At 50.1% G+C, this 119,356-nt stretch overlaps 2 protein-coding genes across 7 annotated transcripts; one reads left to right on the top strand and one right to left on the bottom strand.

Moving 5' to 3' along the window:
- Window positions 1-3,400: 3,400 nt before the first annotated feature.
- On the top strand, window positions 3,401-63,287 carry SGSM2 (small G protein signaling modulator 2). 6 transcript variants are annotated; one of them, XM_086624470.1, is made up of 24 exons: window positions 3,401-3,465; window positions 11,351-11,426; window positions 30,693-30,855; window positions 34,661-34,822; window positions 37,877-37,944; window positions 38,456-38,601; window positions 39,019-39,153; window positions 39,610-39,734; window positions 41,079-41,146; window positions 42,873-43,033; window positions 43,585-43,714; window positions 45,134-45,268; window positions 48,676-48,826; window positions 49,360-49,424; window positions 49,874-50,019; window positions 50,465-50,593; window positions 54,029-54,211; window positions 55,291-55,695; window positions 56,381-56,505; window positions 57,760-57,842; window positions 58,325-58,434; window positions 59,746-59,842; window positions 61,064-61,231; window positions 62,603-63,287. In XM_086624470.1, exons 1-24 carry the CDS (start codon window positions 3,409-3,411, stop codon window positions 62,689-62,691), a joined length of 3,177 nt encoding a protein of 1,058 aa, XP_086480596.1. In that variant the 5' UTR covers window positions 3,401-3,408; the 3' UTR covers window positions 62,692-63,287. The 6 variants fall into 6 exon arrangements, with proteins under 6 accessions (XP_086480596.1, XP_086480595.1, XP_086480598.1 ...); XM_086624469.1 differs by having other exon boundaries at window positions 42,870-43,033; XM_086624472.1 differs by lacking the exon at window positions 45,134-45,268.
- A 12,282-nt stretch (window positions 63,288-75,569) lies between these two features.
- MNT (MAX network transcriptional repressor) lies at window positions 75,570-114,977 on the bottom strand. The gene is made up of 6 exons (XM_086624667.1): window positions 114,905-114,977; window positions 100,043-100,619; window positions 97,028-97,069; window positions 96,209-96,320; window positions 78,585-78,777; window positions 75,570-77,026 (listed from the first exon to the last, which is right to left on the bottom strand). The coding sequence occupies exons 1-6, from the start codon at window positions 114,975-114,977 to the stop codon at window positions 76,311-76,313; spliced, it is 1,713 nt and encodes a 570-aa protein (XP_086480793.1). The 3' UTR covers window positions 75,570-76,310.
- Window positions 114,978-119,356: the final 4,379 nt, after the last annotated feature.

Genomic DNA, 119,356 nt, shown 5'->3' with positions numbered 1-119,356 from the left:
ATTCAGTAATTTACTAGAAGTCTCAGTAAGTCTAAATGTAGGCATGGATGCAGCCATCACTTAGACAGTTCGTGGGTTGAACATTTTTCGGATACAAGTGATAGAACACTATATTTTTCTCCTAAGAGTCCATCTGGAACTGCTGTAATACAGGATGTTATTGAATGTCCTTTCCACCAAAATCACGGCGTGTTGATTTGCACAGTTTCGGTACTACCAGGTTCTGATCATTTTGAATACTGTAGTTTTGATGTAACACATGCTTGGCATTCTCATCTTAATAATCCTTTGCTTAAATGAAGGCTAGAAATTGTCTTGACAAGAATATTCTAGAACATGGTGCAACAGGGAAAAAGCACTGAAAAGGGTGACGCAGTTTTGAAATGCAGCATTCACGTATTTGTAGTAAGCGGTCCACTTTTAGACTGAGCAAGCAGCTGTGCTTCCCAAAAAACTTCTCTGCTGGCTTTAAATATCACAAGTTACGATCCCTATTAAGACAATATAGATTTCTAATTATATGCATTTATCTGTGAGTTAAGAGACTTGCAGTGGCTTCCTGCACTGACCATCGCCAATGGATGTGCTTACTGATGTGCCCCTGAATTTGGAGTAGCCTTCAGGAGGAAGAAATGCCTTTTTGCCTCATTTGTAATGTATGAATTCTAACAATATCAGCTAGCATTCATTAGCTGCTGGAGCTCTTTTTGAAACCTTACTGTCCCCTTTGCTCCTAAATTTAAGCAAACTTGTGTGCTTTCAAATATTATATTAGCAGAGTGAGAGAATGAATGGAAAACATGAACTGCCATCTATACACGAGTGCTGTGATAAAGGGTTGCGGTGTTTCTGTAACGGCGTCCCAGCATATTGCAGGACAGCCTCAGTCTTTCCGCAGAGAAGGAAACTGGGTGCCTTGACTGAATGTCTGATGTTGAACAGCTTTTCAGGATCAGTGTTGATTAGGCAATAATGGCAAAAGAGAGAGCTCTGCAGGGTAGCAGCCTCCAGCTGCTTGATAACTCAAAACCTAAATGTTTGACAAAACTAAATGTTTAACCTTCACCTTGACATTTAGTTTTTTAACAGGAGACATTTATCCTGTCATTAACACTCCATTCTGGTGACTTTTTCTGTCTTTCACTTCTTGGTTAAAATATAAAAACTGACCGAGACTGGGAGGGTGCTGGAGGGACTGATACTGTGGTGTCACTCAAAAGCTGTGTTCTGCCTGCAACTGGCAATGCTCGTTGTGGTTTTGCTTAATTTATTTTTTTCTCGAGGATTGAAATTTTCAGACACAATTCACGCTAGGAAATACTGGTGAAGTATACCTTAACTGAATGTGTCTGGCCCAGCAGGCCCTGTTTTACACAATTAGATTATATCCTCTGACAATCCTTGGCATTACATCTTTACAGCCAAATTTCACACCATTGTTCTGTTAGAACTGGAGTTTTACTGAGATGAGCGGGCACGACTCCTGTTTCCAGCTTTGCCACTAACTTGGTGACACACAGCAAGTCAGTTTTTCTGTTTGTGCATCATTTTTCCTCATCTGTAATAAAATGGTGATAAGATGGTAAGACCCTCCCCTACCTCAGAGGGATGTTGAAGCTTAATTTGTTTAATAGTAGTAAAGGAGTTTGGATTTCTGTAATATTTTGTATGCAGAGGAGCAAACATGATTGCTGATCTTGTTTAAACTGGCATTCTGTGATCAAGCTGTTTTCTTATAGCATCAGGCTTTGTTTTATTTTTTTGTCTAACTTTTAAGGGTCAGCCTTATGGATAAAATAGTTAAAGCAGTAACCATATTAGCTATTGATTAAAGTGTTTTCTATCAGTGCATTAAATGGAAATGGAACACTAATTTTTAATAAAGTGTTATATTTTGTCTTCTGTGATTTTTCTCCAGCATCATAACTTTTTATTTGTCACGTTGGTCGCTGCGCTTTTGTTCTGCGTTGTAGTTGTGATCCTCACGAAGGATTTAAGATTCCTGAACCACAGAAACATGTGTCAGCAAATGGCTTTTGTGTTGCATGGAGCTGTTGCTATCCTTCACCCATGCCCTGCAAGGGCAGGCTATTTGTAGGAGGGATCAGTGTGCTTACAGGTGCTCTGCAGACAACTGGTTTTGATTCTCTCTGAGCTTTTCCTTTAATTGTAGAAGAATTCACTGGCTACAGTGTTTTTCATGTTCATGGAAATAACTTCATTTCCTAATAAGAATCACAGAGCATTTTGATCTTTCATTAAGTCACACAATTTGTGTTACTGCAAAGGTAACCTAACTTCTGTTTTGAAAATCTTTCACCTTTCTTGACTGACGGAGCAGCCTAGCAGGGAATTGGATCCAGAGATTTGGTTTGTTCTGCAGTAGAGGTGCTTTTGAGGAAGCCAGGGAAGATTACGTTGTCTGTTCTATTTAGCTGTTCTCTTTGCTGCCGTTACGCTGCGTTCGGAGCTCAGACACAGTTTTTTGTTGTGAGCAACAACCACAAAAACTATTCCACAAAGCATCCGAATGTCTTTGGAAGAAGGTAGGTAATGCTGTTGGGAAGGGTGAGGAATCTCTCGCGTAACTGTGGTTTCTAGCGCGTACCGCGGCTCTTTCCCACACTTGTGGTGTCCAGCATTGGTTTGCCCTTAGCGTGGGTGCTCCTGCCCGACTCCATGTTGTGTGGGAGCTGCTGGAAACGGCCCACTCGTGTTCGTCGTGGTGGGACTTTTGGTTCTTGTCACGGGGCGATACGATTCAGCCCCGTCTGCTGCCCCTTTCAAAACCAGAGCAGCTCTTCTCCTGTGTGCCCCTCTTCGCCGGCACTAAGAGGTCTGTCTTGTTCTCCGTGTGGCCCGGCTCCTCCGCTCTGCCATCTTTCCGCACCGTTCCCCGGGAGCTCTCCCTCTGCCGGGATGTTCCCCTGGCTCCCTTCCCTTGCGGCCACCCCTCCCGTCGGATGTTCAGCAGTGGCTGCAGGGCTCGCTGGGAACGAGCTGCGGTGTTTTCAGCCCCCGACCGCCTCTGCCGAAGGCACGGCCCCCTCGCTCGCCGGCACCATCACTGCTTCCGAAGGAGCCGGAGCGCTCCCCGGGCGGGTCAGACCCGCTGCGAACGCCGCCCTGTGCCGGTGGAAAACGACCGGCAGATCCAACACGTGTCGCTGACCTGACGCTCCCCCCGCCCTTCCCTGCGCTCCCGGGGCGGCACCGACAGCGGGATCGGGCCCCCCCGGGCCGGGCCGGCGGGAGGGGCCGGGGCAGGCGCGGCCCCGCCCCCCGCCTGACGTCAGCGGCAGCCGCGGAAGATGGCGGCGGGGCGGCGCGGCGCGGCGCGGGCTCGGCCGGAGCCGTCGCCCCGCGGGCGGCTCTGAGCGCGGGGCCGGCCCCGCTCCGCGCTCCGCCATGAGCTGCTCGGCGGACGCCGCGAAGGAGAAGCTGCTGTGGAACGTGAAGAAGGAGGTGAGGGAGGGGGCGGGCGGCCCCCAGCCGTCCCGGGTCACCCCGGGAGGGCTCCGGGGCCGCGGGCCGCCCTGCGCGGCCTCCGCGGCGCGTCCGGGCCGGTGCCGACGGGTCGACCCCGCCGCGCGATGGGCTCGTTTGACGCTGCGGCCGGGCCGGCGGTTACGAGCTGGCCCGGGGTAAATAAAATAAATCCAGATTTAATGTTTAATTCAGTCCAGGTGGAATTAAATCCCGGTTTCCCTTCGGGAGGCGATGAATGGCAAGCGGAGGGTTTGTTCGGCTACAACCGTTTAACCCTTTCTGTGCTGCGTCCGCGGTGCGCGCGACCTTCCCTCGATGGGAAAATGAATGAATGAAGCCGCCAGCCGGCCGGGCTGCTGGGGCTGGCGTGGTGACGCTGCTCCAGGAACCTGGCGGTGGTCTGGCTGGATTTTTCCAAAGTGGAACTTGGGGAGAGGAGCTGCTTGTCTGCGGGCTCGGTGTGCCCTGAGCTGCCGCTCCCTGGGCTTGTGTTTCCCTTATTTCCAGCTCTTTACTAACTTTTCCTTAGCTGTGAGCTTTAGAGGAGAAAGGAGGGAGATGGGTGATGAGAAAGCAAGTCCTGTGATTCCCTGGGATGAATCGAGTTGGCTCCAAACGCCGGAGCCTTCGCACAAGTGTCTGCTCCTGTGGTGTCAACACCTCCGCCCTGGGAAGCGTGCGGAGCGGGGAGGAAGGCCGGGGTAACCTGGGGGCTGTTCTCCCAGGCAGCTGTGCGACAGTTCCGTGCTGGGGCAATCGGAGCTCCATCGCTGGAGCATCTGCCCTGTGCCCGGACGGGGATGGCGGCGTTGGGTCACGCTTGCGTTGGGGCTGCTGGTGCTTCTGCCTTCGCAAGGAGCGATGCTGGTACCTGGCAGGACGTGCTCGCCAGGACGGAGTTCCTGCTGTGCTTTGCCCTTGGGTGGAGAGGCTGCTTACTGCAGAGTTGGGTTCCTGCTGAGATCTGCTCCAACAGGGCATTTTTGGGGTCCTTGCCTGGGTGTAAGCATGCCTTGGTCGAAGAGCACCTTCATGAACGTGCTCCAGGTGGAAGTGGCAGCGTAATTAGTGGCCACCCCTCCCCGGTGCACCTGAGTACCGTAGTTTGCATTTTTGTGACATTGACTGTGTAACAGCTGTGTGTAGTTGCCTGTTCTTGTGCAGGAGCTAAGTGAAGATGTAATGCTTATCCATCACAGCAATCAAAAGCGTTCTTAAAAAGCTGAGTGTTGTCCTGCTTGTTTCCCTCCCTGGTCCACAGCTGGGGAAGTTAGAAGTAACCAGAGAACAGGATTCATTAAAGCTCAAGTACAAAGTTGTTGCTACAGCCAAGGTTCCTGAGCCTGAATCTGATGTCCTAATGCTTGTTAGTGCTGGAACCAGAAATATCAGCTGTTTCAGTCAGTGTAGGTTGACTGGAAGTGGTAGAGTAGGGACAGACACGTAAAGTACAATCTGTACGCAAAGCTGTAGTACCGTGTCCTAGAATGACCCAGCGGGGCACCGAGCAGGTGGTACCTACCGCTGGCTCACGTAACGCTGCGGCTCAGTGCAGCCGTGAACCTTCCTTTAGAATCACGCTGCTTTGTTTAGAAATTTTGGCTTAAAGTAGGGCCTTTGAGCCAGGATAGTGTGTGGTTTGGTTTAGAAGTGTGTGCGCTTGCTCTCCTGGCTTAATGTTTAAATGTAGAAATATATTTGAGAAATGTTTTCCAGCTCTGAAGGTTGCAATCTTGTGCTAATGTGTGAGAGTGAAAGTGAAATGGATTTTCACGATCCAAGCCAGCCCGAGCCAAGGAGAACAAGTGGTGTATAATGAAAAGAATCTGGGACTAATTTGTTTTTAAAGTCTCTAAAATGTTTTTAATTGGACTCTAGCTTTTAAATTAGTTGAGTAATGCTTCGAAGTGTCATTTGTACCTTCTATGTCATCTGCAATTTTGTTTTGTCTTTGTTTTTTTCTTCTGCAAATCCTCACAAATGCTCTTTCAGAGGATTTATTTATATTGGCTTGGTGTTTTGGGGGTTGCCCAGAGCTTTCCATCCTAAAGCAGTGCTGAGAGCTGTTTGGTGGTTGTATACTGGTAAGGTGATGGCTCTCGCCGGTGCGCCGCGCAGACGGGGGTAGGGGCCCTGCCTGTCCTGCTCACGTTAGGACACACGGTAGCAGGAGGTGGTCAGAGATTTTAATTTTCTTTTAAAGAGCCAGCGGAGCCAGCGATTGAACGCAAACCCGTCGTATACCACCCACCGGGGTATGCTGCCCTTAGGGTCGGTAACGGGCCTCTTTGGATATAATTTTCAACCTCATTTTTTTATTCTGTGTGACTTTGCACACAGCCACGTACACCTGCACGTGTGTTGTCTTGGTGGTCTTGTTTTGAAAGCTCAACTAGTCCGTGTCCATTCTCCAAGCGGTCATTCCGCTGTCCTTTAAACCCAGGCTGTTCCTCCCGTTGAATTATTTTTACGTAACCTCAGTATCTAATGGAGTCCAGAGTGAGCACATTGTGTGTTGTTTGCACCAAGCCTATTAAAATTCAGTTCTCTCTGCGAAATGTAAAATGGTTGTCTCCAAAATCACTCGGTGCTAAGGGATTTTCTATTTTATTTTTTCTCTCCCTCTCAGCAAAAACTTTTGCATTTTTCCTTTGGGAAAATTTAGTGTCGTTTGCTTTTTCTCAGATGGACTTTCAGTTCCCGCTGGTAAATACTGTGTTTTGTTGCCTCTAATAGAAAGGAGGACATGTAATGTGTTGGGAAAATTTAACTCTACCGGGATTCATGCTGAGGCTGCTTGGAAGTTCACGTTTCAAACATTTTTCTCTCTCTGCAGGGAAATCTGTTGTGACAAGTAGACTCATAAAACAGGCTTTGCTCTGGCCGTTTCTTCTACCTGCTGAAATGGAGGGTTTTGCCATTTCTGGGTTTAAACACAGCGTTCCTTCTAGCTGTGAAACGAACTGGATAACAGTAACCTTAGCAGTTTCACCCTGAAAAAATTCAGAGCCCTTTAGAAACGCAATTCCTCATCTTTCTGCTAAAGTGCAACCCCTTCTGAGCCGAAATACAGTACTTATTTAGCAGCTTGTATTTACACCTCTCAGTTCTTCATCGAGAGAGTCAGTGCAGCAGGAGCGAGGAATAAATGAGATGAACAGTAACAACACAAGCTAAAGAAGGCACAGATGCTGGGCATAAGATTTTCTCCTTTGAAAACAAAAAGCTGTGGGTTTTAACTGTGGTCCTGGTTGTTCCAGTATTTTATGGGCACTGTTCTTTGCTTCCAGTGCCGCATTGTCCCTGTGGTGCTTCTCCAGCATCCCATGGTGATGCAGGGATGGGGAAAGCGCTGCAGTCTGCATTCTGAAAGAGTGGTGCTGGTTTGAAAGGTTGTTCCTAAACCTGAAGGTTGCAGATATGTTGAAGTGTGCTGGGTCAGCTCTGGTCAGAAATCTGTCATTGTGACAGTTTAGCAAAACTGCAGTAAGACAAGTCCCAACTGTCTGTTCTCATTGGAGTGGACCAAGAACTCAACAGAGGGATGGAAGAGGGAACACCTGTGGCTCTCCCCCAGCCCTGTGCTTGTGAACAAATTAGTATATAGTCCGTGCATGTGATGTCTGTTTCTTGGTCTCTTATACCAGCAGGTTGCTGCAAAATTGGAGTTATTTCAACTTTTAAAGGTTCCTTTTCATGAAAAGTTAAAAAAAACGACATAAAGTAATTTCTCTTGTGTTTTTTGTTGGTGAAACTTACTAAATAATCCATATATTACCACTGAAGTTTGGTGTTTGCTTCTGTAAGTTTTGGCCCTTGTTGCATGTAGGAGAGAGTCAGCAGTGATCCATTACAGTGTCATGCAAACGCGTTTCAGCTTCTGTTCGAGGAGCTTGCTTGGCTTTACGTGGGTAATGCTACCACCAGGATATTCTTCATATGTCAAGACCTTTACTTGGCTAGACAGAGCTTTCCCAGCCTTGCTCTCCGACGGTTGGTGAGCTCGGTGCATGCGGGGCCAGTTGCCTTTTCCAGGGATTGCGGAATGCCCTCGGAGCCTGTCGCTGGGGCTGCCTTGGCGCAGCGCTGCTTCTGGCTCACTGCTGGGGGCTGAAGCGTGCAGAAGTCGATGCACTTGCTGCTGTTCTGCCTGCTCGTGCCACCTGGCAGGTGTAAACCAGCAGCCTGGTTACGATGAGGAGATCTGTGTTGATCTTACGCAGGAGGCAGGGAGAACAGGGGGATGTTTCCAAGGCCATGGAGGGAGCCTGTGTCCCACCTCAGCCAAACCCCTGCCGCCTCCGTCCCACCCGAGCGGGCTTCTCTCCTGGCACCTCTCTCCTGGCAGCACACAGCAGCTCAGTGGGCTTCATGGATTCCTTCACCTGTGCAGGAGGATGGGTGAATGGGGGGGGAGGGGGCCAGGCTGGTGATGTTTCTTTTAATGAGATTAATTTGCAGTTTGGTCAGGTCTGCAAGTGGGTGTCTGTGTAGGCTTGTGCTCAGAAGGCTTCATTGACAAGTGCCTCCCCAGAACAGAGAGATGCAGCAGCATAATTCCTTACAAAGAGGGCTGCACGAAATTGCAAGGGGGGGAAAAAAAAAAAGAAAAGGCTTGTGTTCCATTTGATCAGAAACATTTGATTTAGCTCCTTGCCTGGAGCATCCCTGGATTACGTGGCAGTGAGGAATGACGTGGGATAGAAGAACACACTGACTGCGTTCCAGCTTTTGAATTTCACATCTACTGTCTATGCCCTGAAAATGTTTTCTAATAACATTCACTAACTCTGCAGAAAATGTGTGACGGTTGTTCTGTGTTCGATGGTGGTTGGGAACAGCCACCGATTGCTGGTCTGTTCTGCTTGGCTCTGGAGGTCCTGCATTGAAAATGTGCTGATAGGCTGACCGTGTGGTGCTGCTGTGTAAAAGTAGGGTTGATTATTACATCCAAAACCTTTTTCTTTGCAATTTTTGATACACCTTAAATTTTTTGTTCCTAGGGCTACAAACTGAAATCTAAATAACATACTGAGCTAATAGACTAATGATTGGGGTGTGCCTGGGAAACGTGTGACAGCAGGGAATTGGCCTCGGAGCTCCAGAGCTTTGCTCCTGGTAGAGAACTCTTCTTCCTCCCTGTTGTCAGGAATTGAATCCCAGTTACTGTTCCCTGGGGAGCTGAGACTGAGGTCACAGTCTGCCGTCCCCAGTGCCTGAATTCATGCCTGGAGTCAGATGTGCATGACTTACCCTGGTGCAGCTCCCCAGTGCTTCCCCTTCTGTCCTCCTTGATGCTGGAGGCACTCAGAGGTGCTTTCTCCCTTTAATAAATCAGGCCTTTCATTTGGTAGATTAAATATAGTTTTCATCCAATGAGATCAGAACAGCTTGCAAAGGTTGGGTCGCTGTCCTTGTTTCACAGATGGGTCGGCCGAGGCACGGAGAGGAGTTGGCCTGGAGATGGTGGATGGCACTGTCTCTGGGCTTCCCTTACAAGCCGTGTTTGCCGGAACATGCGGCCTCCCGCGTGTGAAAATGCAGGTCAAGGTCTGAGCTGGCATTCAGACAGGCAGAGCTGGCAGCTGTCCTGCCCCCTTCCCTTTGCTGAGCCGTGGTCTGCCCAGGAGCTGTTGTCTGGATGATGTCAAACCTCTGGGTGAGGTTTGGAACAAGTTTTGTTGGGTTCCCACCAAGAAGAACAGACATAAAGCTTGTCAATTGACAGTGATGTGAATAAAAGTGCAAGAAGAGGATTGATTGCTGGCTAAACAGCATAATCCGGATGCTTCCCATTTGAGATCCCATCCATAAGACCTTCTCACACCTTTGCATCTTTCCTGATATCCTCTTACTCCTCCGCCTTCCACTGCTTTACTGTAAGGTCCAAAGTTCTGGTGGCCGTGTCAGAAATACCGCAGGAAAGAAACAAATTGCCTTGTTAGGAGTTTATGTTGTCAAGCCTCGGTACGTGAGCAGTGAGCCAGGTTTTATCAAGTGCAAAAGACTTGTTTCGAAGTCCTCAGATATAAAACATGTTCTACTTCCAAAGCCTCTTACACGTTTGCTTTTTTCCCCTCGCTGTGTTCTTTGCAACCCAGAGGGCTCCTGTTTGGTAAGAAGTCCAAATTCTGTAGGATCAACTCGATGCAGAATTTGGGGCGAGGAAGATGCCATGTGTTGAAAGGCTCGTGCAGCAAGTGCCGGAGCTGGAGCCGCAGGCTGCTGCCAGCCGGGCCGGGGGTGGAGGAGTGGGCACGGAGCCTCAAGATGATCAACCAGGGAGAGGCATTCTTGATTACAGCATCCAGAATTGGCCTCGCAAATGGTCTTACTGGAGGAGGAAGCTCTCCAAACAGGAGAAAGCACCTTCCTAGGCAGCTGCCCCCTCATCATCACAGCAGTGCAAGGGCAGAGCCCAGCTGTTGATCAAGCATTGTGCACCTGCAGCTTCTCCGGGCTCCGGCGCTGAGTGGGAAGGCTTAAAACCTTTGGACCTGTCAGTGCCACCGAGAAGCGGTAACCCAGCCGGCTCTGAACTGGTTATCTTGGGTACCAGATGCAGCCTAACGAGAGCCGAGTGCGCGGATCGGGGTGTCCCAGGTGCGGACCCCTGCGGCGGGCCGGTGGTCGGCGTTGCTGCACAGCCCGTGCGGCTCCGCTTGTTGGCGAAGAGCAGCGTACGGGGAGACCGTGATCGGATAATTCACTGTTTGCTGGATTCCAGGACTGCTATAAAAATTGTTTTCAAGTTTTTGTAAAAAAAAAGGTTGGAAGAAAAGAGCATCTTGTTAAACTTCTGCCACAGCAGCACTTACTTTCATGTATTGAAAGTGGTGTAGCATTTATTTAGGCAGTGTCCTGACCCCGTAATTACAGCTCACAGATGAGAGAAGCTGCAAACGATTGTGCATTCGTATCTGGAAAAGCAAGTGCTCCTTGGCCAGGAAGGAATGAGTGGCTGATAAATGAGTTGGTTGAGGCAAATGGGTTTCACCTGGCATCAGGCTGAGGAAGCCGTTGGGGTAGGAATAAGCTAGGGGGTGAATGGAGGGTAACTGCAGCCTCTCCTCAAGAGCCTGATTGCAAAATTTGTCTGTTTTCTTCCTTCATTTTTGGAAGTCAGTAATATGCAATGAATTCCCTATGGAGCTTGGCACGTCAGCCTTGAAACTGGAGAGGATCTTTGTTTTAAATCAGTGAGAAGTGTGAGAAATAAAATTTTATTTGCTGTAATTGTTAATTTGTGTCTAGAAGTGAAAACTAAGGCACTGTCTTCTCTGCAGGCGCTATATTGTGTAGGGTCTGGTGCAGTGGAGCTGTGAGACCATCGTCTGTAATTACTGTGGCACGTAAAGTCCCCAAACCGGAGCAAGGTGGTTGCAAACCTCTCTTGGGATGTATGCCTGTGTAGCTCAGGGCTTCTTTGTGCTCGAAAAAGAACAGAATGCCACAAGTGGAAAGAGGACATGGCAATATTTAATCTCGTTTCATGAGCAGAAGTAACTATGTGCAGGAAGGCCAAAGATGAATCATATAAAAAGTTTTGAACAGCCCTTTTGGAACTTCTGCTGAAGGAGTTCTCCAGAGGGCACTCTGAAATAATCCAGCCTTCTGTAGGGGCACACCCCAAATAGACTGGTCCTTGTTCTACCTTGTTCTTTCCCTCATCCCCTGAAAAGCTGCTCAGTTTTGACCTTCCTGTCCCTCCTTAAATGCTTTTGTCCTTCCTTCCCTGCCAAGAGTAGCTTGTGTGAGTTGTTTGTCTCCTGGTGATGGGGAAAGGGCAAGCAAAGGTTGAAACTGAAACTCCCAAGTGCTGTGCTGGTATCTTACAATCACTTTTCTTCCTTTATTTTAGGTAAAGCAGATCATGGAAGAAGCTGTCACCCGGAAATTTGTACATGAAGACAGCAGTCACATCATCGCCTTGTGTGGTAAATGACACAAAAGAGCTAACACTACATAATCTTACTTTTCCTGTAGAAATGTGTTTTCTCTGCTGGTAATTGAAATCTCTGCAGGGATTAAAATCTTAGAAATCATGGAGTTCAGGCCCTTGTCACCTTTTCTTTGCATTTGCTGCATCTGTGTGTACATTACAGATAAGAAAGTAACTTATTAAAATGGCATTATGCAAAATAAGGTGATTACCAAAATAAGTAAAAGTACCAAAATAAGTACCAAGCCAAAACAACAAGGTGATTTACTAGGAAACAATAGTAGGTTAAAAAAAATCTGTATTTGGAGATAAGATACAACCCAAAGAAGAACTGCTAAAGAACGATGTTTTCGCAGTCATAGGTTAAAATCTGGCAGCTGCCTTCTGGCTGCAGGTACTTTGTTCTCTAAGTTGTCTCAATGTAATCGAAGAATAAGGTGTCTCATTTTGAGTATAGGTGACAGAATCCAGCCAAAAAAATTGCCTTTTTTAAAAGAGGAATGGAAATCTCAGTGATTTTTCTAGCCAGCATCATGCCACTGGCTAATGGGCGTGTTTCAGATCCTCACGCCGCTTCTCTGCTCTCCCCTTCTCTGTGACATAAATGGTGTGTTTGGGAGACTGAGGTCCAGGCTCTGGCGTTGCGGGCGTTCCTGTGTGTTCTTTAATGTGACCAGTGAGCCATTCTGTTGGTGACTTTTCCTCACAACTGTATTTTGGAAGTTGCGTTACCAAAAATTAGCAAGAAAATAAAATTTCTTTGCAGATAACGTCATGTGTACCAAGGGCAGCTGGTGTTTCAGAACTCTGAATAGGGAGAAGTCTGAACAAGTTCTAAAATTTGGTGGTGATTTGCCTGGTCCCTGCAGACTCTAGTCTGATGCGTGTGTTGTGATGGTGGAGTGAAGCAGACCCTGTGTAGGTGCAGGGATAAAGGATGGTCCAACGCTGGGCTCTCAGTAGAGGTCAGCTCCCAAGAGGTCATACCACGTGCGCCTCATTCCGTGCCTGAGGAGGAACTGTTGAATGCCCATCCAGCAGTTCTGTAATCCAGCCCGTCATTTACTAGGGCAAATAACAAATTAACACTATTCATCAGACTTTGGTGTGTGGAGAAACATCACAGCAAGATGCTGCTGAGAATCGGATCTATGTACAATCGTAAACATGTATGTTGGCTGGGGAATTCTTGGCCACGTTCTCTCCATGCTTCAAATTGAAGACTTAACTGGGAGTGATGCTGAGAATGACTGGAGAACAGCCATCATCTAAACACTTGTGGATTTCACAGAACGGAGCATTTGCAGCCCAGCATACCCAGTTATGTGTTGATGACAGTAGAGAGGTTGAGAAGGGTGGAAGTTAGATGGGCTTTGGAGATAAGTGGACTGTTACTGAAGGCAAAATTCAGAGAAAAGTAACCTTTTCCTGTTGCAGCATTGAAATTCCAACTTGCTGGCTGCGTGTGGTTTTTATGTATGCAAAGCTCATCTTACACCAGCCTGCTGCTGTTTCCAAGTTGTCTTTTACTTACAGCTTAGGAGAATTTATTCATCTGTACATGTTCGGTGTAGGAGTGCAAGGTTCAGCCATGTTCTCTGGCGAACGTTTTACTGCTGCTGCTATAGACTGTGGCCATTTCCTCCGTTTATGTTGTGGTTACCTTAAATATTCCCCTTGTAGCTACTGTATGTTTGTACCATACAGAGGAGAAGAAGTAACTGAGGAAAACGGTCCCAAGGTAGGAGCAGGTGAGGGAACCCCGAGCCTGTGCCCGTGCTGCGGGCTGCCTGTTCCATCCGGAGAGCTCCAGCGTTGTGTGTCCGTCCTCTTCTCTTCGAAATCGTGTTCTCCGAGATGTGCTGCAGTGCTGATGCAAGGGGTGGAGGGGCGGCAGCTATTTCTGTTAGAATATACTCGGCCAAAATTAGCAATACTGTAAAATCTTCTTAATATTTCTCCCTTCCTCCCGCTGTCATTCCAGTTGGTTTTGTGTTCTGAATTCTGTAGGGTCTGAAGAACTAATAACTCTCCATGAGCTGCCTGGTTATTGCCCAGCAATCCTACCTCTCCCGAGGACGGGTTCCAACCTGCAGCTGCTTTGAATGTGGGACTTGATTAACTCAAGAGCAGAAGCAGGTGAAGCCGAGTGTTCTGCTCCCACTTCAGCTGATTGAACGGGGAGATGGTTTCCAGTAGGTTTGGCTAACGGCCCCTGGCTGGGGCTCTCCCTTGTGTGCCGTTCTCCTCCCTCCCCCACTACGGTTTCATGTGCCTCTTCAAGAGGTTTTTCCCTTCCATTTAAAATTAGATTGGCTCCGTGCATGAGTCACTTTCAGTGAATCTCTGTTACAAATATAGAATTCTTGTGAATCATTTTACTCTCCTGCAAGGCTGAGTTTAGCAAGAGTCTCTTAAATACTTGGTAGTTGATTTTCAGGGCCTGTCTGCATGTAAGTGAAAATTTCCCAGCTCTTCAAGGTCCGAAATGGCTGAAGGTGCCAGTTAAGTAGTGTGTGCCACTTCTCCCACAGCCTCAGGTGCCTCCCTGTTACGGTACACGGGGTTTGTACGGACAGAAACTCCAAGGCTGAGATGGCAGACTCCGTGCTCACTGCTCAGCCCCGTGCTGGGCTGTGGCATCTCTGGACAGAGCTCAGGTGCCCCATCTGCTAACCAGAAGGAAGGTTTTCATGTAAGATTACTGCACCTGAACGAGTTTCCTCAGAGTCTGAGTAGCCCTTGAAATGTGTCTCCATGGTCCTGGATTCAATCCATAGGATGCTGTTGAACAGAAGAGCAGCTGATGTTGTGTAGGGTTCATTTGCAAGTCCAGAGGAGCTGGTATGGGATTCGGCTCTATGGAGATCCGTTGGCATCCCGTGGGCTGGAGGGTCCCTTTCCTGCCCCGAGGTCGCCCTAAGCAGGCCACAGATAATATGTGTATTGAGATAGGAGAGAGTGTGGGCACTGCCTGTCTGAGCTGCTGAGCACAGAGGATGAAGCAGCGAGGTCACCTTTGGAAGCTCCTGAAGGAAATGCCATTGCCAGACCCGGGGCAGCTCGTGCCACCCTTGCTGGTCCCTGGAGGAGTAATGCCTCCATGTGGGTCACCTCTGCTCATCTAGTGGGACAGGTTAGTTGTGACCACAGTGACTCTGCTCGTAATCGATGGTCTTCACGTGTGTGACCTCAGAGAAGGAAAACAGCGCTGGCACTTGTGTCCTCGTGGGGACGCAGCGAGCGCAGGTGTGTTTGTGTTTGTTCTCGGCCCTTCGTGGCCCCTCATCCTCTCCGATTTACAGCAGGTCTGGCGCCGTGATTCGGAGCTGGGGCTGTCCGGTTTGGGCTCTGTGCAGGGTGGCTCGTGTGCCGTGTTGGGACAAAAATTCCTGGTTTCTCTGGGCTGCAGGTTGCTGTTGAGAGAATTCCACTGGTGATGTGTTTCCAATCCCAGTGTAACGAAATGACGGAAGCTCTGTGGATATTCGTAGCATCTTTAGTGGACGGGCGTTTCTGTTAGAAACTGGATGTGGATGTTTTCAGCTGGGTTATCTGGTGCCGTTTCCGTGGTAACGGCGGCTGACACGCCATGACGTACGGCCCGTGCGCTCGTTCGCCGTGTGCCATCTCCGTCCGCCGGGAGAACACCGTCGCGCTCTGCCTCCTTCCTCTCACCACCTTCCCCAGAGTTCTCACGGCTGGTCGTGTTCTTGCCAGGAATACCAGCCCTTCCCAGCTTTTACTCTTCCGAGGGAAAGGGGGAAGAAAAAGGAAGGAAGCTTTTCCTCTGTCTGTCTCTGCAGTTACCTGATGTCTATTTTCCAGGAATCAGGAAGCAGTTTTCCAGCTCACTGTGCTGCACTTACTGTGTTTGTCCGAAAACTACCTGCAGCTTTGCTGAGCCGCCTTCTGCGCGGCCGCCCATCTTTAGCTCAGACAGTAACGTGCTGCTGTAAGCAAAGAGTTAAAAACGTGTTTAAATCAGCTTCATGCAGCACACGGAACGGAACGTGCCTTCTTCCGAACGGATCCCGGACACGGTTACCCGAACGTTGTTCCATGTGTCCTTACGGGCATGTAGCTCACGTCACGATCTCGCAGGACTGATTCCCTCTGAGCAGTCTCTTTTATGTGTCCAGACAAGATCTTTCATTAAGTCACTTTTTAATACTTCTTCTCTTTTCCCTCTTTCATCTAAAAAAAAGTAATGATGTCACAGAAGGTTTCACAGAAGCTAGAAATGCTCCGGATGAGGATATATCCAGATGTACAAAGCCAATTCAAACTGTGCTTAGTAACACTTTTTATCGTGTCCAAAAAAAACCCCAAACCCAGCATTTCAGACACTTTCAATCTCATCTTTGAAACCAGCGTTTTGGTGTTTTTCAGAGCTGTCTCGTTGCCGGTGGCTGTGTCTAATGCGTGTGACGAGCTCTGTTGCCCGCCCTGCTCAGCCGGGTGGCCCTGCGGGACGGGGCGGCCGAGAACGCGTCACGGAGCTGGTGCCTCCAGCAGGGCACGGGCAGGGGCTTCTGCCCAGTTGGCGAGGTCCGCATGCCTCCGGCGGCACTGGAGAAGAGAGACTTTGGGAAAGGCTTCTGCAGCCTTATGTTCCTTCTCTGCCGTTCGTCCAAATGATTCCGTCCATGCCGGAGCAGGCGGTCGGGCTCTGTTCGCCGCAGCAGCGTGGGTCAGCGGGAGGTTTGTTCGGTGCATTTCACGTTTTGCTTGTTTGCTCGTGCACAGAGCTGCCCTCACTGCCCCGACTGCTCCAACGGGCGCTCCCGTTGTGTGCGTTGTCACTGGAGGAGGAAAAAGGAAAGGGGGTGTGTGGGGACCCTTCTCTTGGAAACGACACAGCAAGCCGTGCACAGGGTGCCTGCTTGATGCTTGATGAACGGTTGTGTTGCCAGAAGGACACTGCTCTTGTAATAACAGTAATTAAATGTAGAGTATACTTTTAATGTCTTGTTTTATCTTTTGTAAATTGATAACTACTCTGAAAACAAACTTTGTCCGGACAGCATCTCCCTCAGTGAAGTTAACAGCATATTGTTCTGTTTGGTGTAATTATCACTTACGTGTAGCGAGGATGCTGACAAATAAAAACTGGGATTGCACAAAACGTTCAACGTTCACCGTGTGTTTGATTTAAAGGAAATGTGAACTTCAAATTGACTGGTAATTAAATTATTGTTCATGGGAGTTGACTGTGCTTGCCCTGGTTTATAATTTAAAGGTATTTTTGTATTGTTTGAAATGAGTCTTAGTAGTTTGTTTTCTTTGAGTAAATATTTTGAGTGCATTAAATGAAATAGCCTTGAATTCTTATGCTGTAAAATAATTGCCAGAGACTTCAGGTGGATTGTTGAGAGCTGGAGTGACTGTGCCATAATCAAAACGTGCATTGTTTCGGTGTAAATCCAGCGTGCCTGCCTGTCGAAGCGAATGTGGTTACTGCATTTTAGGGGAAGGTTAGCAGTAAACTTGAGTAAAAATGGTGACTTGGGCACTGTCAAACATGCAGAACTTGACTTTTCAATGAGGTTTTTATTCAAATTAGGGAAGGGATGAACTGCGCGAGGAGCATTTTTTGACCTGAATAATAAATCTGCTGCCAGTAATTAAACCCATTAATTAAAACATACAGAATCCCTTTGTGGTTGAACTGAAAAGGCCAGTTCTGATTTTGAGCCGTAGGATGGTGTTTAATGTTGCCCTTGAGGTTCCTTTGAACCTTCTTTGAGGACTGCAGGTTTGCCTCGCACGTGTTCCTCGGAGTGAGAATGGTGACAGAGTTGGGGGTTTCCATCACTGTCCCTGGGAATTGCGCCACCAGACCTCCCTGGGGGCCCGTCCGGGTTTGCACTGGAGCTGTGCTGGGAAGTGGGTGGGATTATGGCCAGGACATCGCCCGTGTCTGCTCCGTTCCCTCCGCATCAGCGGCTGGTGTTGACTTTTCTTCGGAGCCGCTGACGCTGGAGGAAGCATGGTGGCCGCAGCGGTCACCTCCCTCGTAGCCGTGCGTGGTGCGTGCCTGGTGAGCCTCGGAGCCACAGCCATCGGTGTGATGCCACTGGGATGGCCCTCATCTCTTGGGATGTTCCTCCTTAGAGTGTTATGGGCACTGTGTGTAAAATATTTATATGTATATTTTATGGTGGCAGCCAAATTTCTTCTTTTACCTGGGTGGTGGTGGAGAAGGAGTTGGACAGAGGAAGCTCTGTTCGGGGTGCTGCAGCAAGCGGCTTTATGTGCTTTATTTTATTTGCACCACCTGATTTGAAGCTCTCGGGACGCCCGGTCTGGTTAACCCTCTGCCTGCCAGCGGCAGTGCCAGTCTGCTCCAGTGTCTGAACTTGGACTCAGGTCAGCCGGGAGTAGACCGCAGGTTCGGATTTGATGTTTCATGCAGCTTTCTCTGGTTTTATTGTGCTACTGCAATTTTTTGTTGGCAAGGAAGGGAAGACCTGTAGATCCAAGCGCCTCCCTGAATTGCGTCCTGTATTCCGGTTGATACCGAGATGTTGATGTGAGTGTGACCTACCTACTTGTAAACTAGAAAGCAAAGAGACTGAACTCAAATTCTGTAAGGCACTGAAGCTTTTCCATCAAAGAAAACAGCAAAACTCTTATCTTCTTTTTGTTTTTTTGATACTTTGGGTATGTTTTTTGATATACTTCGGATACTTGACGCGTGCTGTTTCTTCCCGTTTTGAGTTATTAATGTAACTTGGTTTACCCCCAGTGCAGGTTACAGTCCTTCGCTTCAGAGGCATTTGGAAGTCTTTCTTTTTCCCTTACCTAAGTGTCATTTAATTATCTTTGCCTTCCAAATCCGATCTAAAGCTGTGTTTTATCTAGACCAGACTTACAGCCAGAAACGTTTTTCTCCTCTAAAACCCAGTTATTTTTTTACTTCTGAATGTTAAGTAACCGCTCTATCTTGATAGATTTGTTGAGAATGCTCGCTGCAAAACCTGCAGTTCCACGTGCTGCTCCATTCCAGACTTGGCATGCAGAGTCGAGGAGCAGAGAGCCTCTCCTTTGGGAGCAGCCTGGGGAGCTTGGCTCGCTCAGCCTGGGAGACGAGCCGATCCCCGTGATCGAGCTGCCTTAACCTCGGGTTTTGTTGTTTCCATTTCCATTATGCTTATTGCTTTTCTTCTCTTATTAACTAATGAAAATTACTTTTTTTTTTCTGGGTAATGCTATGTTTAAATATCACAGATCTGAAAAAAGAAAGACAAAATCAATGTCATCATCTGTCCAGTAATGCATCGGGAAAGGTAATGCAGTTTGACTGCAGAGCTGGATCTGAATATTAATTGCAGGTGTTTACACATTATCTGTGACTCCATTGAGTCATGCCTGCAGCCCTTTAAACAGAAGGATGTGGTCACTGTGCTGGGGGGAGCTTATGATGGAATGAATTCACGTTAGTAAGCAGTCCTTGGAGCCCTGTCAGCTGACATCTGCCATCCCAAATTTCTTCTTTTACCTGGATGACTTCCAGGTCTATAGGCATGATGCGCTGGGCGATAGGTGAATGTTATCATACCACTTGTTCTCCGTATGTTTTCTCTCATACACTCCTCTAAGATGTGAAGAAGCTCCTTCAGGTTCCCTGCGTTTCCTTTGGTGCCGCGAGACTGGAATGTGTTCTTGACTTGGGACAGGTTGTGTTACGTCTGAGCTGGACTCCGTGCTGAGGATGAAGGTGGCTGCGTCTGTGAAGTACTCCTCAGCTGGTATTCCTGTTCCTTTTCAGGTAGAGCAGTGTGAACACCCTGGTTTGTGTCTCTCAACCTGCGTGCCTACTACACGCCATCTGCCAGCGTTCCCCGTCAGGATACTCACGTACTCGGTGGACTTGATGCCAGTGATATTATCCTGCGTGGTGGTTCTGAGGATGGGAGAAGGGAAGTCCTGTCACGTTTATTTCAGAGACTTTGAAGAGTGTGGGTTTTACATCTCGTTCAAAGGAGTTGCTGACCTGGTGCAATAAGTATCTTTGAGCTGTTTATGCCCCGTTTGTCTTATCGGGGTGTATCTCATGTGCTTTTGCTTTCAAGCTCCAGAAGAGTCTGCGTACATCAGGGTGGCACAAGCATTTATTGTTCTCTGAAGCGAAGCGGAGGAAAACGGTCGCACACAAGTGCTTTTGAAGCAGCTGTGCTTTGGGCTTTGATTCCACACTTGAGAGGAGACCCAGTGTGGAGGTCCCATATCCATCCATCGCAGTTTCCTTTCATGCAGTCCTGGGGCACCTGGGCTTGGGTAATTGTCAGCGTAAGGTGCTTCCTACTCGGAAAATAAGCAGAGGGAAGTGTTGGTTGGAATAGCTCTGTATCAGTCAGTATCTGTTCCCGGTGAAAGGACTGGCAAATTCTGAGAAACAGAATGGTTCTTGGGTCCTGGTAACATTTTAAAACCAATTCGGTGTGTAACATGATTGCAGTTAGTCTGCAGAACGCTTACTAAGATTGGACTTTCTGTCAAACAATTTAACAGTTATTTCCCAGCTTTAATTAAGTGTTGTCACAGCTTCCTAAAGCAGATGAGTACTCCATTCATTTTGGAGGTAGCAGACAATAGGAAAGCAGTTGTGTGGCTGGATTTTCTGGACCCACATGCATAGTCTGAGATCAGGTAAGTGCTGAAGTTTCAAGGTCTGCAAACGTTTGCAGGAATACAATCAAGTAGCTTCAACTGAAATCACGGAGGTGTCTTTGTTAAAGCTGGCAGTGGAAAACCAGGAAACCTGTGAATGTGGCTGGTGGCTCCTCAAGACCAAATCCGTGGGTGTTTCGGGGACAGACAGCGTGTCCGAGTTGCAGGAGTGCCTGGTAGTGCTGGTTAGGAGTCTAAGCTGCTACCGTACATAAGGGTTAACCACAACAGTGTGGTTAGTTGTGAGACTGTTTTCTTCACTGGTCTTATGATGAACTTGTTATCCCATTTTGCACAAAGTTAATTGCGTTTGAAAGAGAAGATCTAATTAGGAACCAATGACTGCATGATGCTGGAGCTCGTGTTCTGTTTTGCCTCGTTCGGGACCTGAAATCCCAGCAATTATCAGAGTCACCAAACGTCACGATTGCCAGCCCCAAGCAATGAAAAATCATGAGTCAGAAATCTTTTCCTTCGTGGCCCTAAATTACAAGACTGGATTAAAGTTCATGGCAGGAAAACAAAATCAACTGAGGAATAGAAATGTGTTTCTTAAGTACATTTCTTGTCCAGAGATTCGTATCCAGTGGCATGCTTCAAGATGGTAAAGCTTTCAGAAGAATATCAAATATCCACAGAGTTCAGTAAAATCATTAAAGGCCACAGTGTGGGAAACTCTTCTTTGTTTATTTTTCAGGTGAGAAATAAGTTCCTGGTAGAAGCCCTTGTTCCTATCAGTCTGAGCTGGAGTTAGAGCCTTCCAGTTCCTCTGAGAGTCAGCCCCGCCGGGAAGTGATGCCGGATGCTTTGGGCTTTTTAGGTGGTTGCCTTGAGCAATACCCACGTAGCACGGTGCTCCTAGGGTCTGACACAAAAAGTAAGAATTCAGTTTCTTCTCTTTCTTAGTTTCTTAGCTCACAGAAATGTGGCTTATGTAGAAACAGAGGTAAATAACCATTGTCCAACCAGACATTTTAATGTTTTAATTCTTTTGGCTTTCTACCATCGGCATTGATGTTTTTAAAAATTGCTATGGAAGTGCAGGTCTCATAAACAAAATGTGAGCCTCCCTGTGTTCCTACTCCTATTTGGAAAACAAATGAAACATTTTCAGCGGTGAATAACGCTTATAAAATAGTTTACAGAGGTTTTACCTCATTTCATAAACACATTAGCCCAAAGAGAGTAGCAGAGATGGTCATAATTGGAGGGAAGCAAATATTTTCTCACACAAATTTAAAAGCTTTTGATTGTGCTCCAGAGATGACTGCTTTAAAGTAATGAGTGGCATGCTGTAGAGGAGGGGGAAAAAAAAGAGTGAATATTAGCTGTGATGTGAAGTCAAACAGGTTTTGAACTGCACGTGGTTTTAGTTTGAGAAGTGAAATGTACACTCTCATGCTTTTTAGAGCACTCTGCTAAACATTTTGCTTTAGTCCTGGGCCATCAGATTGGATCGTACTCAATTATTTAGAAAAACCTCAGTAATTTTGATTTAGTCTTAATAGTGTTTAATGGAAACACTTCAATTTTCTGAAGAGTATTTGCTGTTTGGTTTTTCTCTCTTCTATAAAATGCACAAAGCAGTACAGTTTGGACAAAGGAGCAAATTTGGATACGTCCTCTGCAGTCATTTGCATCTTAGTCGGTGTGCAGGTACAGCTGGTATCTCATCTGCTCAGGATGCGTTTCTCAATGACAGAGCATGCTGTAGCTTGGTAAGAAAATTGGTTTCAAACTGGGCAGATCTGTGGTTAGCTAGGTAAAGCAACAGTAGCTGGAGATGGTGAGCATCTGGTTGCTGCTTTATCATACTCCTCCTTTCACTTGTTCTTATTTTCTTCAGCCTCATGAATTCTATTCCCTGTGCACAGTTTCCATGAAAACAGGGTATTTAGCTGTGGTGTTTCTTCCTGTCTAAGGGAAATTTCATCTGCTAAATAAACCACATAAATAACCCTTCCACAGGCCTTCTTTTCTCTGCTTACCACCCTTCCAGCCCCATCCCTGGAGCTCTTTTATTTCACACTCCATTAAGTCACATCAAGATTTTCATAAAGGCAAAAAAGGAGAAAACTGAAGTTGTTCACCTGACCCTGCAAAAAGTAGCCTTGTTGAAATCATAAAACCGTGACGTTTTTCAAAGCTTGTTGGGTACCATGATTATTTGGGCTGTAAATCAATAATATATCTGCACTTAATTAAATTCAGTGGTAGATACTGCAGGGGATGTTCCTCAAGACTGGCTGAAGTTAATGAATTTTTAGATGGCTGCTGTCAGCTGAACGATACAAGAGAATTGCCTGAGCTGTGTCGGTTTATTGCACGCGCAGTGCTGCTCTTCCAGTCTGTACGTAACGAATATCTGCGCTTTTCCGCGGTCGGTTTTGGGGTGTATTTGCTGTTGTGAGCACAGCCGCAGTCGGCAGGCTGCGGGTCAGGCTGTGCCCTGCTCAGGAGGCTCGCCGTGGTTGTTTATCCGTGTATGCACGTAAAAGTGTGTGTGTGTGTGTACAGAGTACCTGTTGGTGCACAAACCTACCCCTTGATGTCTTTCTGATGTTATCGGTTCCTCCAGAAACAGCTAAATCTTCATCTCTTTTGATGTCTTTTAAGAGTCAGATTCCAAAAAGAGAAAAAGGGTTCGTTTCCTTTAAAACAGGTAAATAACTTCATTTTCCTGTCTCAAAGGTGGTTCTATCTATAACCCCTAAAATGTTTTGTGTGTTACATTTTTAGGCAGCAATCTGAGCTCTGTGTTCTGCAGTTTGCAAGTCCTGGGGGATTACCTGGTTTTGATTTCTTACAAACAAAGAAGAGTGGGTTTGCAGAAACCTGGTCTGCCCAACCCTCCAGCTCTCTTCTCCCCAAATAGTTCTCTGTCCAGGTTATTTTTCCCGCCCCGCAGCTCTGCCGTGCGTTTCGATGCTGTCTCCCTTGCGTGCTGGTTGGGCTGGATGCGTGTGTCCCTGCGCGTGGTTGTAACACGGGCTCTGCGGGGCTTCCAGCTGCTGGAGATGGTGTGCTGATGCCCCGTGGGAACGGGGACGGGGAGTGCTTGTGCACACCCTGCGCTTTTGGGCGTTCACGTTTCTTCTGTTCACGTTTTCATCTGTTCCCACAAGGTGACTGCGGGAGGCTGCCGTGGGGAATTGGTTCAGATCCCAGAGGTGGCCAAGAAACAGCGCTGATTCCCGTGCGGGTTACTGGGACGCAAGAGGCGTGAGCAGCCCGACTGCAGAGCTCTGGGTTGGCAGGGACCTTCCTGCACAGGCACGGGGAGACTTTCCTGGGGAGATGTGGAGGTTGTCAGGAGTAAGATTTGGTAAATGCTGGCTTATTTCAGTGCAGAAAGTTTGCTTTCACTGTTTCAATCCAATGCTTAGAAAACAGAAATCTAATTTTGGTGGTTGGTTTAAAACAGAGGAAAAACAAAAAGAGGAATGATGAGTGGAGCTGAGGAGGTGTCCTCCAATACTGTGTATTTGCTCTTTGAAAAGCCATTTGAGCATCACTGTCAAGGTCCTCTCGTGTCTTTTAAAAGATTCTGCGGCTTGAGGTGATTCTTCTGCAGGTTTGTTCAGGATGTGTCCAAGTTTCCTTTTTGACCGAGCTGGGTGCGTGCACGCACGTGGGGAGCGCGTTTGCGCGTGATGTGGACAAGGTGCAACGGGACAGTGCCTGCCTTCGGACACGCAGGAGGCAAAAAGCCCTCCTGGACCCTTCCAGGCAGCTGGAACTGTAACTAACGTGCCGGGGGGCTCCTGTGCCGCTCGCCGTGTCGGAGGGGCGTCTGGGCGCTCCCCTGGGCTGGAACAGGGCATCTGTGCTGCAAGATGTGCTCCCCCTCCTCAGACCTTTTACAGTTCAACTAGATGCAAGCCCCCGTGTGTTGGAGAGCTAATTCAGATCGGGACAGATGTGACTGTAAAGTCAGTTGGTTGTTCTGGAAAAAATCCCTGGTGTAAAGGAGCCTGGAGAGAAAAGTTGGAGACAGACAGTACTGTCAGCCTCAGTCTGTGGGTGAAGTAGAGGAGAACGAAATGACTTGAAGGTCACACAGGCAGGGACTAAAACCTGAACCCAGATCTCAGGCTGCCTTACACACAGAACTTGACACGGTGCCTTAAGCTCTTATCCCATGGAACAGGCATTTTGAGGTGATCCAGCAGCTAATTCCAGTGTCTGGCTCCTTGCAAATAACCACTACGTGTGTATTACAGTCAGTTGGGGACTGATGTGCCAGGTCCTTGTGATGAGAAACGTCACAACGGAATCATTAAATACTGGGGCTTTAGGGACAGTCACTGTGGAAATTGCCCTCGATGGCTGCTGCAACGTTTATTAATAATTAAAGCTGTGCCTGCTGTGCTTTTCACTAAATTTGTTTCATTAATATTTTATTGTTTTAAAGAAAGAAGAAAACCCAACGGTGAAGGTGGGAAGCAAGCCTGTTTCCTAAGCAACAGCAATGCACTACTTTGCAGTTATTTTTGAAGGCAGGTTGCTTCATTTAAGATTTGGAACCAATTATTGCTGCATTGCTTCAGGCATCTGGAAAGCTGCTTTTCTCTTTTCATTTTCTTTATTTCTAATCGAGCGAGCAAAACAGCAGCTGGGTTAAGAGTTGTTTTGGTGGTTGCTAGACAGGATCTGTGACTGTGATGTGAAGAACATCCCCACACTGTCATCGCTCTTTGTTCTTCCCGTGCCGCTCCACCTGGCCTTGCAAACCCCCCGGGCAGCCGAGCAGCGCTCGCCCCCGCCGCTGCTGCTGCGGTGAGATGCACAGATGCTCCTTCTGCCTTTGGGTGGGAACAGCCGTGTTTGCAGAGATGCCATCAGCCCTGGGCTCCCACGTGTGGCATCGCCTTGGCCACCTACAGCTGTCCTTGGGCTGCGGCGGATGTGTCCTGGTGTAAGCGGACGACTGAGGGGGTCGTGCCGGGATATGCGTTCAGGGAGCGGTGCCACGCTTGGGATGGGCAAAACAGCGCAGGGTGGTTGGCTTCCGAGGCAGCAGGTCTGGGTGGGATGTATCCCAGTGTGGAAGCAGTACCAGACTTGCCACTCCGTAGCCTTGTTCGATGCCAGCGAGCTCGTGTCCCGAAAGATGCGGAGCGCGAGTCTGCGAAAGCGGAGGCCGTTGGCACCGTGCCGTTGTACAACATCTCAGTGACTCTCTGGGTTTGGCTTCTCCCAGGCTGGGACTCCTCTGTGCCCAGCCCAGGCAGGACCCTCTTTGCAAACAGCAGTATGGAACGCTGGGACAGTTGTTCCAGTGTAGCCCCGGGCACACTGCGACAGAGCCCGAATTGTGGAGGGGTTATTGGTGTTCTCTTCTCGGGGGTGTGATGGAGAGGAGAAACACAGTGACTTACTGTCTGTCTGACAAAGAGGACAAGGCTGAATGATCTTTCTTCTCTGCTTCCAGCTAAAGCTGCTTCCAGACAAAACACTGATAAGTGCCTTGATCCTCAGTTCCCGATGGTAAGTCTTTCAAGTATTGAGGAATGCTGTGCTCTCACTGCAAAAAATGGGATAAATTTATACGTAATTTCTTCTGCTTTTTATCAGTCTTTCCCATGTGTGTTTGACTGTCTCTTAGTGTGTGTTTATACAGTGCTTGATATAAGGGGACTTCAGTCTAATCCAGAAAGTAATAACTATTTTTTAAAAATTTAGGGTCCTCTGTCCATCCGAACAGCGGTTTGTCGGTGCTGTTGAAAGTGAAACTGGAAAGTAATAAGCAGTTAAATGAGGGGTCACAAAGAAAGTGAATCACATCATTTTTTTCGGAGAGGTAGCGGGTGTAAAAGTGTATGCATACCTTGTTGTACCACTCAGTGAGGTTTTATTTGGGTTCCAGAGACATGGAAATAACATGGATGGGCCAGCATTTCATTTGTCCACTTTCTAATGCGACAGCTTTGTCCGTTGGCCCTGGAAGCAGAAGGGGGTGCGGATACGCATGGCATGGGCGTTTAAGGTGAAGACATCAATTGAATGCTCTGAATGGGCAAATGCTCTTATTTATTAAAAACAAAACAAACAAACAAAAGACAGCCCAAAAGAACAAACGAAAAAACCCAGTCCTTCGTTATCGGTGGGTCCAGGAGACGTGCTGTTTGATTTACACCAGCTGGATGCCTTTCTGCAGGGCTTGCCAACCTCCCGAGTTACTCATTCGCTGGAGGATGGCTGTGTGTCTGTAGGGTTTTCCGGTGTTTATTTGAATTGTCCTTGTTGTTCAAGTGTTGGAAGAAGCTGATCACAGCACAGTGCATCACGATCCCAGCTTTTGGCGTGCTTGCCAACAGCGTTTACACGGCATGTGTCAGGTTAGGCAGCTTGAGGAGAGACAATACGTTAAGATAGTACGTGTCTCTTGTTTCGTTTTGAGAGGAAATTGGAGTGTCAGTTGTGTTGGTTGTCATATAGGTTGTGCAATAAGGGGATATATTAAATTTATTCAGAGGAATTTGCAGTCTAAATAAACTTAGGACTAGGAAGGAGAAGAGGAGAGAATGCCAACTTCTCTATTTTCCAGAGAATGAATTTGGGGTATACAATTAGAGGACTTGGCTTTGCTAACTCAGGTTATATCTCACTAAAAATGAACAATCCCAAGACCCCAAGCCATCAGTATTTAATTCCACTGGCTGTCCCATAGGGAAATTAGGGCTTTCCATGGAAATTTTATCTTCTGTCAGATTTTATCCGATGTTACTTAGCTTAAAAACATATCTGCCTTCACAGTTGAAAGCAAAATAGCAGCATGGTTATCCCACAGCACATTGCCAATTTGTTTTTTTAGTGCTGTTTTCTGCACTCTAAGAGCAAATGATTGTGCTTTCTGAACACGCGTTGGGTTAATTTGTGTAGTAAGGATGTGATAGCAGGAAGCCAATTAGACTTTTCTTTTTTCTGGAGTGGTAAGACACAAAATGTGATGTTATTAATACCTCATAAATGCTGCTCATAATTTTTTTTGTTCATTCAGCAGGTCATTCTTCAGTCTTGCAAAGCAAAGAAATAGGGTAGCAGTGCTGGGACGTTTCTCCTAACACTGTTCAATACAGCCACGTCTTGTGGTCCCCGACTGCCATAGCTTCTTGGCTGGCTAAACTCAGCAGCCTTCCAGTGCCTAAAGGGGCTACAAGAAAGCTGGAGAGGGACTTTTGACAAGGGTGTGTAGTGATAGGACAAGGGGCAATGGATTTAAACTGAAAGAGGGCAGATTTCAATGAGATCTGAGGAAGAAATTCTTCCCTCTGAGGGTGGTGAGGCACTGGATCAGGTTGCCCAGAGAAGCTGTGGCTGCCCCATCCCTGGAAGTGTTCAAGGCCAGGCTGGATGGGGCTTTGGGCAACCTGGTGTAGTGGAGGGTGTCCCTGCCCATGGCAGGGGGGTTGGAACTAGATGACCTTTGAGGTCCCTTCCAACCTAATCATTCTATGATTCAGTCTTGTCTGAGACGTAGGTAAGTTTTCAGGGGCTGAGCAGTGAGGATAGGTCTTTTTCACACTCAGGCTTTTAGGTGTTAGAGGATTTGGAGGCCAGAAATGCTCAGCACCTGACAGTGTCGGGCTTAAGGCACAACAAAACAGTTTTCTTTCAAAATTAGCTGCTGGATCTTGGGAGGGATGCAGTGTGTATCGGAGCAGATGGAATACCATTTGTTACTCAACGAAAATTTAACGTGGCGATTGTAACTGCAGTTTCCCACGGGACTGCCTGCTGCCACTGAGCACAGGAGGGCATCGTGCAGATGCCAGCTCAGACCCGCCTGGCTTTCAGTGGGTGCATTCCTGGCAGAGAACGTTGGGGGGTTTTCCCCTCCCTGTGAATGAATTGGTCTGTTCTCCTTCATACCTTTTTATGGACAGTATTGACTGGATGAGTCATCTGCAGTCTCGATTTAAAAGCTGGTAGACGGGGAAGGCTCGTTTTTTATTTTGTTTTTTTATTTGTATTTGTCTTTTTTTTCCTGCAGCGGTTTAAATGGGAGCTGGTCGGATTCCTGGCACGCAGGCTCACATAGTGCAGTGCTGTCTTTTGCTGGTGACCAGCAGAGCACGTTACAGTGAGGTTTGCACCATGGACCTCACAGGCGGATCTGCTGGAGCTCTGGGTCCGGCTGCATCTCTGTTCCCTCTCAGGCTGTAGCAGTATTACATTTTCTTCTCAGTTCATAGGCCTTTTCATCTTTCTGTCCAAAGCTGGACGATGGACTCTGTTGGAAGGGGAGCTTATCTTACTGGGTTTTACGATTTCATTGTCTTGTCATCTCCAGTGCTTTGGGAGGGGATTACCTTCCATTAAGGTAACTGTTGAATTTCCTATTTGTTTTCCAGTAGCCCCTATGATTTTAGCCGAGCAAGTGTCCTAACAACTGGTTCATCTCCAGTACTCGTAAGTGATTGCAGAGTGACTGCATTCCAGTCACAGGTGATTCTGGCTTTTCCTGGGGTCTGTCACTTTGTTCTCTAGCTCCTAACCAAGTGATGTCCAAGGTGTGGTTGATTCCTTACCAGATCTGGTAGCTGATGGCTGCAGCGTCTCCAGGCTGTGCGTCCTACCGTGTCAGAATCCACCGTCGCTTGGTACGTGGGCATCCTGCCCTGGAGATCTTTTTGTTATTGATGCAAAGACTTGAAACAAGTGGTCGTTCCAGGAGCTTGTCCCTGGTGCTCGGGAGAAGGTGTTTGAAGCCTTTCAGATCAGAGGGCCTGTCTGAGTCGGGGAGGGAGCTCGTTACCGGCCTCGCGATGTGTAATTGTGTTCGAGGTGACAAATGCAGAGTGACTGAGGACGGGGTGAACGCGCAGAGCCTAGACCAGCTGCGAGCTGTGGGCTGCTCGTCCGCGGAGGGAGAACTGAAATGTCCAGCAGTGATGTTTAAGTTCACTGTTGTTAATCCATTTGTTCCCAATGTGAAAGAGGAGAGGGAGGAGTGAGTGGGCTGGTGTTGAAAGTCTCCTATGTTCCCTGTTTCCACCAGAAAGAAAATGTCTTTCCCACAGTATAGGTGAGTGGAAGGCACCATTGTTGTACCACTTCCCAGCAGTCTGTTTCCAGGTACGTGTTTGATGCACGTTCCCTTCTATGGACGCAGTAAAACAACCAAGCTTCTCTTCTCCACCCAGCCAGCACGAAAGTCCGCTTCCCTCAATGAGACTTGTTGCAGACTTCAAGAATGTTAAAAAAAACAACAAACCAAAACAAAACAAACATCTCCCACCCCAAAACTCCTAACACCACCAAACCCAGAAGCCCCCAGCTCAGCTGTGACCTAGCTGGACTCTGATGCTTGTGTGCTCTGAAGAGAGTGTAGCTCTGGTGTTGATCCTCGTACATCTCTCCCTCACCAGCCTGCTCCTTTCTCTAAATTCTGTATTAGTCACCACGTAATGAGATCTGCAGGCAGCAGTACTCTAGGAGCAGTTTGTGGGTTTGTCTTGAATATGCCATTTTAAACAGTGAAGCACATAATAAAAGCAGCTTTAACTCTCCTGATACAAAGCCTTACCTGTCCTGCATCTCATTGCATTGGAGTTCCTTCCCAGCGTGTTAAGCAATGCGATAGTAACGTTTGCATGTGGCTCATGCTTTTTTCATAGTCTTCCCTTTGCCAGGGCAGGATGGAATATGTAAGGCAGTTGAAGGGGAGGGGGTTGGTAGACTTTTTTGGTGTTATTTTCATACCTATTTCCAATGAGAGGTGGCATGATGACAGTATCTCACTTCCATTTGGGACATGAAGAGTTAATATTTTAATAATCAGAAGTAAAAGGATGATTTGTTCTACCCTGCTTCTGCAAATCCTGTGGCAGTGGAAGCTGTGTGGTTACTAGATGGATTAAATGATGCACAGCAATCGACTACATGCCAGTAGTTGGTTAAATACAGCAATTTCTCACATTCAGAGATGGCTCAGGTTTGAACCTGAGCTCTGTAGCTTAAATGAGATGTCGTCTTGCCAGTGTCATTCTTCACAGGCCAGTGCTAAAATTCCTAAACCGTGATTTAAGCATGAGTAGCAAATAACAGGAAAGCATGACCTCCAATTAGACCTTTTCATTGCAAACAGCAGACCATATGGAGAGAAAGAAGTGGGAGAAATGGATGCAGCAACTCACAAAGATAAATAGGAGCCTCTGCTCAAAACCAGACCATCAGTAAAAGCAGATTTCTGGCTCCCTGTATCTTGAGTTCGGGGACTTGGCTCTGCCACGAGGAGCTGAGAAAAGATTTTTGCCTTTGGCTTCATTTTCAGTAGAATCAGGAATTCTTTCACACTCTGACATGCATAAAATAGGGTGAAAATACGGGGAAATATTTCAGTTCTTTGGTTCATTTATGCACTGACATTATCTGCAACTGCAAAGTGCTTGTTGTTGCAGATGAGACACATGCTGGCATCCTCTGAGCGTGAGGTCCAGTCTGTCTGTCTGTCTCTTCCCACCCCGCTCTGTTCTCTTGACTCCACACCGGACCAGGGGGTGTTAGCGGACGGTGTTCTCCGAAGAGGAGAGTGAAGGGCAGCAGTACCCACAGCTTTATCTCCTTCCTTTTCTTGCAGGTGTGGTGGAAGCGTGTCTCCTGCACATGCTGAAGCGCAGGGCTGCCGGCTTCCTGCGGACCGACAAGGTGGCCGCGCTGTTCACCAAGGTTGGCAAGACGTACGCAGTAGCTGGAGACGTGTGCAAGAAAGTGCAGGAGCTGCAGCAGCAGGTGGAAGGCAGGTGAGGCCAAGGTCTGTTTTTTGGCAGAATTCATACAATGTGTGTGCAGCGTGGAGAGGAGACAGAGTCTGCCTGGTAAGGGCAGAGGGGTCCGTCTTGGCCACGCTCGTTAAAGCTTTGTCTCTGTAGTGTCCGTAACGATAAGGCGAATGTTTTTGTTTGATCAAGCTGACAGCAAAGGGACAGAGGTTGGGAATTGGGTCTTTGGTGTTGTGTTTTGCTTCTCAGTATAGCAGATCCGTGTGTCCAGCCCGCACAAAACAACGAGAGCAAATAATCAGTGGGAGTTTCAGAGAGTGCTCGCAGTTGGGTGTGGTGGGCCAGTTGGTGGCAAGAGGAACTGAAGAACAGACTTACCAGAAAAGCTGTCTTGGCATGCTCCTTGCCAGACCACTAACAGAAGATTTGTGGGTATCATGGTAGAAATAGTTAAGTTAATGGGTGGTAGGAGGAAGGATGACCTCAAGCAGCGGCAGTCAGCAGCGAGAGGCTGATTGTAGGAAAGCAGTTAGTGCACGCTGGACTCAAGCACAACTGAATTCATGTTGGAGTCAAGGGCTTGAGATTGCTGAAAGTCCTAAACTTCTTGCTAGTGGTGAGCAGTGCAAATAAAATTTTCCGTGTGGTTCTGCTGACTGAATCACAGTGCATGAGCCTGTGGGGTGAGTGTCTTGTCTTGTAAACTTGGGACAGGAGGTTGTTTATTCTGTTTGTAGATGGCAGTGCTCAGCCTTAAGAGGTCTGTGTACTTTGTGGGAACTTTTAGCCTCTTGATCACCTTGCTGTACGAAGGGCTTTGTCAAGAGAGCTTGACTTCGATGTGTTGCGTTGAAATCTTCAATTATTGACAGTTGTTTAGATTAGCATTTCTACTTAACATTACTCTGTAATTTCCCAGCATTTATCTTTATTAGACTTAAAATTATCAAACATCGTTATGTGGTTTTTAGCAGGTACATGTCTATTTCCGATATATTTTTTAATTGTGCACCTGCTGATATAGACTGAGGTTTTATTAATTGCAGCTTTTGAAGCGTTGGGAAGAAGGATGCTCTCTACTGAAGATTCCTTAGCCTTCCTCCTCGGTTAGGCGCTCACATGAACCCTGCTCTTAACTACCAGAGACCTTTGGCTGCATCCTCGAACAGAAAGGAGCAAATGAACTTAAATTCTGTGGTTTCTTTTGGAGAAATTTTGTGTGTTTTTCAGCTGTTAACAGCCACAGATTGTAAGTGCTGTGGAAAGTATGCACAGCAAAGAGACTCTATTAGGAAATACTGCGGGGGGTGGACTCGCTTCGTTGAATGTACAAAATGAGACAGAAGTGCTGTGGCACTCTAATTGCTCCTGGGGCTGTGGCTGCAGAAGGCTGCTGTTTAGGATGCAATTAACCACGTTTGAATTCCTCTGATGATTGTGGTGGTGTGTTTTCCTTGGCTTGGGATTGGCACTGCGTGTGCACTTGCCTTGTAGAGGTTCTGCCATGGCCTAGTGGAGGAGTAGGGACTCTGTGAACGCAGAGAGGAGCTGCAGATCTCACTCAAAACAGCACCCAACTGATGTATTTAGTCTTTGCATTTGAACACTTCCCCAAAAAGCGACCCGATTGCTGTCAAAGATCAGGGTCATTTGAGAACATGGATTTTCTGCTGCAGATCGCTGAAGATGTCAGGATTTCCCTTCCCAGTGCTCAGCTCTGTAGTGTACCTTTCTCTCGCAGCTGCGTCGCGTTGCCAGATGCAGGAGTGTGGGTCCATCACGAGATGTCATTGTGCTGTGGCCGGGCTGGTACAGCTTCCCCACCTGCTACACTACGGACACGTGGCTTAGTTGCGTTCTGTATTTTAGGAGGAGGAGGAGATGACACACGGCAGTGTCGCACCAGCGCTGTCTCAGGAGACACTGTGTGGCTGGTACCACCTTATAAGATTGCGGGTGGTGGCTTGTCGCGACATGTTGGGCGTTCGGCACGGAGCGGTGTAGTCATCTTGTCTGACATAACTCGCACCGCAGGCAAAGCTAGCGGGGAGGGGAACGCAAGTTCACCTTTCAGCTCCTGTGCTAGGCAGCAGAAAAGAGAAATGGAGAGACCAAACCCATTTTCCTTTTTGTGGGTCACCTTTTAGAAACTGGAGAGCTCTTGGCAGCACGTTCAGCTTCAAAAATCAGTCTCTCGTTCCAAATCTGCTCAGGCCATTAGTTATCTCAATAGTGACAAGTGTTAATTTGTGTCAGTGCCACCAAAGAAATGAAGGGAGCATTGTTGTCGGTATGAAAATGTATTTTGGACACCAGTACTAAAGGGATGAGAGATGGATGCTCACCGTGGCAGGACACCCAGCGTGGATAAGAGCATGTGTGTTGTGCTAAGAAGGCACAGAACTGCTCCTTGGCATGATGCAAATCACAGCTCCAACCATGTGAAGCTGTGCAGTGGTGTGGCAGGGAGCGTGGCATGCTGGGGTCTGCAGAGAAAAGTACCATCCTCTTCGTGTGGCAAAACACCGTCCCACAACGTGCGTGTGCCCGGAGCACAACGTGCCGCTGTCCCTCGTTGGACTGGGGTCAAGTAGATTTTCTGGGCAGCAGGTGACTCCACAGAAAGCAATGACAACTTCCCATGTGGTTCAGAGACCACCATGCTGAGCAGCCTCTGTGTCCTCCTTGACAGTCGCCCTTGGGAAGTGATGCTGCTTTGTACCCCCGACTCGCCATCGCCACTGACCAGCAGCATGAAGGTCCTGTTCCTGGGGGGGACCCATTGCCGCGCTGGCTGGTGCTGTGGGAACAAGAGGGGGTCTTGGCTGTGAGCGAGCTCCCAGCTGGCTCTGGATGCTCATTTGCTGTAGTTCTAGTTTCTCAGTTTGATGTTGCTTATCTCTTAGTTGTCTTGTTGTTCTGTAGGTGGTAGGAGATAGAATGTCACTGCCAAGACGCTAGCACAGACTGTGCCGGAGCTGTTGATGGTGCTTTACAGAGAGACTGAAAAGATGGGCCTGTGCCCAAGGGCTGCCTGGTGGTGGTATGGCAGGAGGTCCCTGGAGAAGCTCTGGCTGCGTTATCTCAAATCCTACTCTGTGCTTCTGGTCTTACTGGGAATATCTCATGCTGAAGCAGCTGCGTGCCACCTTGGGGTCGTGGCTAGCTTCAGCCTGAAGGTACCAGGCAAAGCTGAGACAAGAATCTTCTTTTTTACCATCCTTCCTGTGGCTTTCCCAACTAAGCGTGAAGCTTTGTTTGATAAGAAGCAAACTTCTGTTCATCAGGCGCTACTTATTTTCTGCCGCACTTTGCATTTTGTTGGTTTTTCATTCTTCTGGGGTGTATGGTCTGCAATGGATTTACAGCCTGTTCCTTTCAGCCTACTATGTGGGAGTTTTGGAGAAGCCAAAACGTTGGGCTTTTCCTAATACTCAAGAAGCAGGAAGGATACTTCTGGTAGGTGACTGCCCAGCCTGAGATACCTAATAGAGACCTGCCTGGGGGCTTTTTAGAGCTTGTTTAGCATCTGTCTGTGAATTAGGTGATCTGTACAGACTTCTCCTATTCATAACGCAGAACTGAGGCATCCTAAATCATTAGAGCCACGATTTTCAGAAAATCTCTGATGATGGACTGATTAAAATTCCTCACCCCAGTGGTAGTGAGTACTAACGCGGTAAAGTAGACAGCTAGTATACAGATAGGCGTTGGTCAGATACCTGCTGTGTATTCCAGCACCTCTCCACGCAGTCTTTCGCTGGAGACCTTTCTGTGAGAAGGAGAGTCTGAATTCTGACTGCTTTTACTTTGTCTCCTTTTGCAGGAAAAATCAGCCAAACGGGCAGGAACCCCTCAAGAGGCAAGGATCAACCACAAGCAAAACACCTGTCCTGACACCTCAGGCCATCAAACACATCTGGGTTCGGACAGCATTGATTGAGAAAGTGCTCGACAAGATTGTGCAGTATATCGTTGATAACTGCAGGTAAGGAAAGAATCAGCATAGACATTTGTTGGACTGATGTGGTTAGGCATCTACAACAGGGATTTAGTAAAAAGTCGTCTTCAAACTTCTGGGAGGAAGAAAACCAGGTACACAGATATTTAGAAGAAATTCTACTTTTGTTTTGAATCATAGACGTGTTTCGGACTTACAGAAAAATGTTAACAGCCATACAGCTTTCCAGAAATCTGCTAAAAAACTAACTTACGGTTTATTAAGGACTTCTTTTAGTTTTTTTCTAAAGTTGGCTGTACTGAACAGTGCTACCATAAAGAGTAATGCATTCAGAAGCACATGGAGCCCTGATCCTTTCCACTGACTTCCGCACCTTAGGTTTCAGGAGGTATTAGATGCCAAAATTCTGATGGGACCTAGACTTCAGCGACTTAGTGGAATGGAAATGTCTTCTAATAGGTCAAGAGTGCTTAATTACATTAGGTTAAAATAATAATTTGGAATTTTAGGATGTCAGGAAAGAAAACACCCTTTGTAGATAAAAGAAGAGGAAATGAGTTTATAACAGGGGGAGTTAATGACAAACCCTTAGGGCTGTGACAAAAGATTTTTTTAGTCGTGTTTCCTTTTTAGGAAATCCAAGTTTTGTGTAAAGTGAATCTTCCCTTGAAAAAAACAGAGAAAGAGCATCAATGCTTTATGGATGTAAACTGCAGGGACTCTTTAAGAGGAAAAGACAAATTCTCTCTATTCTATGACACACTGTCATTACTTCCTTCTGTCGAGCATTAGCTTTGGTTTCCCAAGAGGCAGTTCTTAACTCTACCCTTTGTGCCTTCCTATCCTCCCGTAACTGATAAAGAAGAATTAAGGGGCGCACTGAGGACAATTTCCCATAAGAAGGGAAAGGTGGGAGCCCTAAAGCTTGATACAGTCCCAGCAAAGTACATCTGTACCCACTGCCATTGCAATTTGTTGGCGGTGGTGCTCTTGTAATCCTGCACGGGGGGATGTGTTCTTGGCTGTCCAAAACCCATGGGTCTGAGCAAGGAAGAGAGCTAGGGCAGAGGAACTTACTCTCATGGTATTTTCCGAGTCCGCATTATGGTTTTCCTTGTCAACAGCTTTGTTTTCATGCTTTGTCTTGCCACGAAAAGGAAAGAGAAAGGTCTTTGTGCTGTTCGAAGAGAACTGTTGCTCTGGGATACCTGCTGCTGGTTTGTTTTAAGAGCTGCATGCAGAAGAGGCAGTGGGAGGGCTGACTGCGTCCCGGAGACACAGCTCATGAAAGCGTTTTAGTCCAATGCATCGATGTGTCTGCTGTACGTAGATACAAGGATTTGTTAATTCCTCTTTCCACATCATTCACCTGGAGAAACGACAAGAGAGTTTGATCTCAACTTGTATTGTGGATGTTCCTCTTACTGCCTTCTCCATCCATTCCAGTGAGTCAGTATCAGGTCCTTAATTGCAGATGTGGGATTTTGAGAACCTGACTTAGTGAATAAAACGAACCTCTTCATAAGGCTCGTTCTCTTGCATTTTTGTGACATTAGTGCTCAAGTGCTCCATGTTTAAGTCGTTCAGCTCTTCTCTTTTTGAGGAAGAGAAGGCGGTTTAGAGTTTGAGCCCCATCTAGTGGAAGAGACAGCAGAGGATAATGACAGTTCAAGAAATTTGGGTGTTTTGAATTTTTGGTTATGTGGTTTTGTAAAGTCAGCTTCGCCTGCTGCGATGGGAAGGCTTTGAGGTCATTGCAAGAGCTACTGTTTGTAGTAGTTCATTGTTCTTGACAGTGTTTCAAGATTATTCCTCACAGATGGAAGAGATGTTTTAGAATGTGTGGATCTCTTGGTCTCTGTGGAAAACTAACAAAATTGCTTGCAGAGAGTTATTGTTTGTCTCCATATTGCATTAGTGCCCAAAGCCCCAGATCAAATATACTGGGTAAACACATTCAGCAAAAGGCAAGCTCCTGCCTCTCAAGAGCTTGGTTCAAAAATAGATGAGGCAGAACAAGTGTACCGAGAGGAAGTGACTTGCCTGAGCTTACACAGCTCATCGGGGCAGAATATGGGTCCAAAGTAGGGGTGGTGGTCATCTTGTTAAATACAGCAGTCTGGAGCGGGTGTTTATTGAACCGGTTCTTCTAGACTCCTTTTATGCTCTGTGGAGATCTAGTCAATGTTATTGATATAATTTAGGAAATGATCTAATTCTAAAGCAGATGTCTAAAGTAGGCCAAATAAGTTTCTCCATAGCTTTTTTACGATACGTTTTAATGATATTTAAAAATGGTGCAGGACACACCGTGTTGTAAAAGCCTTCTTTAGCTGCACGCCCCATGTGACATTTCTTCTTTGAGATAGGTAGGTGAGCCGGTCAAGCTCCATTAGAGCTTTTAGAGGAGATGCATGCAGTGCTGATTTCTAGGTGATCCTAGCAACTGCCTCTAAATTTCAGGAAAAATACAGGGTTTGGATCCCTTTGGTCCTATTTCTGGCTGTTTATCTAAACAGTTTTCTTACTGGCCCATTGCGTGAAAGAGTATTTGATAACCACAGTAAAATTCTGTGGCTGGAATTTTTGTGTTAAAACTGTAACTAAAACCAAGCTTTGAAAATATGTTCTGTGTCAGTACGTGCACAGCGCTCCGGTTGTACAGCCTAGGTCCCATTTTCAGCCATGGGAAAACTCTTAGAACTCCGGACTCTTAAATCTTCCCGTTCACACAGGTAATTTCGTTGTCTGAATTCGCTCTTGACGTGAGCGTTTGGCCCCAGTTCCTGTCAGCTGTGGGATCTGACCTGGAGCCGATGGCACCAGTCGTGCTTCCCCCTGCACACACAGCCCGCCCCACTGGCTACTGGGTGACCCACAGAAAAAGCTGAAGGAATTGTCAGGTTAATGGCAGCGTCTCTGGCTTCTCAGCCCTTATCTCTTTTGCTTCCTTTGGCACACTTTCTGGTAAGCAGTAACACGTTATTTTTAGAGTCTACGGACTCACGCTACTAGGAGGTATAAGTGCTTTTAAAAATAACAGACGGTGTTTTTAACTGGACTCTGATCTTTTATTCCTAGTAAATACTATGAAAAAGAAGCTCTGCTGGCAGATCCTGTTTGTGGCCCAATACTGGCTTCTTTGCTAGGTAAGTTCCTGCAAAGTTACTTCTTGTACTAAAAAAAAATAAATTATTTCTTAAAACATTTTGTATTATGACAGTGCTACAAAAGGTGATGTTTCTCTCTAGCATGTAGTTGAACTGGGTATAATAGAGCAGCATAAAAGATGTTGGTTTGTTGCTTACGAGACCAGTAGAGACCAATCATTTGTTTTTATTATTAGTTATTAGTCGGATCAGAGAACAGAATGGGAATGCCTTTTTAATGAATACTTGCTAGCAAGTTGTAACTACTCCTGCTGCCACGGCAGGGTATTGTGTCCTGCAGGAATAGTTTTATACAGCCCTAGATAGTAGGACCTGATTCGTTATTGTGTGTATTGTCTGTATTTTGGGCTGATCCTGTAGGATCGTTGAGTGATCATTAATACTCACTTGGCTTGAGAAGGAAATGGCTCTTTCCGTACTTGGCCAGCAGGATGGGGCTAAGCATGTTTCTGAACAGACTTGGAGGGTCTCTCTTGGGCTGTTTTCTTAGTTGGACCCTGTGCGCTGGAGTACACCAAGCTGAAGACAGCTGATCACTATTGGACAGACCCTTCGGCAGATGAGCTCGTCCAGCGGCACCGGATCCACGGCGTACACGGCCGCCAGGACTCCCCGTCGAAGCGCCCAGCCCTGGGAGTAGGTATTTACTCTGTAGCTATTTCCGAGTTAAGGCACAGACTGACAACAAAAACAACCCTAGAAGGGAGAGATCTCAATCTAGAACAACCTTTCTTTGCTCTTCTGTGACGGAGCCTTTATCACAGAGAGGCGGCCGTTTGGGCCCAAATGGCCTCTTTATCCGTATGGAGAAAAGTTAGAGATCCAGGACTAAATTCTGTGCCTTTCGACACTTGCGATCAGACCAGGTAGTTCACAAGAAACGATGAACTGCCTTGGCCAGGGGTGAGTAAGAGCCCAGGTCATTTCTCTGCAAGGTCTCCTGGCTCCAAAGACATTCCACCCTACACCCAACTGTTCCTCTTTTATTGGCTTGCTGGTGCAGTCATTCCCGTCCTACCTGATCCGCCTTGGCTGTGTTTGTGTGTGCGCCAGATCCGCAAACGGCATTCAAGTGGGAGCTCATCAGAAGATCGCTTCGCTGCTTCGGCAAGAGAGTACGTGGAGTCTTTGCACCAGAATTCCCGAACGCACCTCTTGTACGGGAAGAACAACGTCTTAGTCCAGCCGGTGAGTTCACTGGGAACTCTGGGCCAGTGCACACAGCTGCTGCCTGGCCGGGACTTGAGAAGGCAGTAGCAAAGCTACGGATGTAAGCTGGGCTTGGCAAGCACGCGCTCCGTGCCGTGTCTCAGGACAGTGCTGCCTTCCCGCGTGGCTGGGTTGTGCTGAGGTAGGTTGAGCCGTGACAAATGCTTTCACTGCCTGAATGTGAGCTGTGAAGGGGGCCTGTAGGTAGGAAGAGACATACTGGACTGTATTTCATAAACCCAGTGACTGTGCTGTGGTTTTTCCCCTCTTTCCAATAGCAATATTAAATCCAGTACTTCTGGTGCTAAGGTTTCCCTCAGCAGTTCCCAGGTAATGCACTGTGCTGGAACTTGGGGGGCAGAGGAGGACGGACACGACAGTTACAGTTGTGCACTTGAGTCACCTGGATTGTCTGTTTGTTGCTTTTGCGAGCAGAAAGACGACTTGGAGGCAATTCCTGGGTATCTCTCCCTTCATCAGTCAGCAGATAGTTTGACGTTAAAGTGGACTCCAAATCAGCTGATGAATGGAACTCTTGGAGATTCAGAGCTGGAGAAAAGGTAATCGTGGCATTTAGGAAAAGATGGGAAGCGTTCACGGTGTTTAGTTCTTGTATAGTTGGCAACGTGACATAAGTGTAAGGAGGCTGGTTCAGTGGAAGGGCTTCTGAGTAGTGTCTAAGTTCAGGTGTCAGCAGCTTTGGTTCTGTTCCTGCTTTGCTATAGATTAAGCAACTTTCCGAAGGTCCTGTAACGTGCTTGGATATAAGGCCTTTTCAAAAGGAAGACAAAAGCCTGTTTTTCCAGGTGTTTGGGAGAAAAGGCTCAACACCACCTGCCATCGTTACAGTTCTAGTACCTCCCTTCAGAGGGTCACAAATCACTTGACAAGCGTGGCTAATTTCAGCCTCCAAAGAGAGACCTGCGATGTCATGGTCTTTCATTAGATCAGTTATTCATGTGATTTGGCATTCTGCTGCAGTAGAGAGGTGCAGTCTGGAAGCTGGCAGGTGTGTCTCCTCAGGGAATGCTTCCTTCAGCCTCAGAACAGTGCTCTCCAATGCTTAATCCACTCCATTCTCTTTTAAAACTTGATGTGTATTTTTGTTAATAGAAGATTAACGAAGCCCTCTGCCCTTGCTTTTATTGCTAAACTGTCGAGGTGGTTCTCAGAAGGGTTCAGAGCTGTTCCCAGTGTTTAATCTGTAAGCTTGAGCCCCGATGGATTTCCGTGCTGCTGCCCATAAATCACATGTGCAGGACAGAACTGAACCTGCTGTCCCAACTACAAGACCATCGTGAAGGAAAGATGGGGAGAGGCTGTTCAGGAGGGCCAGTTGTGATAGGACAAGGGGTAATGGTTTTAAAATAGAGGGAGGTAGATTGAGATTGGATATTAGGAAAAAATTTTTTACCATAAGAGTTGTAGAACACTGGAACAGGTTGCCCAGAGAGGTGGTGGATGCTCCATCCCTGGAGACGTTCAAGGCCAGGTTGGACGAGGCCCTGAGCAACCTGATCTAGTTGGAGATATCCCTGTTCCTGCAGGGGGGTTGGACTAGATGACCTTTGAAGGTCCCTTCCAGCCCTGACCATTCTATGATTCTAAGTCTGTGCCCCGGGTGTTTTCATCGTAGCCAGAGCATTGTAACCTGCTACGGGGCGGTGGGGGAAAGGGCGGTGAAGGGGGAAAGGAGATTATGAACAGGCTGGTGCCAGATGTATCCACTGTGGAGAACTAGGTCCTTTGCATTTACTGGACTATTAATTTACCTTAATTGACCAAATTTAATAAGCAGTTATTAACTTAGCAGATTTTATCAGGTGCTTGGAACCACAAGCACTCCTGAATACGGAAAAAAAAACCCAACAAAACGTTTCCTGCACTTTTTCCTTCCCTATTAGTGTTTACTGGGACTACGCATTAATAGTGCCACTCAGCCAGATCGTCTGCATTCACTGCCATCAGCAACGTAAGCATAAACCTTCTTCTCATGGGGGTGCTCCCAGAGCCCCTTTCTGCCAGGTGAATGTTAATGCTGCTAATGCTGCTGCCATTATATATGGTGCCTGTTAGGGCTTTATTGCAAAAGGAGGCAGACCATTTTTCTTCAGATGTCTTCACTGAAAGTCCTGGTAAGAACTCCTCTGCCTAAAACTGCTCCAGTTGTCAATTGCTTTCTGTGTTCTTTGTTTTTCCTGTGTGCTTTGCTTTTTTCTTGGGTCATCTGTGCAGAACAGCACCTATGGGAAACTGTCAGCAGCAGGTATTAAACAGAAGCTTTGGCTCTGTTAGGCATGATCCTCCTGTTAGGCATCATCCTCCATCGACAGTTACGAGAAAGGAGAGGGGGGAGAAAAAGCAGGCCCGTTAGCCATGTCTGTAGTGGGATCATCAACCCGTAGAAAGAGTGCGTGTAACCAGAGCCACCCTCTGTCACCCTCTGAGCAGTTCTCAGTAGCCCATTCTGCTCAATGTAGGGAGAGGAATCTGGAGCAGAACGTCTCTCCCACTGCTTTCCATACCACAAGCTTTACATCAAAATCACAGACCAAAGACAAAGAACATTTAGAAATTTTATTTGGAGTCAGATTTGAGTTGCAGTTGGACTAAAGGACCTTTCGAATTAAGAGCCTGTTTAAGAAGACACTGTGTGCATATTGCTTTAAAATACATAAGCAGGAGAGCCACCGGAATGATCGCTTTTCCTCCCTCAGTGTCATTAACACTTCTAACTAGTCATGGACATATGGGGATGAGGGTTAAAACCTGGAATCCTGGCTGGTAGAGGATGGCAGTGGCAACGTCAGTTGGGGTCCGTTTGCCTCACGTCCATCAGCTGCCCCAGGACGCTCTGTGCCTCTCCAGTGTTCCACTGACTGCTCAGATGCATCGCCGCTCTGCTCTGCAGCAGCTCCTTAGGGAAAGGGGGAATTACCACGGGAGCCTTGGTTGCTCTGTGCTGAGAAAGCTGTTCCAGCAGCAGGTGCCAGGCGGGTGCACGACACGGGTTTTGTTTGCGTAAGATGACAGACTTGGCGGTCCTGCCGCAGCACGTGGCTGCCAGGCTGGCACTTGCACAGCCGTGCTGCGGCACGCGTCCTGCTCTTAGAGACCCCCTTTGCCCACGTGGCTCCAGATGCCCCATTCATTCCGTTTGGAACAGGAAATTGAGAACCTAATTCACTTACGTTCTTTTAAAAATTGTACAAGATGCAGATTATTATGCTTTAGAAGAGTATCCAGAGCCCAGAGTGGTTTTCCTTATTTGTGCTAAATTTCTAGTGACAGCAAAGATAAACGAGAAAACTTTACAAAAGGGAATATGACTTGCTAATTCTCACAGGAATAAAGCTGACAGCCTCTGGTGATATGCATTAGGGTGGTTTTCATTCTAAATTGTATGTCCTTTGTCAAGTTATGTCATACACCAGACAGTTTAGTTATTCCTTTATTATTTATCGTAGTAGTGTTCAAAATCACTTTAAATGTTTCTGCATGAGGCCTGTCACAATTTGCCTGTATCTTGAGGTTCTTTAGGACTAAAGGACTGAGATCGTCCCTAGGTTACACTGTGACTGAGACATTTATTTATCTACTTAGAGATGATCATAAATAAAATTTACTTAGAAGGTAAAAGCAACAAATAGAGGTTCCGATATAACAGTGTGGACTTCCCTTGTCCTCCTTTGCAGCAGAAAGCAGATGGACATTAGTCTTGGTGAGTCAGGATGGAACTCAGAAGCCTCCACTGCACTTCCCCCAAGGAGGTCACCTCCTTGCATTTCTTTCTTGTCTGGAAAACGGTCTTCTGCCTCGTGGTCAGCTGGAACCACCGCTTTGGTCCCAACAGGGCAAGGTACTGCTTTTTCGGATGAGCTGCTTGCGGTAGAGTTGATCCTAATGTCTTTGGTCAACCAGCATCCTGCTCCACAGTGTCTGCGCATTGCTGTAAAGCAGCTGGAAATCAAAGTGGGAGGCAAAGTAACTCCGTTTAGTCCAATTTGATTCTTATACAAATAGTCTATAAAAATTGTTCATACCTTCATTGCCACATTGAGCAATGAACTAGAATCTGCTATTGTATGAAAATACAAACCCAGACGATAGGGACTGAGACTGAAATGGACTGGGACATACTTGCTGTCAGAGGCTTGGGTTATTGAAGAAGCTGGTGCCCAATTCTCATGAATTACAAGAAGAAGTTGTGTTTTAAGCACACAGAAAAGTTGTGTTAAGTACCCCTGAACCACCCACTACATGTGATCCTGCTGTTGTTTTTTCCCTCACCTCTTCCCAGCATTGAAGGTTTTGATTTAAGATTTGAGATGCCAAAGGTCTGAAGTATTTAGTTTATTGTGCTCCATTAGTTATTCATAGCTGAATGTATGGAATCATTATTTTCTCTAGGGTAAGGTATTTCCAAAGCTTCGAAAACGGAACAGCAACAAATCAGTGGACCTAGAGGAAATGCCAGCTGAAGACACTTCTACAGACTACGTGTTCAGAATTATCTATCCAGGACACAAGCATGATAACAGTAAGTGCCTTTGTTCTGCTTTATTAAAAAAAACACCACCAACCAAAAAACCTAAGAAAACCTTGAATTAATATCCTGGGAAGGAACTGAAGGTAACAAACAAGCCAGGGTTTTTTTTTGGGTGATGAGAGAATGTATCATAAAATTTCATTGTGTGATAATTGTGATCAACAGGTACAGCTTACTATAGGTTTCCTTGATGTAGTGGAACTTGTTATCATAGTGGAAATGGAGTTGAGGTAGGGAATCTTATTTATATTTACTGTGTTTTGCAGAAGAAGTTTTCAAAATACTCCCCTGGGCTTGCAAACTGAGACTAAAAGCAAAAAGATTGCTTGACTAGCCAAGAGCAGTTTTGCTCCTAAAGTGAGGATATTTTTATTGGCCACACTGCTTGCTCATAATGTTGTTATTAGAAAAAATACCATAAACTCAACTCTTAAAGTACTCCAAGAACTCCCTGGGCTAAGTTTTCCTGGCTTGGAAGCAAGAACTTAACAATGGATAAACAAAGGCCCTTCCAAGGAAACTAAATGAATTCCCAAGCACCAAACCACCTCATGTCATCAGTGAATACAAATTCCTTACATGCAAGAAGGCATTTGAGCTCGTTCTCAAACAGCATGTTCAGTTTTATTCCTCTTGGCAAAGAAGCAAGAATTTCCCAGGAAGATCAGACCCTAAAGTTTACAGGGGATTTGGATTTACTGCTTATATTGGGACTTAACTGCAGCTGAAAAACCAGAAATCTCATCTGAACCCTCCTTACCCCAGGGACTGAACCCCAGTGGTGGCCGTGCATTATTAGGGCGTCTGGATTTGCACAGGTAAGTTCATGCACACACCAGCAAAAGCACATTCTGCCTCTGCCTGAGCAAGGGGACTGCAGATTCTGTGGGCACACTCAGCACAGACCTGCCTGTTGAGTGCCAGACAGAGCGAGCTGGCTCCTGCCTTGGGCTTCCTTAGGCGTGTTTGCAGTGCCAGGCAGAGCTGTGGAGCAGAACGTTTGCTGTCCAGATGCGTCTGGCACAGGTTGCAGAGTGGAAGAGAGGCCACAGCCTTGATAAAGGCATGGTGAAGGAGAGAAGCTAGTTGGAACCTTGAATTCCCCTAGAGTTTTGCCAAAAAGCATACCCACCTACTGCAGACTGGCATTGGGACCTTTCTCCATTGCCATGGCGTGACACGTGTGCTCTGGGAACGCAGCCTGTGCACCATCAAAAGCTGGCCTGTGTTTGGTGGAGCATGCTTTTTTCTGTAGGAAACTCATTTTTCATACCCATGTACAGGAGCTTGTGCCTTCAAGAAGAGGGCAGGATTCAAGTCCTTGTCTTTGCTGAACATGTCCTTTTGAGCTTTCCCGCAGAATCGAGTTCTCTCTTCTTATGCTCCTCTTTCACTATTTTCTTTGAGCAGTAACTATTAACTACCACCACTTAGCTGCCAGCCGCTCTGCCTCTGTTGACGATGACGAGGAGGAGGAAGATAAGCTACACGCAATGCTATCAATGATCTGCTCTCGGAACCTCACAGCTCCTAATAGGATGAAAGGTTTTTATCCTCCTCCCCCTGTGTCCCAGAGCTCTATTGCAGCTCGTTCCACTGATGCACACAACAGTGTTGGCATTATTACAAGGAGAAACGTTTCACTTGCGCCATGAGATCTGGAGATCAAGTTGACGGAGAGGCTGGGAATATGCTCAAAACCTGCGGGGAGCAGAAACAGCAGCATCTTCCCTCCGCTTTGAGCGTGTGTGCTGCTGAACAGACAAACCTCTCCTTCCAGAGGCTTCCTGCCTCACCTTCATAAAAGCTGGATATTAGAGCATGTTCTCACAAGAGAAGGAGGGAGTAGAACCGGTCTTTGCGTTCTCCCTCCGTGGGTTAGTCGCGGACAGCGTAACCAACTGGGGAGGGCAGCCTTGCGTAGGAAGGATCAGAGGTGAACCATTGCAGCACTGGCAGTGATGGGCTGGGCAAAGTCAGAAACAGAGCATGTCTTTGTAGACAGAGTAGGGCAGAAGTGTGATGAGCTACAGTCTGAGCCCAAGGATGGTTCAAGTATGCATGCTCCCACACTCTGGATACCTCTGTGAGGTAGCAGAAGTGTGCAGAGAAGACCAGATGGAGATGCAACACCTTTCTGTGGTCAGGTGCCTTCATTCCACTTCTCGCGTTCTTAGGCTGGGTGGGTTTCAGATCATCGGCTGCAAGACAGAGTCTCCACCTTCCAAAAATTTGTCATCTTATTATTTTCTTAAAGCAATTCATAACATATGTATTAAGTTGGTGTTCTCCAGAAGTGTATGTGTTACAAGCATTCAGGATCTAGTAGTTCAGTTCTGGAGACTGAAAAGCCCTTGTTTCCTCAAAGGAAGCAGCTGAATGGTGTACGAGATAATCCATTCCCCAGGCCAAACACCTCGGGCACAGCTTGGATTCCAAGGCTTGCAGTTGTTCAGGAGACAGGCAGGTGTTGTCAAGGTCTCTCCACTAGTTGATGTGAAATCTTGTTCCCCTCTGGGCTCACCAGTTCCTGCACAGCTTCAACACTGCCAGACTTTTGGCCTTGATACCTCTGGAGTGCATGTGCCAAATCTGGCATGCTCCTGTTACAACCAAAACAACAGCCTCTGCCTCTTCCCAGTCACGGGAGGATATCAGGGAGAACAGAACCTTCTCTGTTACCAGGCTGGGAAGTAGCTGTCAAAAGTTGGCCATCTGCAGAGGAGGTAGGAAGGACAGCGACTGCTCGCAAGCTTGGCTCTCGTCTCCGTTTCTCATCTGTTGCGTTAGCATGAACGTGCTTTTTCTGGTATTGCTGTTTCCTAAGAAAAGCACAAGGTATCCTGGCTGCAGATAAGGCACTCACACCTTAAACAGCGAAGCAATGAGTTGGATTCCCAGCGGCTGTTAGCTGTGGTCTGGTGGGCCTGGCTGCAGGAGACGGTAACTGCTCTGCATCTCTGCAGTGCGCAAGTTCTGTTCAGAGAGGGTGTGAGCGGGTGTTCGGGGACATCCTCCTTTCTCCTGGGCTGCCCACACACTTATCCCGCGGCAGCAGAAACTGGTAAAGCCCAGCCCAAGTTAATGCAGTTCCTAGAAGGTACGGATGGAAAGAGACTCCAAAATACAGCATTGCCCTTGAAAAAACATACTGTTCCAGGAAGTTTCCGTGTGTTTCAACTCACCGTGTCGGGATATGGGCAATAATGGAAAGGAAGAAGGTCTAACGCTGCCACGTACATATATTAAGAGGATAACACCATGATCTAAAGCGTAAGAAACACAATTTAGTCTTTAGTCAGGTGATGGAAACTTTCAGTTATGCCACTGGAACAGCTGTCGGAGATAGATCTGCTTTTGCTTAGTTAATCTCGAAGGTAGTGGTAGAGCTAGGAACGTGTCTGGAGTAGTGAGTCTTCCTGAACTACATTGGATTGGCTGTTGTCTCTCCAGCCGCATCCCTTCGACATAATGACAACACTGTTGTAGCAGGTTTGCTGCCCATTTGCTTCTACATTTTGCAACATGCCAGACTTTTGCATGTAGCTGAAGTGACAGATAACACCACTACAGTTAAATAAAAGATGCTGTTCACTCTAATTCTTCACTAATTCACGTACCTTTCATCTGAATCTTTAGGTTCTGTGGGGTTCTTTCCTTGTTCTTCTAAAAAAATAAAAAATTAAAACTGAAAAACCCACTTTTCTTGTCTGTAGAGGGGAGGCAAAAAATAATGATCTAAAACGGTTTGTCCAATGGTTTTTATCTGAACCCAATAAGAAGCTGCAATAAATACTGGGTCATTCAGCTCCTTCCTGAAGAATTAAGGTGAAGAGCATTTTTGCATCACACTTTGTTTTGTGAAATGAAATACACGTGACTGCTTCCGCATGAGCCTGTGCTTTTTCTGTTAACAGATGTTTTTACTCCACTCCTTCCTCACCTATGCCCACCTTCTAATAGGCACTACTAAAATGCTTTATGCTGCCTTGACTTAAAATGCATGAGATGGTTTGGAATTGCCCCTACCACCACCCAACAAATGTATGTTTTAAAAGCACGGCCCAGGGGACTGGATTTTGCTTACAAAAGTTAATTTAGTGACACGAGTATCAATGGCATTTGCCTTAATTTTAATCATGGGTGAGCTGAAAGGCCAGTTATTTATTATAAAACAAAAACCCACGAGCTCATATGCCAGCTGGGAAAGTTGAAGAGCTGAAGCCAAGCTTTCAGGAGGCAACTGGTGATTTTTTGGGGTTGCCTTCCTGAAGCTGGTTAAAAAGGCAAATAGATTTGGTGGAGCAGGGATAACTCAAGCAGCTGCACTGTACTGTTGGATCACATTTTCCTGCAGAGTATCCTGCTGTTATAAACACAGTGTTGACATTAGGAGGACTTGAACTATCCTTCTGTGCTAAATATTTTAGGATTGGCTTCTGAGGGGGGAAAAGTCATCTTCTGAAAATAACTGAATCAATTCTTCTTAATTTCTTTTACGCTCAAACTTTCACTCTAGCTGGACTAGCAGTTACGTGGCTGATTCCAGGAACTGCAAAATGAAATTCTGAGACCTGAATTAAATAGAAGGTCAGGTTAGATGATCTCTTTTGGCCATAACATTACCACAGCATTGCACAAGAACCAGTTTTAGTTCTACTGCAGCACCCTTTTCTCTGTTTTCTTGAAACACGAACTGGGATGTGCATGGGCAAGAAAGGGGGAAATGCCGAAGGGATCTGACTTGATGGGAAGCGACCGTGCGCAGCATGCAGCTGGTTTAGATGTGCTGAGCGCAGCATTTCTGAGGATGGGGCTCTCCCCTTTTTGGAATCAAGGTTCAGAGCCTGCTGAGACGTAAAGCATGAAACCATCAGGATGTACAGGAGGAAGAGGAGGGGAAAGAGGAAAAAAGGTTGATGGTCTGCTGTTTTGTGTGGGTTTTTTCCTAGACACCAGCGAAATGATAGAGATGCAAGGCTTTGGGGCAAGCTTGCTTTCGTGGCAGCTGGAGCACTGCAGCCAGGGCTCCTCCTGCATCTCCTGTTCCACGGGCAGCTCTCCCTACGACGTGCCCAGCTGCTGCAACTGCATCCACGACAGGTGAGCACGTTGGGCAGCAAGCTCACTGGGGCACTCTGCACGCCGGCTGAGAGCACGGAGGGTTTACTGGCTGCAGCACCAGAGACAGAGTAACAGTTTTCAAGTAGTTCCTAACACAAATAGATGGAGTTGTACAGCAAGAAATTTCATTTATTAAAACCTCTCAAGTCACATTTTGATAGAAAAATTGCAGCTAGTTCTTTTGTCTAGTTTGATGTAATTCAGCTCTGGAAGCGTTTTCTCTAACAACTCATTAACAATTACAGTGAAGGGCAACAGTTCATCTCATCTGACAGGGACCTTTACAGTGCACCTGCAGCCACTAAACACGCCGTGTGAATCTGGTTTGGGCCAAAATGCTGGTGGGGAAAATGCTTTCAAACGTGTGATTTCTCATTATTGTTGTCCTTTAGCTAAATAAATCTTGGTGCAGAGAAAGAATCGCTACGTGTCGGCGATAGGGATCAGCATAAAACTCGTGATGGTCTCTGTCCCCGTGACCTATCGTGTTCCTGTTGATTTTTCCTCCACAGAACTCCATTAAAGATGCTGTGTGAAAGCATGAAGAGGCAAATAGTTTCCAGAGCCTTTTATGGATGTAAGTGAAGCTTCTTATATCCGGCCCTTGTGGTATCCACGTGCTTATCTGAAGAACACGTGATGTTTGGGTCAGAAAGCAGCCCAACGCCGGGGTTATTGTTGTGGGTGACATCACCTCGGGACACCGGGGTGGACGTGACTCAAGTGTCATAGCTTCGTAATTCCAGTATTTGTGGGTTTTTCATACAGCAATGGGAGAACTGACGCTTAGTGAAGGCAGAATGTATTTTAAAGTGTAAATGTAATACTCAGACTTTACTAGTCTGTGTAAGGTTTAGTTAATCTTTGGCTCCGTTGCAATTCTTCATTCTTACACAGTACCACGCAAGTTTCGTTCCTGTAGGATTATTAGCAGCAGGTTTAAAACGCCACAGCTTCCCCTTCACAAAGGGGCTGGTGGCATTGTGTAGGTGGTCACTTCCAACGCGTCCGTCCCCCCGCCCGCAGGGCTGGCCCACTGCCGCCACCTGTCCACCGTGCGGACGCACCTCTCTGCCCTGGTGAACCACACCATCATCCCCCCCGACAGACCGGCCAGCGCCGCCGCAGGGCTGACCAAAGAGGTCTGGAGCAAGTACCAGAAGGACAAGAAGGTAAGGAACAGAATGCCTTTGTGATCCTTACAGCAGCCCCCGGGCACTGCTGCGTTGTGTTGGTACCCCTTAGAACTGACCCCAGAGGGATGAAAGGTGCTTTCCAGTCTTCACAGGATCACGCCTCTTTCTAGTGAGAGCTGATTCTTAACAGTTGCTTTTATCTTTTGCATCTCTGATGATGGCAAAGATAGCAATTAACATCAAAGCAACTGTTCTCATGATGATTCTAGTCTTAAAGTTAGATTATTTTCATGGGAGGTACGGCAACTTATATTACACCGGATTTGAGGTAGAGTCCCAAAGGCACGCATCAAGTTGCAAAATTTATTTCGTGCCATGCGTGCGTTTCACTGTCTTTATACTTCGTGTTAAAGTATATGTGCATGCTTGAGGAAAATAAAGATGTTTTACCTTCAATACCTCTTTCTCCTGACTGCTCTAGAATTACAGGGAACTGGAATTACTACGAAGAGTTTACTACGGTGGGGTACAGCATGAGATTCGAAAGGAAGTATGGCCGTTCTTGTTGGGTCACTATAAATTTGGCATGGCCAAAAAGGAAATGGATCAGGTAAGCACAAGTTTCTGGGGATCTGAATTATGTTTACAGAATAGGTTTTGTTTTCATTCAGAAAAACAAGTGTTAGTCTTTATTATTTTTTAATATTCCTAAGGGAAAAATGCCACTGAAAACAAGTGATATGTGTTAGTAGAGGGATTATGATATCATGTTATGGTGTCTGAAAATCACTAAAAAGGAGTTTTTTACTGAAGTCAGGAAACCTGCATTCAGGCTCTGCCTGTGACATGCGTTTGCCCTGAGCAAATGCTGTTTTCACAAATTTGTCACTTACAAAATGGGGAGACGTTGACATTTGGATAGTAATTTGAATCATCCCTCTTCTGTATTGTGTGTTGGCTGAGTTATACTTCAAAATGCTCTTTGAAATAACTGATTTATCTACATGATACTGCATCTGCATGCGCGGAATTCTGCTGGAGCTGCGAACAGCCCAGATGTACCTTCTGAAGTGCACTTGGAGTTACTGTCTAGAGGCTAAAGGCACCCCGAGGAAGGTTTGATTTGTACATTCATTATGCTTTTGCTGGACTTAAGTGAGATGTGCCTCTGTAAAATACAAGGTGCAATTTCAGATGAGACACTATTCTTCTTAATATCTCCCATGCTGCTGCTGACCTTGGCCCGTGAATCACTGCCTGCGTTACGTCACAGCCTTATTTCGCAGTCTGCAACTTGGCATTAAGAATATCGTTTCCATTAACGAAGCCGCAATCTGCCCATCTCTTAGTGACGTTACCTCCCTTCGCTAATCTGTGCGCAGCGGTACCAGCGTCTGCTTTGCTGAGCGCGTTCGTTTCTGTAATTACTGGGCAAGGGCCTTGATAATAAACCAGGCTGGTAACAAACCGGTGGAGCAGGGCAGAACGTCAGGCAGCCGTGCCTTCGCTTCACTGCGCCTACGGCACAGGGACGGGATGTGGTCCTACGCCAGGATGCTGAGAAAATACAGCGGTGCCCAGCTCCTTACGCCTGTGTGCCCTCTGCCTGCTGGGCTGTGCCAGCCTGTGTCTGACCTAGCGTAGCCACGCGGCGTTTTTATTGCAGCGCGGAGCCAAAGCTGACGTGTCACCCTCAAGTGATGTCAGCAGGCCCAGTTCAGACCACAGTGCAGCTGTAGAGCTGACTGATGTGCAGGGCACGAGCTCACAGGCAGGCATGCCGCGAGGAGCACATCGGGCAGTGCCACCGTTGCAGAGGTGTCCGCGGTCCTTGGGCTCACGGGCAGCGGGAGCACCAGTCTGCCACTGCAGACCCCGACGCTGCTGCTGGCCTCACTCCTTGGCTGTTGAGGAGAGGGATGTTCTCCGCAGAGCCGTAAGGCTACAGTAGGACACTGCCCTATGGGTAAGGTCTGGATGCGTGTGTTGATTTGCTTTTAACCGACAGTAAGAATCACTCAGACATTTGCTGAACTGTCTACAACAGCAATGAGGTTTGCCCTGGAATGTAATTAACACATTAATCTGCTTTTCTGTTTGTGCTCTTGCCAGGGAGGGAGCACTCATGTAGTAGCGGATCTTGTTCTGGATTAAATGGATAAGGAGTGGTTTACATATCAAAACACTGGCATTTGCTAACTCCCAGTTATTTTATATCCCAAGGGATAGTTTATATCCCTGAGAGCACCTGCAGATCCAGAAGGGCAGCCTGATCTGGAGCCCTGCAATGGAAGAAATAGCTGTCTTGCAAACAGCGGGCACTTCATCAGCAGCGTTCTTCTTACTAAAATTGCTACAGCAATTTGACTTGGTTTTCCTCACACTGATCTTTATAAACCAGTTCTGAACATGAATGGAGAAATACACCCTGAAACCGTTCAAGCTGGGTCACAATCCAGATTCTTCACCCTGAATCCAGTCATCTTTGTAGGTATTTAGAATTTTCTGCAAAGCCTAACATGGCAGTAGTGCGTACATCAAGAGCAGATGCACAGATTGCATTTTGCTGTCTCTGTTCTCTACAGGTATACGAACCACCAGATTTATGATCCATGTGTAGAAAGAGAAGGTATGTCTGGAACTGAAAAAAGGACCCAGATACTTAGTTTTTATAGTGGGAGATCTGGAGCCACAACTCATGGATCCTAGCCCTAGAATCAAAGGGCACACGCATGTATGCAGCTTGAACATAAGAGACTTGGCAAGAAGAGATAAATACTTGAGTTCATTTCGTACAATAGGAATTACAGTAAATTCATAAAGATTTGTTGCAAGGCGTAAAAGCTCTGATCTGCAGAATACAAGCTCCCATAGGAAATTATTTTTCCCCTGAGTTTATACCATACTAACACAGGGGTGCTCCAAACCTTATCTGGAATTCTAATGAGCTACTCAACACGAGTAGTAGGTAACAGTAATAACCGACTCTGCAAAGAAACGTGCTGTTGGAGCCCGAAGCTTACCCCTGAGGGTAAGAGCCTGTCGAATGAAGGAGAGGAAAACAGTCACCACATGAGCACATACAGGAGACTTATCGTGTCCTTAAGTGAAGCCATCGTGCGTGACTTTTCATCTTTGCCTTCTGATGGTGTTTTTGCGGTCATCCCTCAGTAGCTGGGGCACTCCCACAAATGGCTGTGCTCCAGCCTTCCACTAACTGTTGTATTTTATGATTTATGACTTGACAGCTACTCAGGTGACAAACAGCCTGCAGCTCTTGGCACGAATGCTGTGGTAGCAGCTCCAGCAAGACGAGCCCAGAGCCCCCAGCCAGCTCACAACCCCTGTTTCTCTTCAGCTCTTGACAAGTGACAGAGTAGGAAAATTACTACGTGTCCCTTCATAGCTCAAGGGGGGTTTCTGTGTCTGTCCTTCAACAGAGGAAGCCAGCAGTGGCAAAAATCTGTTTTATTACTCCGGGAAGCAGCGGGGTTAGATCTGGCCATGCGTCAGCGGGGATTTCTGTGGTTCAGGAGTCTCTTCCAGCATCTAACATTGTACAGGCTGATGTCTGTAAACCTGGGACCTGGAATTCATTGCAAGGGCTATGTTAGAGTGGGAATAGAGGAGGAGCTGGGAAGGAGGTGTAAGGAAATTAGGAATCCAGTGAGAGGCAGCAATTGCTCCATCAGATTGTGTCCGACTTCTATGTGAGGTGTCACGCAAAAGCCAGTGACATCTTTTGTTCTTTCCTGAACGATGTCAAAGCGCTGTTGATAGCACATCCACATGCTTAGATGAATCTTTTCTGGCATCCACAGTGATAGTTTATTCCCTGCAGTAAATACACGACATCGTACTGCTCCATCGTTGCCCTTTCCAGACGCAGTGCCATGTGCTGTAGCAAGGGCTGCTCCAGCATCCTTCAGGCTTTTGCTTTGAGACGTTACGCCAACTTTAGACCTCTCTCCCCTGGCTTCCACTCATTTTTAATGCTGCCCTTCAAGGAGAAGCACCGTTTCAGGATCTGTCTATCTGTCTGCAGGTGGATGAGGACATTGCTCTCCGGTACCAGAAGGTGATGGCTGAGTGGAAAGCCTGCGAGGTCATCGTAAAGCAGCGAGAGAAAGAATCGCATTCTGCCACGCTGGCCAAGTTTTCGTCGGGCAGCAGCATTGACAGCCACGTCCAGCGGCTGATTCACAGGGACTCCACCATCAGCAACGACGTAGGTGCCCCCTGCCCGCGCACCCGGCTGGTGGGGCAGCGCGGAGGCCTGGCGCTCGCGGAGGTGCAGCCCAGGGAGGCAGAGACTTGGGTTAGTGCAGCCCCATCGCTCTGCAGCTGCCTGACTCCCGTACGGAATTTGAAGCTGTAGCACCTCCACTATAGAGCTAAGAGCAGGTCTGTATTTTGGGGAGTCTCCAGCTGTTCTTAGCAGGACCTGCCTAAGGAGCTTTGAGGCTCGCCTACTACAGAAGATCCGTGTCTCAGTAGAGGAGTAGCTTTCTGGATCTCTTACTTGTAGGTCCTTTATTCAAATCCAGTAGAGCAAAAGGTCGCTACTATTAAAGCATATTTTTGATTCTGTCATGCCCCGAGGGACAGGTTGCATGTCCTGTAGGAGAGGAGATCTTTGTCAGTCTGAGGTAAGATGCTAAGCAGTAGAAAGGCAGACTAAATTAACCCTTCTGTAACTTGAATAACCAAGAAAGAGTTTTCTCTTCACACTGTGGGACAGGAGAGCTGGTGTGTGTGTGCCAAAAGTGTCTCCAGGTGTCCGTGACTTACGCAGACTTCACACAATGGCTGGATTTGGTAAGGCCAGAGAGAGCTTGAAATAGTTCAACAAAGAGGTTTTTAGCAAGAGAAGAGGTAAAACGGTTGCACAGTGAAATCTAAAGGCCAGTCTTGACTTCAAACAGCAGTAGCTGAACTGGATGGCTGGAGGCCTGAGATCTTCTTCAAAGATGTATTGCTACAACCAGATGCTTTTAGTGTTGGTGTTGCAGCTGGGGCAGCTTCACTGCTTTCACTTTCTCATTGAAGATTATGAAAGGGGCAGACATCATCACAGGAGACAGATGTGGGATACCATAAATCGGTATTATTTTTAGACTTTCAGTATAAAGACTGGGTCAGAAGCCCTCAACTATTTGCATGCAGGGAAGCTCTGTTCATCAGGCATCTTGTTCACTGCAGTAATGCAGTCGTTTCTCGTGGTCGGAGGTTTGTTTGCTACACTAATGTTTCTCCCTCCTCTGTTCTCCCCTGCTTTATCCAAATCTCTCCCCTGTCCACCCCCAGGTCTTTATATCTGTAGATGAAACAGACTCAGCGGAGCGGGACTCCAAAGGTCGGGACGATCCCACCTTCACCGTGGTGTCTGCCGACACGCCGGCAGCAGTAGCCGCCGTAGAGCAACAGTCTGTAGAGTTCGACTCCCCCGACTCTGGGCTGCCGTCCTCCAGGAACTACTCCGTGGCCTCAGGCATCCTGTCCAGTATCGATGACGGGCAGAGTGTCTCCTTTGAAGATGGGGCTGAAGAAGAAACCAGCACTGACTTGGAGCGGACTGACCCAGCCACACCAGGCGTGCAGAGAGCCAAGTCAGTGGCGCTGCAGTCTCAGGACTCTGTTTCAGAGGAGCAGCTGTGTTCCCAGGGGGATTATTTAATGGATGTTGCTTCTGTCTGCGCTGCATCCTACACAGTAAGTCACAACAAAAGTATCGTCATTTCTCTGCACAGCATGGCTTTTCTAGCAAGGACTTGTACTTTTTCAGACAGGATTTGACGAGAAACAATCCCAAACTAGAACTGCAGGTGGTGGGACGATAACTGAGGATTTTGCATCCAAATCTTTTCATCTGGATTTTGAGCTAGATTGGAAATAAGGCAACAAGAAAAATTTAGGTGTTTTTTTGGAGAGGGAGGGCAAGGAAAAGAATGCGGTACAGTTCTCGCAGCTAAAATTTCCAGGGGCTGGGGGGAGGTGTGGGGGTGTGGACGACACACCACTTGTAAGATTTCAGTGTCAATTCAAGCTAAAACCCACATTTAACCAAACTGAACCACGACCTAAATCTAGTTTCAAGACTCCACCATCTCTATTAGCGTTGCTGTCAACAGACTAGTAGTTGAGTTTCTGCCTCTTTCTCTGCTGGAGTTGCTCAACTGGAAATAACCCTTTGGAAATGGGACAGGCTTGGAACATTTACCAGTGAAGTGTATGCATTTTACCTGCAATTTTTGACCATAATCAAGTATTTCGATGCTGTCATATGCCCAAAGTACAATTGTGCTATTTCTGGTTTGTCGATTCTCAGAGCAAATCTGCACCAAGTCCTGCGAATGCTCTAAACTCAGCAGATCTAACTGAAATTTTTCTCTTCTAGATAGAGTTACTGGACACTGTTGCCTTAAATTTGCACAGAATTGATAAAGATGTCCAGAGATGTGATCGGAATTACTGGTATTTTACTGCTGATAACCTGGAGAAACTCCGAAATGTCATGTGCAGGTAATACAGCTTGTAAACTGCACTACTTTTTACACTTCTGTCATAATCCGTAAACTGTAGTAAGATGCAAATAATAGTCTGTATAAAAATTCTCAGTAATGAACTTAAAAAAGACTTGCAAGAAGGAGGGACAGGTAGGATGGCAGTTTAGAGAGCATGGGCATGATTGGCAGTCCAAGTCTGGAATGCAGCCTTGAGAAGCTTCTCTTTCTACCCCGGAGACAGACCCTACAGTCACCTCGAGCCATTCTCTAAATGTGCTCTCAGCTTTGGTTTCCTGTTTCCGAGGATAATATAGCCGTGCTCCAATGGCCTGCGACACAGGTGACAATAATTGTGAGGGCTCAGATACAGTGTTGTGGGACATCTACTAAGCAGGCAGAAAGGCCACATCTTCAAATCACAACAGCATCTTTGTGACCACTGAGGCCAGCTGGACTCAACAGAAAGCCTTCGCTTTTGGGAATGCAGATTGCCATGAACACTAATTAAACGAAACACACTTAAAGCAAAGTGTCAGAGACTTTAACACTCGGAAAAGATAACAAGATTCCACTTAGGAGAAAAAAGAAAACAAAAGCCTAAAAACAGGTGTGTTTTAAAAATCTGGGCTTTCTTCCATAGACTGTTGTGCTTTCGTTAGCTGCTTTTTCGCAAAGAGTCGATACGCACGCCACACGTGCAAGGTTTGGTCCTCGCTATCCAAGTAGAAAACAGTAGAGGGCTGAGGAATACTCTGGAATGTGAAGTGTCAGAAAGTTCTGAGACACACACAGCCAACGGCTGCTTCAGGTTTGATCTCTCATAATCAACTGAGACTGCAATACAGTATTTACCTTTTGAGGAACGGGAAGAGGAAGGTTGGGTATGAGTCAATTGATCCTGTGAGCAGCCGATTGATCACGTTCCGTTACCCTTCCGCAGTACGTGAAGAGCCAACGGCAAGGGCCACGTTACAGCAGATATTCCTGTCCCACGTGCTGCTCTGTCCTCGCTGTGGATTGTTCACAGAGCCTGTAGGAATTACCCTGAAAAAAAACAGCAGAAATACTCATCATTTTATACCAGTGTGTGGAAGATCTGAATTGTTGTAGTTCTCTGGACTTCCATCTTTACCTTTTACAGCACTCTAGAACAAGACACTTAAAAGATTCCAAAAGGAGCTGAATTTTAGGTGGAGGACAAATTTTTGAGGCCACCACGCAGCAAAAGGGTTTTTAATCCTGTGATCTCTCTGTGTTCTTCTTTCTGCAGTTATGTTTGGGAGCACCTAGAAGTTGGTTACGTTCAAGGCATGTGTGACCTCCTGGCTCCTTTGATGGTTATACTTGACAATGGTAGGAAGGGTTTTCTTTGGGAACACGTTGCTATCTTTCGAGAGGTCTTTCTTTAGAAATGCTGTTTCAGAAGTTATGTGCATTAACCAGGGCTCACTCACCAGGAAAGTCAAGCCTGCAGCTCTTGATTTGTATTTTCTCTACGTGTGGCCGTTGTTGCAAAGGCTGCCATTAGAACCTTGGGGACTCCCTGTTCGCTCACTGCCTTAGAGATTAAATTTCACTAAATTTCCAAAGCAGCTGTGTTCCTGCAGTGGCTGAAGTTGAAAACCCAGCTGCAAGCTGGGTTGTTTTGAAACGTGTAACTAGTAAAAATGGTCCAGAGTCAGGTACTGTCTTCTGTTTCATCTTTAAATACTGGTGATGGGATTAGGGATCAGAAAAGGGGAAAACCCAGTTTTTCCCTTGTCCTGCAGTATGTTATTTTGGTTCAAGGAAGTCACACAATTAGCAACACTGAGTGTTCTGCGTTGTATCTGCAGATCAACTGGCTTACAGCTGCTTCAGCCACCTGATGAAGAGGATGAGCCAGAACTTCCCCAATGGAGGGGCTATGGACACACACTTTGCCAACATGCGGTCCCTAATCCAAGTGAGTCTTTTTTAATCTTATTTGAAAGAGGATGAGGTGGTGGCAGAGGCTCAGAACTAGCCTGATGCCACGGTGAAGGGCAGGAACTCCAATGACTGGGGTTCCTGGTCATCTGGTGCTTCGGAGCTGGGAAGGGAAAGGATTGTTTTATGCAGCCCCAAATGGATTTCTTGTTTCTCAGGGGACAGCATTTGCTGTCACAGTGAGGAGTGTGTATGACAGCAGGTCAGTTCATCTTAACTTGACAAACAAAACAAACACCCCAAACTTGTGCCTCCAGTACACCAGCTACACAGTGTAATGACTCTCATTCATGGCTCAGTCCAGCTCCAACTGAAGTCCATGAGAAACAGCAGTAAGGTCCAGTCTTCACTGCTTTTTGCAAGAGAAAACACTGGTGTTTGTGGCACAAACTTCATTTCTTACAGGTCTAACTAGACCATAGCTATATTTGTATTCACACAGGATTCTTGCTGAACAGGGGTTTTTTTGACAGATTTAAGGCTTAGACGTTCTGCTCCGGAAAGCACCAAGCACCTGAGCAAGATGAGCATAAAGAAGGGTGAAAACTATCAGGATAAGCCATTATTTGGTTTGATAGGGGACATATTAATAAGTAAAGAAAATAGAGCTCAGCCAACAAAGAAGTTGGCCAGCATGGCAAACGCCGGCAGCACGCAAACGTATGGCTGCAGTGTTTCTGTTGAGGAGCAAGAGGATGGCACCCTGCTTGTCCAGCAGCCCTTAGGATGACATCTGTGAGGAATGACTATAGATGTACTTACACATTCAAGATATCTACCAGACATTTGGCAAGTAGTTGTTCAGTTTCAGAGCGCTCAGATACTGCAGTGTGGAACTGTGCCACTGCTCATCAGAATTACAAACTTGTGACAAAAAAGCCTCTCTTCCTTCTTTTCCCCAGGTAAATGGATTTCAGTCTTTGCACCCCAGCTCCTGCGTTACTATCTGACAGTAGAGTTGGGTGGGAAGATGAAAATTTGCCACTTGTTGGAAACCAGCAGGATCTGTAACTTGCTGCTTGGACCTTTAAAATCCGAGTGAAGACTGACTGTTGTCAGCTCACCCGTGCACAGCAGTAACTCTTCAGCTCACCAGTCTGTGTCAGGGCACCCCCATCGCAGGCACTGTGCAAACACAGAGTAAAAGGATGTATCTGTGCCAAGCAGCTCTTCTCACTAACCACACCATCGGGTGGCAGAGCAGCACGGGAGTCTTAACCAGACCCCAGCACCTTTGATCTTGGCTACTTTCAGACACGATACTGACAGCTGATGTTCTGCATTTTAGATTCTAGACTCGGAGCTTTTTGAATTGATGCACCAGAATGGAGATTACACTCACTTCTACTTCTGCTATCGCTGGTTCCTGCTTGACTTCAAAAGAGGTAATAATGTTCTATGTCTGTAGTTTAGAGTTGTGCAAAACAGCTCTGTGGTTTGGTTTAATGGATGGCGAGTAGCAGCAGGCTCACAGGGAGCGCGTAGCTCGGAAAGCCAGTGCAACTCTCAGGGATGAACTACCACTGGCATGAAGTCAGAGCTTAGAAAGGGGTGTTGTAAATTCCCAATAATGTGACTGGAGCCAAGTTTCTGCTCAGTGCAAATGCCGGTTTGCTCAGGAAGGTGATCCCAAGTGGGTCACGCTCCTTCGTAAGCTTTGATGCCTCCTTTCTAATCCATTTGTTAACAAGGAGCAGCTCAGCAATAGCTCAGGAGCTGTTGTACTTTGCTGAGTGAGGTACTTTATATACTGTGAGAGCACCCCAGGATCCCTGCACAAGCACACCCACCCACCCACCCCTCCTCTAACAGAAGCAGTTGCTTATAATCGAGAGACCCATCCTGCTATCAGGCAAGGGAGGAGCTCCTTTGAGTTACGGATGGATCTGCAAGAATCAAAGATGACATCCCTCTCCAGTACCCTAAAGCACAAAGGTGATAGAGGGAGATGATACACATCCATCAGCTGCTTATTATGAGCAACTATCTTGACAGTGAGGGGGGAAGAATTGTGACTCTTAACTGAATAGTAAACCCTCTACCTACTCCTTCACGGAGACTTGCCTGTCCCCCACATCCCAATCCCCTGGACCTCACTGTCCCAGACTGGGCAGAAGATGAGCCTATATGGTTCGGGAAGATGAAGCTCCCGTGGGTCGTATCTGACCTGCAGCATGGGTAGAGCGAGCTTACACGCCGCTGCTATGCAATTAATTGTTGCCAATTAGAAACAGCAGAGCTGCAGGGCTGAGAGGTGCCCTGCATAGCCCAGACGGGGGCCCCGGATACACATTCAGGTTTGCAGCCTGTCGTGCAGCGATGGGCCCACCTGTGCTGCTGCCCTGCGGTTACTGCAGTTTAGGCATCTTCCCGGGGTTGAGTCTGCACCACCACACCTACACTCTTTCTTAATTTTCCTTCAAACCCAATTCTGTTGCCATACTTGCACAAATAAGTGACAGGAGTCGGCTGGAGGAGAGGGGGAGAGGAAAAGGAGTCATGGAGTACTATTCATGTCTGCTTAAGGCCTGTAAGACATTAGTTAGAGAGGGGGAAATGGTCAATTTGAATAATCAGATGCTCTTGTAATGTTTATTCCCATTCAGAATTGTTGTACGAGGATGTATTTACAGTGTGGGAAGTTATTTGGGCAGCAAAGCACATCTCTTCAGAACATTTTGTCCTTTTCATTGCCTTAGCACTTGTGGAAGTTTATCGAGAGATTATCCGTGATAACAACATGGACTTCACTGATATCATCAAGTTTTTTAATGGTAAGAGACTTTTTTAAGAGAGTCATTTTAATAGAAAGCAAGTAACGAGTTTGCTGTTTCTGCCCTGCTCGGACGGACTGTCTGCGCTTGTGCAGCGTCCCTGCTCTCATGACCAGCCCCTGGGCATTTTAAGCTCTGAATCTCTTGCCCCTTCTTGTAAATGAGGAGCCTGGATTTTCATGTGCTTCCTGAAGATCTGACTTGGCACAAACAACAGTGTTTTAGGAGCTACATGGACCACAGAAGACGGTAGCTTTTTCAGTGTCAGTGGTAATTTTTACCAGAAAGCAAGCTTCAAAATTTCTGTTAAAAAGATTTGCCACAGTGACTCTTTGCCTTTGGTTCAACGGGAGGTGCTAAAATGTTGCTTAATTTTTTGCAAAAGTCTCTCTCAGGTTTTAAGATTCCCAGAGTTGTTTCTGTTTACAGGGCTTGACCCTGCTCAGGCTGCAACATATAAGCAACTGTTCATGCAAAACATCCCAAACCGCCTCGGTGGTTGATTACTCACCGGAGTGGTCCTTAGGTGCTCACCAGCATCTGCTGCCAGAGCAAAACGTGTTCTGCCAAAGCAAGCTCGGTCTCCTCCTGGCTGCAGAATGCAAGTTAGTCCTGAACAAGTGCTCCCTGTTAGGCTATTTTAAGAGGTTTGGAAACAATTTTGTGTAATCACAGTAATTTACTAAATTATCAATGCTGTGGCTTTCAGCCATCAGTTGCAGAAGCCCCAAATTTGGTTTTGTTTTTGCCTCAGCCACTCTTACTCCGAAGCTGTACACCAACGTGTCCCTCAAAGAAAGCCCACCAAAATACAAACAAAAAGCCCAGCACTCGCCTAAGCTGAGCGAAAAGTTTAGCGTGGACCTGAGGAGCCGGGTCTGCTGAGAGCCACTGTCTGATCTCGCTTCCAGCTGCGGAGCGCGGACGTCCGCATGCGGAACCGTGGGCACGTCCCTCCGCGGCGTGCAGCCCTTCTAATCGTGTTTATCACTTGCATCCCAGACACTCAGTGCCTGCCTGGAGAGGTATCTTTTGATCAAGTCGAGTCCAGTGTTACGTTTTTGAGATCCCAGGAGGGCTGTTCCCAGCACGTGTGGGTACAGACCTCCCCTTCCTGCTCTGGGTCGCAGGGCACTGGGATTTCTGCAACAAGAGAACTGACACCAGCAGGATTAGATCTTGATGCCAAGACCTACAGCACTGAGGGATTCATCCACTAACTCTAATTCTGCAAACCTAACCCCCTGCAATGCTTCTGGATTGCTGTCAATGTTACACTAATTAATTAATGCTAATGCTGCATTAATACCAATGCTAGGGCAGAAGAGTTCCTGCCACTGACGGTTAAGGATGTTTGTTTGTGTCTTTTAGAAATGGCAGAGCATCATAATGCCGAGGAAATTCTGAGGATAGCAAGAGACCTTGTCTACAAAGTGCAGACACTGATTGAAAATAAGTGATAACGAGCAGCCTGTCACTGTGGGCCTTGTCAGCTGTCGAAGGAGCACTTCTTGCACTGTAACTTCACAATGGTCTTTTAATTGCATCTTCCATGTAATGTAATAAATATCGAAGAGATTTCTAACAGACTTTTAAAACCAGAACTTTTCCTTCACCAGATAAAGTTTGTGTTTGATAGTCCTTGTTACACTCACTTTGTATTTCTAGGCAAAATCTTTTTGCATTCTTGTATCTCCCTCTCTAGAAGACCATCTATCTACAGATTTGAGATATGAAAAAGGGGAGATGTGACATACTGGAACGTTTATATTCTGACTTACTGCACCTTTAAAGCCGGGATGCACGTTGTGTGCTCTGCCAGAACCTGCCGTGGAGGTAAGGTGGATCCAGTAACTCACTCAAGTGTTGCACGCAGAGGATTGGGTCCTTGGAGGAGCACGTTCATGGCCTTGAACATGGAAGAGAACACGTTTGAGTTCCTGTTGCTAAAACATTTGGCTTTGTATTTAGCAGCAATTAGAGTAAATAAGGTCACCAGCTGGGAGAATGGCCTTAACCCGAACGACATGGTTACTAGGAGCAGTGAAGATGTGACAACATCAGTTGGCCTTTGCTGAGCGGCTCCTGCTGCCGAGTCTTCGTGGCCCACACGTGCCGCAGCCATGCCTTCGCTTTACGTGGCAACCGTACTCGGCCAGCGTCCCCGGATGACGAGATCCGCCTGGTGCAGGTTCAGTGCACAGAAACCGTCCCTGCTCGTGGCAGCAGCGCCCACGCTCCGTGCCGTGCCGTCGGGATCCGCCGTCGGGATCTGGCGCGGCAGCGCAGGCGCAGCAGAGCCTCACCCCCTCCAGGTTACTCACCGCGCTACTGGGCGCCTCCTCGCCGCTCTGCGGGGCTTTCCGGCAGGACTCTCCTCGGGATCCCGCAGACACAGCCCAGGCACCCGGCTGCTCCAGCGGGTAGGGGCACGTGCCAGATGCAGCAGCTGGAATTGTTGCACGGGATCCGATGCTTTGCCGCAGCCGTGTGCGGGTTCGTGGAGCCGCCCGTGCGCCCGCGGCGGTTCTGCGCCACCTCCCGCCCTGCTCGGCCGCGGGCGTTACGGAGCACCACGCGTTTCGCCCCGTCCTGCACAGGGAGCAGAGGTGGCTGACGGTCACCGGGCGCCTGCCCCGGAGCTGCAGACAGGGCTGTTGCTGTCCTGGCACCTGGTCACACCGTACAGAACTACCACGTGTGCTCTGTCTGCTGTCCCAGGAGGAAACGTGTGTATCCGTGTCGGCGGGAGGGAGGGAGGGAGGGAGGGAGGGAGGGAAGGAGCAGGGTTTTGCTAACGGGGTTAGCCGCAGATTTCATGGATCCTTACGACCTGTGCTGCTAGAAAACAGAGGGACTTAGTCTAAGCACTTGAAGTATTCCAAAGTATCCCACCCTTTCCCATTAGAACCTCAGTGATGGGAAAAAAAAAAAAAGACCTTTGAATCTGAGTTTTTGTGTTTCTGCTTGCTTTGGTTTGGTTCAGTTTTTTATTCTTCAGAGCAGACAGGCTTACACAGCTTTGTCTCCACTGAACCTTGTAGAGAAAACCACTCTGTACACTTCTCATAGAGCCACAGCAGGTTGGGTTGGAAGGGACCTTTAAAGGTCATCTAGTCCGACCCCCCCCCCGCAGTGAGCAGGGACATCTTCAACTTGGTCAGGTTGCTCAGAGACGGTTACGTGGATGAGGTCAGCTCACATGAGCTTTTAAAATCCCATCTTAGCAAGAGGGGGTGTAGGGAATAAAATGACTGCGTTTGGAGATCTGAATGCTGAGAAGAGGTATTTGCTTTAGTAACTCTGGTCTTGTTGCTCCCCAAGCAGTGGGCACGCTTGCTCTTTGCACCAGGTGGGTGCTGCCTTGGGTCCCTGCGAGCCTGAGCAGTGCTTGTGCAAGAAAAAGGTAAATTTGGTTCTAGAAACACCATCTGTGCTTAGATCTTTATGATAGCAGTGAAGTAAAAATGGTGAATAGTCTGAAAAGAGAAAAAATGGACACAAAGTTCTTGGCTCAGTAGCCAAGTCCTCCCTTAAATTGGTGTCTCAGAATTTTAGGGGAAGGTGACAACCAAACCAGAAGTCCCCTGGCACTGGTGTAACCAGATGCCTTCAGGGATGAGCCTGTTGTTCTCCGGGCTCATGAGCATCATGGTCACGGAACAGAAGTGAGGAGAGATGAGCTGCTCCGTTCGGAGCGAGGCGCTGCGGAGGCGGCTGTTGGGAAGGAAACCCCTTTCTGCACGGAACAGTCAGAAATAACAGCAGTGGGAGTTACAGAGGGAAGAAGTTCTCAGAAGCTCTGCTGCTCCCCCCACGCTCCGGGAGGTGCTCGGATGGGAGCCGGGACGCGGCGCTGCGCTCGCGGCCGGAGCTCGTGGGTGCCTGTGGCCGTGTCACTGCGCCGCAGCCGGCGCGTGGCTGCTGGAAAGCCCTTCAGTCGGTGTGTCTGTCTGTTCACTTGACAAGTGAAACTGATTTTTAAAAAATTGACAAGAGCGAGAAAACCCTGCAACTCACAGAGGCTGAGGAAGTGATGTAAAAAGTAAAGCTGCACTATTTTTCTTTGGTATGTTGGGAATGTACCATACAACTCTGTTTAAAAACAACAACAAAAACAAACCTTTGCGAACTTTGTTGTATTTGTTAAAACATTCTGTCTAATTGTATTTTATGAATATTGTGTATTGACTAATTTATTTTTGTTGGGAGCAGACTATTCTCGTTATTGCTCAATTATTTATGTTTAAATGTAACATATGAATAAACACTTATTGTCAAGGCAATTGCGTGGAGCTCTTTGGAAGCGATTTCTCTCCCCCCAAGGTAATTTCGGAGACAGAACAGGGAGCCCCAAGGACAGGGCTGTCTGGGAAGAGAGAGCGACATGTAATTAACGTTCGTGTGACGGGCGCGCACGGCGTATCGCGCTCAGCCGTGTTCTGTAAGTAAGTGGGTCACCACCAAACGGACTGGGGTGTCTGGAGCACCGATCCTCACACGCTGAGCCTGTTCCAGTCCCACCCTGGGGAGCAACAGCAGCAGAACCCCCAAGACAAGTGTTAAAAATTCTCATCCTGCGGTTTGAGGCCCGATGGTGCTGCAGCTGGCACTGCATCCAGCTGAGCTGTTGGGCTTCCAGGAGAGATCCTCCTCCACCGCTCCCCGTCCCCCTTCGAATCTCTTACAGCTCCTCCGGCCGCTGCTCCGTAGCAGAGACGCTCCCACTCTCCGATCTTGCCGTCTTACCTGGTGGTCGGTTTGCTGCTGGCAGTTTTTTGCAGCGATTTTCCAGGTTTTTAGGCTGGAAAGCTCTGCCCAGAGCTGGGTCCCCAGGGGACAACGGAGCATTTCCCCATTCTATTGTAAAAACGCCCCACAAACGCCTCTCTGCCGAGGCGGGCGCAGCCATCCCTCAGCCACTGCTCGTCACTGGCAGAGCTGTTAATCGCGTGTTTATCCTTAGAAAAGAGGATAAGACCTTTATGAAGTGGATCCAATGACATGTTGGCTTCGATAATCTTCCCGTGCCACTGTGTCCTCTGCCTTCGTCTGGTTCGCGGGGTGGGCAGGGAGACACGAGGACAACAGCAGGGATTGCACCTTGGCTTTCTCTTCTACAGGACCTTCTTCCTCATGACCCCTCGCACACCCCCAGCAAATTCTCAGCGACTCTTACCGTAGGCGTTTAGAGAGTTGTCCCCAAAGCTGCAGAGTCCCAGCAGCAACACGAATTTATTGCAGCAAGATGCAGCATCCTAAAGAAGTTTCATCACCATGAAAGTCTCACTGCTCCCAACTGCCACAAGAAAACCAAACCACAAGGAATCTCCACCACTCCCTGCTCCTTTTCCATAATGCGGGGCCGGTGCTGGCGCCTGGTGAGCTTTCAGCTGCTTTCTCCACTCTACCACTAGTGCTGCCCAACAGCAACTTTGGTGCTTACGGTTCAGAGCCACATCTTGCAGTATCCTACTAATTACTCCCAGACCTGCTCACCTGGAAACGCTTTTCACTTTCCTAAATAAACAAAAACCCAAATCAAAACACCAGCCCTATGCAAGCACTGGGTGTGGGAGGGATCGCTCTGCTGCAGCAGCCCACACTTTGCACCGGGCTCCTGCAGCCCCTGCTGCGCCAGCGGGTGTCCGACATGGCTCGTCCTGCCGGACGCGCTCTGACCCTGTGCCATGTCACGCAGAGCCCTCCCCGGCCCCGGCAGCCCATCGCTCCGGAGCTGCAGCAGCTGCTGGGCACACGGGGCAGAGGACCCCCGTGCTGGCAGCTGCCCCTGGACGCAGCTGTCAAGACTGAACCAAGGAGCAGACGGGCCATTTCCATTCCGGTGGCAGCACTTACCAGCCTACCTGGGCTATTTAGCAGCATCTAATTAACCAAACCCAACATAGGCACCTCCCTGGGGCTGACTGGGCGGCTTGAAGAGAGTGTAGCACTTCCAGCAAAAGGGCTGCACTCGGAAATCAAACTGGGAATAATTACGAGCCCTTCGGAGGCTCCATGGCAGCAGTGGGGAACGGAGGCGCCGAGCACCCGCACAGCCCACCAGTGCCATGGTGCCCACCACACTGCCCCGGCCCTCCCGGCCCACCCTTCCGGGCCCAGACTCCCCTCCCCACCCCCCCACACAAGTCCTGCTGCCACCAAAGCTGCCAAGAAAGGTTTGACCCGCCCGCGCTCCAGCTTACCGGGCTCCTCATCCAGGTACTGGCAGCAGGGAAAGCCCACGGCTCCCAACACTGTCACCTGCAGGAGAGAGCATTGAAAGCCACGTTAGGGTTGAGCCAGGCTGTAGTGCCAACTCCTTATGGCACAGGTGTGGGACAGCAAATCCCCCTCCCCGCGCACACCCACTGCCACGGTCACCGCGCCGCGCTGCCCGGCACCAACGCAGACAGTGGGACCTGGCAGGATGCCCTGAGCCGGCCCTGCGGCACTCATGGTGGGCAGGGTGGGCTCCTGCCACACGGAGGGAAGGGCTGGTTCCGGGCTCCATCCTCTGCACCACCGTACCCAGAACAGCAAACGGGAAGAGCAGCGTCTGCCCAGTGCGGAGGCTGCTGCTCTCATGGCGCTGTGGTGCCAACGGCCCCGCGCGTGCTCTCGCCGGGCGGTACAGCATAACCTTCTCTAGAGGCTGCCAGGACGTTAAAGCTGCTGTGCTGATGGATGTTCCAGTCACATCCCTTTCCCGAGTTTTCACAAGCTCTGGAGGCTGGAACGGCACGTGCTCCCCACCAGCATGGCAGTGCCCGATCCGGACGCGCACACGGCGACGCTCCGGGCTCGGCCTGGGAGGGGGCCAGACCTGCTGGTCAGTAACACCCATCTGGAGGGCGGCTGTGGCTACAGATGGAGAGAAAGCATCGCTCTTATCATCGGAAAATGACCAAGAGAAACATCTGCATGCAAAGCACAAGGAGGAAAACGCAGAATCCTGTTTCAGATTTCAGTGCATGTTTATTTCAGTTTTATATTTATTTCAGGCAAGTGCTTATTACATGGATATTATTCATGTTGGATACCTAAATTCTGGAGCATGAAGAGCCAGTATAGTACAGCTGAATAGTAAAAATACAATATGTACAAAATTAGTTGTTTTTTCACATAGCAGATGTATCCAAACACATAAAAATCTTTACAGTCTGGGTTTTTCAATAGTTACTATTTCAGTAAATTGGTAACACAGTGACACGTCCTCACTGTAAACAAAGACTGCATTTGCCTGGCGTGAGCACGCGCCGACGCAGCGGCTTTCCTGTGACGGGCACGGGGCGGCACAGGGGGCCGCGGGGCTCACGCCCAGCGCCAGCCCCAACTCTGCACTTACCATCAGCATCTTCAGCAAAACATCCCTAAGGTCAGCACAGGGCACGGCGAGGGGAGCCGTAACCGCTCGGAGCCGGGAGGGTGGTTCCAGGCAGTGCCGGGCGCGGGGGAACCCCGGCAGCGGGGACAGGAGGTCCCCGCTCCCACCGCAGCCCCTCACTCACCCAGTGGTGCCTAAGCTGGCGCTCGACCAGATGCAAAGAACTCGTTGGGTGGATGCAACTATCAGTACTTGATTTCTCACTCCATCAAGAAAGACTTTTGGATCCGGCTGTTAAGGCGTGTCTGTAAGGCATCCATGGGCACCGGGCTGCCTCCGGCCGCACACCACCCCGTGCGGGCTCTCCGCCAGCGAGGGCAGCGCCGGAGCGTCTCCGGTGGCCGGCACAGCGGAGCACCGCAGCCAGCGCGGGCGCCTGCGCCCCCGCAACCAGAACACAGAACACGGGGAGGACGTGCCTACCAGCCAGACAGGGAAAAATCCCAGTACCGAGACGGGATGGGAGTTCGGGACGTTTCCCCCGACACAAGAGCTGACGCGGCGAGGCGCCGTCCCGCGGTGAGGCGCGGAGGGCTCTGTGTCCCACCACCAGTGCTCCTTCACACGCACATTCATCTTCACAGCACAAAGGGTGCAAATTAAGGGGTCTCATCCTGACCTGCAGCAGAACCAGCCCTGCAATCCTCCCAAGGGAGCAAACCGGCATCCCACGGTCGGTAAGAACAGCGGTTCCCAGCGCGGAACTGCTCCGTCACCCGCGGGACGCACGAGAGCAGAGCGTCCCGTGCGCTGCCGTTACCCCGCTCCGGCCAGGACGGGGCGCTGGCCTGGGGACTCGGCCTGGAAACAGCCCACCGCCACGTTCGCCGAGGCTGCACCTACACCACGCTGTGCTTGTGCTGGTATTTTCATAATTCAAGTTTTGGATTATTAAAGTTCTGTGTCACAGGAAGAGAAAGATGCCATGACTGACCCTATCCACAACCTACTTTCCTTAACTCTAAACATCTGTTCCTCACAACTGACGTTTGTCTAAGGAAGGAAATAATCTGAAGATAGCGTTATGATCGATTTTAATCTGTTCAAAACGGTAACAGGGCTGGAAAACAGGCCAGAAGTACGTGAGTTTTCCTTTCCTCATTCCAAGATCTTTAGAATTCAAGTAAGATTGAAACGAACAACCGTTTGGCTCAAGAAAACACCAGACGCAGAGTCCAAGAGGAGCCTCCCGGGGAGGTGCTCAGCAGGTGCCCACCCCGCGCCCGCTGGGCAGCCGGGGCCCCGCGCCGCACGCCCCATTACACTGCAGTGCCAAACGTCGCGGGAGCGCGGCGGCGCAGGGGGGCGGAGGGCGACTGATTCCTCCGGCCACGATGGCTCCGCTGCGCTGGGGACGCATCCACCACGTCACGGAAAGCAAAGGGGCCAAACGAGCACCAACGGCGCCGTCATGCCAGGCAAATGCCATCTTCTCCCCCGGCACAAAAGGGAGTTCTCCAAACACCCCTTGTCCCCACCCAACCCGGAATAATTTTCACATTTTTTTTTTTGTTTTAAATGCAAAAAACTCACTCAGGATGCAAACCAGTCCAAAAGAGACACAGCTACACACAAGAACCGGAGACACGATAAGTCTTGCGTTGACTGTCTATACGTACCTAAGGGGGCGTGCATACGGACAACACACCGATACCGACACAAGCAGCAACACTCTCACCTCCACCGAAACCACTCAAAGGCATTTTACGTTTTTTTGTTTCTTTTCTTCTTTTGTTACAGAAGGCCACTTTAATTAAAGAAAGAAAAAGCGACAAGCGGTCCGAGCCCAGCAGCAGCAGCCGCGCCACGCCGTGCCCTGCGCGGTGACACACGGAACGCCGGCTCCTCGGTGGTGCATCTCCTGCCCGGTAAACTGTGCACGATTTGAAAGAGCAGAAGTCTCTGCAGAAGGGACATCACCTCTGTCCAGCTCAAGAAAACACAACCCGATCCTGCCAGGGGATGCCCAGCTGCAACCCCGGAGCCCTCCTGCCCTTCGACACGCAGCATCCAACCCCGGCACGGACGGACACACAAACACACATGCAGAAAGAGTTTGGTTTGGCTCCAGCCCTGTTTTCCTGGGTGTGTGAGGCAGGTCCCTGCCTGGCCCTCACCGTGTCCGCGGCCGCTGCCGCCCGGCCGGGCAGCGCACGGTCCAGCTCACCAGGCAGGGCTGTGCCCGCACCCGGCACCGCTCCGGGAACAGCCTGCGCACCGCGGCACCACCACCCAGCAACACCAGCGGCACGGGAAAACCCTCCTGACGGCTGCTGTCCTGCTCCCCTCCCACCCTGCTGGTTGGCACTGACCCAAGGAGCTGGGGGTGAGTGAAGGGGGTGCCGCCTCCCTCAGTGCCCGGCGCAGCCTCTGTGCCCCCCTCGTCACCATCCCCCTGCTGCAAACCCCTCCCTGCTCAGCCCCTTCGGGGCACACCACTCCCGAGCACAAACCATCACAAGCGAAGCGCGTCGTTCCTTCTCTGTGGGTCACCATCATAAAAGAAAAAAGCCCAGAAGATGTTTTGGTCACAAACTGCTCCCAAAGCCACCGGAGCTGTTTCATACAGGGCTGGGGGAAACCACTGCCCAGTGCAGCATCGGAGTTGCCGCGTGCCCATCCCTCCCTCGCTCTTTGCAAACCAAACACCAGCAGAGAAACGGCCCTGACTGCACGGCAGGCTGAGGGCAACAGCCTGGCTTAGCCTCAAATCAAAACGTTTCACAGAACGACGCAGTTTGCACAGAATTTTCCATGCTGGGAGCTGGGCTGCACGAGGCACTGCGCGCCCTGTGCCCCACGCCGCAGCAGCCGCCATCCTCAAGTCTCTCCCCAGCCTCTCCCGAGGTCAGCGCGGGTTTTGCCCGAGAATGGTGTGGGCCAAGATGCGACGATGCCGCCCTCGGCAGCAGCCACCGCCGCGGCGCACGGCCGAGCAGGTGGTGCCAGGGGCAGGAGCCCTGGGCCTGGCACGAGTCACCGTGTCCCTGCAGCGGCGGCAGGACAGACTGCCAACACTCCAAGTAACGCCGAGGTCTGTGCAGCCAACAGCCCCTCACCCCGTACTCGGGCAGGAGCACAACTCTAAGCAGGGCTCCAAATCCCAGCTCATGAGTTGGGAATTCAAAAATTCTTACCGCTTGTCCACCTGAATCCGTGCAAAAAATGGTTATAATGACTTTTGGTAGTTCGTCTGCCTTTTACAAACTCTTCTCTCTCCCGCGACCTCCACGCCTGTTTTGATCGGTTTTAGAAATCCTGAGCAATCAGAAGATGAGCAAAGGACAGCACCAGCTGCAGCCAGGACCACCATGAGCACCGGCAGCAAGAGGTGGCAACCGGCCAGCATCAGTGCCGCCACCAGAGCGAGGAGTGCCGAGAGAACCACCTCGCACACACCTCCGTCCCACCTTCCGCTGCGGGAGAGCGGAGCGCACACCGACGGCAGCCCCGCGCCGCGCACACCGACGGCAGCCCCGCGCCGCGCACACCGACACACGCGCACGGCGGTGCCCGACCCACCTCGGACCCGTCCAAGCGACTGCAGAGAACACGGGAAACAGTCGTTTCCCTCCCAACCTGAACTAAGGGGTTCTGGCTGATTTTCACGGGTGAGGTCAGGAATACATTCCCGTATCTAAAGTGTCAGCTGTAAGAACTCTTTTTAGGATAATTTTGAAGTGTAGCAGCTTGGATTTATTCCTCTCTGCCTGCGCTCACTTGGCAGGCGAGAGTGGGAAAGGGCCTGGAGCGCAGCAGCAGAGGTGCCCGGCTGCTGGCCCGCTGCTCCTCGGCAGCCACACGGCTCTGCCAGGCACCGGGGCAGCCGCCGGGCTCCCTCGGCCAGGCTCAGCTCTGCGGAGCCCGCGCGATCCCACTCCCCAGCCCCAGGCAGCTGGGACAGCCAGAGCATTTCTGCAGGAAGTGCAGCTGCCCGAAGGTTTTGCTCACCCAGTTCTGGTGCCCGTCTCAAACACGCACGACCGGGCTGGCTGAAGTTCTAAATCCAGATCAAGCTTCTGAGCAGGTTTTTGCCGTGGGCACCGTGACACGGACCGCGGGGCGCGCGCAGGCTGCGAGCTCGGGAAGCACACGTCGCAGTGACGGACCCAGAGCTGCCCTTGGTGGAAGCATCTCCACTAACCTACGGGCTCTGAGACAGGTTTGATAAGACAGAAAAGTCTTCTCCAAACTACTACGCAGAGAACCCATTTGCTAGTTTTTCTGTGGTATGGTTACCAATAACTAATATTATTCAACAACAGAAGAGATTTCTTGTAAACTTCATATTTATTGATTTTTTTGGGACAAATTAGATCTTCTGAATCCCAAAGTGTACATATATATATATTTATATATAGCTTTCTCCATAGGGAAAACACATATATCAAAGGAGGAGAGACATTTCTAAAGTGCCCCTTGTTATACAGTACTGAACATGATTCTGAGAGCATTAGCATAAATCTGAAGTTTCTGAGCAGGAATGACAGACGTGGGGAAAGAAGGGCTGCGGTCCGCTCTCTTCCCCGCAGAACAGGAAGAAGTTTGCTGACTGTAAAACCCAAACAAAAACAACTCAAAGAAATGTTTCTGGTAGCCGTGGAGACGGCGATGAGACCCAGGATGCCTGGACCGGTTCCCAGGCTGCCCAAGCGGGACGAGCCGTTCCTCAAGCAGGGGCTGACACCGATGACGGGGTTCGGACACAACGGCATCACACAACTCCAACGGGGAAAGAAAAGCTGACAGAGACACGGGACTCGTACGTGAGCAGGGTAGTGACACTGCCACCTTTAAACCCTAAGGGAGTAACAGATGAGCAGGTCAGCAGCATCACCTCTCCGTACACTGAAGGCCATTAAATAATCCACAAGAAGCTCATTTGCCCCATCACATAAAACGGGATCTCCGTCCCCTACACTTTGTACTGTGCAAAACACAGAGCAGCTGCACGCCCGGGTCACTGCTGGTTACCAGCGTCTCGGGATAAGAAGCCAACTGGGTTCAGAGTTTTCGACGCTGCCAGGCAAAACTGCACTTAAGAAGGGCAGGAGCAACAGCACCAGCTGATCCCGCAGCTCCTGCTGGCGTGGCACACAGGGAATGGCATGGGGGGCACAGAGGGGCTCTCCACCAACACTTGTGTGCTGAGCCCCGCTTCCCAACCCAGGCTTCTACTCCTTCAATCAGCTCAGCCACTCTTGGCTAGAAATGAAGCTGCCTGCGCCTCGATTTTGTTATTTTATGGAGTTGGAACCATAAGGAAAGGCCAAAAGATGCTTCCTCCCCCTCCTAACACAGCTACAGGAGGCAAAGCTACACGGTTCCTCCTAACAAGAGAGATGACCCTGTTGAACATACCCAGTTTTCAAGAGTTTCTGATGACCAACAACTGTCCTGACATCTAACACTGATCTCCGCAACACTGGCACACAAACACAATGTCCTTGGGAAAGGAGACGACGAAGCCCTGGCAGTTCTGCCTCCCCAGCAGCACTAATGGTGCACCACAAGTGAGAACCATCAACCAGTTTAAATGTGGTTTAAGGATAAGGAATCCTTAGAGATTTGTCCACTCTGCTACAGAAACTGTGCTAGCAACACTGGCAAGAGCTTCCTGGACTCAAGGATGCAAGAAAGAAAAAAAAAAAATAAAGGAAGAAGTGGAGCAACCCAGGGCTTTATGAACAGATTTAATGCAATTCTCAGCCACGTCTGCTCAGAAGGCACAATCACGCTTGGTCTCCGCTCGCAGGAGTTACTCCTGCCTCCAGCACAGTTTCAACCATCGTGCAGACGGTATGGAACTGGCAAGTTTTCTTAATTAAACCTCTGCCACTGTGTACGGCAGTCCCCAACCAGGCAGAATTCCTGCTGGAGCCAAGAGGCGCTTCGGGCAGACTACGGAAGATCTCGACTCCCAACCAGACGCAGCCGGCCAGCACGGCGACGGGGCAACAGCTCACCCCACCTTACCTCCGCCTCCCAACGGGGTCCCTTCCAAAGCACACCTGGTCTGACGCCGGCAGGGACCATCCTCCCGTCCCGCCTCGAGGAAAACGGCCGCTGGCTACAGCAGGAATTGTGCCTGCCTTAAGGACTGCGGAGTGTTTGCGTTTAAAAAGAGAGGAAGACGGAAAAGAGATCGTTAATAGCAGTACTACACACGGAACGGTGCGAGGACCAGAACACCCAGTCAGCAACGAAACACGTCCTAAGCAGCCTCCCAGGCAGGCTGGCAAGTACCGCAGAGCCGGACAATATCCCTCCTCTGGAGCCTCCGTGGGAGTTTGCCGCTGACTTCAGCCAGATCTGACCTACCACCGAACGGATGGAACAAGAGGGTCACGCAGGATGAGGGGCTGTTCTTTGGTGCACGTCTCGCTGTAGGCTGTAAGACACAGGTTGTACATACTCATCTCCTGGAGTACAGCGTCACCCTGTACAAGACTAGATTATTCTTTTCCCCCAAAGAAAACAAGATGTCAAAACCGCGTGCACTTTGCAAGACACCACATGCACATCTATCCCTTTTCTAACCCACTGACTCCCACACCAAAACGTGGTCAGCTCAGGAACAAATTAACAAAGAAAAGTAACCCATGCAGCAAATCTACTTCATTTCTGTTGGTCGTCTCGTCCCAGCTTCTGCTCTATCAGGCAGATAAACATACTGCAAGTTGCCAGCACGAAGTATCTGCCTCTGCAAAGCAAAAACGAAGCCAGGAGACCTGGGGGCTCGGGACTGGCATGGGGAATCCTGAAGAGGGGAGTGCCATGCACAGAGACCTGCAAAATCAATTATTGCATCAGCAAAACCAGCCAAAACAAAAACCCCAAAAAACCATCCAAACAAACATTGTCAACCATTAAAATAATAAAAAACCTTTTTTTTTTTGACATAGCTATAAAAATCAAATCATTTATAAAACTGCAACAAATGAAGTCCGGTTGTGTATTCTTTTTCCTTTTATTAGACAGGACAGAGAATTTCCTTAAAATGCCATAACAAGTCACAGTGATTTTAGATGGTTTTTTGAAATGTAATATATTGATGGGAAATACCTTTAACATGGTTGATTTTTTTTTTTTTTTGTCACTGTATATGTACCCTGGTCCACCAAACCATCTATCTTAAAGTTTCTTGTTTAGAGAGGATACTCTGTCTTCTTCCTCCGAAAATGAATTTTGTCTAATAATCCTGCAAAATAATCAACCTTACAAAAGGCCTTCTTCAAATGTTATATTTATATATATATGTATATACATATATATACACACACATACACACATATATATAAATATAGACTTCTATGATTTTTTTTCCCATTCTACGCAACGTCTCAATAAAGAGATCAGCAATTTTTATTCTACAAAGAAGCAACACATAAAAGGGGAAAATTAAAGTCTTAAGAACATCATATCCATATTTCACTGATTACACATAAAAGGAAAAAAAATCACCATGAACAACTGTCTTTGAAGTTTTCTCGGATTAGCAAAATTCAAGTGCAGAGAGGCCCCGTCTGGCCGCCAGCGGCGGGCTGGTTCCTGGGCGGCTGAGGACAGCCCAGCCCGGCGTCCTGCCGCTCGGCGCTTTCCGCACTGCCCTCCCGCAGAGTCGGACGTGGTTGGAATGTATGGAGTTTAGGAAAGGTTCCCAACAAAGACCTCGCCGTCGGACGATTCCCTCTAGGCCAGCTTCAGCGTGCTCACTGGGAATGATGGCATCGTTACCATAGTCACCGGGTTTAGGACCGTCTGCCCAACTAACTGCGGGTGATGGACGACTTGGGTTCCTACAGCAGGCTTGGCCATCATGGCTTGCTGGCCAAGGTTTGTGGTTCCATTCACTTGCTGGTGCGAGATGGTGTGAGCGATGTGGCTCACGACGGGCTGGCTGACAGCCACGGGCTGAGGGTAGATGGGCAGCTGCTGGCCGAGGTGGGCCATGTGGTTGATGGTGGCTGGGTGCACAGTGATGTGGCCGATCGGCTGAGCAGCAGTGGTAAGTTGCACGGGGCTGGACGTGGAAGGTGCAATGTGAGCAATGTGCTTGGTCTGTGGACCCTGAATCACGTGGTTGACAGTTTGAATGACCGAAGCGTGGGTGGTGGCGGTGTGGGCGATAACAGTCGATTGCACTGTCGAAGCCGCCACGATGTGAGTCTGTGCAGGGACGATCGCCGGCGGCTGGACCAGTGCTTGTGTCTGGATGGGAGGCTGTGCGTGGGCTGGGGGCTGTTTCTGCTGGATGGACAGGTGCTGAGGCAGAACGGCCGGGTGGTGGGGGGCAGCGTTTGGAGGGACGGCTTTCAGGAGCTCTGGGTGCTGGCGCTGGGTTAGTTTTGGTAATGAGTTCACTGGCCTGTCATCTTCCATGTCTTCATCCATGTTGTCTTCACCCTCTGGAAAACACGAAAGGAAGAAACTCCCGTAAAAACAGAAAGCAGAGCACGAACTGGACTAACCAGCCTTCCTAAAAGGCAGCACAGGCAGAAGAGGCAGCAGCAGGAGTCACTGAGCTATGGGCAGGCGGCACGGCACGCTCCTCTCCTCCCTGCCTGTAGGCCAAGGACCCAGAGCCAGGCAGGTGTGACCAGCTGGAAGCCCCAGCTAGAGGGGTGCTGCCAACAGGCGGAGGTCTCGCTCGGCAGGCGAGAGAAGCAACGCGAGCACAGGCAGAGGGAGCGCACCTGGGCTGAACTCCATCTGGGCTGAAGAGGGCTCCTTCTAGGAAGAGGAAGAGGGTTTCCTTTCCTTTCCTGTCCAGTTGTTCCACTGATCCGTATCACCCTTTCTGCTCCCAGAGCAGGAAGGAAACAGCCATGGAGAAACATGGCAGCAACTTCCTCATCTGATTCTGGAAAATGGACTCTTGTCCAGTCCAGGTACTAAGGAAGCAATGCAGGAACATGCTGACCCTGCAGAGATGAAGACGACGAGCAGGGCACCTTGGCACTGCCTGCTCTAAAGCCAGCCATGCAGCAGAGATTAAAAATCTCAGAAGATATGGAAGGAGCAGGAAAACCAGGGAAAACGCTTCCCTTTTGCAAGCTCTGTGGTTAGTAGCAGCTTGACACGATCATTTTCAGCAGAGGTCAGCTGGAGAGGTGAAGGGCTGACACTCCTATGGACAAAGCACTCCTACTCTCAACTTCCATCAGACTACACAGTCTGCGAGTATGTTTCAAAGGTGATGAGCCCGACGTGAGCCTGAATGAACCAGAAAATTCCCGTTTTCCCTTCCTGGAACCCGCTGCATCATCTGCCTGGAGCGCCAGGAGCAAACGCTGTCACGATCTGAAGGAACTGCTGCAAACGGTTACAGACTGCTACAGCCTCCTCGGCTCTGGAAAGCAACGCACTGTACATCCACGGACTGGCTATTCTTCCTGCTGCAGGCCACCGGGATGGAGAAAAGCATGCACTCTCCTATCTCACAGAAACTTCTTACTGGGAACAGCACGTCAGATATTCCTTAGTATCATTTCATCTTCACTGTGAATCCTTTTCATGCAACGTGAAGGCTCTTTAAGTTGTTCAAATGCTCTGGTGATCCTTCCTGTACCAACTCCTTCCTCTCTGCGTGGCTGAACACCCTCCCACATCCACACACAAACACATCAGGAAGCTCATACACCACTCAGGTCTAACGAGCAGGGAAGCATAGCTGTGCAAGAGGAAAACTAAGCTGTGAAGCAGGGGTCTCCGTGTGAGGTATCGGCAGACTGAACGCGCAAATCTGCACTTGGCATCTACCTAATGCTGGTGCAGGACTTTCAGTTTACTTTACGCGAGCAGCAGTGTATTATTAGGCCAACATCAATGATTACACTTGAAAACCTTTGAACTCTATCCTGAATGCAAAGAAACCTTCATGGTGCTAAAAGAAGATCCCCACCACCGCTACAGAACTGCGTCAGTGACGTACAGTGGCAGCTGCAAGAGAAAAAGCACGGGTACCTGATGCTGTCGAGGTAGATGCCTGGTCATCCTCCGGCTGGACTGTCTGTCGAATAATTCTGTCAATCTCCAAGATGTCCATCCACTGGCTCAACTCGTTCTTCAACTCTGCCAGTCGCTGCTGGGTAGCAATCTTCTCTCTTGCCAGCCGCTCCATCTCATGTTCATATTCTTTTTCCTTCCTCTTTAAAGTCTACAGACAGAGGGGAGAAAAAGAAATATAAGAAGAATAAAGACAAGTATAATCTACACTAACCTGGTCACTCCCATGCTCATAGCTCGTTTTTTTTCTATTACCAGTTATGCTGATGGAAAACACGTTCAGATATAGTTACGTCTGTCAAGTTCAGGCAGAAAGGGAAAGGACAAGAGATGGCCACTGAAGGGTTACTTTGGCCAACCACTGTCTGCCTTCTGAAGGAAAACTGATGAACCTTCAAAACTCAAATGCTTAACCACATCTACACAAAATCACGGTCTGTTTCCATAACCAGCACATAAATGATGGAAAGAGATGGAACTTTTACATGGTCAGAAGAAAAGGAAAAGCACACATACTAATTAGCTTCTGAGCAACACACACCACCAAGAGCTCCTGAACCAGACGAGATGGTGAAGAGCTGACAACACCCCCATCGCAGGGGAAACACGGAAGTCAAACGCACAGGAACAGTGTACGTCCTCCTGTTCCGCTAACGCCCGCTCAGCGCTGGAGCCTGGTGCGTTCATCGGCAGCGAAGGGAAGAGATGCTGCACCAGCCAGCACAGTACACAAAAATGCCAAACGCTTCCCAGTACTATTAATGGGAAATATAAACCACGTAGATCTGATGAGGAGCAATTACTGAGCAGTGCAGCAGAAAAACAGCAGCTGATCCTCACAAAAGGTACTGCTTTGGGAGACGTTCAGGGCAGCAGTGTAGGACTGAACAGTAACAGGATAGAGAACCTGTCCCCCAGCCCGGGTCAGCACTTATTTTAAGCATAAAAGACACAAAATAAGTGAAATCCGCAAAAACAAGTATATCCTGTTCCTTTTCCAAAGTCAAGTTTCGCCATGGGGAATCTAAATCACGATACGCACTTCTGAAAATACCAGCTACAGAGGCCTCCACGGAGCCTGCACGGCCGCTCTTCCCTCACCGCTGGCAGGCACTGCTTTAAAAGCAAACTTAGAGCAGCTGAGGGTCAGACTCATGATCTCCTGAATACGTGCTCTTTATTTGACTCCCAGGTTCTCCAGGACAATTGCAATCAGAACCTGACCTCATGAGTTTCAACGGTGCTGCTGGTCTTTTATCTCAAAAGTTGGCCAGGAATAACTTTAAAGCCTGTTCAACCAGGCCTTTAGTTCACCCTAAGCCAACACAATGACCAGGATGCTCCTGCCTTCCTATAGGAAAGTAAAATGAAAAAAAAAAAAGGTACTTTTGTCTTGATAATAACAAAGAAGGAAGTATTTTTAAAACACCCCAACAATGTGTATTGGCAGGGTGCAGTCACTCCAGATGTGTGAACGGAGACATCTCCTCTCCACGAGGCTTGCGCTTTGCCTCTTGGCAGCGCCGCCTTGGGCTGGGCTAAAAGCCTTTGGAAAGGGACCGTTCCTGGGCAAAGGGCCAGCTCTGTCCCTCCTGCTGCTTTCTAAACCGTAAGCAGGCAGCGGATGTGCCAACTCCTCAATCCAAGGTTTTACACCAGGAAACCCCCGCAGCCTCCAGCAGCGGGAGCGCTCCTGGGACAGGCGCGTTCTGCCGCAGGGAAGGTCTCCAGGGCAGGAGACGCAGGTACGGGGGGACGGGCACTCCCGGACTCCCAGCTCTGCACCCGCACGGGCTCCTGGCCTGGAGAGCCACAGGTGGTTGCAGCCAAAATCCATACACCAGTTTTAGCGCGTTCTCCTACCGAGCGCGGCTGAAGCATCCTGCCTGACCCAGAAAGCAAAGCGACGCTGCATGTGCGCAGCCGGAGGGACACGGGCGGGCACGGCGGGTGGGCACGGCGGGCAAAGCTGGGGCAGTGAGGAAGGTGCGCTCACGTTTAAGTGTGCATGAAGAGACCTGGTCGGAACATCTTCCTCCTTACTCTCTAACCAGGAAAGAAGCAAACAGGAGAAAGCCTGAGACTAAAACCACTGCACACAGACACGAGCCCGGCCCCTCTCTGCAGCATTCCTCTCCGAGCACGTTCTCCACGCGGTTACTCACGGGGCACCACAACGAAAGGACGGGACACGCTAACGCAGCTGGCCTGAAGCGTAAGAAGAGAGAAATCCACGCGGCCTCAGCACCCGCATCGCGCACAGCACAAGCGTATCCAAGCAGGTTCGGCTTCCTTCAGACTCCCAGCACCACGACTATGGGGTATGGGAGGGCAGCCGGTAATTAGTAATGAACTTCTAATTACTGCAAAGGCAGGCAAACCCTTAGTGAGCACCAGGAGGAGCCTCCCAGCGAGCAGGGCCAGGGAGCTCGCTGTCGCTCTCCGGGTGCTCCGCTCCTCCAGCACGGGCTTTGGGACGCGGTGCTGCTCCAAGCCCGGCCCCCCGGCTCTGCCTCCCTCTGCGGTGCCAGCAGCCCCGGCCCTCCCCGAGCTGGGAATCGGCTTGACGGGGTGCCAGCTCCCAGCAGCCACTCACCGCGACCGCACACTGCTCCTGGGGCTGTGGCAAACGGCCCCCCGGCTGGCAGTCCGGCAGGCTGGGCGCTCTCCAAGGGAAGCTGCTGGGGGGGCTGGAGCAGCTGCTGGCACCGGTAATCTCTCAAAAACTATTCTAGGAGGCAGTTCACTGTGGCTCACTTGGTAAAGATGATCTCCTGGCTGAGCTGCTACTTGGCCTAGGAACGAACTCCGTGCGATTAACCGGAGCCTTCCTCCCTCTCCAGCAGCCCCCCTGCAAGCACTGCCCGGCTCGCTGCGGGCATCAACCTTGCAGGGCACAGCCCCTCCCAGGCACCACCCCGACCCACTGGCCCTTGTGCAGCAGCCGCAGGACCCTGCTGTAAAGGGGACAGGGCGCAGGGACCCTCCTGCCTTTGTACTTCTTCCCTCCGGTGGCCGGTATGGAAGAGGGTGGGTGCACGTCTGTGTCTCCTCTGACCAGCAGCCCCTTGGACAGATGGACGGCTATCTGGCAGCTGCCTGCCAGCACGTTATTTTCTGCAAATCATCCTGCCCATGTCAGGTGCCAGGTCTTCCTGGCAGTCAGTAAAAAGTCCACAGCGACAGCCGGACCTTAGTCATGCTGACTTTGCTTGTCTATCTACTCCCAAACAGAAAACACCTTTAGAGACATGCACTGGTCTCCAGTACGTTTTTTCTACAACAGGAATTTCTTAGCACAGCAGCAGTATCACAATGGATCCTACGCAATACGGGAAAAAAAAAAAGTCACAGCAGTTTTAAGGTGAGAGGCAGCCACACAGACACCCCTTTCACCAAACCCAAACCTTTGGGATCTTCCAAGCACGTAAGGCTAGAGCTGAAACAGGCAGAGGGGACCCTGAAACTACATACAACAAAATAACTAATTAAGAATGAAATTTCAAGACAGGGAATTCATACAAGTGCCCAACCACCAATTTCAAGGTCTGAAATTTCATTAAGGCAGAGGCACGTGGGCCTGGGACAGCTGCAGGTCAGTGACTGCCATCCGACCCACTGTCCTGGCACCCCGGAACGGCAACAGCGAGGGTTCCGGTAAAGTGCTGGTACCTGGGATGACAATTAAACTGTCTGCCAGGATCCTGAAGGATACGTAGACCCAGGGCTGAAGACTCCAACCCTTGTTCCTGAACTCCCTTGCCAGAAGACGCTGTGTTCCTTTGCTCTGTCCTGCTGTTTCTCTCCGGACATGGTCTCCGCAGCACGGGACGGGTCTGGAGGCCCCCAGACTCCTGGAAGTCGCTACTTTAAGGATGGTGGCACCAAAAGGTGAGAAATCCCGAGGAGAGCTCAAACCAAACGGCTTTGCCTGTTGGGAGTATGAAACCAGGTAGCAGGCAAGAGGGCTCACCAAAACGCACCTCTGCCGTTGCCGATACCGGCAGATGTAACCGAGGTAGCGGGAGTCCCTCCTCCCAAAATTAAGCTGAATCTGAAACACTGTAGTATTAAAACCCCAAACCATCTCAATCTTGTAATTGTGATCAATTGCCCAAAAATTCCTGCCACACACCGAGTGGCTCAGCAAGCCGCTGGGCATCACGGGCCACCAGCAGACAGATGGGGTTCTCGTCGCAACAGCCCCTTCACCCGGCGTGACAGGACAAGCACTTGCAGAGACAACATGGGCTTGAGGACAGCTGTGTCTAGCAGAAGCCCACAGCTGGCAACCCCCATGTCCAGGCTTGGAGCCCCTATCTCAGCGCTGACCCTGCAGCTGGACTTCAAATGCTGCTGTTAAAACCCTCTGCCCCTCTTCCCTTCTGTAGCTGCTGAAGCTTTGGGCTGGGAGATGCCAAGGGGAGATGGAAATCTGTGGGATTTCAAAGTTTATCTGATTCTGAATTATCTGAATGTGAAATAATTATAAAAGAAAAAATGCAGCTGAGTGTCCTCCTGAGAGGCAGTTATGTGGTCTACGAGTTTTATGCTTGGCTGAGATTCACGTTATGTCATGGACTGAGTCCCTGGCGAGGACGAGGACCTGTGCACACCCAGGGGACGCTTCCCTCGGCGTCTGGAGCGCTCCCACTGCCCAGGCTCTCACCGTGCACCACTCCCTCACTGTGCAACGTGACGCTGCAGTTTGGGGAGCGTACACTGACCTCACGGAGCCGACTGGAGCAGACCCAGCACCCCTTCCTCCTCCGGCACCCCGCCAGCACCGCGGCTGCCCCACACGTCCGTGTTTAACCAGAGGAGCAGCCCAGGCAGCATCACGCCTGCAGCTGCCTGGCACAAAGTCCTTCCCTTAACCTGGCTCATGAAATACTGATCGTGTTCCTTCACGGTGGAAAAGCCACCGAAGCTACCTGCATTTCTGTCTTCCCGCGTCCTCAGAGGGCGGTGAGGACCCACTGGCACCGGGAGCTGTAACCCCTGAAGAAGGCGCGGTGCGGCCATTGCGGTTTCGGTTCTCCGCTCCACACGCAGCGCGGGGCTCTCACGACCCAACGCTGGTGAGACTGGATCTGCGCCCAACCCACGTGTACCGAGGGCAGCGGCGTGTTTCCACCAGCTCAACAGACGTACACCCCCCCGAGACTGCTCTTTTCCAAGCAACAAAATTCAGCACAGACCCTTCTCCTTGTGTTTGTGTAGCAGTAACTGTAGGACTTCCTTTTTTCATGTTAAGAAACTGGAAGCCTTGGTTGCCCAAGCAAGTCCGTTCCTCTGCTGCAGGGGTCAGCATCCCTGCAAGGACAAATCTGAACCTGGAAGCGGTTTAACCACGTAGCCACATGCTTCATCAGCTTGTGTGTACTATGAAGTACAGGAGTGGTCCCATGGAACACTTCAGTTTGAAGCTGAGGGCAAGTCCTTCGCTGGCAGCACCTGCAGAGGACCACGGGACCCAGCTCCGACCGGAGCCCTCTCCAGCGCCGTCACCATCTGCACTGCGCCGCAGCTGCTGCTACCGCGTGCAGGGGGGAACAGTGACAAGCGCGCAGGGGCAGTGGTGAGGAGTCCCTTCATCTTTTATGTAAACAGCAGTGACCAAATTAAAATCCACACGTGGGTTTGCTTTTACTCCCTGTGAGTATCTGATTTTCCTCCTTCGCACGTAGCTGTCAGCTCCAAAGCAGCCTTTACCCGCACGGATTATTAGAGCCAGACCGGCACAACTGCAGGGACAGCAAACACCCCATGCGACACCACGTGCAACGTTTCGCTCCTTTGTGCCCCTTTTTCAGAGCGGTTGTTGGTCCTTGTGTGCATCCCCCTCGCCACTGTTTGGTAAACAAACCAGGCACAACCTACTGCTGTCGCTACACACAAACAGCCATTTGTTACTGTAAAGAACTGGCTGTAATTAAATTGCTTATTCTTATGTCAAGATGGAAAATAATGCCCCCAACGCTTTCTCTGCGTTTACCCCAAGAATAATGCCAGCCCAGTGTTGGCACCAGTGAGGTTCAAAAGGTCTCACTAAGGAGCTCCCTTACAAACATTATATTAGCAATTTAAAAACACACTTTCAATTAGGAGTTTTCCAAAAGCACATTTTAGCTGTTGTGTTCTATTACATGGCATTCACTGATTAAAAATGCCTCATCGATGAGCAATCATGAAAGTGATTTGCAATTTTGAGCCGGATTCTTTAACTCTTTGTTACTGGGATCGCAGCCACTGCAGCAAACCAGGAGCCACTGGGCCGGGGGAGGTCCCCAGCAGCGGTCCCACCTGCAGGACCACCACGCAATTCCGCACAGACCCAATCCAGCCGGTCAGGCTTTCACTGCTGCACTGAGTTGTGATTCCAAAATATAATGGAAAAAAGCTAAATCCTACGAGAAGGGCCTTACCCTTGCAGGGACTGCCATGGTGCAACAGATCTACAGCACGAGTAGTCCACCAGCCTGTCTCCACAAAGGTTGCAACTGGAAACATCAAAAGTCAGACGGATGCCGAGGAACCTGCAGGCCTCCAACAGCCCAAACCCCCAAGATTCTGTCGGCAGAGGTGCCACACTCGCATGTCACACTTTGGAGTTTTGCATTAGTCATATCAGTTTTGGGCATCCCTACTTTGAATAGTGCTGAATTTTCTATGAAGCTCTCCAGGCGCGATGAGCAGTTTGTTTAAAGTCCAGCATCCAGACAAATCACTGCCCCCAACTCAACCCAACTGCTGGGATGGACGGACCACAAAAGCAGGAGAAGTGGAAGCCAGTTCTCCCCCAGATCAGGCTGGTGTCCCCAGGCTCCGCAGCCAGCGCGCACACCCGCAGCCGCGGCCAGCAACAGGGCCAGCGCCCACCAGAGCCCACCTCTGCACCCGCTCCTGCGCCCTGGACCTTCGGGACCTCCTGGACCTGAGCTGCTGCTCAGGCTCCTCGGTCTGCGGAAAGCAGCACTGGGCAGGATCGGGCCGTCAGCAGAGGTAATAGAGGTAACAGCGGTACCTCTCCCTCTGCTGATGTGAAACCCCAGCTGGTTGCCACGGGAACCAAAGCCATGGTTGCCATGGTGACTGCTTCATTCGGCTGGCTCTTGGAGATGAAATCCCACAGCGGTGCAGGATGCGCCAGCCCTGTACCACCAACAGGAAAATACAGGTCGCAGCACAACAGCACCAGGGCCAGGACTGGTGCAGGCGCAGCCCCGCTCTGCTCGGCTCTCCCGCGCTCGCTGCCCCACCACAACTGCCCACGTGCAGCTCCTCCACGGGTTTTCCGGAGAGCCTTGGCTCGGGACAGGGTTACGGCCTCGCTTTCCCCAGACACAGCGTCGGATCACGACGGGCTCGACCCAAAGCTCCGCGATGTTCACGCGAAGCGCGAAGCGCTGGGGGAGTCGTGGGGCTCCCGCAGTGACCGTCTCGGCAGACGGCGAGAAGCGACGGCTCGTGTGCCGAGGGAGGAGCAGGACATGGACTCAGGCTACCGCTGTCTGTGCGCCGACCTCAGCCTCCCAGGCTCTCAAAGCCAACGCTTTACACCAGCACCAAAACCAAGATAAAACCTGCAAGAAGCAGAGACCAGCCCATGCTACTCGTGGTCCCATCACCAGTGCCCTGCAGCAAGCCGACCCGACCCCGGGCACGGCTGCTACCCCACAGTCCTTCAAAGGAGACGGGAACTGCGGCGTGGCGAGACGCCCCGGGTGCAGGTCTGCCCGCAGCTCTCAGACCCGACGGGTCCTTCGCCAGCAGCCTTGTGACCCAGCTCTTCCACGTGCTTAACCCCGGGACAAGGACAGCAGCTGGGATATTCTGGGAGGTGACTTCACCCTCGCACGCACGCAGCGAGCACGGCAACTCCAGGAAATGAGCAGGGCAGCTGCTGCAGAGGCTGCGGGCACCAGCAAAGGGTGCTGGGCAGGGGCTTGGCACCACCGTGCCCGTGCGCCTGCCGCCATGCAATCCATTCGCAAGGGCAGAGACAAATGCCCAGACAGAAATACTTCCCAGAATGGGAAATGTGCCTGGAGCAGAGAAATCATGGAAAATGAGAACATGCATTGTTTACATGTATTATTTGCACATTGTTAGCTGTCAAGACTCCTGATAAAAAACATTGGGCCATAATCTGGAACAAAAATGCAGCTGAAACACGGACACGGCTATTTGCACTGGCCTTGCAGATCCAAGAGGATCCGGCCTCTTGGAACACCGCTCTCTGGACAAAGTACAAACAGTTACTGGGGCAGAGGGTAGGACGAATCCAAATCATGAAGACAAAGAATAAATTCAGGAAAAAAAAAAAAACAAAACCAAAAAAACGTAGCAAGTGACTGGAACACACAGTACAAAGACAAACCAGGGAGAGGCACAGCCTTGCCCAGGGCCAACCACCACAACCATGCTGGCTGCCACCCGTCCAGCAGATCTCGTTTATTCCTTTATACAACTTTCAAGGTCAAGAAATTCAATGTTAAAAAAACTGAAGTATTATTTGCAATGACAAGGTGTTGAGTTTAGTTGTGCATTTTGGTTTTTCTATTTTTATTTTTTTAAGTAGTCTCTGCCATTTAGGAAATAAGTGAGACATTTTCAATGATGGTAATGGATTCTGGATGCCCAAAATACCCCAAAATACTGTGGTATTTGTTATTCGGAAAATTATCCTGAACTATTTTAATTTGTTTGGTGTGGGAAACGTATCTCTGATATAACTCTAATAATTTTCTGCAAGCAGAAATAAAGCACACTGCATTTCCGTGAGTGACTACTATGAAAGGTGGACCCTTGCCAGCCCCTCCTGAGCCAACGGACAGACAGTCCTGGAGGGCGGCACGCGGTGACGCGTTGGAGCTACAGCCACATCTCCGGCTGCGGGAGATGAGGAGATTGACATGGAGACACATCGTTGCTCCATCTGCTTCCCGCAGCAGTGGGCAGTCGGTAGTGGGCAACGTCTGCCCAGGCTGCCACTGGCACCTGCGACCGCGCAGCTCCCGGGAACACGGCTGAACTCCGCGCACCGAGGCACGCGCAGTGATTATTGTTTTCTTGCAACTGGTTGTTTGTAATTTTAATTGCTCAGTAACTGCTTCGCTGTAATTTTAGAGAGTGTCAACACACACCTTTGCTACTGCTAACAAGAACAGGAATCCAGCTGCCCTTGTGCCACGGGGCCCCTGACCTTCCCCATCAGGCGCTCGGAGAAGAGCAAAAACACAAACCAAACCAAACAGTTATGATGTCAGTGGAGTTTTTTGTTTGTTCAGGGGTTTTGCCATGTTTTAAAACGTAGGTAACTTCTGCAATATTGCACAGAAAATCAAGCCCATGCAATCAAGGTGTAATTGTCACAGATTTCATCATGTCACGCGCACTCTTCTCCCCCGCGCCGGCGCTGTGACAGCAGATGACAACGAGCACGAGCGACGGCACCAAATGGGCTGCGACACAACCGTCATTTCAAAACCCCGTGCTGTGCTCCACGTACAGGTTGGTTTGGTTTTTGCAACCTTGAGTGCTTCTTCCAACTACTACTGAAATGACAGCAGTATGATCGATGTAGATTCTCTAACAATCAAAAAAACACATACAAGATTTGTAATTCCGTTTGCCTTTTCCAAACTCTCATGTGCGAGTCATGAGCAAGACACTGCTAAAAAAATCCCACCACCCCTTTAGGCGAAGGTTAGGAAACAGCTTGCACTCACTCCAGGTTCAAACACTGGGCACGACACGCTTCATGGCCACTCCTGCCAATGAAAATCCAGCGCCTGCTGTCTGGCCAGAGCCTCCCTTCAGGCAGATCACGCTGCAGCTGGGGGGATGGCACAGGGTTCGATTTCAGATGCCCACAGCTGCCCGGGACCCCGCATCAGCTTTGGCAGCTGTGCCCGCTCGAGCACCAAAGTGATTCAAGATGGGAATCCCACGTTTCTTCTACTTGATGATCATGCAAGTCATCCAAAGGGAAAACGACCTCAGTGCTACCACGTGCTGAGCACAGTCCCAGGCTACACACTGGAGGCTTCTAAAATACTCCTGGCAGTGAAAACTCTAGCTGGCTGACTCAGAGTGGCACGAGTGCCAAGGGACTGGAAGCTCTCTGAGCATCCCCTGGCTTCTCAGGTTGAGCACCCCATCTCCCACATCGGCAATTCTTCAGTGACTCCATTAAGGGCAGGAACCAGACCCTGCCCTTGCTGTGCATGAACAGCTCCCACTGACTCCAGTGGCAGATCAGCCCTAAGTGCTAATTCTTACCCGTTTCACATTTTTAAGCAGGTTCTAACTTGCTTTACTTTACTAAAAACTACTTTTTTAAAGGTCTTATTTCTCATCACTTTCAGAAATCTACAGACGACACCACGTTGCATGACCACAGCCTACTGTTGCTGGAAGCCTTTATTATTAGCAATGAAATCAGGCTAATTAGACAAGATAGAATCAATTGATCAGGCCAGGTAAACAACAAGAAGCACTGCTTGGCATGTGCGTGCTGTTCACATGCAGGAGGCACCGAAACCACTAACGGACCCAGTTCCCACCAGGCAAGCTTTATGGAAGACAGGGTATATTCACCTGGTAGCTGGCACAGAATAAAAAGTAACAGCTACAGCTATACTTTTCAAGGTAGAGAATTTAATTGGATTGAGCATCACAATCTGACTTCTGCATTTTGATCAACGATCCGGCCACTACAGTGCTTACATGTAAACGAGCTCTGCTCTTCATACGAGACCCAGTGCTAACGCTGGACATTTTCTGTCTGCACTACGGTACCTCCCGACACCGGAGCCGGCAGGTTTGTAGCGTCCTCTTGTACCTACGTCACACCTGAACCCTAACTTAGACATGACCACGGGACTTGAGAAATCCACTGGTCTTGTTCTGGCCCTCTGCACTAGAAGGGATGAGGCCTTATGCTCAGGCACTGACGAAGCGACCAACAGATAAAGCCAAACCAAAAGAAGATGAGACGCTGTGGTTATTAACAGGAAAATTTAACAAATGTGAAAACAGCATCTGGTCTGTTCACGTCCGTAAGTTCAGCTGAAAAAGGACAGCACAAAGGATTGTTTTCACATGCACTATTTAGGCATCCTTGGATGGTACTTTGTGTATGTTCTGCCCCGAGGGAAGCAACTCCATCGTTCATTGTTGGCCCAGATGGGAAACTGCAGCATTTTTAGGTGCACAGCGTGTTGGTTCAGTCTGAAACGCCCAAAGAGACCAGGTGAGCATGAACAACGTAAACATCTCACATAAACAGCCAGCGTTACTGATGGGCACAGGTAAGTCAGTTCCCGATGGAGTCCTGCTCCTGGCGGGAGGTCAGGAATCAGCTCTGGGATTTATTGTGTGTCCTACACAGCACCTGTGCTCTCAGCTGAGCTGTGGACAGTTCAGGATACACCCTGGGGACAAGAGGGGTGGCAGGAGCGGCACTGCCAACAGCGGCGACAGAGGGGGCCGCGGACACGAGGGAATCATAGAATCATAGAATCGTTAGGGCTGGAAGGGACCTTCAAAGGTCATCCAGTCCAACCCCCCTGCAAGGAACAGGGATATCTCCAACTAGATCAGGTTGCTCAGGGCCTCAAGAAGTCGAAAGAACCAACATGCCCACGGTGAAAAACTGAACCATGACTCCATCATCGACGTACGGCGACTGATGCTGACGCACCCTCTCGGGCAGGATTACGGTTTTTGGTTTGTGAAGGGCTAAAGTCCATCCTCCCGCCGAAGAGAATCACTTCTCCCTTAATGCCTGTTTCACACCCGCGCCCCTGCTCTGAGTTTGCTGAACTATTCTTCTTTCCATCTGACGATGATCCGAGACCTCTGAACTTCTGTCCTCACTTTAACTTCAGTCTAAAGCAGTTACACATGACAAGGGAAAATACCATCGATCTGGGCAGCGGTGACCCAGCCGGCGGGTCGGCCGAGGCCACGGCACGGCCACGGGAAGCGGGTTCAGCTGAGGAAGCCCGTGTTTGTAATCAGGTGAGGAAAACTGGCACACTTCCCTCCCAATGAACAACGCAGCAATTCACTTGGGAATCTAAAGAGATGCCAATTACCTTGAGTCCAGTACACCATGATTTTTTTTTAGCATAAAAAATTTTTTTTTTTTAGCTCCTGAGGAAGGACATAAGGTGCTGCCTCTGCTCGCTGGGAGGGAGCCACAGCCCAGCACCTGTCCCAGCCTCCGCTGGGTTTGGAAGGGGAAGATTTCCATCACAAAGATGGACACCACTTTACTTGGGTAAAACACTTCCCTGGCCAGCTGCTCTGCAGCTCACGGCACAGCAAGAGGCCCGCATCCTGTTCACACAAGCAGTCTTGGGACTTGTAAATGGCTTTGCCACTCATTTATACATTTCTCTCAGTGCGTACAACCAGAAAAATCAGAAGACTGGTTTGCAACAAAAATATATCGGAGTGATTCCTGGGAAGACTACAGGCACGGCCCCAAGGCAAGTGTTCAGCCAGTGCCAGGCAGTGGCCTTGGCCAAGTCAGCGGGATGTGGGGTACAGCACCGACCCTCACTCCTGGGGAGGAAAGAAATTCTACCCTGAGGCCACAAATGACAAACTGGTCACAATATCAACCATAACCTCACCCCCAGCTATTTTCCATCTCTATCACTACAGGCAGCAAGGAGGATCATAAATTACTTCAATGAATCTGTAAGCAAAGTATCTTTCTTAAACAGAGCAAACAGTCCTCTCCTTTACGGACGAAGACCCAACATCTATCATGACAGCACCTCCCGCCGGCCCCCCCATACTTCTGCAATATCTGAGCCGCACGCGCAGCAGTTTGGAGCCCAGCAGAGCCCTGCGCTGCAATCTTCAAAGGATTTCACCCTCGGCATTTAGCACGCCCTGCAAGGCTCAGCTTTATCTAATATTTTGTAAGCACTTCATTATTCAGCCAGCATTTGACTCCAGTTGTAGCGGGGAAACTGGCACACCAGCGGGACTCCCAGCATGATCTGAACCCGCCGGGCTGCAGCTGTGCTGCTCACGAGCTCGTTCTGGCTGTCCCAACATCACCTGGGGAGCAAACCACCGGGATGTCGCCTTACACTAAACATGCAACTAAAAACAATCCCCGAAACTGGAAGGTGTTCAGGTACCACCGCAACAGGCACAGTCTGAGGACACAGAAGACAAAACAGTCTCGCTTAAGGGCTTCAATTAGCTTCCAGCTAAGATGACTACAACGTTTCCTCGGGGCCAAGGAATCCTTCAAAGAGCATCAAACCAGAACCCCCAGCTGCACAGGCATCCTGGTCACGAACCGTGCCCGATGCCTCACGCAGGGCTGCGCTCCCCGGCCGCCAGCAGCGCAGGCGGAGTGCCACGCCATTCCCTCCGGCAGCGTGGCTCTCCGGGGAGACGATGGGCTCGTCCTGCCCGCTCCCTGCCAGGGGACGCCGCCTGCCCCAGCCAACGGGACGGGGCTCTGCTCCATCCAAGCAAACAGCATTCTCTTCCCACTGCGGTTTTTTCCCTTGTCACTTCATGCAACTTAGAAACGTCCTGGAGGCATCTGGCATTTTCACCCATGTTTTCCAGGGAGGAAAGAGAAGGGAAGAACGAAGGGCGAGGTGGCCCCTGTACAAATGTGCTCCATCACAGGCTGGGCCGCGTGGGACCAGAGCCCACCCCGCTGCCGTGCCCGGCGGGGACGCCTCCCTCAGCCCAGAGCCACGGCACAACAGCCCACGCCGTCTCAAACTGCATCACCATTTAAAAGGATTATTAACTTCCAGCTGCGTTCAGCCCCATTTCCTTTGTGCAACAGTGTGTTTAATTGCAGAGATTCTAATTTACTGTTGCAGAGCACAAGCCCAACTCTAAGGGTAAATTAAAATGACAGCTCCATGGGAAGTTTGGAATTTAACTTTCTGACTTATCTGATTTGATGCAGATACAAGTATTTAAATCCAGCCAAGGAAACAAACAGCCTGTTTCTAAGAAGTTCCAGCTGAAATGGGGAAAAAAGATTTTGCAGGAAGAGAGGCTGCAACAATTAGTGCACTGTCATACTCCTTGAGGGCACAGATCATCAGCTAAGCGGAGCTTCGGGCCGGCACACCGCACTCCTCCTCTGCAAGGCTCACCTGGGGTTGGTTTTCTGTTGGGTTTTTTTTTCCCCCTTTAGCGAAAAACTACTTTGCTGTATTGAGAACCAGAGGTTTGACTTTCAAGTCTCCTTTGTACAATTCCCCTGCTCTCTTTTCAAGGGACAGAGGTAAGCACCAAGCCTGGCGAGTGAAACACACCGAGGCCAGTGTGGGATTTGCTGCCAAAAAGGCAACTTTTCTTTTGGTTTTTCTTGTAATCATGACCAACTCTGTGCTCCTGTCCGCAGATGAGGCTGGGATTCATCTCACCCTGCCTAAGCTGGTGAGGCATGTCCCAGCCCAGTCCACCCTCCCACCTCTGTAACCCCCGGGGAGAGGCGAGGGTCATCTCTAGGTGGTTCATTGCATCCCTGCACTGACGCACGTCACTGTTGTTGAGATGGGTCGAAGCTAATCTCAAACAGAATTTTAAAAAATAAAATTAAAAAAAAATTAATTCTGAACTCAGAAAATTCAAATCAGATTTCTAATAATCTGTTTTTTTCAGACAAGTAAACAGAGCGCTCAAATTTTTAGCGCAACTGCGTCCCATGATTCAGGCACAGACCCGTGGCGCAGCTGCTGCCAAGGAAAACACTCGGCTTTCGGGACACTCCCTGCTGCTTGCGAACTCGACCGAGCGGCCGCCAAGAGACGCTGCCCGCAGCGGGTGCTGTGCCAGCGGGGAGGTTACACAAGCCGTGCCGTGTCTGCCGCCCACGGGCTGCCAAGCTGGCCCCGCTGCCGGCGCTGGGTCAGGCACGGCCACGCAGCCCGCCGGCTCGCTCGCCGGCCGCCCCGGGCAGGCAGTGCTGCCACGCAGGGGCTGGCGCTCCCCATGTGCTCGCTGCACACGTGGAGGTGGACGCTGGCACCAGAGCTCCCTCGTGGTGGACGCTGGCACCTGGCCCGAGGTCGCCGTGCCCTTTGCCACTGCGGCGGGTGCACCCTTGGCCGCAGGCTGGCTGACCACCCTGCCTGCTCCCCTCTGCCAGCGCCATCGACGGACGGACATACGGACAGACGCAGCAGCACACCGGCTGGCCCAGTCCCAGTGCTGCAGCTGCCCTCATGCCGTCGTGGGTGCCAGGGCAGCTCTCCTTTGCGGCACTCCAGGCAGACTCCTGGCAGGGGAGCCAGCACCGTGCCCCGCAGCCCACCGTCTTGGAGCTTTGGTCACGCTCTGCTCCTGCACACCCCTGGCTCCCAGCCGCCCGCCTGCCAGCCTCCCCTCCCACCTGCCAGGGCCAGCTCAGCGCTGGGGTCCTGTGGCACCCTGACCCTGTGTGCCCACCACAAACCAGCTCCATTGCCCTTACGGCCACCTGCGAGCGGGACGCTGGAGAGACAACACTTGGACAAGAGAGTTTGATTTCTCTGCACTGACACTGGTGGGAGAAGCGGAGGGCTGCTCCCCGCGTGCTCCCCACAGCCAGCCCAGAGGGAACGTGGGACACCGGGGGAGTTTCCGAGACGCCGGCACCGTGCACCCAAGACGAGTCACCAAGTTCCTCCCGCAAGAGACAAGGTCCATGATGCACACAAGCAGCGCAGCAGGTAAACGGGAGCTGTGCAGGTACAGCCACCCCGACACCAGGATGTAAATATTGTGCCATTAACCATCAGAACCTCTGCACTTTCACTTCACTGAATCATTACAGACACTGCAATTACACCACCCCCAGGCCCCCTGCAGCCCCAGACAGTGGGCACACAGAACAACGTGGGCACACCTGACATCAATAGATCTGACCTCAGCCGTTCCCAGAATGGATCCGTGCTGGGAAAAGCAACTGCAAGGCGGCACTGAAACAGATCCTGAGTGGCAGAAACTTAAAAGGAAACAAAAAGCAGTTTTGAACCTATGAACACCTTCTGGGCCATCATTAAAGTAGGTTTCACTTCCTAAGAGGACGCAACAAGAGTTCAGTTCCCAGCAGCTTACGGAGATGTTGGTACATACACTTGTAGGTCGCACAGAACTGCACTGTGTCTAAGCCTCCAAATATTTCACAACGGATCCAGAGGAGAGGAAGAATCAGCCATCCCCACCAACATCCTCAAAGAGAATTTTAAGCCGTCTTCCAAAAGCACGGAATAAAAACGCTGCCAGAGAGCAGAGTCTGCTCACAGACAGGTCTGCACCTGCATCAATATTCACAGAGCGTCAGCTGCCACGCCAGAAACTGCTCCGCTCGCGACATCCTGACTCCCCGAACACGAGAGCGGGTGACCAGATCACTCCCCCTCCCGCACCGCCAACAGAAGCTCATCTCTACCCACACCAGCCTGCCTGAAATCAAATGAAAGGCTAATGCCCGTAAGGCTGCAATGCAGCCACATCTCCAAAAATGACCTTTTTCAGCAGCACAGATTTTTTTCTTGTTGTCTGCCACCCTCCAGTGGCTGGGTACCATGAGAATCTGTCCCAACCAAAGGCTCTCCAAGGGAGACACCAGTGAAGACTAACGAGAAGGGCTGAGCTGGTCTAACTCTGAAAGGTTAGGAGTAATTACTGACTCTCCAAAGCTGATGGAAGTAATCGACATCCAGTACTTCCGGACACCGGAATTAAACCATATTTGAGAGAGACTGAGGAAAATGGGAAGAAAGTGAGGAATAAAGATGACGCTTTACTGTGGAAAAGCCCATTGCGAACAGCCCTCAGCACCCTTTATTCCAGCCAAAACACGAGGTCTACTGGCTCGCTTCATTTGCATTACAAATTTAGCAACTTTTCTGTTTTCCAGATGAATTTTAACTGCATTACATGCTATTGATTTCACAGTCTCAGAGGACATCTCTAAGAATTTCTTTTGTGCCACCATTAAGCACTTTTACAACTATTAAATAAGCAAACACTAACGCTTCACTCAACCTGCAAACACCCCAACTGAACTTTATCTTCAGTTTCTCCCTGACTCCACCTAGAGCTTCACACTGCAATCCCAAACTCCAGTCCTTCCCTGTACTTGCATCTCCATCTCATCAAACGTTTGAGACATTCAAAATCTTCATGGAAACCTGTCTGTTTTGGTTAAGCAACCAGAAAACCTCCCCAAAGCGTATGGATTAAAATTCCCCTTAGTCCAAATAGGAGCAGCTCAAGCTTACACAGCCTGAGTGTCCCTCTTTAAGATCATCTGAATTATCGCTGGTACGGATGACTTGTGATTAACTAGGAACTGCTAGTGTAAGGAGACTGCATGAAGCAAACATTCCTAGAAGATTCAAATATTCTGGAAATCTGGAGTTTACAAATGACTACACCCATGTGAGAGAAGAAAGGGGAACAGGAGTTTTTCTCTCCCCTCTTCCCTCTGCACTACGGAAAATCAGAAGTAACTTGGCTCAAGCAAAGCCAGCACTGTTCTCAGCAGATAAAGCACGATACAACGGCAACCCGGACGCTACACGTACCTGGATGTATCGCAAGGCACTCCTTAGGACACTGAGGTTTGAGGTCTTCTTGTCGTCTACGTTGGGGATGTTGCGTTTTAATGTCTCAAAGCACTCTTTCAAGTGAGCACGTCTAGAGAAAACACAGGTGATTCATCAGCTTGTGGGAGCACACACCAGAAATCAATTTAGCAGAGGGCTAGAGCTTTATTAGGGCCTTAATCCAGCAAAGCACTTACACATGTGCATAGCAGCCACCGAGACGACCCACATGCTTACGACTGAACCAGCTCAATCCAGCAGAAAGACTCCGGGGCTGTACACCTGGATTCTAGTCCTAGCTTTGTTAGGAAAGCATTGTGCCATTTTAAATGAAATATCTCATCTCCTGGTGCTGCTGCTTCCACTTTCACCGTGTTTCCACTTTGGCTAGTCAGACATGTAAGAGTTTTGGATCAGGAACTGGTCTTTACTCTGTATTCACACTGTACACCGACCCCTGATCTTGGCTGGTTTATCACTTCAAATCAGAAGAGAAGTTACACTGTTATGCACGTGGGGATTTACTTTGCGGGATCAGGGCTTCGCAGGGTTACTGTAACGCAATCACGCAGTCAAGTAAAACATACTGGGAAGCAAGAGATGCAGAATTGAGCTATAAGACAGCAAAGCAATACTGCAAGATTCATTAAAAGTCACTAAGAATTTTGTTCAGGTTATTTGTTAAAAAACAAACAAACAAAAGCCAAAGCCAAAGAACTATTAACAGACTATAGGCCAAAAAAAAAAAAAAAGGGGGAATTACAATTAAAAAAATCAAACCCCTGGCTTTCTACGCACCTGTTCTTCTCCAATTTATTATGTACTTCCCTGGTCCCAACCCTGTAACCCAAACAGAACAAAGATAAGCTCAGTGTCAGGTTTAAAACTACTGCCATTCAACCTGTGCTTTCAGCAGCGTGTGTGTCCAGGACAGACAGGTAAATATCAAAAAGCAACAGAGGTGTTCGGATACCACTGTCTGAAGTTGCATACATATTTCTACCTATACTGTAGCAAGATAAAATCCACACTTGACATGCATATTACACGGGATAAGTATTCTGCATATACTGCACACAAGATACAAACAGGTGTAATGTGTGTATATGCACAGACACTGCTACTATCAGCAACAGCAAAGACACCAACTATGAATTTTATGTATTTATTCAGTACTAAACAGCCCAGATTCTGACCCATTTCTGATCTACGCCTGCACTCCAGTGGGGCAAGATTTATGTGGGTTCAAATTAAAGTGTACAGGACTTGGCAGACACACTTCAAACCGCTTCAGTTTTTTACTGTGCCTGAAATAACACAGCTGAGCAGAAACACGGAACAAAGAAATCCAGGAATCCTCCGGTCACTGCTAAAGGAAGAACCAGAGCAAGCTTCTGCTTTTGGGGTTCTGGTCTGTCCCCACCCTCCGAATCAGAGGAATACTTTTAGGAAAAGCCAAACAAATTCCTGTTATCTTAGTTGTGCACCTACAGTGGTGATTAAGTACTTTATTAGACACGTGGAGATTTCAAATATCTTCCATACACTACACAAAGTAATTATTTGCCTTCGGCTGAAAATACACGGACATTGTGGTGAGTGTTTCAGGAGGTACGTTAATATTTAATAAATATTCAGGTGGTTGAAAACAAATATTTGCCAGCCTTTTCCCGTGAAACATCTACAAGCTGAAAAAGATATCTTTCCTGTGCTTGAGTCTAAAGGAGCAATTGTGGGGAGACGAGGAGCACACACCTCGTGGTCACCCGGCAGGACGCACTTCAGGAAACCCGTGCCACTCGCTCGGACAGGTATTTTTCTGGTGTGCCCATGCCAACAGCTCTAGCAGTCCTGCACGGTGCAATGCTCTGATGATGGCACAGACAGCTGTGATGCTGCACTTGGCACTGGGACAACAGCCCTCCCAACCTCCCAGCAGCAAAGCTCGGCGTGACGGCACAAGAGCAGTTTGCTGGTGCAGCCGCAGCCGTCCCACCGCCCGCTGCCAGGACAGCTGCTGCCAGGACAGCGCAACTCCCGCCGCCTGCGCGGGTGCCCCGTGCCATCGGAAACCCCCTCTGCACCCCTCTGAGCCCCCACAACGACCTGTGACAGGTTGGCTTGACTAAAGCACAAATACACTTATCGCTTCCGCAGCTGCGTGCTTTACAGACGAGCTCTAAAGATCACAATCTATCTTAGAGGAATTATATCGGCATTTTTTATCTTCACAAATTCTTATCTGTGTTACTTTCACTGTCATCTTCTACGAGTTTTAGGATCTCTACATCCCAAAGGACACTACAAACCCTTTTTTGTCCACTACATCTTTGTCACTTCCTGCTCCCACGAGATGATACTGACACTAACCCTCCTTGCACGGAGGCCGTCTCCAGGGAAGGTCAATACCAATTCACAGTCCCACGCTCATGCTCCTCTCACAACTGGGTTACAGCGGTTTTGCAGTACAGCTCAAAGCAAACACCGTAAGGACCAAATGATCTGGGGAAAGGAAAGCGAACTGCCATGTTCCGACCTTCTGATACACTCAAAATCCTGACCTCCATCCAGGAGGCTGCAAAAGGCGAGGCCAGATTTTGACCTGGCCAAAACGTTTCTCCCGAGCAGGTCACTGGCCCGGAAAGGACAGCATTCCGTCCGCCTCTTCTGCTGGCACTTGTTCAGGCCGGGCAGACCGGAGCGACTCCAGCTCTGCTGGGTCTGTCCCAGCACAGCAGCCCGAGCCACACTGCAGAGGGACACGGCCACTGCTGCTGCTACGCTGCACAGCAAGAGGGGGACTCCAGTTGCATCCTGCCTAGCAGCATCTCCTCGGAACTCCTGACCACATTCCCACCCCTGCCCTGGAACCACAGGCACGTTTGCTTTATTGCACTGAACAAGCACGACACGCAGAGCGACGTTCTGCGCAGGCTGCGCAGGATTCGCACACCAGTTTAAACACCACTGCCAAGAGTTATCTACCAGCTGTGGGCAGTCTGGAGAACGGTCAGAGGGGCAGTCCAGACAACACAGCCCAGGAGGAAAGACTGAACAGGTCCAGGTCATTTATCCTGCAGGAAGGAAGACTAAGGGGAAACAGGTAAAAGCTTGCTGCAAAGAAGGGAACAATTTGTTCTTCCAGGCCACGAGAAATAATACCAGACTATGTATTAGGATACTGTGGTCTGGAAACAACTGCCTAAGGAGAAGACAGTCTCCATCAGCCAAAATCCTTAAGAACAAGTTAGACAAACACTAACCTGGAGCAACATCAGAGTCACAAGTCCTGTCCGAGGGTGAGGACAGATTAAACAGCCTTCAGTCCCTTCCAGCTGCAGGAGTTTTGAACAAGCAGGAGGGTTTAGCACTCACAGCACTAAGAAACGCAAAGAGTGGCTAAGGTGATCTCTGTCCCGGGAAATAAAACCTCCCAGATCACATCCCAGTTTTCAAGTTTTCACGATTTCCCTGACCAGTGTAAGCAGAGATCTTTTGCCAAACATAATACCAGATGCCACCTGAGATCAGACAGGCAGTGCTGGGACTTGCTTCCTAATACAGTTCTGGCTTGGAAAAAGAAATCCTTGTACAGAATCCTACAGTGTGTAGTCAGGGAGGAAAAATAAAAAACATCAAGCTAAGAAACCCTGCTACCAAAAAAAACAAACAGACATCCAAACATCCATGGATCTTGGCATTTCTGATCTGACAACTCTTTGCAAAAGCAGTAGCTGCTCCAGGTCGATGCAGCTTTCGGTATCATTTTTGTCTGGTCCCTCTCAGAAGCCTCCGCACACACAGTGCACTCACCCTCCAGGTCTCTTCTTCTGCTCGTTTGGTTTCGTGTCTTCTGCTGGCGCCAGCTTCAGAGCCCCGAGCTGCGGCGGCGCTCCCGGGTGCGGCAGGGGCTGGTGAGGCTGAGGCTGGATGGGCTGCGGAACCACATGGTGCTGGGAGATGGCCAGGACCGGCGCCGCGTAATGCTGGAGCTGCTTCGGGCTGCCCGACGGGGGGGTAGTGGCTTTCCCATCCGGCAGAAGAGAGCCGGGCGGCCTCTGGATGACCGGTGCGACCGAAGACGCTTCCTTAGTGACACTGGGAGTGCTTACGAGGGGCTGGTGGCGTTGCACGAGCGGCGGGGACAGGGCGGTCTGCGCTGCCTGCTGGGGGGGGCTGGTGACAACGGGGATGGGGATGACGGAGATGGGGGCTGCCAGGGGTGGGGGCGGCGGCGGGGCTGGGGCTGGGGGGGAGATGGGCACCAGCAGTTCGCTCCGGGGCTCCTCCGGGGCAGCGGCACTGTTCGCCCGCGGCGCGCTGGCCTTGCCAGCCTTCTTCTGCTCCTGCTCCCTCTCCAGGTGGAGCTTCTCGTGCTTCTCATTCTCCTCTGAAAGAGAAACACCGACAGCGGTTAATGGTGCTTCCCAGACCCTCCCCATCCCCAGGCCGCTGCCCAGGCTGCTGGCTGCCTGCCCTTCTGGGAGGGCAGGGGGGGCCCTGGGGGTAGCACAGGGTAACCGCGTCCCTGGAGATCCGCCCTGGGTCCCAGCCTTGTGTCCCAGCCACGCTGCACCTCCCACTCGCTGCCCTCTCCCTCCAGCACCAACTACTGAAATACAAACCAGGCGCTGCCCGCGCGTTCGGCCCTCCAGACCAAGATGCCAAGGCAACTCCGGCTCCTCCGCCCTTTGCGGCAGCCCCGATGCCCGCAGCAGCAGATGGAAAGCAAGACACCACCCGAGCAGTCTCCTTCTCCCCCATCCCAGCACTGCGTGGAGAGAGAACCAGTCCCTTCCCACCACCAAGTCCAAACCCACAAACGGCGAGGCCCTTCTACCAAGGGCAAATGTTACTGAGCCGAACAGGATTCACAGACCTTCGAGAGCCGTGGCAGCTCCTCGGAGGGACCCGGTGTAGGTGCAGGATCAGCCTTCACCCACCCCTGTGCAAGCCCGTGGGGACGGACTCAGCACGCCGAGCAATGCTTCCCTTCCCAAAGCCCTCCCTGCTTGTGTCCGTATGCAAACACATCGCTGCACTCTATTGTAGAAGAAATCAACCCACAACAAAACATTTTCAATTCTTCCTTTTCTATGTTTAGGAGTGTTTTACCACGGAGCCCGCCCTGGTCCTGCGACAGCCCCAAGACAATGCCGCCATTCACTTCCAGGGAGGCCAGGACAAGCCTGGACAGCAGCATTCTGGGAAAAAACAAGCATTTCAGGGTCGCCTCCTAAACTGGAACCAGTGTGCAGGAGACAGGGAAACCTTGCCAGCCAGGCATCCCCTGCTCCCAGTTCTCCTAGTGCTGACCCAGGACACTCAATGGCCAAGAGGCTGCAGCTGGTCGTAACCAGCCACCCGTGCAGGGCAGGGCAGGCTTCTCAGGTTAAAATACTCTGTATTTTGTACTAGCAGGTGTAAATCTCAGCTCAGTGGACTTTACACTGACACGAGCCCGTCAGGGCACTTCTTTACGCTGCGGATTTTATTCAAGCTTTGATGAGCGTACATTCCTGTACGTTTTTAGAACACAAGACAGAGTAAATGGATCTGTGTGGCCTGACTAGCAAAATAAACCTCATTAAACGTGAGCCAGGTCTCCAGCTTTAATTGTGTGAACGTGGCACAAGTGAAATTTATTTATACGAGCCCTGTGGCGCCACTGGCCCGGCCATCCAGACATCTCACAGCCTTAACCAAATACCCCAAACCCGCTGTCTGTGAAGCTCAGCAGATCCCACTCCAAACAGCCTCCACGGAGTTCAACAAAAAAACAGTGCACCAACAGCACCAACAGCGTGCTGTGAGCTATGACTTGAAGCTGTTTTTCTTATTGGAAAATAAACCCTTCCTTCATCATGCAAGAGATCAGAGAAATGATCTGAGAAATGATCAGAGAAATGACACATACAGTTTGGTGGTCTGTTTTATATAGTGGCCAACACCAGGTAATTCAAGAGGAAGCTCCAAGAAACATCCCAAAAGCATCTGTCCACAGGAGAAGCTTGGGCTTCACCTAAACGCTGAAGTCAGAGTGTGTGTTTAGGAAATTTGATAGAAAAACATGCATACTGCAACCTGGAATTACCAGGTCACACTCAACCCCCCAATTATCTTCAAGCAGCAGCTGTATTAAACACAAGTGGAACAAGGGGACAAGGGCCCCGGGGAAGGGAACCTCACCTGCTGCGGAGCTGCCCAGTCCTCACCCCACCGAGGGCCCCGCCACCGCTCCCGTCCTCTCACCCAGCTTCCATTCTGAGGGGTGCAGTGCAGAAGCAAGAGAGCAATTAGGAACAAAACCTTTATTCCCGATTCTGAAGGACCTTTGGTACACGTGAGCGCACAGCGTCACTGTCCCTGACTCACAGATGATGTGATTTCCTGAAGTTCCCTCCGGCCCAGGATTTCTGCAGCATACATCATATCTCCTCCCACCTTCATCAAGGCATTCCAGCCCAACTCTGCCCGCTGGCTGCCCGCACAACCCGGCCCATTGCCACCCCGGGCCGCGGCAGAGTGGCCCAGACCCCGGGCGGAGGAGGCCGGCGAGGAGTGCCGCAGGGAAGGCAGCCCCACGCCGCACCCGCTGCCGGCGCGGGGAAGGAGGGGAAGCTCGACCCTTCCAAACTGTAGCAGCCCTGGTTCGACTCAGCCGCAGCAACAGCCCCAACACAGGCTCCTCACGAGAGCACGAAGGGGGCCGAGCGCCCCGCTGACAGGCCACATGCTGTCCAGCACCTACACCAGGAGAAACCAACACCTGGATCAAGCTCCAGACCCGGGCTGCATCTCCAGTCTCTCACCCAGCAGCACTTGGGACGGCACTGTGTGAAATTCAATGATCTGGAAGGATTTCGCATCCAAAGAGTACATTTCCCATGGCTGCCCAGGACTCAAACCCAAAATTTTAATTCAACTTCTTGTAGGACCAAGTAGGAGAGTAAGTGAGCTCAGGATCTGACTGACTCTGAAACATGGGCTTGTTTAAACTGAAGCTCAGAGTCTGAATGCAGTATTTCTCTACTCTGAAATATTTTGAGAAAATATAATTATCAACATTTCCTTGAAGGAAGAGGTAAAATAGGGCAGAGCGGCAAAACCCCCAGCATGAATTCCCCGATGCAAACAACATTAAATATTAGCTACTGATGACGTCAGACCGGTCCAACGGAACAACATCAATAACTAGTAAATAAAAGCCCTTTCTCTGCAACCCTTTTGCTCCACTTTGCTGCTTGGTTTGCAGCCAGAGCCAACGCGATGGCCCTGGCACACAACGCACGAGGAAATTCAACCCTGGTGACCTGCTGACTCATCGTGTTTTCCACGTGCGCGTGTGGCCACGCAGCCGGCGCCGGGGCGGCACACGTGGCCTCTGCGAGAGCGTCCCGGACGCCCACTCGGTGCCAGCCCCCGCCGGGCAAGAGACCAGACAGCTTCCACCCAGACGTAAACCTGCACGGTGCCGGACAGGAGGGCAGCGGCCAAGAAGTTGATGAGGGGGAACTCTCGGCGCTGCTCGAGGTGCGATGAGGAGCAGAACCCACCCGTGCCCAACTCACGCCCGCGCTGGCTCCTGGCGGTGACGGAGTGACCGCGGAGGAGAGCGAGGATCCAGAAAGGAGACCTGCAGCTGAGGCCTGCGCTGATGGCAACGCGGGAGTCGGCAGCGAAATTCCTACGATGAGTAATTCCCATTCACAGGGGAAGAGAAGAGGAAAGTAAGGTTACAAGTGCGCGTTACTGATCAGAAATATTTATGGAAATGTCTCTGCAAAGCAGGTGCAGCCCTCGGGCTGCTGACAAGCTGCCAACAAGGCCTTTGGTGCAGCAAAGCTTGAGCTCCCTTGAGCTAAAGAGTTTATTTCAAGGATTTTTTTAGCAAAAGTCTGACACCAGTGAGCCGCTGTCCTCTGTGTCTCACTCGTCCACAGGCAAAAGGAGCCACACTACCGACACTCCCCAAGCGAGAGGGCTGGAGGGTCCCTGAGCCACCTCGTCCCAACACCCCACACCTTCAGGCCAGGAACGCTTCCACCGAGCCACAAAGTGAGCAGTCTCCTGCTCACTTTGTACTCACACCTTGCAAACAAACTAAAGACACACTTTAAAAAAAGCCCCCTACTGCTCTTTATTTTTCCACGTGAAACAAGTTCTTGTCACAGGAGGACATAGAAACGGGATCCGCGTTCCTGACGGGTGCACTGGTGCTATTTTAGGGCCCTGATGGTCCAGGAATCAGAGTGCCAGGCACTCTTAACTTTGTTACCCAATAATCCACCGGGTTTAAATTTATCTCCTCCCTTTTGCCTGCCCTGGAAATGCCACCCATCTGCAAGGGCGAGCGCTGCCAGCAAAGGGAGCAGCCGGGCCGGCAGAGCCGCACGTGCCTGCCGGGCGGCAGCGTGGGCCGGCAGCAGCCGGTACGTCACCGAGCCTCCCGCGTACGGCGTGCTGCAAGAGCACGGCATGAGCGCGCCTTTACGGAACTCCAATGCCCTTTTCAACGCTCCTGTTTTGTACCAGGGACACCATCAGTACTGAGAATTTATCAACGGCACGTGCCTCAAGCGTCTTACCCCTAGGTATGGTTAAATGTCCCTCCCCAGTACAGGGAGAATATTCCCAAATTCCACGAACAGTGAGGCACTGGCAGCTCCCGTGGTGTAATTTTCCCAATAGTTTGAAGCGTTTCTCTGAATCACTCAGTGCTTCTGGGAGCTTATACTGCACACCATGAGCCGTTACAGACCCGCAGGAGCGTGCCCTGGCTTTCACTCACACCGGTGCCACCGCGGTGTCACCCACAGGAGTCACTCCTGGTTCACAGCAGGAAAGTGCTGGGGACAGAAAGAGTCTCCGGATTTTTTCCATTCCAGATGCTGGCCCGGCTGGGCGCAGGGAGCGGGCTGCCATGCTAGAGAGGACGGGCAGGCTGTAGCCTGAAGGCTGTTTTCTGCTTCTGCAGGTCCCAGACTCCGGAGGGGAGAAGCAGGGAGAAGAGAACAGTCAGCAGTACTGGAGAGCAGCAACGCTTGGCCCGAGCCAGGCTGACTCTGAGTCACAGCTACGGCTGCCGCCGCGAGAGGCTCCGCCAGCACACAGCCGCCGGCGCTTCCCAGTGCCCAGAAACGAGCTGGAGCGCTGAGACCGCTTTAAAACTGGGACCCTTTTCTGAGCCCCTCTGCATTTTGGTTGACAACAGCACAACACAAGGCCAACTTTTCTCTCCCATCTTTGCTACACGGACTGTTTGGTGTCCACCCCTTCGCACTGCTGCTTCTCCATCACCAACGTGGCAGCCCTGAGACGCAGCGCTTCTCCCGAAACCCTGCGGGCTCCCGGCTGTGCCCGTGGCTGCTGCACCCCCTCACCGGTGCGCCCGCGGCACAGAGCCGGTCCCGAGGCTCCTGATGACCCTTCAACAGGACCACTCGCTGCTGCTGCTCCTCCAGGGGCTGCGTTCAGATTTCAACCTGCCACCGGAATGTCCCATTTTCCTTCGAATTCACACAGACTGGGCCACGTTGTCTTCTTCAAGACAGACTAAACCACGTTTTAAAAGCACGTTATTCACAACGGATCCTGAAATGCTTCATGATTACACTCAGAAGCTCATGATACAGTCCAGAGAAGTGAGAACTAAGCCAGCCCTCCTGGGATTTCAGTTTCAGGGTTTTGAAGACCCTCCTCCTACTTGATACTCTCTGCAGAGCTTATCCTCACTACACCGACACTACGCACACTCTTCATACCTTATCTGCAGACAATGTCACCATTCACTATTAACAAGAAAAATACTTGAATCTGCATTTTCTCAGCCAGAGGATGATGACATATTTATGCCATACCTGTAAAAGCACGGGAAAAATCAGCCTTCACATAAACTATCCCTCCTCAGCACCAACCAATGCAGACCATTAGTGGTTCCAGCACGATGGGCTTATCTGTAACTCCTAGAAATCAGTGACTTCAGTATCCAAACCTGAAATAAATTTGACAAATGACAAGGTGATCCTCTTGCCTGATAAAATCTAGGGAGCAGACACACTTTATTCCTACTTTATGGAGACAGAGGGTTTACAAGGAAGTGAGTATTTCCCTTCAACAAAACCATGGCAGCTCCTGGAAGGCAGAAAGGAAGGTTAGAAAGACTCTCAAGAAATCTTGTCATTCATCTCCCAAGCCCCAAAGAATCAACCATAACTAAATAATACCTGGCAGACGTTTCTCAAAGCAACAGCTTCTCAAATCTCTACGGATAATTTACACTGTGCGTTAATTTGCTATTCTTGTGCTTAACACAAACCCTGAATCAGCTCCAAACAGTCATTTCAACCGCATTCCAGTTACAACTAACACTTAGTGGACAGAAGAAAGAAAGAAAGAAAGGGCCAGGATTTAGCAGTACTACAAAGGAAAAGAAAACAAATCAAGACTGCTAAAAAAAACAAAGCCACTGCGGACAGCCTTAGATAGACAGACCACCCCAGCGCCTTCCAGCCATAAAGGTGCGGAGCACGCCGTGCACCATCTCTGCCGCAGCCCCGCCGCGCTGATGCGCAACTCTTGTCGTACCTTTTCACAGAGCTCAGGGTGAAGTGCAGGAAAGCACTGGCTCTGACAGCAGAGCGGGCACCAACCGCACACGACTGCCTGCGGAATGCTCCGTCCTCTGAGGAGCTTCACCCGGGCAGGCAACCAGCAGAGCTGCTTCTGACCAGATGCTGTCTCAAAGCCTTTCCATTGGGCATTGGCAGTTTTAAGAAACAGGGAGACCAAGTCCTGTGTTCTGATAAGCAGTTTTTGCAAGGTGAACAGCTTCTGCGTCGCGGTTCAGAGCAGAAAGCAGCAGTGCTCACAGGCAGGATCCGGCCCCACCTGCTCCAACGGTGCCCGGGACAGCGCGGCACACCGAACTCTGCAGAAACACGGCAAATGACGCTGGTTTGGAAATACTGGTTGGAAAAGAATGGAAAAACATGAGCTGACTGAACAAACTGTATTATACACAAACTCTGTGCTCTTGAAACAAAGGGCCCAGACACTTGATGTGCCCACAGCAGAGACTCTGAGACCCCACTTGCCCTAAGCAGGTCTCCGACCCTTGGGACACGAGCGGTCTGCAAGCCTCAAGTCAGACAACACACTGCTTGTATTTTACACGCTCTAGAAACTGAAGCAAAGACAGGTTAAATGACTGCATGTCACACACTGAGTCATGGCAAAACCGGATCTGTCGGTTAATTACCAGCCTGTTAGGTAAGCGCTATGTGCTCGACACCAGTTCACATACCATTCCTCGATCCCCGTGACAAGAGTGACAGCCCACTGCTGCACGCATCCCAGGGCTGCACCAGCCTGTGTGCACAGGCTGCTCACACCAGTCAGCTCTCTTCTCACGGAAATGAATGGAAACGTGCAAATTACCCTGCAGAATCCTGTCTCCGTACTTGAAAAGGAAGAGTTAAGAACCCCAGGGTATGTGCCCATCACAGCACAACACACATGCACAGGAGCTTTCCTCTGTGACCCAGACAGGCTGTGCCAGGGCAGTTACCCCTGCCACCTCCGAATTCACACACACCGCTCTCCGTTGCGGATCGAGGCTCTTCCCAAAGCTAAGGTCTAACTCACAGGGCCAGCACCCGTATCCCAAGAGGGAGAGCAGGTTCTTGGCGCAGGCCACGTCCTCCTCCCAGCACACATCACAGCACCGCTGCCATTCTGCCCACCTGACAAAAAAAAACAGGAACCTGCAGCATCATCTGCCCACAGTCCAGGCACTCCTCAGAAAAAATACTTGGTTTGGTCTTGTTCGCTCGGCTTCCTGGAAATGGACAAGAGCTCAGCCTACATCCCACCTAAAGTGATGAGGACATCACTAGCCAGATCCTGCTGTTTGGCCGTCGCAATTTGAATCAGAGAACAAAGCTAATCAAAACTGGAGTGACAGATTTGTTTGAATGCTTCAAGCTGTCAGCTGGTAGAAGGAGATTTTCCAGAGGGAGATGCCTGCTCTGCCCAACTGTCTGACAGCACCCAGACCAACCGAGCGACGTGAGGTGCTGCCGAGGCCTCTCAAACCTCCTCTCACGGTGATGTGACTGCACTGATGTGAGAGGTTGACCGAACCAGGGAGTATTTTGTGCTGCAATGGGAAAACCTGGTGCATTTTCAGCTGCACAAATACTCAGGGATTGGTCTGGAGACTTCGTGAGCAAGGATGCGCTTCTAATGAGCTAAACGGGTATACAAAGGAAACGGAGTCAAGAACGTGACCAAAATTTCATACAGTGGACATCGAATTCAGATGCTCCTGTTCATACCAGGTGATTTTGGAAAGGTGGGAAAGCGCACTACAGAGGGAAAATGAATTTGATCTGTTTCCCAGCCTCTCTCCCTAGCTCAGGCTCACTAGCCTAAGCAGACCCAGCTCCCATGTACCTTGCCGAGGTCTCTCTGGACAGTCTCTCTCCATCCCTTGCCTCTTCTACGTACAGAAATACAAACGCTCTGTCCAGGGACACTGGGAATCCCATCACCAGCAACAGCACTGAGGTACAGCTCCTGGTTGCGCTGTGTTATGCACCAGGCATAAGAGATGTGCTAACACATGGCACATCCATCGCTTTCTGCAGGGTTAACACCACCTTGGAGGCTCTCATGAGCCACCATCAGGTATACATTAGGCTTCTCCTGCAACACTGCACGAAGAAACACAGAGGAAACTTTATCAGATGCTGCTACAAAAAGGATCAGAGGCCAAAGTAATGCCAGGGAAAGCCCAAGGGAACCTTTAACTAGCAAGTAGAGCGAATTATACCATTTGCAATAAGATGGACCTAATTTCAGTATGAAACACTCCGTACTCATCCCTGTCCCACCCTCTGCAATGCACGGCAGAGAGCTTCCTAGTCCAGAGGTGCAGTGATATTGCAGCGAGTCCAGGGTTTTCTACACTCCAGACTTCACATCCAGCTGGACAGGAGACTGGGAACCAGAAAGCTCAACTTTACTTCTTGCTTTATCAAGGCACAGGTTTAGGAAAGGCCCTTCAAATCCCTGCACCCCAGCTCTTCCACCTGTGACCTTCCAGAAACACTGCAAAAATTCAACTAAAGACTACAAAATGCTTTGAGAATGTTTTTTGTTTCCATTGGTGAAACATACAATTTAACAGTAAGTGGAAGGGAATTTTGCCTTTTTTTTTTTTTTTTTGCAAAATTCAACCAACGTGCCCCACAGCACAGAACAAGGCACCAGTGGGCACAAGGAAAGCAGATTCCCAACGTCCAGCCCTGCTGCTGGCCTATGGCACAGTGCTGCTTCGCAAAACAAGGAGATAAAAAAGTTACTTTAGTGCCTCAGGGGAGATGAACTGTGCAGAGGACATCAGATCTGAAAGGGGTCCTCTGCTGCAGCCGCTTGTGGATCCTCTGTCCTCTCCCACAGGGCTGACTGCCTACACCAGGTCTGCACTCATCATAAAGGAAAAAAAGGGACAGAAAAGAAAGGAAAAGGTGAGCAGGATAGCTAGTCTAACACTTGAGTAACAAGACAGGTTAGGAATACGTGAGGCAATTATTTTCCAGAAGCCAGCCTGCTGCCAGTTTATGCTGTGGTTTCGGCAGGCCTCTGCAGACTCCAGAACGCAAAGCTTGTGTTCGTGTCTAGCAGAGCTATTTCCACCTGCCACTCTGGCACTGGTGTCCTCCGGGGCTGCCGTGGAGCTCTCGTGTACCTGGAAGCCTTTGGAAAAAGATAAAACACCGTGTTACTTGCTGGGAGGTGCTTTAACTTCTCCTGAAAGAAATCCAGGTGGATGCACTGGCTGCAGCACGCCAGCGATGGCCGAGGACATGGGCACAGGCACACAGAGACGCTCAGGACCCGCACGCACCCCGAGCTGGTCAGGCACAAGTCAGCTCTGGCCCAAAAGCCCTTACGGGGTTTCTGGAGACGTGTCTCAGCATGGCACAGAGGAGACCTGTTGAGAGATGCTAGAGAAGGACCGTAGCGAGCAGAGCACCAAGCCGCTGCCAAAACACGGATGCTGGGCATGAGCTGGTCCTCTTCACCCATCAGCACCAGGTGGGTGCCACTACAGCCAAAGGATATCTTTCTGGCCACCATGTATCTTGTTATCAATCCCATGCAACTAAGACGTGTGCCAAGATGGCAGTTAGATAAGATGGGAAAAGGCCTGACCCATGCTTACTGTTCAGCCACCACCCTCGCTGGCAATGTGCAAAAACCCAAAAAGGCTAAGAACACAACTGGGCAGCACCAAGCAAAGCAGAGAGCGCACGCTGAGCGGGTCGTAGACAAATATCTATGGGAAAAACCCTAAGAAAACAAGTATTAGTTACTTGCTATTATTATTAAATTTGTTTTCTTAGATCATTAAATATTCTTGGATTAACCTAAATTCAAAGAAATCAGCCACCCTCTAATTCCAGTCAAATGTCTCTAGAGTTTGCAAATAACAGAGAGAAAAAGGACCTCAGTTTGTGGGTCTGCGCACGTGTAAACATCAGCATTTACGTGCATATGAGCCACTTGTTTACAGAAAAGGGGTTAGCAGCAGCGTTACCGAGCATGATAGCGCAGATGTGGATGAGACAAGAGCACTTCAAAATCCTGACTCCCAAAACAATCAGAAACGCTGAAGTATGTGGTCAACACGGTGCACGGCCAGGGTGTGCCTCTTATTGTTTGCATTCCCACGGCATTAATATTGTAATGAGAAATGCACATCTCCACCGAGCCATCATACACATTGGGTAAGAAACTATTTCCGCATCACACAGAACGAAGCACGCAACGAATCCAAGCACCCAACAAATCCAAGCACGCTTGCAGGATCACACCAGGACGTGCGATGAGCACACAAGCAAAAGAGCCTCCAAATCCACTATTTAAAGTCAGTAAATAGCAGAAATGTTTATGCTGTGTGTCATCAAGAGTGAGGATTCTACAGATGCAAAGATCATTAGATGTATCTGGGTAGTTATTTCACTAATAAGCACACAATTTCCTCTAACTTAGTCTCTCACTTGCATCTCGTTCGCTCCCAGTTTACTCGGGAGGTAACAACCAGCCACTTGTGCTGTGTCCCTCAAATTCCAGCACGTGTTTCAGCACAGTTTGAACTCTGCTTCAACAACCAACGGCACGACTCGAGGATCCCCGCAGCACTGACAAGGTCCCACTCACGACTGCACCACCCTGCTACACTCCACCGAGCTGTTACTCTCATGGGTACATCTCAAGCCGATGTATTCAGACGCTGCTTTTTCCAGCAATTTGAAATTACGTTCTCTGAAATATTAATACCTATCATATGTCATATTCAACAGGCTTTTGGGTAAACATCTTGTGAACGCAGTTTGAATCACGTTGCAGGCAGCGTCCCATTACCCAGGGACACACGCAGTGACAGCACTGCATGCAGGCTGACGGCCGGGCGGGCTGCACGCTAAAAGCCTGCGGTGGGTCGGGGCCTCAGCCGCACCGGCAAACCCTGACGGCGTCACAAGAGCTCCCCAAGGCTGGAGGCACAGAACGGGACCGGTGGGAGAGGCTGAAGGAGCAGGAAAAGCCACGCGTGTACCTGCCAGAAAACAAAGCAGAGCAGAGCAAAGGTTATTGCCGGGAAAACAGGACGTTCTGCAGCACTCGGGTCAGGTTTGAAAGAGCTGGATGCCACCACCCTGCCCGCGCCGCTGGCTGCCTCCTGGGAGGGGAGGGCAGGTGCTGGGGTAGGTGCTGGGGTAGACGTTGATCTCACAACCTTGCAGATACAGTTTTCCTCCTTGAAGAACACGACCGCATTTCAGGTTAGTCCACGGAGCTCCGCCAACAGCCATACCCTGCACCACTCCCCAAAGCTTGAGATTATTCAAGCTGCACCCCAGTAACTACCAGCCACAAAAAGTACAAAGCAGTGACAAACGCTGCTGGCCTGACCTCTAGCAAGTCCAAGGATAACATGAAGAACCAGCTGCTGCCTGCTTTCAGGGAATCCTTCATCTCCTCTTTTCAGAAAGCTCTCCTCAGTCACAAGCCGCACGCACAGACCATCCTCCACCGCCTCTGTGCAGCTGGGAAGCGGCCACGGCGCTGCCAGGCGGGCAGAAGGAGCGGCTCTGCCCACACACTGCGTTCTCATGTCGGGGTACCGCAGTGCCCCACGTCACCCGGAATCCCCGTGAAGGGACCAGCTCTTCCCTCCCAAAGCCATTCTGCCCTCCTTTCTCCAAAACCTTTCTGGTTTTCCCTCAAAGACAGGATGATGAACGTCTGGCTGAACAGAAGACTTTTTCCTCCTTTATTCCCAGGTTTGTAAAACCAACAGCTTAAGTATTTACAGTATTTTGCCATCCAGTTGGCGGGAAAGCCTGGGCACCCGCTGGGCAGACCCACAAGGAACGACCACAGACCACACTTGCCGTTGCATTAGCAGGAATTCTGGAGCAGGCTCCTGTCCTGCTCAAGGCTGAGCAAACTGCAGCAGCTCCGTCAGCTTTCGACCCAGGAGCCTTATATCAGTTTTATTTTACGTTTTTAATGCTGTTCTGAAATTGGATGGATTTTGAGGCCAGACTGCACCCCTAGAGTTATGCAGTGTAACTGTGGGTGTAACATGGACCGTAAAGCTTCTCCAAACACACGTTTGAAGGAGGAAGAGAGGACGAAGGAGGCGAGGGAAGGAAGCCAGCCTACAACACTTGATTGTTGTCCAGTCTTTCCCAGCGATTTCTCTGCTTGTGCTTTCCCCTGACATCTTCCTGTTACCCAAAGTTCAAGCGACGGGCTCCTCCCGCTCATGCCACACGTCTTCCTGGTGCTCTCGACTTCCCTGAAGTAGCCACGTTTGCACTGACACTGCCGCTCCACCAGCCAGTCCAGCCCTGACATGTCTGTTGCAGCAGAAATGGTAACTGTGTGTATCGCAGCAGAACACAAAGCACCTGGTTACAGCCGAGGGATGCTGCGTTGGGTGCTGAGCAACTCACCCAGGCAGGTCCTACCCGGAGTGGGCTTTGGGATACAACCAGGACCTCCACACACCCTTGCATGCTGCTCCTTGTAACTAGGAAGCCCGCCTGATTTCTTTTCTTTGCTGCATTGCCTTGCCCACGCCCCGCTCAGAAATAATTCCTGCCTTTGGAGGTTACCCAACACGACACAGCTCGGTCACCTCTGCCCCTCCTGCCTTGCAGTCGACACTTCTTCCTATGCATCCCAAAACCTCACTTGTTGCATCCGTTCACAAAGCATTCTCATAACGTGACGTAGCTGGATAATAATTAAAATCTTTTCCAGCAGCAGAAGGGACAATAAACAACCCTGCTTCGTACCCGTGTTCCGACGGCTACCCTCTGCGATGCCCAGCGCACATTCACACCGGTGAAGCTGCAGAGCTGCGGATGTTAACAGCCATGGAGCACGGCAGGCGGGAAGGGCCACGGAACCGCCACACGCTTAAAACAGGTGCCGGGAGCTCCGTCACCCGCCCTGCCCGGGGCTGCGGGGACAGCTCCCGCCTCGGCTGGGGAGCCGTGCCAGCCAGGGACGGAGCACCACTGCAGCCCACGAATCCACGCTTTTGTTCCCTGTTCAGGAAGCCTCCTGCCCCTGCACGTCTCCGCGCTGTCTCGCTTCCCAACATCTCCTGTCTCCTGCATGACTCATCACTGGAACAATGGGGCTGCAGCTCCGGCCCGGCACCGGCACACAAAGAGCTGCTCCCTGCCGCAGGTACGCGCTCGTGTCCCCGCGCCCCCGCTGCAGCACGGCCCCGCCGCCCCTGCAGCAGCACACGGGGGGACGCCGCGACCCGACAGCGGCGTTCGCGGAGGCCGTTCTGCACGAGCCACGAGCAGACGTGGCGCCCCGCGCGGCCGCCACCCCCGGGGCCACGAACGCGCCGCTTCCGCCGGAGGAGCGGCGGCCCCGGGCCGGGCCGGAGGGCGCCGCCAGCAGAAGCGCGGCGGGGCGGGCGGGAGCGGGGCGGGGCAGAGCGGCGCGGCCGGCGCCGGGGGGGCCGCTGCGGCCCGGCGGAACGGGGCGGCCGCCGCCGAGCCCCCCGCCCCGGCCCGGCGCCGCTCCCGCCCCGGCCGGGGCTCCCCGCCGCGGCGGGCGCCGCTCCCAGCGCGCGGGCGGGGCGGGGCCGCGTGCACGTGGTGGCGGGCGGCGCCTGGCGCGTCACGCGGCGCGGCCCCGCCCCCGCCCCGCCCGCGGCGCGCGAACACGCAGCGCGCGGTGGCGCGCCCGCGGGAGGGGCGGGGGCGGCCGGCGCCCCCCGGAGCGGCCCGGGGAACCCCGGGGCTGGCGGCGCTCGGGGCCGCCCCGCCCGCAGGGAGCCCCCGCCGGGGCGGCGCCGCGATCCCCTCCCCGCCTCCCCCCCTCCCCACCCCGCGCCCTGTCACTTCCCCGCGCGGCGGCACCCGCCCGCCGCGGGCTTCCCCCGCCGCCGCCCCCCGCCGGGCCCCGGCGACAGCGCCCGGCACCGGCAGCGCCGCGACCCCGCCCGCGCTCCCCGCGGTGCCGGCGCGGCCCGGGCCGGCGCCGTCCCCGTCCCCGTCCCCGCGCCGCCTCGGCCGGCTGCGGGCTGTCAGGCGGCGGCCCCGGCGCGGCGCGGCGCGGGCGGCCCCTTACCACGTGCGGTCTGCTGCTGCTGCGCCTGCCACTCCAGGAACCGCGCCGCCTCCAGCAGCGTCTCGATGCTCATGGCGCGGGCCCCGGCCGCCGCCGCCGCCTCCCCGGTCGCGCGGGCCCGGCCGCAGGCGCCGCGCCGCCCCGCGGCTCGCCCCGACGGCAGCAGCGCTGGCGACAAGATGGCGGGCGGCAACAGAAACACAACAGGCGGGCGCTGGCGCGGCCCCGCTACTACGCGGCGGGCGGCGACAAGACGCGGAGCGGGAAGCGCCGCCCGGACGGGACGGGGCGGGGCGGGACGGGACGGGGCGGCCGGCCCGGCCCGCCGTGATGCGGGGGCGGCCCCACAGCCTCGCCGGCCGCGCGGAGCGGCCGCGGCCGCCGGCTCGCCCCGGGGCGGGCGCTGGACGCGGGAAGGCGCCGGGCGCGGTCGGGGCCGGGCCGGGCCGGCGGCGCAGCGTTCCGGCCGCCGGGTTTTGCGGGCCGCCCTCCCCCCGCAGTGCGCTCGCGGCCCATTACAATATGTCACCGCGGCGCGGGCCAATGGGCGCGGAGCACAACAAGGCATGGAGCCCCTCCACATGGGCGCCCCGCGCCGCCGCCGCGCGCCTTAAAGTGCCCGCGCCGCGCCCCGCCCGCCGCCGCCCTGCCGGACGCGCGGCGCTGCCGGTGGCCCGCCGGCCCCCGCCGCCTCCCGCCGGCCGCACCGGAGCGGCGCCGGTGGGCAGACGCTGGCCGGGAGCAGCGCTTCACCGAAACGCGCTTTTCTGAGTAAGGTTCAGCAGGGCGAGCCCCGTGCGGCGCTGCCGGTGCGAGCGCGCCTTCGCTCGGCGCCAGCACGGAGCACCGGAGGCGCGGGCGGCACGTCTGCCCCGTATTCCCTACCTCCAGCGGGTGGGTTTTCCCAAATACCCTGAAGTCAAGAGAATAATATATATATATATATATAAAATATATATATATTTCCGTGCGGGGCGGCTGCACGGAAAGCCAAAGCCGAGCCCTTTCTCTTGGGCAAGCGCAAAGAAGGAAGGAGCCTTCTGAGAACGGTCCGCAGAAAGTCACCCCGGGCAGGGCCTGCTCTTTGGATGCACCTCGGTGGAGCTGAAAGTGCTGCCTAGGGCTAACCTCGGCTGACGTTTTCCTTTGTAAGGCCCTTTTCTCAGTAGCTTGCAAAAGTACATGAAATTTTAATTATCCACACTGAGATTTTCCATGCTAAGTAGCTGCCTTGCATTGACTTAGTTTTTTGGGCTGGGAAAAGACACTTCAGGAAAAAGAAACTGATTAGAAAAAACAATGCTTCTCATGGAAGGAATGGGATTGAAAAAAAAAAAAAGACTTTCACGTGACAATTTTCATTCTACTTAAAAAAATCAAGGAATTTACAGACTGAAAACTAGACTGAGGAGTGGCCACTGAAGGTGGCCAAAGCCAGCCCTGGTGAGCTGGGCCGTACGGGTTGGTGGCGCTTGGGACTGGCTTCTGCAGGCGCAGCCATTCCGCACCACCTGCGCCGGCCGGTCAGGACGTTGTCTTGTCCTCCTTGCTCAGCGTGTGGCTGGTGCCTCGCTGCACGCTCAGCAGATCCTTCTCTAGATGGAAGTAGCCGTTTCCTCCTGGGTTTTGCCAGGAACTCATCTCTGAATGCCTCACCACATTAATGAGTGTATCCTCATCGCCCTCGAATGGAAGATGTAGGGAAGGACTGTGAAAGCCTGGCTGAACTCACCTGGTACCATCAGACTGTCGTAGTTAATGGAGGGACGTGCTTCATCTTCAAGGAACTTCTCAGCCACTTTTCAGTCATCTGTCCTCTTCCTGCAAACCACCTCACCCCGCTCCTCACGACTTCTGCAATAAATGAAAGAGTTTTAACAACATGAAGGCCCTTCATCCCCCAGCCCTGGTTCTTCAGAGCAGAGGTCCCGGCCATGCGCTGAACTCAGCAGGAGGCCTGTGTAAAAATAGTGTGATTCCTAATGGGAGTCAGTCGTACCATGCATGGATCCTTAAGGAGCTCAGCAAAAGCTACTGCAGGGCAAACTCCATCTGACATTTCTTAAGTCCTTCCCGTTGTAACTGTATTTAGAGATATCGCGTGTGTTCTGTGTGTTTCCGTATGTTACATCCAAAAACCCGTGTTGTCTGCTCGTAGCACAGGAGCCAGCCACCGAATGGCACTTGCAAACCAGAGCTGGAGAGCTCCGGGCAGGACAGCCTGCGGCTCGCACTGGTTTCGCTGTGCGGATCACAGGACCATCAGATGTCAGACTGGTCCATGTGGCACTTGGAAAAGCAGGCGTTCAGATGGCGAGGTAACTACAACAAAAAGGTGACTGAGACTGTGTATCTGAGAGGAGCAAGGGTGGAAATCCACAGCTGGGACAAACGTTTGTTGCAGTCCCAGCTGATGGTGTGGGCTGCAGTTCTGTAGACCAGGTCTATGTGTGTGAGCGCCGTGAACCACAGATTCTTTCTCCACCTCTCTCTTGTCTTTCCTGCTGTGTGTAATCCTACGAACCACGCAGGTTTACGGAGTATTCTTCTAGATGGCCTCAGTTTTAAGAAGGAATTGCTGTTCTGCGATCCAACTCGCTTTACGAACAATACCTCCTAACCACAGACCTTGTGCCCTTGCAGAGAGCCACGCTGCCTCCCTGCAGCTCCACAGCACAGCTCAGAGACCTGCTGGCTCTGCACCCCTGCAAGTGCTACATACTCAGTTTTTAGCAGGTGAGATAAAAAACCAAGGCAACAAAAATGAATCATTAGAGGAACTGACTGACAGTACAACAGCCAGTGGTCTAAAGGAGTATACTTGTTAGAACACAGCTTTTGAAAGAGTCATGTTCAGAGATGTTTGAATAGCTCAGTCCTGTGCTGGGTTAACTGCTGTAGTAGGACGCAAAACTTTCCTTCTGCCTGTCTGGTAACATCTTTTGCAAGACTTTAATCTCCAAGGAGACTTGTTTGTTCTGAAACCTTGAGCTCTGTGAGTTCTCGACTGCTAAGCTAGCTCCTGACTCTGGCAGCTGAAAGTGTAAATCAGTGCCTTTAAACATTCATATTGGAATGATGTTTCCTGATTAAATTCATTTATTGCGAGGTTTTGGACCCAACTGATGCAGCAGCTTGGGAACACATCCAAAATCCACCAACTGGTATTCATCTACCTCTGGAGGATTATACTAAGAAAGGTTTTCACTGAATCATTTGACCCTGTTACTAGGGACAGCAATAAACCAGAACACTTACATTATTTGGATGGACTTTGTGAACACTCAGGGAGAGTTTTTAAAACTTTGCGTATGTGCTAGAAGTACGAAGAGGTCCAATTTCTACCCCGTTACGCCTCACGCTTGCGAAGAGCAGACGCTGGGCTCTCCGTCCAACCCAGCTGAAGACAAACACTTGTTGGTGTTGGGGGGGCTGAGGACACCGAGAAGCAGAGCGGCTTGGTCTGAAGTCAGAGCTGTCCTTCCCCTCCGGCTGCCCGGCCCCGTGGACTCTGCTCTGGGTCACGCTGCTCTTCCTCGCCCGGGCTGCTCCTGACAGCCACCCACGGGCAGGAGGCACCCGCAGGGCTGCCCAGGGAGGGAGGGCTCTGCTGCCTCCGCTCACCTCCAGCCCTTCTCTGTCCCTGGGCAGACAGCAGGGCTCTCCAGCTTCCATCTGTGGTTCTGAAACTCCATCAAATCCTTCGACTAATGCTTTTGCATCTTCTCCAAAGATTAGATAGCACTTCTGAGAATTTAAAGCTTTTGTTTCCTGTATATGCTAGGTTCAGAGGTGTGCCTTTTTACCTGTTTCGAGGGAATGCTGAAGGCATTTTAACTTCTTATTTGTTTATTAATTTCCTGCTTAGTCCTTTAGATAATACCAGATGATATTCATATAGTACAGATACTAATCTCTGCTATATTGTCTCTGTGGTAAGTTTAAAATCAACAGAGTTGAGCATGAATGCAATAGCTCTCCTACACTGTAAGTGATGAATTTTTATATCTTATACATGAAGCTGGACTGTGAAAAAAAGGTTTAAGCATTCTGAATAGCACAACAAATACCAACTCTTACTGTACTCAGTAAAATGCATTTCTTTATTTTCAGGGTTATTGATAGCATTATACAAAGTTTGAATGGGGCTAGATTTGTTTATATGTAATTATGATCACGATATTCATAAATTGATAGTGCAGAGAAAACAAGCAATGGCTATAGGTCCCATTATCTTTCCTTATATCCAAAAAGAGAGAGAAAAAAGAAAAGGCAAGACTTCAAAGGAGATGAAAAATTGCCATTTGACACTATCTTACAATGCCATTTGTTCACCAAATGCCACAAGGATCACCTAAAATCCTAAATACCATATTCCGTACTAGGGACGTGATGGCTGTTTAAGAAAAACAACCTCAGCTGTGCAAATTTGGAAGAATAATGGCAATACTG

Source organism: Tauraco erythrolophus, chromosome 21 (genome assembly GCF_009769465.1).
Source record: "Tauraco erythrolophus isolate bTauEry1 chromosome 21, bTauEry1.pri, whole genome shotgun sequence".
In the NCBI taxonomy this organism is placed as follows: domain Eukaryota; kingdom Metazoa; phylum Chordata; class Aves; order Musophagiformes; family Musophagidae; genus Tauraco; species Tauraco erythrolophus.
This window is presented reverse-complemented; position numbering and strand designations above follow the sequence as displayed.

Excerpts from the sequence above, each read along its gene's own strand:
- MNT (XM_086624667.1), bottom strand. The coding sequence starts at position 114,977 with ATGAGCATCGAGACGCTGCTGGAGGCGGCGCGGTTCCTGGAGTGGCAG. Across the intron at positions 96,321-97,027 it reads AATAAATTGGAGAAGAACAG|ACGTGCTCACTTGAAAGAGT; the intron begins GTGCGTAGAAAG and ends TGTTTTCTCTAG. Across the intron at positions 78,778-96,208 it reads GTGCCTTGCGATACATCCAG|ACTTTAAAGAGGAAGGAAAA; the intron begins GTACGTGTAGCG and ends CTCTGTCTGTAG.
- SGSM2 (XM_086624469.1), top strand. The coding sequence starts at position 3,409 with ATGAGCTGCTCGGCGGACGCCGCGAAGGAGAAGCTGCTGTGGAACGTG. Across the intron at positions 45,269-48,675 it reads AGCTCCTAATAGGATGAAAG|ACACCAGCGAAATGATAGAG; the intron begins GTTTTTATCCTC and ends GTTTTTTCCTAG. Across the intron at positions 50,594-54,028 it reads CCAAAAAGGAAATGGATCAG|GTGGATGAGGACATTGCTCT; the intron begins GTAAGCACAAGT and ends ATCTGTCTGCAG.